The sequence below is a fragment of the Puccinia triticina genome, chromosome 2A (genome assembly GCF_026914185.1).
Source record: "Puccinia triticina chromosome 2A, complete sequence".
NCBI lineage: Eukaryota > Fungi > Basidiomycota > Pucciniomycetes > Pucciniales > Pucciniaceae > Puccinia > Puccinia triticina.
This window is the reverse complement of record NC_070559.1, coordinates 4,051,806-4,153,191: the sequence shown is the minus strand read 5'-3', so window position 1 is coordinate 4,153,191 and position 101,386 is coordinate 4,051,806. Positions and strand designations below refer to the sequence as shown.

General features: G+C 45.5%; 17 protein-coding genes across 17 annotated transcripts; 9 read left to right on the top strand and 8 right to left on the bottom strand.

Annotated features, from left to right (window-relative positions):
* Positions 1 to 1,108: 1,108 nt before the first annotated feature.
* On the top strand, positions 1,109 to 2,470 carry PtA15_2A428 (uncharacterized protein; the record flags this gene model as incomplete). Its single annotated transcript, XM_053166449.1, has 2 exons — positions 1,109 to 1,190; positions 1,269 to 2,470. The coding sequence occupies 2 exons, from the start codon at positions 1,109 to 1,111 to the stop codon at positions 2,468 to 2,470; spliced, it is 1,284 nt and encodes a 427-aa protein (XP_053017670.1).
* Positions 2,471 to 4,680: 2,210 nt separating this feature from the next.
* PtA15_2A427 (uncharacterized protein) lies at positions 4,681 to 6,014 on the top strand (the record flags this gene model as incomplete). Its single annotated transcript, XM_053166448.1, has 4 exons — positions 4,681 to 4,905; positions 5,006 to 5,407; positions 5,488 to 5,916; positions 5,988 to 6,014. The coding sequence occupies 4 exons, from the start codon at positions 4,681 to 4,683 to the stop codon at positions 6,012 to 6,014; spliced, it is 1,083 nt and encodes a 360-aa protein (XP_053017669.1).
* A 991-nt stretch (positions 6,015 to 7,005) lies between these two features.
* On the top strand, positions 7,006 to 7,403 carry PtA15_2A426 (uncharacterized protein; the record flags this gene model as incomplete). The annotated part of the gene is made up of 3 exons (XM_053166447.1): positions 7,006 to 7,059; positions 7,135 to 7,275; positions 7,341 to 7,403. 3 exons carry the CDS (start codon positions 7,006 to 7,008, stop codon positions 7,401 to 7,403), a joined length of 258 nt encoding a protein of 85 aa, XP_053017668.1.
* Positions 7,404 to 14,922: 7,519 nt separating this feature from the next.
* On the bottom strand, positions 14,923 to 17,791 carry PtA15_2A425 (uncharacterized protein; the record flags this gene model as incomplete). Its single annotated transcript, XM_053166446.1, has 8 exons — positions 14,923 to 15,098; positions 15,175 to 15,304; positions 15,393 to 15,422; positions 15,499 to 15,709; positions 15,768 to 16,014; positions 16,099 to 16,341; positions 16,411 to 16,734; positions 16,819 to 17,791. The coding sequence occupies 8 exons, from the start codon at positions 17,789 to 17,791 to the stop codon at positions 14,923 to 14,925; spliced, it is 2,334 nt and encodes a 777-aa protein (XP_053017667.1).
* Positions 17,792 to 19,490: 1,699 nt separating this feature from the next.
* Positions 19,491 to 19,816, bottom strand: PtA15_2A424 (uncharacterized protein; the record flags this gene model as incomplete). Its single annotated transcript, XM_053166445.1, has 2 exons — positions 19,491 to 19,726; positions 19,798 to 19,816. The coding sequence occupies 2 exons, from the start codon at positions 19,814 to 19,816 to the stop codon at positions 19,491 to 19,493; spliced, it is 255 nt and encodes an 84-aa protein (XP_053017666.1).
* An 8,145-nt stretch (positions 19,817 to 27,961) lies between these two features.
* On the top strand, positions 27,962 to 30,043 carry PtA15_2A423 (uncharacterized protein; the record flags this gene model as incomplete). The annotated part of the gene is made up of 9 exons (XM_053166444.1): positions 27,962 to 28,027; positions 28,125 to 28,158; positions 28,258 to 28,308; positions 28,410 to 28,525; positions 28,628 to 28,803; positions 28,872 to 29,349; positions 29,456 to 29,720; positions 29,818 to 29,902; positions 29,992 to 30,043. 9 exons carry the CDS (start codon positions 27,962 to 27,964, stop codon positions 30,041 to 30,043), a joined length of 1,323 nt encoding a protein of 440 aa, XP_053017665.1.
* A 2,292-nt stretch (positions 30,044 to 32,335) lies between these two features.
* Positions 32,336 to 34,419, top strand: PtA15_2A422 (uncharacterized protein; the record flags this gene model as incomplete). Its single annotated transcript, XM_053166443.1, has 6 exons — positions 32,336 to 32,487; positions 32,590 to 32,726; positions 32,793 to 33,802; positions 33,874 to 34,018; positions 34,094 to 34,214; positions 34,344 to 34,419. 6 exons carry the CDS (start codon positions 32,336 to 32,338, stop codon positions 34,417 to 34,419), a joined length of 1,641 nt encoding a protein of 546 aa, XP_053017664.1.
* Positions 34,420 to 44,044: 9,625 nt separating this feature from the next.
* Positions 44,045 to 44,564, top strand: PtA15_2A421 (uncharacterized protein; the record flags this gene model as incomplete). Its single annotated transcript, XM_053166442.1, has 2 exons — positions 44,045 to 44,370; positions 44,456 to 44,564. 2 exons carry the CDS (start codon positions 44,045 to 44,047, stop codon positions 44,562 to 44,564), a joined length of 435 nt encoding a protein of 144 aa, XP_053017663.1.
* Positions 44,565 to 45,735: 1,171 nt separating this feature from the next.
* Positions 45,736 to 47,014, top strand: PtA15_2A420 (uncharacterized protein; the record flags this gene model as incomplete). Its single annotated transcript, XM_053166441.1, has 5 exons — positions 45,736 to 45,941; positions 46,025 to 46,179; positions 46,260 to 46,454; positions 46,574 to 46,797; positions 46,880 to 47,014. The coding sequence occupies 5 exons, from the start codon at positions 45,736 to 45,738 to the stop codon at positions 47,012 to 47,014; spliced, it is 915 nt and encodes a 304-aa protein (XP_053017662.1).
* Positions 47,015 to 47,940: 926 nt separating this feature from the next.
* On the bottom strand, positions 47,941 to 48,764 carry PtA15_2A419 (uncharacterized protein; the record flags this gene model as incomplete). The annotated part of the gene is made up of 5 exons (XM_053166439.1): positions 47,941 to 47,975; positions 48,051 to 48,076; positions 48,153 to 48,389; positions 48,467 to 48,529; positions 48,619 to 48,764. 5 exons carry the CDS (start codon positions 48,762 to 48,764, stop codon positions 47,941 to 47,943), a joined length of 507 nt encoding a protein of 168 aa, XP_053017661.1.
* A 2,123-nt stretch (positions 48,765 to 50,887) lies between these two features.
* On the top strand, positions 50,888 to 52,412 carry PtA15_2A418 (uncharacterized protein; the record flags this gene model as incomplete). The annotated part of the gene is made up of 6 exons (XM_053166438.1): positions 50,888 to 51,300; positions 51,376 to 51,458; positions 51,532 to 51,809; positions 51,876 to 52,101; positions 52,179 to 52,231; positions 52,311 to 52,412. The coding sequence occupies 6 exons, from the start codon at positions 50,888 to 50,890 to the stop codon at positions 52,410 to 52,412; spliced, it is 1,155 nt and encodes a 384-aa protein (XP_053017660.1).
* A 1,625-nt stretch (positions 52,413 to 54,037) lies between these two features.
* PtA15_2A417 (uncharacterized protein) lies at positions 54,038 to 60,194 on the bottom strand (the record flags this gene model as incomplete). Its single annotated transcript, XM_053166437.1, has 3 exons — positions 54,038 to 54,406; positions 56,456 to 56,775; positions 59,753 to 60,194. The coding sequence occupies 3 exons, from the start codon at positions 60,192 to 60,194 to the stop codon at positions 54,038 to 54,040; spliced, it is 1,131 nt and encodes a 376-aa protein (XP_053017659.1).
* Positions 60,195 to 66,619: 6,425 nt separating this feature from the next.
* PtA15_2A416 (uncharacterized protein) lies at positions 66,620 to 67,075 on the bottom strand (the record flags this gene model as incomplete). Its single annotated transcript, XM_053166436.1, has 1 exon — positions 66,620 to 67,075. The coding sequence occupies one exon, from the start codon at positions 67,073 to 67,075 to the stop codon at positions 66,620 to 66,622; it is 456 nt and encodes a 151-aa protein (XP_053017658.1).
* Positions 67,076 to 69,698: 2,623 nt separating this feature from the next.
* Positions 69,699 to 70,727, bottom strand: PtA15_2A415 (uncharacterized protein; the record flags this gene model as incomplete). The annotated part of the gene is made up of 3 exons (XM_053166435.1): positions 69,699 to 70,311; positions 70,390 to 70,469; positions 70,539 to 70,727. 3 exons carry the CDS (start codon positions 70,725 to 70,727, stop codon positions 69,699 to 69,701), a joined length of 882 nt encoding a protein of 293 aa, XP_053017657.1.
* A 17,791-nt stretch (positions 70,728 to 88,518) lies between these two features.
* PtA15_2A414 (uncharacterized protein) lies at positions 88,519 to 89,682 on the top strand (the record flags this gene model as incomplete). The annotated part of the gene is made up of 3 exons (XM_053166434.1): positions 88,519 to 88,547; positions 88,594 to 88,669; positions 89,269 to 89,682. 3 exons carry the CDS (start codon positions 88,519 to 88,521, stop codon positions 89,680 to 89,682), a joined length of 519 nt encoding a protein of 172 aa, XP_053017656.1.
* A 3,885-nt stretch (positions 89,683 to 93,567) lies between these two features.
* PtA15_2A413 (uncharacterized protein) lies at positions 93,568 to 94,623 on the bottom strand (the record flags this gene model as incomplete). Its single annotated transcript, XM_053166433.1, has 4 exons — positions 93,568 to 93,665; positions 93,766 to 93,937; positions 94,036 to 94,274; positions 94,344 to 94,623. The coding sequence occupies 4 exons, from the start codon at positions 94,621 to 94,623 to the stop codon at positions 93,568 to 93,570; spliced, it is 789 nt and encodes a 262-aa protein (XP_053017655.1).
* A 3,160-nt stretch (positions 94,624 to 97,783) lies between these two features.
* Positions 97,784 to 101,385, bottom strand: PtA15_2A412 (uncharacterized protein; the record flags this gene model as incomplete). Its single annotated transcript, XM_053166432.1, has 13 exons — positions 97,784 to 98,075; positions 98,163 to 98,279; positions 98,358 to 98,592; positions 98,659 to 98,773; positions 98,861 to 99,121; positions 99,205 to 99,236; positions 99,300 to 99,423; positions 99,507 to 99,618; positions 99,747 to 99,885; positions 99,965 to 100,082; positions 100,165 to 100,204; positions 100,370 to 100,416; positions 100,567 to 101,385. 13 exons carry the CDS (start codon positions 101,383 to 101,385, stop codon positions 97,784 to 97,786), a joined length of 2,451 nt encoding a protein of 816 aa, XP_053017654.1.
* Between the last annotated feature and the right edge of the window lies 1 nt (position 101,386).

Here is a 101,386-nt window from a genome sequence, read left to right as displayed (position 1 = left end):
TACATCCAATCAACTTTGGATGGATGTATGTTTGAAACGATAGCAACAGTCCAGTGGTTCGGCCCCGGTGGTCTCGCGACCGGCTAACACTTTCGTATATGCTTCGATCAGTTGAGCTTTTTGACTGTTTCCCAGTCTTCTGGGAAACAACCCCCATGTTCAGAATCACCGGTGAAGCAAGATGAAAAAGAGTGAGGGAGCATGGAGCAGGACAAAATACCTTGTTTCATTGATTACTATATGAACTGCAACAACTTAACACGGCTTCATGCCTACCCTGCAGTGGAATCTAGGAAATATGTAATGAAAGAAGCTCAATGCTTTGGACCGACTGGTCATTCTGACCTATCCACGAATGGGATTCACTTTCTGTAGTAATGTATGATCGACCGGGAACTATTGTCTCTTGTCTACGGCACTCCGAGATTGCGGTGCCATCTTCACAGCTTGGTGATGAGGTCTATCTCGAGAGACATAGACCGGGTGGATGAGACAATCGCACCTTCACCACCGACTTGATCGTCATGGTGGTCCCCGGCTGTTCTCTGGAGATTGAGATGGTTGTTACTCTCAACCCGAGACTATCATCACCTTCACATCCATCAAGACCCACTTGGATTTTGTTTCCCTTCTTTCGGTGACTAGGTTTTCACCTTAAAAGGCCTGAGCAAAGTCCAACAAAAACCTCAACCGGGAGCTTTTTTCCATTCCTTCCTCTCGTGGCATCACTTAAAGATAGTTTGTAGATAAAAAAATAAAGTGTACATAACTCTCAGCATATCAGACTTTACAAGAACTGCTACCACATCTGATAGCTTGCATAGAAGCGTTATCCTTTGAAGAATATTGGCCCTTCAATATCCCAATCTTTTGCTCCTTTCCGCGATCTTTTTCGCTCCAGTGACGTTCTCAAACACTCTCACTAGCAAACCTCAAGCACCATCAAATTACGTTTTTCTTTCCAAAACTCTACGAGAAGGTCATACTTACCTCTGGTTAGCTTTTCTTCAATCCAGAGCTGAAGCTGTTTTGGCCAGATCTTCTCACTTAACTTCTTTGTGTGTCCTGTAGCACCATCTCACGCTTCATTTTCCGTTCACTGTAACCAATGAATATGTTTGGTGAACAAGCAACCCAATGGTCTGCTCCCGGTAATTTTGAATCAAATTTAGCATTCCTCCATTCGCAAGGTATGTATCGTGTTATCTCTTTTCGATTGGCCTGAAGTTCTGATGTGCCTGATCGTCTTCCAACTTGGGCGCTTACAGGTCAATCTGACACCAGAATTGTTCACGACCAATATCAATACCAAGGCGCACCGAACCCACCAAGTTATCCACAAGACACTATTGTTTCAAGTCTAGGACTATTTGGCATGTTTCCATTCATTGGCTACCCACAGGACCAGGAGCACAACTTTCAGCTGAATAAAAATTCTGCAGAGCCAGCGGCAGAACCCATTGCAGTTTCTCCCAAGTCGCTCAGTTTTTGCGGCCCACAGATGACGGGACCCCTCACTCCGACCGCCGGTTTGGGGCTACACACAAGTCAACTGATTCAGCCAGAAGCCTTCAAGAGTAGTTTCAGCATAATTGGATACGGCTCCACCACTCCATCCACAACATATGAGAATAATGAGGGCGGGAATATGGGGTACGAAACTGGAACCTCATATCAAGTAAACAACGAAAATGTTGGGCTTACAAAAGAAGAGTTTAACTATGCATTCAATTCGGGTTTCAAATCTGATCTTGATAGTTCCATGAGTACAGATAACCCACCAGCCAGTCTAGAAAGATCACAACTTGACCAACATGGCCTCTATGGCCCAGATATCAGCCACTTGCTTGATTCAATCTTCAAGGAATCTGCGTCGATGCCGGTTGACTCTACTAGAGATGATTGCCTCCCCGGGTATAAACCTCCAACTCTCGTTCAGCAAGTAGGGTTAAACTTACCAACACGAAATCAGATTAATGTCAATTCTCACCAGCGCCCGGAGAGAGGTCATCAAGCCGGTGTCTTGAAACCACTTCAAAATAGAACGCCAGAAGCCTTAGGCGGCATTTCTGACCAAGAAATGAAACCAGCCAACAAACAGCTTCCCAAATACTTCCCTGGCGAGAATCCCGAGATTCTAGAACTTCCGAGAATCGCCCGTAACCCCCCAAACAACTTCCCGAACGACATTGGAACAGATCAATTCCAAAAGCGCAAGTTCTCAGACGAAGAAGCGGACCAAAGTTTTATCTCTTGTCGTACAATCAAAACCACTCGTCGTGTGATGACAGGAGGGAAGAATTCCCGAGGAGCCGCAACTTATTGTCCTTTGATCACTGTATCAATCCCTTCAGTCCCTTGGATTCCAGAAATCAATTGCGGATCCAAGACAAATTCAAAAACTGCCAATTCCCGTCGGAGTAAAGCTGGTTCAACTCTCCAAAAAAAGGCAAAAGTAGAAAAGCATTGAAATGATATGTGTACATACCGTACACTTATCAAAAAACAAATGGGGAAATATGGGCTGAAGAATTCTACTTGCCCCAAATTTTCATCAAACATTCTTCAATGAACTTGTCTTGTTTAAGTATTGAAGATGGACCTTTTTCAATTCATACACTCCTTTCCGCCTTTGGATTTTCAAATTCTTCATGTAAATATACCAATTTCAGCACTCCTTTCAGAAATTTTTCTTGTCTGAAATATCTTCTTTCATCTTGGCACATGTATTGAGAGATGATATAGACATGTGATTACATGTAAGAAATGAAAAATCTAAGATTGTTTTTCTCTTTTCAAGTTTGTCTCCTCTATGTACAGTTTTTTACAAAGTGTTTGTAAATATAAAAGCCTACAAGATAACCAAAGGCAGATGCCACCTGCTGAAATATTTCTACAAAGTAATTGTAAGGGTTGCAATCCCTTCACTGAGAAGAGGAGAAAACAGAATGGAGCAACAGCATGGAGGCAAGTTTCTTGGACCAAACTTGGGGGGCTTTTAGGACACTGGTCCAGAGAGACTGCTGTCAATTCTCTTTGATGATGAAGAAGTAAAAGGAAAGAACAAACTGAGGCAGAGAAGATACCTTACCTGGTCCAGGGAGACTGCTGTCAGTTCTCTGCTGAACCAGGGAAGGGAGAAGGACTGGGCTATCTATCTACACGTGACATGTCTTCTGTCCTAGTGACACCTAGGGAGCTCCAAGGGAGGAGAGGGGTTTACAGTAATCTATACCACATAAACATAAGTAAAATGCCCACTGATCATTGATTATTTTTGATGCAATGGAATGAAATCTTGACAAAGGTTTCATTGTGGTTGTCCAAATTTGATGTGAAAAAATTCCCATCAATTACTCACTTGTTTGGAAAATGAAAAAAAGGTTGGTTGTTGTGGAAATCTCACACAGGTGCAACATCAGCTTGGAGGGAAAATGTAATATGTGATAGGAAAATACAGTTTACAAGGGTGCTTGAGTCAGATTGACCTGTCTGAGGGCCTTGTCAGACAGATCAGCTTGTCTACTCAGATTGCCAACTGTCTGCCAAAATTTCAGGCCAGCCAACAATTATTTCATGCCCCACCCATTGGGAATGTTGGCTTGATCCAAGGGCTGAGCCAACCCTGATTACCAGCAAATCAGCATGGTCGGACTGCCCTTCCCGTTGAGAAAGGCGCTTTGGCTTCAATTTAACTCGGTTGGACAGGTCAGGCTGACCCTTTGGCACATCTGATTTTGTGCTCAGTTGGCCTGACCATAATCTAACGCTGGGGCAAAAACAATGTTGGCACTGCTCTACAAGTGGAGTCATAGTGTAAGAGCATTTACATTTGTTTGCTAGATTTTCAGGTCAAGTAGGCCCGGGTTTGTGATTAGGTTAGCTAACTGAGGCTATTTCATGTGGACAAACACATTTTTTGGGTCAGTTCTAGGCTAACTGACCTCAAAAATGCTGTATCCTGAGGCTTGATTTCAGCTTTAGACTAGCCAAATTTAGCAAGCCTAAACCTGAAATTAAACCTGAGGTTTGTTGACCTGCGGTTAGCCTGGACCAATACAATTGCCCGCCGGGTCAGGTTCCCAGAAATTGTCAACTTAACCCAACAAATGTGAATGCTCCTGTATTTCAATATTCACCAACTCCCAAACCTGCAGGCATTGGGTGGACAACTACGTATTGAAAAACCTGCGAAAAAACAAGACAGACTTTGGTGAATAACTCCCATTCTCAGCTCCCAAATTGTGAAAACAACTTCCAAATATTCCTGGACCAATTTTTGGGACCTAGGGTGCTTTGGACCGTTGAGAAGTGGTCATCTTAAATATGTGAGCCAAGCCCAGGTTAGATGAGAACCAGTGTTGACACCTCTGTGACAGACCTTTAAGGTTCAGGTTTCAACGCCATCCACAAGGTCATACAGGAGCCATTGGGAATTCAAAAATAAATTTTCGTTGGGGAAAGTGTTTACGTACACAGGAGTTTTGCTAAATTACATATTTACCCACGTGTTATCACACGCCTTGGCAGTTTTATCGACTCCTTTCGATTGGTTACTTGTCTTCTGTGTTGTGTGCAAGAGCCATCGGATCCGTACCCTTCCGGAAACCAACCACCCCAAAGAATTTAGAACCTCCTACGTATTTTTAAACACTTTCATTGACTCCCACAAAGATCGAGATGACTGTGGCTTCGACCGACATTGGAAAGACATCAGCCCATACCGATCACCAGTCGGGCGACGTCAGGAATCGAGCTAGGATTGGACAATACACACAGTTTTGGAAATCAAAATCAGCCGATGATACCGAAAAAGACAATCAACATCGCATTAACGAGTACGAAAACGTGACAAATTCGTATTATGACGGGGCGACTGATTTGTACGAATACGGCTGGGGAAAGGTTAGTTTTGATTTTCCTGAAAATCAGCCCCATCCTTCCCAGCAGACCCTTAACATCGAGTTTTTATTGACCCACTGCTGTAATTTGTGATCGATTTCAGAATTTCCATTTCGCTCGTTACTATCCCGGCGAAGCTTTCCAACAAGCCATTGCTCGGCATGAACATTACCTCTCGGCTCAAATTGGATTACAAAAGGGGATGAAAGTGCTGGACGTTGGATGTGGAGTCGGAGGTCCGGCGCGTGAAATGGCAGTCTTCAGCGATTGTCAAATCATCGGAGTCAACAACAACGAATATCAAGTCAGACGAGCCAACAAGTATAACGCTGAGGCTGGATTGAGCCATCAAGTCGAAGTCGTCAAGGGCGACTTTATGAACCTCGTCAATCAGTTTGGGGAGAACAGCTTTGATGCAGTTTATGCTATCGAAGCCACCTGTCATGCACCCACCTGGGAAGGCGTATACGGCCAGATCATGAAGGTTTTAAAGCCTGGCGGCAAGGTGAGTTACTGGTTTGTGTATTTCGTTCCGTTTCTCTATCATTGAGCAGGTTGAGCTGATCGAACGTTAACTCTGGTCAGTTCGGGATGTACGAATGGTGCATGACGGACAAGTATGACAAAAACAATCCCGAGCATCGCAAGATCAGTCACGGGATCGAGATCGGGGATGGAATTGCCGAAATGAGGACGATCGCCCAGGCCCGTAGTGCGCTGAAGACCGTCGGATTTGAGATCCTCCGCGAAGAAGACCTTGCCGCGCGTGATGACCGGATACCGTGGTACTATCCACTTCGTGGCAACTTGCGCGAGTGCCAGACTGTTTGGGATTATGCGACAGTGGTCCGAATGACATGGTTTGGTAAAGTGGTCACCCAGTCGATGGTCCGAGTCCTCGAAGGTGTTGGCCTTGCACCGAAAGGCACATATGACATCGGAGAGGCCCTCAAGCTTGCTGCCGATGCTCTTGTAGCCGGGGCTGAAGCTAAATTATTCACTCCGATGATGCTGGTCAGTCTAGCACTTCACACTTCCGATCTTCTACTTCACTTACACTGATTCAAGTTGTTCCCCAAACCTAGTTTGTTTGCAAAAAGCCCGAAAACTAGAAAAGCTGAACTCGGGCAATACCCACACTTGCTCGAATATCTGGTCAACAAAGACTTGCATTTCCGCTACTGTCTACAGAGAAAAAGATTTTGTTCAAACCTATTATTTATCCTCAAGTCAGAATACCCACATGAAGACACATATATTTCTTACGGATGTGTCCTTCAATCGTACAAATGCCACGTTCCTAGTATCACAGGTTCCTCTTATTCATTACCTTTGTGGTTGTTGGAATACGTTCGGACCATATACTCTTGAGTTATCCTTGGCCGTCAAGTGAAGCATCTCGACGTATATAGGCAAGTGATCGGTTTAATGAATGGTTTTTGGTAATCCACAGACAGGATTTAGGTACAGCAGTTGTAGCTTACAGAAAACCCAAATTCACACGCATTTTGGGCTACTGGTGCAATATTCGAGTACCACCCTGATGTAGGCAGCACTGTTTTTAAGATAGCAAGAGAGGGGTACTGTCGTCCATCCGGGCTCCGATGAAACCCCGTCGCTGTGGTCGGTTACTCCTCGGCGGTATCCGACTGCTGCGGGGCTTTTGATTGATTGGAGCATACAGCGAGCACTTCAACGGTTCAATTGATGGAAGTTGTTTGAGCTTACGCAAGGTGCCAGTCTGAGCACTGCTTGGCTCGCGCCGAAAGAACACTGATTCGAAACGGAACCATTCCTGGGCAGTGCACATGCGGTCAGCGGGCCCCGTTCTTTTTCACGCTCCGCAATCGGAGGAGTGGAAGGCTGAGGCCAGATAGATAAATTAATTAAACGGCCAGTGCTTACGCTGGCCTCCGAGCATCATGTGGAGGATTTCCTATTAAGACAGGCTCGGATTCATAGACTCCAGCAGCATCCGCCTGTTGACCGCCCCTCCTCCAGCAAAAAAACCAAATATAAAAAACCGCATCCGATTTTCTCCCCTCATCCACCCTACAAACTTCCACCACGACGTACTACTTATTTCTCTCGAATATCAAAAACATGGCCAATCCCGGCAATGTGGCCGGCGGCCTGAAAGCTACCTTGACCAATCCGGTAAGCAGCCCCACCAGACCCCCAAGTCATCCCACAGCTCACGGCGGCTGACGAGAGTTCCTTTTTGGTCAACAGCATGTCTCGGACGATGCTAAGGAAGGCGCCCAGCATCGATTGGATACCGAAGGATTGAAGGCGGCAGCTGCTCCGACTCAAGAAACCGTTCACGTCAAGGACCCGGAAAATGTCAAGCGAGGCATCAAGGCTGCACTCCACGTTAGTCAACCGATCTTATGATCGTTCGTCCAGATAGCTCATTGCGTATAACTTGACTTTTGTAGAACCCTAGGGTCTCGGAGGGAAAGAAGGAGGAGTTACGCCACAAGCTCGATGAACAATTTTAATAACACGCATGTTCTTTAACCTAGTATTGACCGGCAAAAGAAGGAAATACGCTACCCTTACCAATCTTCACCTGTACCTCTCATCATTATTACATTTGTGATTAAGTCCCTTTTCTACGCACAACTAAAGAGTCCACTCCAGTCTGGCTATTTCATCTCTCAGTCAGAACTTTATAAATGAATAGATACTATAATTCAATCAAACTTGACATGATCTTAAAGCTGTAACCCGGGGCTTGGGTCGGGACTCGGGGCATGAGCCACAGCTCGCACCCTGGACCCCGAATGTCCCGAGTAATGCGCTGAGCACCGATGTGTGCGTAGTACGTACCAACCAATTTTTACAAGCAGGGATGTCCGATGGGCGACGGGCCCGGCTGGCCTTCAGAAGGATTTACCACTCCGTCAGCAATGTTGAATGATCTATGATGCCACCAAAGCGCAAGGAACCTGATTGCTCCCCACCTCCTGATCCAAGCTTCAAAGTTGGCATCTTCCCCACGCCTGCGCACAGTGGTTGAAATTGATGATGATGAAGAGCACATCATCAATGTCTACAATAGCAATCACAAAGCTCCCACTGGTACTCAGATGTTGAAGAGAAGTTGGGTCTGAACCACTTCATTGAGTCATCTGTCAAGTCGTCCAGAAAACTGGCGTACACAACAAAAACTTACCACAAGTTGGTGTTGATGGCGCAACGCTGCCTTGCTATTCCTGCAACAAGCACCTCCTCTGCTCAAGTGTGTGTTTTCAAAAGGCCAATGCATTGTTTCTTGGAACCAAGCAGATTTTGTGCATCAACCCCATGGGGTGCATTCTGAGAAATGCACTGCATCCCGTGGACGCTTTGAACTGAAAACCATCCACAGGATGCCTGGGGAGTATCCATTAGATGCCAGAAGCACTGAGAATCCCTTGGACGCTTCTGAAAGTGTCCAACAGATGCTCAGCCCTTGAAAATATCATCTGGACATCAAAAAACACCGTTCAGCGGACCAGCCATTGGACGCTTTGGCAGGAGTGTCCAATGGATATCAAACAAAGCTGTCCATTGGACACCCTCAGTCAAGAGTTTACGGTGGACACCAAAACTGTTGTCCATCGGAAACTCTGGATGGAGTGTCCAATGGATGTTTGGACACAAGTGTCCAATGGATTCTGTACTGATGTTTTCTTGCAAGTGACTACGCAAGTAGCTGCAGTCACTGTGGAGGTGTTGCTGGCAAAATGTCAACGCAACAGAATCTGTATTTTGTCACCTACTTTTGTTTTGTTTATCCTCCTCCCCCTCCCCCTCCACCCCAGAGAAAGGCTACTGGAACGCAGGACCTGAAGATAACTCAAATGGCAAGGCAATCAATGTGCCCCGACTCCAAGGCTATGCCACTCCATCACCATTACCACCAATTCTCCCCTATCCCCAGGCAGAAGGTACAAATGCCAAAGAGAATGAAGCCCTGAAGGACATCACTCAAGAGATGAGATTTTACTCACTGCTATTGCTTTTGATCAACAAGGCGTTCATTCCATACTTTGGCCATGTTGCAGAGAAAGGAGTATCCTAATTGATGGAGTATGGGGTCAATCATTCTCTCAAAGAGAACTTGAAGGGGCACCTCAATCTGGTTCTGGCATGTGGTTTAATTGTCTGCCTTTTTCTATGTCCATGAACAACTGACTGAAAAACTTTTGCCTCAAATCACCAGCACACGTACCATAAGTTTGAACACACAGTTGGCCACTCACACACCAGGAAAAAAAAATAGTCACTTGATGACAAGTGACATCATGCCAGCTCCAGCGGGCTACCCACCATCTACCCACCATCTACCCATCATCTACCCACCATCTACCCACCATCTAACCAGTTTAAGAATTTCCACAGGAGATCCTCAGTTTTCACTGGGCACGACTGATCCCCATTTCTGGTCAGCTGATACTCAGCTTTAGCTCCCAGCTTATGCTCAGCTTTGGTGCCCAGCTCATGCTTGACAGCTCTGTTTATGAAGCTTAGGGCAAAAAACCCGTCAAAATAAGGGTTTTTGGGCCCTAGCACTATAACTGTGCTGATATAAACACTGGTAATTTAAATTACCAAGCTTGTTACGTGGCAAATATGGCCACTACAAGGGTTTTTACACTCTGTAACAGAGGAGGGATTAATTATGTAATTAATAATATGTAATTATTAATTACAGGGAATTAATTTGGCGGAAAAGTAGGTGGTAAGCGCTTAAACTGATTGGCTGCTTGACAGAGGCGGTGGTCTTACGGCAACTACTTATAAGGATAAAGCTTTAAATATGCTAATAAGGGATTTTTGATGATTTAAAGGGTTTAATCCAGTGGATTTTACGTGCTGGGGATGGTTTATAAGGAAAAGTGGCTACCTCTGTAGCAGAGGAGAATATTCACGGCAACTTACAGTTTATGGGCGGTGAATGGTCTGGGGGATCTTTTCCTGAGGGCCAAATAGACCTCTATTTATAGAGGGGACTTCAGTGGGCGTAAACACTGAGTCCTTTTCTCCCTATGGGAGTATCCTGGGTCGTAGCCGTGAAAAGGGCTTGGCTGTGGGTATTTTAATTGTATTAAAATAGACTAATTTCCCTGACTCTGTCACATGACATATTTATAACCAATTGTCATGTGAAAGAGCTTCTGTAGAAGTCTACATAATACTTTCACGGGGTATTTTTACACGAGTAATATTACTCATTAATGTATAACAGTTTAATTTTATGTACACTGTTTGTTTACTAAGTTTATGTATGTAATACTAATTTTGGGCGCTTTCTGTGGCCAATTCTTATTTATACAATTAGTACATGAAGGAATAGGAATAAGGGGGTACTTTGAGTGGGTGACCCCCCTTAATTTATGATGAGGAATCTGAATCTGCAATAATAATTTAATAATAATTATTATTTACTAAGTTATTGCAGTCTTTTGGATACTTGTTGTATCTTTAAGGCTGACAATGCTCAGCTTTGTTGCCCAGATCAGAACCAGTCCTGGCCCCGCTTATTTTCAGCTTTATTCCAGTCATGGCTCAGCTTAGACTCAGATTAGGACTATCATTGGCCCAGCCAATGCTCAGCTTTGGACCAGTATTGGCTCAGCTGATTTTCAGCTTTGGATAAATCTTGGCCCAGCCAATGCTCAGATTCTGAGTCTGACCACTCCTGTAACAGCTTATGCTCATCTGTGGACCAGCCTTGGATCAGCTGATGCTCAGCTGTGGACCAACCTTGGCTAAGACAATGCTCAGCTGTGGACCAGCCTTGGCTCAGCTGATGCTCAGCTGTGGACCAGCCTTGGCTCAGCTGATGCTCAGCTGTGGACCAGCCTTGGCTCAGCTGATGCTCAGCTGGGGAACAGCCTTGGCTCAGGTGATATTAATCTTTTGAATAGTCTCAAAAAATCTGATACTCAGCTTTGGAACAGCCTTGGCTCAGCCAATGCTCAGCTTTGTACCAGCATTGGCTCAGCCGATGCTCAGCTTTTGAAATATTTTGGCCCAGCTGGTGTTAATCTTTGGAACAGTATTGTCCCAGCTGATCCTAAGCTCTGCACAAGCCTTTTCCAAGATGATGCTCAGCTTTGGACCATTGTTGACTAAGCTGATGCTCAGATTTGGAATATTCTTGGTCAAGCTGACACTTGGATTTGTTTCAGGCTTGGAATATCCAATGCTCAGCTGTGGCCCAGGCTCAGCCAATTCTCAGCTTTGGCCCAGGCTCAGTCAATGCCTACTGCTCAGCTTATGATTAGCATCAGCTGTTCCTGGGAAAAAAATTGGATCAGCTGACTGTGCCACATTGAGTACTCTGGTGCAGTCCTGCAAGCTCTACAAGTGCTGGTGGAGCAGACTTGGAGCAGCGCTGGAGTAGCTCTGGAGCAGAAACCAAAGCTGCATCATGTCACTTGCCATCAAGTGACTATTTTTTTTTCCTGGTGACAGGGACAAGAAGAATGTGTTGCTATTTGACTTGAATTTATTTTTTTGGGAACCACATAGGTGGTGAGTTCCTGCTCCCTTCTCTGGGTGTGGCCTCCAGGGGTTCTCCTTTCACGGCCCAATCCGGCTCTTGCTCCATGGTGTGGCACTTTTCACCTTTCCAAAGGGCTCTCTGGGCCCGCGCTAGCTCCTTTTCAGCCGTTGGTAGGGTCCAAGCCCACCAATCAGGTGCCAAGGTTGGCGGAATCCTGCTCTTCTCTCTGGGGGTTGATGGTCAATCCTCCGCATACAAGAATACAAGCTGCCCAATAAAAAGTCAAAAACCCCAAGCAAGTGTCATTTCTGCACACTCCCCCCATATTCCTCAATCCCCAGTGAGGGACTCCTGTCTGTGCTAAGTGGCGGCAGTCGTGTGAGGGGATGGGTGCTGTTTAGGCTGCCCTCTGTATGAATGGTCTGTAGAGATGAGCGCTGAAAGGATCAAGGATAGCTTGTGGTGGTGGTGGTGGTGGTGGTGGTTTTGAGATGTTTGCCGGGGTTTTGGATCCTCAGCGGCGGTTGTTGTTGTTTCAAGAGAGTTAGAGGGATGTGATCTTAAGGGAAAGGAAAAGAAGGATCTGAAACTTTGGATGAAGGTGATCGGCAACCTGAGCTCAAAGGTTTGGAACTCTGACAATGGATCTATAAACTCGTGATGGTCCGTATTCTGGGGATCAGAATGCCATGCCTCTCCCGAGTCCCATCATCCAAGTTCGGCAAACTTGGACTCCTGGAGGCGACCTGTCACATACATTTCATCACATCCTCCCGCGCGCTACGCGCACGCACACACAACAAACAAGAGAAACAGGAGAAAAGAAACAACACAAAGGAAAATAAAGGAAAAAACAGTGTGATGAGTCAGAAAGAAAAGAGGCAGAGAGAAGAAAGAAAAGAAGCAAGGAAGGAAAAGCCAGAAAACACTCAAAACAGACAAACCAAACAGAAGGAAAAGAAACCAGAAACAAACAAGGAAATAAACCCACAGCAGGCGCTGTGTTAGGACCAAGAAAGCTGAAGAGGGATGGGGAACTGAGAAGGAAGGGAGATGGGAAGATGGACAGAAGGAAAAGGAGAGAGGGGGGGGGCAGTTGAAGGTGGAGGGTGATGAGAAAGGATCTTGAGGTTTGGGTTCTTGATACCTTGATGATGAGATCTTGAGGGCAAAGTCTTGATAATCCTGGCAGCGGTGATGTCCTGACTAGCTGGCCACAAGAGGGGCCACCACACCGGGCTTTGGGGAATTTCCAGAGGCCATCCCAAACCCTGGACCCAACAATGTAACCATTCAGATAAATGTATTTGTAGCGGTTTGTAACATATCTTAATGTATCACCGTTACACTGTAACGGTATTGCAATGTGTGCCCGCTCTGTTACACAGGAATTTTTGCTTCATGTAACAGCACACCAATGTGCTACAGTTTTGTTCAAATTCATGTAACAAGGGGCCAATGTGCCACCACTACAATACATAATAGGCTTTAGCAGCACTGCAAAAGAGGCTCAATGTGCTACATTGAGCTTTGAAATGATGTATTGGCACATTTGATACATTGTATTGGTAGCACATTTGTGCGCCAATATGCTACACTACTTTTCAATCAGCGTGTAACGGACCCCAATTACAATACACTGTATATGCCACTACAATACATGTATTGTAATGGTTACATCATTTCTGGACCCCGGGGCATGGGTTTGGGTTACAGCCTTACATTATCTCCCTTGAGTTGGGATTGATACCTGCAATCAAGTCAAAGGTGTTGGCTTCAAGGTATCAGCCTTGGTTATACTCTTAGTTGGTTGGTCATAGAGTCAAAACAATATTGTTTTACCCTGGGCAATTTATGTGCAGATTTGTTTGGTAGAACCATAGTGCTTGTGAATGTCTGCAGACTGCATCTGAAGCAAATTTTTATCTGTTGTTGAACATGAGAAAACTTGAGATATTTGGATTCATGCTGGCAGATTGATCCAACAGTCCTGATTAGATACTGCTGGGGGTATAAGGCTCTGTCAAAAAAGGGTAGTTACGCTGCGCGTAACGCGTAGATAACGGTAACGTAATAGAATTTTTGGTGATATCTACGTGTTACGCGTAACGGCGGTGCAATTACGTTATTGCACCACATTAAGCCGTTTTTTTTTTTATGCTTGTTGTGTTATCCGGGCGCCCGGAGCCCCTGAGAACGGGCAAAAAATGAGGCTAAAAAGCCTTAAATGGTCCATTATCGCGTTATCTGGGGGATAACACGATAACAGGCCTCAAAAATGAGGCGCGTTATGTTACACGCGGGGCCTAAAATGACCCTGTTACTAGTAAAGTAACGGGAGGCCCCGGATAACGGGGGTAGTTACTGTCATACGACAGAAGGACTTTTAGACAGCAGACGCATTGTTGATCTTCTTAAGGGTCGCGGCCAATAACCTTCTCGGCCACTCATCCAACGACTTTAATCAACGCCTCGCTTCATTGTTTCTTCCAAGATTCTCAACCATCGCATCTAGTCAAATAACCAATGCTCGACTAGTACAATCGGAATCTTCGAACGCGTCTAGTCACACAACCATTTTTCGACTAGCGCAACTCACTGGTATCGTCGAGATCTTATTTCAAGTCTCGACTCCAGTGTCACCTTGTTCGGCGCATGACCTCAAAGCAAACACCCCTTGACTCGCTTACGGTCAGCTTGCAGCCACTACACTATCAGGACCCAGGATTCGACAGGCACCGCCGGTTTCCCTTTGTCCTTTTCATTATGCTATCTTTCTGATTCGGAACTGTATGCAATACCCACCTGTGTGCGCGTCCTTATATGTACAGCCGCTCGTTGTATGATTTCCTCCCTCCTCATCAAATTAAGATTATAGTTCTCAGCACTCTGGGTTGCCTTCTCGTGTATTTGTTACTCCGCACCCCTCTTAGTGTTCTAGCTTAGAGTCCGATTATCAAACGCATTCTTTCGAAGTCAGAAGATACTTCCAACTCAGACTCTCCTCGCCGTTAGTCTTTCAGCACTTCTTTTTTCCTCACCAAGTGCCCACCCGCCTGCCTGTACCAGGCGCCGTGTGACAGTTACATTACCAAAATTGCGCGGATAACGCAACGTAACGTAACTACCCTTTGTTGGCTCTGTCATTCCCTTGGTTGGGCTTGATGATTTTGTCAAACAGATTCAAGTGGGATTGTTTCAGTGTTCAGCTGACACTTTTCCCAATATATATTACAACACTGCAGGATTAGTAACCTCATGAATTTGAATTTTTGTGTTTAGTACTTCAAATGGAGTCCTGGAGTTGATGTCCATTGGGTTCACTAGGCCCATTGTGGAGATTTTTTTCAAGTGCTATTGCATCAGCTTGTGGTGCTGCTGTTCCTTATTCACGCATTTACATTACTGAACATGATCTCATTTTTGGGCAATCTATTTGAAGTTTAAAGGTAGATAAAAAATATGTTACTTTTAATTGCTGCAAGAAAGATCACCAGGTTGAAGTTCAACAACTTTTTCCACTACATATCTAGTTTATTCAGTTCAATTTGGTTGATCAAAAATCCCAGTATCCAACTCAAGCTTAGCCCGTCATCTAGCGGTATCTCTTGACACATCCATAGCTTCTTGACGAATATGTTATAGACGTAGCTTGGGTCCACAATGCCATATTGAGTCAAGAGTAACGTTTGATATCCTAGATAGCATGAGGTTCCAATCAAGCTATTTGCCCCATATAGAACGGAAACTGTGGAGGAGCTATTTGTACTCACCATTGGTCAACTTTGTAGCAATCTGACAGACCTGGTTCGTGTTTTCTGTAGGGGAACCGGAGTTGGTCCATTCTTGCCATATGAACTCAGGAGATCGCATGAAGGATGTGATGGGAGTGATTGGGATAACCTGAGAGAGACCGAGTATTCACAGATATTTTTAAGCAGTTCAGAAATATACTTGGTCGATTGAAAGTCGCCAGTCTGGAGAGACTTGCCTGTATCATGTGGATAGCATCTTTTTCATTCTTTTTCCGCCCCCAGCGTCAGCTAATTGAGCCATCCGTATGCATGTGAATGTGAGCTTTGAACAGAAAGACTTACGGAGAAAAATGTTGTGTAATCTGCCTTGTTTTCGAACAATATTCCAGGCACTCGATTCCCTTTGAAGCACGCTGGTGCGTTCGTGTCTGATTCCTTCATGTAATAGTAGTGATTTACACTCCTTTTTAGGAGGCTGAGTTGCAAGTCGGCCAATGCACCCAAGCGAGGATTCTGAGTGACATCTGCCCAAACCTTTACGCCATACAGAAAGCTGAAGCTGCAATCAGATTCTTGGTACTTTTTCCGCCAACTCAACAGCATTTACTCACTTTGCATCTTCGCTGCAGCTTTCTTGATTCTTCCCATCCATGCTGGTATCGAGTCCAGTCGCCATACTGTGGCCCAAGAACCAATCGAAATTTCGGAACAACGGGAAATAGGAGTCGGATTCATCCGAGTTGTTCACATCGCGGATTAGATCATACACATAGTCTCTGACAGAGTGCAAGTAAGAATGATCGTGATATACAAGCACCGCTGCCGCATGAATGAAATAGGCATAATGGAAGTGATGATCTGTTATTGCGTCGAAGCGTCCAAAAGCAAGAGATTAGGTTGTGTTGTATTACTGCCGACAGCGTTAAGTGGAATCTGCCACACCATTATAGACCCCGTTTCCAAAATCATCATTCCTGTTTCCGGTGCGCAATATGCTCGAGCTAATTATACCTTTCCAAGTTTTTTCGTATACCAACGGGGCCGCTTTGGAACGATTGTGACGGAAAGTATCAAAACTTTTCTTGGCCTTTGCGACAAACCTGGCCGCCATATTTTGATCTTGTAGAACACACGAAGCCGTGAGACATTGTAAAGCTTGTTTTGCGAGCTTCTTCCCAGAAAAATCTATTGCGGGCAAAACAATTGAGAAATACTCAGCCTTGAGATGACGTCTGAAAGATCAGCATGTCTTACAGTAACTGTCTAAATTAGATTCTGCGTCGAAATCGGTGTCCAATTCTTTGACCATGACTTGTCTCAAGAGGTCCACTTTTAAGGGGTCGTAGAGTGGAGGGCCGTTTGGTAGATGATAAGGCTTGATACCGTAACTTCTGAGATCCTCGACGTTTTCCTTGAATGTCCATCTAGGTGCGCGACAGAGACGCATGACTCCAGTGACCCGTGATTGGATTTTGATTTCCGGCCTCACAATGATATTTGGATCTAATAGGGCTTCGACATGATGTGGCAAGGCAAACATCAACGGTTGCACGCAGTCGGACCTCGGCCCGTTGGTGACTGCAATCAACCATAAAGCATTACTGACGTGCAGTCTCGGACGAAAATGAGTGGAGAATCAGCCACGGGGAAATGTGAGCTTACTCCAGTCGAACGAATACTGTCCTGTACCGATGGGTCCAGATCTCAGTGTGGCGGCTTGGGTCCAAACCCCAATGCCATTGTCGTAGACAAATTCTTCACTCTCACGGTGTGAGTTTTCTCCTAGTTGTCGCTCATAGTGATCACTCATCTTGACGAGTTGAATCATCCCGGACCAAGCCTGAGCATGTCCGACATCCGTGGGGGTGATTTTTCGGAGGTCCAAGTGGGATGTGAAGCAACTCTGTTCACCGAGCGAATAGACTAACCAAGTCGAGCCATCGTTGTAGCGAAGACGATGCTTACGAAATCCGAAGAGGTGATGTTCTTCACCAGCATTGACACATTCTAAGGAGTTGACGGTGTGGGTGGAACTCAGAGTCGGAGTGAGGGCGGTATACAGAGCCGTCAGAAAAGCAGATCCTCGGGAGACAGGAAAAGATATGCTAGACTTGGGAGGCAATAAATTGGCCGGCGACGATAGCTCAAACTGAACAGTCAATTCAGACCAATCGGACGTTATTGGTACGACATTCGACTGGCTGAACTCTTTGGCGCCCAGACAAACGGAAACCACAACGGGATTATAATAATATCGCACGGCGGAATCAGATTGTTGACCGACAGGTGGTCCAAAGACTCTCTGGGCTGCTGTGGAGTGAATGATGCCGAGTCCCACCAAAGGCTCGGAACCTTCGCGTGCGCGGCGAGAGAGAACGGAGTTGCCATCCAGAAAGGCCAGGGCATAAGGCAAAGGATAGATGGGATCTGTCCCATTGGGTGTCAGTAGGAGTTGAGTGTACCATTTGTTGGTCCCAATTGGACGGTGACGAGAGCCATCAGAGATGTGTAATGGTGATTGGGGATGAGCACAACCATGGCCGAACAGGGAGAGTGGTGCTACCGCATGTTTCCGCTGATTATCGACTGGTCCGAACAAGTCTCCATCTACCTGTGGGACTTGGCTGAAAGACATCTTTAGGGATGATGAGGGCTAAGGACAATAACCTTTCATATGCAAATAATTAGGGCTCGTGCTGAAGGAAGTTCATCTGGATGAGGATGTCTCTGGAAATGGCTGGGGCCAGCATTAAAAATCACCTCTTTGGCCCGGATATTCGATCCGACGGACGCCAATCGGACTGGCCGATCCTTCGCAATTGAGGACAAATGGAGTCTGGACAATTGGAGTCTGGACATAGCATTAAGGGTGTTCAAAGTTGAAATCATATTTTTTTCAAATCATAAAATCATAAAATCATAACACTTTTGAGTGATCATTTTTTATGTACCATTTTAGAATTGTTGCTCTTTTTTGAGTGATTGCGTGTTACACATTTTTTTCAGATTAAAATTTTATGAATTTATGGTTTTATAATTTTATGCAGTCAACTTTGAACACCCCTATTGCTTGGCACAGAAAACTAGAACTCGAATTAAACACACCACCCAAATAGCTAATACCCAACATACTATCATTTTGAAATATTAAATCAATCATATCTTTGGCGATGTTTTTGGTTGGCTTGGTCAGGAGCATCTGGCAAAAAAAAAAAAATCAAGCAGGCCTGGTGGGCAAATTACTATTATTTTGGCTTGCATACACTTTTGCAACTTGGGGTTCAAGAAAAAACTGGAATGCCAACTTGCAAAAGTGCATGCAAGTTGAATTGCACCTGGCCAACTTTGAGACCACCTAATGCTCAAGATGAAACATGCCTTTGGCACTTTTCTATCTTATGCCACAATTTTTGAATAGAAATTGCATGTCATAAGAACATTTCATACAAAAATAAAAAGCAAATTTATGGTATTCAAAATTGCATATGCCACTGTTTACATAAAATCATAAAGCCCATTTTGGCTGGGAGATGTCAGCGTGCATAAAACTTAAAGTGACATCTCCCAGCCAAAATTGCAGTTTATGATTTTATGTAAAAAAATCTTATGCAATTTTGAATACCATAATTAGGGTGTTCAAAGTTGACTTGCATAAAATCATAACACCATAAAATCATAAAATTCTGAGGTGAAAAAAATATGTACACCCAACACTATGAAAAAAACTTGAGAAACTGGTGTCAGTTGACATGCCAGATCCAGGCTGATACAATGTCACATACCTGAGTTTTTCCAGCTTTATTCCTGGTTGAATCCATGTATTTTTATGGATAAGCTCAGCCTAAGCAGTATGTTCAGACTCTGCTTAGCCACACCAGCCACCACACTAACTTTGTGCACAGTTAGTTTGGAGCTGCTCAGCTGGCACAGCAGTAGCACCTAAATACATACAGGCACCCTTTCAAGCGGGAGGCATCCCTCCCTGCCACATACACCCACCCGCGTGGACCAGGAGGAATCCCTCCCGGTCAACAACATAACACGACCCGGAGGAATCCCTCCTGCCCCTGGTCAACAACGCAACACAACAGGCGACCGGGCGGAATCCCTCCCGGTCAACAGTTATGTACAACTGTCTGGACTGGGAGGACTCCCTCCCGGTTGACAACATCACACAACTGTTAACCGGGTGGAATCCCTCCCGGTCAACAGTTATATACACTGTCTCAACTGGAAGGACTCCCTCCCGGTCGACACCCTAAGAAGGCGCAGGTTGCCGTCAAAGAGAACGAAGAAGATGATTCGACACAGTTGGCTATTCCATTGTCAGAGGGCTATGCACCGGTCTTGCGCAGCTCCTCACAAGGCACCAAGGAATTGCCGGCGACCAAAGATCCAACAGTCACCAAAGAGTCGCCAATTTTCTCAGTCTTACCAAAACGCGCGGGTCTGCCTTCACGCTTACCGTCACTACCTTCATCGCATCCGTCCCAAAGCAAGAAGAGGAAGTTGTCTACGGCTTGCAATTTCTCTTCACGAAAGGCTTTCAAGATGGACATCGAGAACTCATCTGCATTAAAGATGTCTAACAATGAGAGGGAAATCCGCGCAGAGCCACGTGTTGCTCTTCGGGACACCAACGGGCGACAAACTGCATCATTCCGAGTGGAAGCCGGCCGCCAAATACTGTCTCGCCTTGCGAATGCTAACCCAGTGGCACCCGCTTCACCAACTGGTGGCAGCTTGAACTTCCCCTCAATATCCGAATGTTTTTCACCTCCACCTTCGCGGGCAAAGGGAAACAAAGGATGTATATCGTTCATATTGTGCTCCGACGAAGAATCCGAACGAAGTTACACCACTGCCACCACTTCCTACGAGATCACGACTCCACATAGGACCCCAACTCGCCACGCTGCGAGCAAAGGGCTGCCCATGACGCCAAGCAGATTACTCGATTCACCATCTTGCCATAGCTTTTGGACTAACCCCCTAAGCGGACTTAATCCACCGGGCGGACTCCCTCCCGGTCGACAACATAGCACAACTGTTGACCGGGCGGAATCCCTCCCGGTCGACAGTTATATACAGCTGTCTCGACTGGGAGGACTCCCTCCCGGTTGACAACATCACACAACTGTTGACCGGGCGGAATCCCTCCCGGTCAACAGTTATATACAACTGTCGGGACTGGGAGGACTCCCTCCCAACTGTCAACCGGGAGGGATTCCGCCCGGTCAACAGTTGTGCGATGTTGTTGACCGGGAGAAAGTCCTCCCAGTCGAGACAGTTGTACATAACTGTTGACCGGGAGGGATTCCGCCCGGTCAACAGTTGTGCTATGTTGTTGACCGGGAGGGATTCCGCCGATATTCAACGGAAAAACTTCCAAAATACATTAAAAACACCAAAAAATTACATTTTTTGTGTTTTTGACTTCTTTTGGCCCATTTCTGGGCCATAAATTTTTGAGGAGGTCATCCGTCAAAAATATAATGGTGCCAAAGACACTTATAATATTGCCGGAGGCATATCTCATAATGGCGGACGCACTATTCAGAGTGCCGGACACACTTTTGATAGTGGCGGACACACTTTTTATAGTGGCGGACACACTTTTGATAGTGACAGAAACACTTTTGATAGTGGTGGACGCACTTTTTATAGTGGCGGACACACTTTTGATAGTGGCGGATGCACTTTTGATAGTGGCGGACGCAGCGTAGCGCGCGCTCTTTTGCGCCCTGTGTGCTTAGCATTAGCGCAATTGCGCGTATCTGTGCTAACGCTACGCTAAAATCTAAAATGTATCTGTGCTAACGCTATGCTAAAAGCTAAAATAGCTTTGCACCCTGTGCGCGTAGCGTCAGCGCAGATGTGCGCATAGTGCAGCGCAGATGCGCACAATTGTGATAACGCTACGCTAAAAAAGAGCGCATTTGCGCTGCGCTACACTACACTAAAAGCTACGGTTAGTGTAGCTGACCCACTTTTGGGCCTTTTCAAACTCATCTGGGGCCTTTGGGCCCCAGAAAAGCTTGCATTGGCCCTCTACGCGCCCCTTTGAGCCATTATTCGAATTTATTTGAATATTCAAGCTTAAATTTGCCCAGGCATTATTTGACTTGAATCAAATACGAATACAAATACTCAAATCAATTCAATCCAATGTGCTAGTCTTTGCTTTGAAAAGAGAAAATATGAATGAAAAAAAAAAACATTTGGCTGGTATTCTACAAAGGGAATTCCTCCCAAATTCATGAAGGGTGAATATTCACCTTGATCAGTGATTCTGTTCAAGATTTCAATCCTAAGCTCAACAAAAAATGTTAATTAGTGGATGACTTCCTGTCAGCATTTAGAGAGCTCTAGATGACTCCTAAATTAAGGCACCTGTCAAAACAAAAAAGAGCACACATGAAAGCAACAAACTACAGGCTTACTATTAAGGTGTTCAAAGTTGACTTGCATTAAATCATAACACCATAAAATCATAAAATTTCAAGCAGAAAAAATATGCACCACCCAAACACTCAAAACAGAGCAATAGTTTGAAAATGGTACATAAAAAATTATCACCCAAAAGTTTTATGATTTTGTGATTTTATGATTCAAAAATTTGATGATTTCAACTTTGAACACCTTATATGAAAACATTTTCCTTTTTCCTGAAAATAAGATTTTGGCTGTGTAAATTGAGATCTGGGAGGCTCCCAGGCTTGACAGGAAGTCATCCACTATGCCCTCACTGAACTCTGGGCTTGATGTGTTTCACCTTTTTTATTATTTAAATGGACTGGCATTTTATAGCTTCATGATTTTGGAGAATCATGTCCTTGAAATGGTTATGCTGTCTGAACAAGTCAGTTGCTTGTATTTATGTTTGTATACCAAATTATGGTATTTGTTAGAGTACTCCGGTGGAATCAGTAGTGCCAAGATTACATAAACAGAGTTTTAGCACAATCATGTACTTAGAAGCTAAACCTAACCGGTGCTTAGTCATCATCAACCGGTTAGGTTTAGACTACATAACCTGGTCGGACCCGCGCCCGGCTCCAGTCTCTTTTCCTCACCGAGATTTGGAGCCGGATTCATCAGTGCCGAGACTGACCGCGACGGGACTGTTCCGCCCAGGTTAGTACAGTTTTCTATGCAATCAACCACCAAGATTTGGAGCCGGATTCATCAGTGCCAAGACTGACCGCGACGGGACTGTTCCGCCCAGTTCCCATTTGCCTGAGGCATCTTATAGGTTAAAAGCCTGCTCGCTGCGCTGTTTGTCTCCCCGCTCCTAAGTTCGGATCCTGGATGAATTGGATCGATAAGAAGAAGGAACGTTACAAAGAAGTTAACGACGAATTGAAGAAGAAGAATTGAGAATCTGAGATTGAAAAACGAAGATCAACCCTACTCAACCAACCCTCCACATCACAAAACCAGCTTTCCAACTCCTTTACTTTCCCCTCATCTCCATCATCCAGCGACGACATGGATCAGGACATCACCCCGGCACAAGCAAAACAGCTCTTCCAAGAGCTTTGAGAAGAAATCGCCAGCCTGCGTCTCAACCAAGCGCAAGCTCAACCAGCCCAAGTCCCCGTCGTTACCCGCTCTCGGACCCGTCAAGAAATGGTCATGGACAATTTCTTGAACAAGCCGATGCAAGTCCACCACCAGCTCAACCCTCGTAAACCCGTTCTGGTCTACGAAGGAACGAACTTCCCTTTGTGGGAGGCCGCGATCGATTGAACCCTCTGCCATGTCCTTGTTTGCCAAGAACCTTTCACCGCCAAATTGGACAACTTTTCCCTCTTATCTGTGGAGGAAGCGTCGACTGTTGCAAGTCTGATGCGCAACACTATTGTCGACACCCTTGGCAATATTATTGACGCCTCAAAGCTGTCTTCCCCTAAAGAAATCTTTGAGCTGCTTCGAACCAAATGCTCCCGCTCTGACCGTCGCCGCAAGATCGAACTCTTGAATCAACTTGTTCAACTCGTCAAGGATCCGTCGCCTGCCTCGGATGCAACGTTGTCTGTCTGGGCGAAAATGAAATCAGAACTCGGTGAACTCAAAATCACCTGGGACAAAGCCCTCGGAATCTTCCTCCAATCCCACTTCAAACCACCGATTGGCGTAGATCCAATGACCTTTGAATTCAATATCAGCCAACAACTCAATGAGAAGGAGGCCCCGCCCTTCGATGATGTGATGACAATCTTACAGTTTGCCTCGAACAAGCTGCGCAACAAAACGGGCGGTCCGATGCCAACTCTATTGCCCAGTACTTCCGACCCAATGGCCATGGATCTGGACCGTATTCATGCGCTCCAACATCAACCTCGCTATGTGGCCCCCCAACGCAGAGCAGGAGCGCAACCAGTCCGCCAACCAACGACTCTCTCCCTCGAAAAAGCAACTCACTTCAAGGGAAAAGGGCAATCTGAATCACTGGTGAAAAAGCACGGCACTCATTGCATTTACTGCGGTGAAGATGGACATTGGTATCCAGACTGCTGCCACTTCTGGAAGGACGTTGCAACCGGAAAAATCAGCCCGCCAGATGCCGACTACAACAAAAAGAATTCCAAATACCGTCCACCCCCTCGCCCGGATGGCAATCGTTTACGCCAAGTCAACATCCCTGACGTCTCCGATGGGGTTCTCCTCGACTCGGGTGCCTCAGCCCACGTAAGCGGCGACTCACCACTGTTCAGAGCCGAGAAGAAGCTGACTAGTCCTTGCACATTCTACTTGGCTGTCTCCGATTGTAATGTCTCGGTCTCCGAAATTGGAAGTGTGACAATCCCAACACCGACGGGACCGCTGAAAATTGACGATGTCTACCACTGTCCAGGCGTCGATGGTATTATTCTCTCCACTGGCCGATTGCTGTTGTCAGGATGGAAGTTGAATTATGATGGTACTCAGGCGACGTTGATAGATCCTTGTAACAATAGCTATGAGACTGTATTCCATAACTATTGTTGGTCCCTTAAGACCAGTGCTATCCTGCAATCAAAGAAGGTTTCTCAATTGCCGTCTTTTGACCCTTACGTTTGGCATATTCGCCTCGGCCACGTCTCCGATGAAGTGGTAAAACACTTCCTCCGCCTCAACTATCCGGATGTAAAAGTACACTGGAAATCGTTCTTCTGTGAGCAGTGTGCAAAGTCGAAGAGCCTCGATAAGAAGACATTGGGAATGGAGACTCAAATTCCCCGTGATGAGCCCCTCGATTTTTGCATGTCCGATGTTATAGGCCCACTCAATCTCGACATCAACGGTTGCCGGTATCTCGTCACCCTGAGAGATCATGCGAGTACTTACACCCTCTGCGCGCCAATGCAAAATAGGAGTGACGTGCCAGAGAAGATTATGGGTTGGATTCGACATCTCAAGACTGCCCTTGGAAAAGTCCCGACTTATCTTCGCTGTGACAACGCTCTCGAGTATACCAAAAGCCTTAAGCCGCAGCTGGAGGCGATTGGTACCACTCTAGCACCTGTTACTCCTTATTCACCGGAACAGAATGGTAAGGCTGAGCGAGTCAACCGAACCCTTGGTGATATGGCTCGCACCATGCTGCACTCAAGTGAGTTATCCAGCAAGTGGTGGAGCTTTGCTTATTCGACGGCGGCCCACCTCCATAACAGAATGCCCAACAGCCGGACAAAAGACAAGGCACCCCTCGAGCTTCTTTACAAGGTTAAGCCAATTGCTGCGACCCTATTCCCGTTTGGAGCAAGAGCAATAATCCACATTCCAAAAGAGCAGAGGAAGAAACTTGATGAGCGCGCACGCGAAGGTCAACTGCTTGGGTATCCAGCTTCTGGCACCGGATGGCTGTTTTGGGTCCCTAGTGAAAGAAGGATGGTCCATTCGAGCTTGGTGAATTTTCCAGATTTCCAAAAATTGCCAGTTCAGAAGACTCCGACGCAAACATCCCCGGACCTAGTCGCAACGCCAGAACCCGCAGAGAATCAAGTGGATCTGATCTTGAAGCAAATCATGCTCCGTCTAGGCGAAGAAAAGACAGCTGAAATCGCGGAGGAAGAACGTCAACAGTTATCTCTTCTGTCAACCAATGCGGAACACAACTTGCCAAAAACAATGAAGCAAGCTCTTGCCGGACCCGATGCTCAACTATGGCGAGAGGCGGCAGAGTACGAAATGCTTAAATTTGGTCAGTTGGAGGTCTGGATTCCAACCAACCCGCCAAAAGCTTGCAAAGCGCTGGGTGCGCGTTGGGGTTTCTCGATCAAAAGAAGACCGGATGGCTCGATTGAGAAGTACCGTGCTCGATATGTTGCGAAGGGATTTAATCAACAAATGGGACAGGACTATAACAAGACCTACGCGCCAACGGCTTTGCTCAACACGCTCCGCCTGCTCATTTCCCTGGCAATCTCAAACCGACTCCACACGGCGACTTTTGATGTGAGCTCCGCTTACCTGTACAGCCCGATTGAGGAAGAGGTGTATATACAAACTCCGGTTGAGATCACTCCCTCACTCAAGGGTAAGGTTATGCGCCTCAAGAAAGCACTTTACGGCACCAAGCAAGCAGCCCGCTGCTGGCGGAAATTCTTCCAGAAAACCGTTGAGTCTCTTGGTTTCGAGGCCAGTGAAATTGAACCTTCCTTGTATCTTTTTCGGCGTGTGGGCCATTTCATCATTATTTGGCTTCACGTCGACGATGGCTTTGCGGTGTCCTCGGATAAAACATTACTGGCTGACTTTCGGCATGGAATGGAGAAGCAACTTGAAATTAAATGGTCTGACGATGTTTGGCAACTCGTGGGTATCAAATTCACCTGGGATGGCCCTCATCTCCGTCTTGCCCAATCACTTATGGCTAATCAAATTGTTGCGACATATCACCGGAAGACTCTGCCCCATCACTGCCCCTTACCTGAATCCGATCTTGAAACTTTCTCAGGAGACCCTATTGATCAAACTGAGTATAGGTCGGTGATTGGCTCTCTCATGTACTTGGCCTGCGGTACCAGACCGGATCTATCTTATGGCGTTAATTTATTGGCGCGGTTTTTGGCGGCACCGTCTGAAGAACATTGGAAGGCACTTGACTGGTTAATTGGATATTTGGGACGAACGGCGGATAGGGCCCTTGTGTACAGGGCGGGAAACGGCGGCATGGATCTTTGGACGGATGCAAACTGGGGCGGAGAGCACGAGCGGTCAACGACGGGCTATCTACTCACTCATGGCGGAAACAGTGTAGCATGGGGTTCTAGACGGCAAACAGTTGTGGCAATGTCAACTTGTGCGGCTGAGTACCTTGCTCTCTCGGAGGGTGCTCAGCAACTGGCACATTTACTCAATATCTTTGAAGAAATTGGATTTAGCCCTAAGCTATCAATGCATTGCAACAATGAGGCCGCTATACTCATTGCGACGGACAACACCTCAAAAAAGAAGACAAAATATCTCCGGCGAGCCTTCTATTTTGTGAATGACTTGATAAGGGAAAACAATATCAACGTCTCGTGGACCAGTATACTCACAATCAACTGGCGGATGTGCTCACAAAGCGATTGGGACCAACGAAAATGACAGGGGCGTTGGATCAGCTAGGTGTGAGCCGGTAGTTTTTGTAATCTTGGGGGGGGGGGGGTGTTAGAGTACTCCGGTGGAATCAGTAGTGCCAAGATTACATAAACAGAGTTTTAGCACAATCATGTACTTAGAAGCTAAACCTAACCGGTGCTTAGTCATCATCAACCGGTTAGGTTTAGACTACATAACCTGGTCGGACCCGCGCCCGGCTCCAGTCTCTTTTCCTCACCGAGATTTGGAGCCGGATTCATCAGTGCCAAGACTGACCGCGACGGGACTGTTCCGCCCAGGTTAGTACAGTTTTCTATGCAATCAACCACCAAGATTTGGAGCCGGATTCATCAGTGCCGAGACTGACCGCGACGGGACTGTTCCGCCCAGTTCCCATTTGCCTGAGGCATCTTATAGTATTCAAAATTGCATAAGATTTTTTTACATATTGTCTTTTTCAAAAAGCTTGGACCCTTTCAAAAAATAATTGTTGTGGTAGATCCTTGCAGATCCCATATTTTTTATATATAACTCTTGACAGGTGTCAGATGCGGCCCAAGGCTAAATCTCGCCCCAGAGCCACTACCCTCCAGAAGACAGTCAAGGAGTAGACTTCAGTAAAAAGCGAGTTCGTATTTGGAACCAGACCCACAAAAGTACCCCTTCTACCCCTCATCATGGTGCTGAGCTGCTGCCCTCAGCCTGAACGGAGGGGCCGACGGAGCCCGGGATTGTTACACCAGCTACAATGACAAGGGAGATGTGGGATAACTGAGCCCAAAGTTAATCTTAAAAGTGAAAATAAAGCCATACAATGAAGCAAAAAAAAAAAAAAACCGGTCCAAGGTTCATGAAAAAGACAATAAAATCATAAACTGCAATTTTGGCTGGGAGATGTCACTTTAAGTTTTATGCACGCTGACATCTCCCAGCCAAAATGGGCTTTATGATTTTATGTAAACAGTGGCATATGCAATTTTGAATACCATAAATACACATCAATTGCGTGCTGTGGTGCGTCAATTGTCCGCGTCTGGCCGGCCCCCCGCCAACTGCTGCCGACTTGCCCCGGTTCTTGTTAAGCTGAACCCTCAACCGTAAGTTTCTTGACGTCAATGGTCTGCTGACTTGAACTCTCCTACTAGAACAAACTGATCCGTTCTCCCCCGCCCGGCTTCTTCTCCACATGCGCCAGTGTCTCTAAATTGAACCGAACGAAAATTTCTTAAGGATGTCCGGTTGGAAATTGACACAAGCGTTGAAGGACAAGATTAGTCATTTTGCCAGCTTCCCACAAGTTGAGCCGTTTCTCTGCTCTATTAAATGTGAAGCTGCTACCCTTCAATTCGCTTGCATGAGTTTTAATCGGAGTCGATCTCTTTCTCCCGATACAGACTGGGGTCTCTTTGCGACAAATGGTCATGTTTGGTATGTAGGTTCTGGAACGGAATAAAAATCAATTGTGCTGGGCTTGCGCAAGCTAACTGTACTATCGCCTTCTCGCCATCATCCCGATTTCTGATTCAGGTCAGAATCCTTCGGCAGGCACGCTGATGAGGGCCAGCGAGTTTTTACATGGTGAGTGAGAGTGATTGATCTTCAAACCTTTTCACCTTGCTTAACAGATCCTCCTTGACTTCCCGTCATTCCATTCCACCTGGGGCTTGACACGAATCTAGAGGAACTGCCGATCAGATTGGCCCATCGGGTCAAAGAACTTAACGAGCTGCCCAATCGTCTCAATGAAATGCCGAGCATTTTGAAAGTTCGGGATTGGTACGCACAGTCCTTTGAGGTCAGTTTGAACTCACTTGTATAGCTGATTTTTATTCTATCATGCCTTTCTTGCTTGCGCGTTTATGATTGGCTGATTTTCTTCTGTATTTCTTGTTCTCAGGAACTGGTGAACTTTCCCAGGCCAGAATTACCCCCCGAGCTAATAGCCCACTTCGAAAAAGCGTTCACAAAAGGAGCCCCACTTCCAGCGTTGACCCCGAATCCGAGTTTGCCACCTCACATGCAACGTCCCTTAATTGATACCACAGGAAAGCAGCGTCTGGGCTTGAGTCAGAGGTAAGAACTCTCCCCGTTCGTTGAGAATGTAATGCAGAAACAGCTAACAACAGGGGTATTACCATCAGGTATTATGTCGATCTGGGAGATGTGGTCTGGCCTCCGGAGGTACACGATTACAACGAGAAGTTTACCCAAACGCTTTCAGTCATCAAACGCCGACACGATCCCGTCGTCACAACGGTAGCCCAAGGGATTCTGGAATACAAGGACTTCCTAGCGGGGCCCGGCCGGAGTGGGAGCGCCAAGGCCTCCCAAAACCCCAGCGTGATCGACCGCTCTGTCCAGACCTTCCTCGACCGGTTCTACATGTCTAGGATCGGCATACGTGTGCTCATCGGCCAGCATATCGCATTGAATAAACTCGAGCCTCACCCCGATTACGTCGGCGTGATATGCACAAATACTAACGTCTACCAAATCTGTCGCGAGGCTATCGATAACGCTCTGTTCATTTGCGAGGAACATTATGGTTTGTTTAAAGGTCCGCCAGTCCAATTAGTCTGTCCTAAAGACCTAGCCTTTATGTACGTACCGAGTCATTTGGTAAGCATTTTTCGTTCCCTTTTACATCTTTCCCATCATCCCCGCCTATGATAAATCAAAGCAAGGGGTTGGCTAACTTGATGCTACATCTCCATTTGCTTTCCAGAACCACATGGTTTTTGAAGTGCTAAAGAACTCGTTGCGAGCCGTGGTTGAGACGCACGGGGTCGATGCTGACGAGTTCCCGCCGATCAAAGTGATCGTCGCGCAAGGTGCCGAAGACATCACGATCAAGATTTCCGACGAGGGGGGAGGGATCCCCAGGAGTGCGGTCGGCTTGGTATGGACGTACATGTACACGACCGCCCAAGCGCAACGACTTGACCGAGACTTCGAAGGCACGGATTTCAAAGCCCCTATGGCTGGATTCGGTACCTATCTTCGCTTTCCTTATCCAGCCTCTCCCGTCTTCAACATCTCTGGTCATACAAATATTGACTGCAAACGTCTGCTCGCTTTGTTGGACAGGTTATGGTCTGTCGATCGCGCGTCTCTATGCTCAGTACTTTGGGGGAAACCTGAAGTTGATATCCATGGAAGGATACGGGACTGAGTCAGTCTTTTTTAATTCATTTGGATTGAGTGTTTGGTTGGCTGATTTCCGAACCGCGGCCGATTACCACCTTCCCATCTGGACTGCAGTGTTTATTTGCATCTCTCTCGATTGTCAACTACCACCGAACCCTTACAATAACTTTTTCTCTTCGCCCTTCTTTTCGCACGCTAAAGAATGTTTGATTTGCACTGAAAATTTCTCTTTCCCTTGTATCATTATGCTTTATGGCTTGGGGTGCTGCTCTTAAAAACAGAGAAACTTCACAAAACCAACCTGTCTCACTAAAGTATGTAGACCGATAGAAGTATCGATTACGGTATATTGATGTTTTTTTTTTTTTCTTTTTCTTTTCATCAGACGTTCTTGTGACTTGATTCGTTTTTAATGCGACATGTACCGTTTGTTCTGATTATTGTAACCTACTTCGCTTCTCTCTCAATTTAATAAGCATTGTACCAAGTTGCAAATGTTTGGTTATGCAACGCTTGGCTCCAAATAGCTCTGTAAATTGTAAGATGGGCTGCTGCTTGGATGGATGGCTGGAGTGGACAAGGATGTATATACAAGGGACGTAAAAGGAAAAAAAGTAATTTGTACAAGAGTCGTAGGAAAGGGAGGTCAAGCAAACAAGGAAAAAGAACAAGAAACAGAATGTGGGATGTCAGGTATGTCCTTGGCCAGCAAGAACTTGGGCTTCGAGTTGGAACAACTTTTGAACTTTTTTGAAGGTTGCATATATCATCAGTCTTTTTGGATGTTGGTACATTGAAGGATTAAAATAAAATAAAAACTCACTGGTGAAAAATTGCATAGCTAAAACAGCCATTAATATACAAAGCAAAAGTTGAGCGGAAAAGACCATCCACATGTTAAATGGCATGATGACTTTAAGAGGACATGAAAGGCAAGATGGTAATGAGACACATGCTCAAATAAAAGTGGAAAATTGTGAGGTGCTTACCTGGGCTTTGGTGGAGATGCTTAAAGAGAAGGATTGCTGCTTGCACATGCGGGGGATTAATTCTGTGTACATACATAGATATAACAGTCACTACTTATGTAGGCTGCAGAGAGCTACGTATCAACTCACCAGGCAGAATCTTGGTGATCAGCGTCTGTGCCCAGCTGACAGCGGTTGTTCCGCCAGCGGAAGGTGGTCCAACGGACCCTGGGATGTTTCCTTGCTGAGTGGCCATGAATACAAACGAAGAAAACAGGGATTTATGTACAATGATTTGTACAGGCGAAACGGAATCTTGAGAGAGGTCAGAGGATGGCAAGATGCGGGTCGATACCGCTTGAAGTGCTTTACTTCTTTGCAGTCCTCTTTTGCTGCCAAGAGGTCGAAAGGCTGAGGACCTCCTACAACCACTACGACTGCCCAACCACCCCTGCGATTCGCATCGGCCTTCTGAACTCACATTCACGGGCCCGTTCGACCTTTGTGCCTACGCGGCTGAGCCGCATTGTCCTAGTGACGAGACTAGAGAGTCGGCCCTGGAGAGCAGAGCAGAATGTGCACCGGGTACCTCTCTCTCTACCACTTCCTGCCAGAAGGTCGGCTTCTCGATTACCCTCGACGTCTATGCGGGCGGTTGCGGTGGTATGGGCCTTGACCGCCTAACGTCCCGGCACTGCAAAAGACCAGCTTCGCGTATCAAAACAATCTCCAGTTCAGGTGACGCTGATAGTAGCCAGTGATACTAACCACTGATGAGCAAGTTACCATCCCAACTGAAAGCACATGCATTTATTAGGCCGGTGTGTCCACTAAAGCGTCTCAATATGGCGCCGGTTGATACGTCCCAATAGAAGACCGAACGGTCTCAGACTCCACCAACACTTCCAAGGAATGAATTATTTGGGGAGCTATCTACAAACAGGAGATGCACTTTCAGTCTCGCTCTGTATCTGGTGAAAACATAGTGCCGACGGAGCCCGGTCTCATAATATCTCATACCCATGCCCGCTGTAGTCTTTGATGAAGTTTCCAGTCCATTCCGCCACCGCAAAGCCCCCATCAAGTCATGAGTCGAAACAATACATGACTGGAAGCAGGAAACATCTTGGAACCCTTCCGCTTCCAGAAGCTCCTCAAGGGTTAGTGGTGTGTCTATTACCTGCAAGGGATTGAGGGAGGAGACGCTGCTCGATGTTTTGAGTCTGCTTTGCTAGAGATCACCCGAAGGCAAGATGGTGGATGGGCTGCTTCCCTAGGATTCTCTCAAGCTGTCTACATATGTTTGTGAGCGTTCTCAGCGTGGTGGATCTGTTAGTTGATGTTGGCTGAGTGTCGAGGGTTTCCCAGCCAGCCGGGGCGAGTCGATCGCACACCACCCCCACCACATCCCAGCCCCAGCAGCCCAGGCCAGGCAGCAGCCGGCCGGAAAACCAGCGACGAACCACGACATCAGCCCAGCAATACCCGGAATGGACACCCCCAATACCACCCCCATCCCAGGGCCATCCAAGCAGCCCACTGAAAACAGCACCGCAACAGAGCTGCTCCAGCTCGACGACCCCTTCAACCCCGCCCGGCTGCCCTCCAAGCCTGCACGCCCCCGCCCAGCCAACAGGAGCCCGTCGAGCCCCAGCAAGAAGAGACACTATGGCGACCGGCAAGCACCCCACCCACTCTCCCTCTCCCCCCCAATCCACTGCTGACCCATCGCGACCCCACACAGCTTCATCCCCACCCGCGCAGACGGCGTCGATCTGTCGACCACCTTCCAGCTCATGCCCGACGGCCCATCAACCCCCACCAGGGGCAGCCCCTCCAAGAAGCCCATCGTCGCCGCAGCAGTCACCGACCTAGAGAAAGGTACGCTCCATCCATCCCTCAGAGAGACAGACAGAGATCCTGACCAGGACCACCCATCTGGGCCAGACCAAGCACGCCGGACGTTCACCAACCTGCTCAAGGCAGAAACATTCGGCAGCGAGCCCGCCGACCTGCCCCACTTCATCAACCACTCGCCCTCCCACTCCAGGCATGCCTCGACCGTCCCCAACTCGTCCCCAGGCACGCCGCGGAAAGCGACCCCGAAGCTGTTCAGCTACTCCTCGCCGACCCGGCCGGGCCCAGAGCAGGCCCCCAACCTCGACTCGCCCACCCACCCGCGCTACTCGACGACGCCGATCAAGCACGAGAGCCAGCGGCTGCTGCTCTCGCCGCGCAAGCCCACCCGCTCGCTCAGCAAGGTGCCGTTCAAAGTGCTCGATGCCCCCGACCTGGCCGACGACTACTACCTCAACCTCGTCGACTGGAGCTCCACCAACGTCCTCGCCGTCGGCCTCGGCTCCCAGGTCTACCTCTGGTCCGCCGTCACCTCCGCCGTCACCCGGCTCGTCGACCTCGCCCTGCCCGGCCTGCCCGACCACACCACCTCCCTCGCCTGGATCGGCCGCGGTAATATCCTCGCCATTGGCACCGACTCGGGCAAAACACACATCTGGGACACCCAGATCGGCAAAAGAGTCCGCACCATGGACGGCCACGAGAGCCGGATCGGATGCATGGACTGGAACGCCCACATCCTCTCCACCGGCTCCCGCGACCGCTCCATCGTCCACCGGGACGTCCGCGCCGCCGACCACTGGATCTCCCGTCTGAACGTCCACAAGCAGGAGGTCTGTGGCCTCAAGTGGAACGCCCAGGCCGGCCAGCTCGCCTCCGGAGGCAACGACAACCGGCTGCTCATCTGGGACTCCGTCGCCCCAGCCAACTCCGCGCCCCTCTTCCGCTTCAACCACCATACCGCCGCCATCAAGGCCCTCGCTTGGAGCCCCCACCAGAACGGATTACTGGCCTCCGGGGGCGGCTCGGCCGACAAGAAGATCCGCTTCTGGAACACCATCAACGGCAACCTGCTCAACGAGATCGACACCGGCTCCCAAGTCCGTCCCCCCCTCCCTTCCCCTTTCTCTCTCTCTCTCTCTCTTGTGTGCTCATCCTGCGGTCTCTACAGGTCTGCTCGCTCAAATGGTCCAAAAACTCCAACGAGCTCGTCTCCACTCACGGCTTCTCGCCCGGGCCGATCCAGAACCAAGTCTGTTTATGGAAGTACCCGAGCATGCAACAGATCGCCACCCTCAGCGGCCACACCTACCGCGGTCCGTCCCCCCTTCCCCCCGCTCCTCCCCCCACAAAAAAGCTGACGACGGTTGTGTGTGTGTGTGTGTGGACAGTGTTGTATCTGGCGATGTCGCCGGACGGAGAGACGATAGTGACCGGCGCGGGCGACGAGACGCTGCGGTTCTGGCGCGCCTTCCCGAAGAAAAAGAGCTACCCATTGTCGGCGGCCGGGGCGTGTTCGACGGCGAGCGGCGGCGCGGCCCCGGGCGGGCCGACGGCCGGCGGGCTCATGGGCTCGCCCATCCTCACCTCCGCCTCCTCCGCCGCCTCCCTCTCCTCCTCCTCGTTCATCGGCTTCGCGAGCCCCTCCCATCTCGCCGGCCCCGGGCCCCCCGGCACCGGCCGCAACATCTTGAACTTGTTCGCCCAGATGCGTTGACCTGTCCTCCCTTCTTTTCTTGAAAAACACTCCCATCCCTGTATTGTTTCGCGCTGGCTTCTTGCTTCTCTGTTGTGTTTTTGCTTGTCCACTTGCGTCCCCTTTCCCCCTCTCCGTCTCCCTCAGGTGTCCATACCCATCCCATGTTCCATCCTTCTCTTTTGTTGTCTCAACACACACACACACATCACTTCTTTCCCTGCCTCCACATCCACAGACACGCCCTCCCACCTCCCCATCCACATACACACATCACCTTAAAAAACACCCCGCATCCCGTTCTCTCTCATCTGCCATACACACCACCAGAACCCGTATTTATCATGTATCGCTTGTCGCTTATCTTATCCACCCGCTTGTCTTTCCTCTTGTGCTTCTTTCTTGACTGGCCTCCTGTCTTCTTTCTTGCCCCACCATCTTGTCTTGCCTGCCCTCCCGTGACCATGCCCCTGCGGCCCCCTGTCTCTCCTGTGTTGAGGCCCGTGCGCGCCGGTGCACGGCCCCGGCCCGCTAATCGTAACGCATGCTCATCCGCGTGTTTGGTGTGTGTCCTGCTGGGCCGACGCGTGTCTGATTGCGGAGGGCCAGATCTGTGAGTGCGCAGAAAAATCCTTGCTTCGTGCGGCGCTTCGGGGCTACTGGAAGAGGAAACACACCCACCGCGCACCAGCCATTGAGAGCCAAGCGCTTGATGGCCGGGACTGGTGGGCTGTCGCGAGGACATACACTACAGGTGCACCCAGACGGCGATCCGACGTTGGATAAAACCTGTCCGACCTACCGGGGATCAAGCGGCGATCCGACGTCGGGAGGAAAAGTGACGGACAGGTCGGCCTGCCCCTGATGTCAGCATTGAGGGTCGGATCGACCCCGACGTCTTCCCCGGGGTCGGATAGACCCTGACGTCAGGATTTTTTCCTCCCCAAGCAGAAGCCGTCGGGGCAGTCGGGCTGACCCCGACGCCGGGGTGGGTGTCGGGCCGACCCCTGCCAAGACGGCCGCGTAAAAATATGTTGTGGTTGGAGTCCCACCCTCGGCCTGGCAGGCCTGGCGGTGAGGCCGGGCTGACTGCCAAGGGGACCTCTCCGCCCGCTGCATTATCGTGCCTTTAACAATACCGGTCAACTTGAAAACATGTTAGCAAAAATTCCAAAGATCACCCCCCATTGGAGGAAGTCCCTGAGTGAAATCTTAGACAAGTCAGCAAGCCATCTTTTTTTTTTCTTGGTGTGGATGCTATGTAGATGCTCTTGTGCTTCTTGACATTGTGGTGTAGGTTGAGGACCACTTTTTTTGAGTGGTTTCTTGACCTTTGCCAACAGACAAGATAGTCCGACTGGACGAAAACCGGTCGGATTGACTGGCCCAATAGCCTTGTCAGACAAGTCGGCTTATTTCCTTCGATAGCCAACTGCCTGACAAAGTTTTGGGCAAGCCGACGCTCCTGCCTGAGCCATCGGGACTGTTGGTATAAAGCTCAAAAGTGTTCCTGAGAACCTTTTGCTGAGTGCGGAAAGGGATGAATGAGGTTACCTCTGCCTTTCCTGGGTCACTAGACACTAAAACAAGCCCCCCAATCTACGATTGGAAGGTTTATGTAGTGATAGTGGAGGTGTATCAAAAGATAGCCTACTTTGAGCAGGTGGCTTAAGGGTTAGGGTGATGTAGCTGATGTGTAAGTGTTGTAATGAGGTTGTAATTTGTATGTAAGGGTGTAAAACCACAATATAGAGTGGGCTAATACTGTAGAGTGAGCAAGTATTGTACTGTTATGGGGTAAGCTGAGTGCAAGTAGTTTGCTGAGAGAAATTACAACTGGGGGGAGGAGAGCCTCCTTAAATAGAAAAGAGTGAGACATTTTAGCTCCAGGGGAACAAGAGAATGAGGGGTTTTAGCTGCCCTGAAGACTACAATGAGGTATTTTGGCTGGTGGTTGACAGGTCACATGAGGTCATGATGTCATATGAGGGAATTTAGCTAAGGAGAAATAGGAGGTGAGATATTTTAGCTGGCCTGGCCTGTCAAATGATGTCATCTGCAAGCTGCATGAGGGGTTTTTGCTATCTTGACACCTGCATGATGTCATCTGTCAACTGTCAGACTGCAGCCCCTATTACACTAGTCTGCATGCACCTGCATAAGACTGCATAAGCCTGCATCAAGTGTGCATAACACTGCATGACACTGCATGATATGTGCAAAGCACAATGAAATGAGTGCAGCTGATGAGGTAAAGTATATGTAAAGGTTTAGACAAGCTGTCAGGGTGGTCCATGTAACGGATTACATGTCCTGGGTAAGTGTGGTTCATGTAACGGATTACATGACCTGAGTATGGTGTTTGTGTGTGTGAAACTGGCTGATGGTGTCTTGAAGAGGTTGTATCTTCTGATCCAGAGGGGTGTAAGGTGTTTTGTCCATGGTGTCCTGTGTAGTTTTGGCCGTAGAATCCAGTGGTGCCGCCGTATTGGTTGATTTGAGAGTGTACATATGAGAAAAAAGGAAATTTTGAAATGGGCTTAGATGGGCAACCATAAAGCATACCACATCGGCTTGATCCATGCGGCAAGCCGACCATGCTGACCGGGGCATCAGCTTGGTTGGGCTGCCTTTCCTGTCGGGAAGGGCAGTCCGGCGTCTATTTGGCTTCGTCGGACAGGTTGGTCTGACCTGTTGAAAAGTTAGACATCAGCTCAGCCGGGCCGACCTGAATCTGATGTCGGCCACCTTTTACAAGTGGGGCCGTGGTGTAAAACCCTCAACAACCTGGTTGTCCTCTTCATAGCCACTGCTGGCCGTCCACTGAGGGGCGGGTGACGGCGGTAGCTCATGTACAACAGAAGGGCCCGGGTCCAGATGTCTGGTTTGGGCAAAACATTCACTGGGTTGGTGGGATGGAAATAGCTGGGTAGGCAATCAGTGCTTGCAGGGCATGCTCTCCCAGAGGATAAGCTGGGAAGAGAGTAAACATTGAAACTAGTTTTGTGCCCCACTAATCTTTTTTGTTGGCAATTATCAATCATTTCAATTTATCAGATGTACCTACTGCCAGCCGCACGTCAGTACAGGTGTTCTGGTTTGTGTGTGTTCCAGCGCTGCTGTGTCAGCAGGGGCTGAGGGGGTCTCCCTCCAAATGGCAAGCTGGAAAATTTGGCGGGTCAGTGGCGAGATTCAGTGGATTTGTGGCAAGCCTGGTGGTTTGGGGGCGGAAAATCTGTTTTTCATTTGTATATTTTTCTTGGCAAGATATAGGGACTCCGGTTGGGAGTCCTTTGCTGGTCCTGGAGAGGGGCACAAAGGGGAACGCAAGAGCCTCAAGAGGCAGATTTTAGATCACCGGTCTGTATGACCGGGGCGTCATGTGAGTGCTAGCCAGGATAGATGTGAAGGGCAAGATCTCTACTGGCTAGAGCGTGGAAGGGAGTGTAGACTAAATATCAGGCGGATTATCTAATCTTGTGATAGCTATGTGACCTCTTTGTGAGACCCCAAAGGAGGTGGCTTACACAAGACTGGCATTTCAGGGCCTCTATCTGACTTAGATAAGCCTCCCGGGACTGGGGGTGCAGAGCACCCTGATGCCAAACATCTCCCATTCCCAATAGGAGGCTGAAGAAAATGAGCAATTTTGTATTTAAATTTATTTAATAATTAGCTCTATGGTTTTACTCCAAATCCCAGCTCACCATGTTATAGCCCTTGATCACAGCTGTCTTGTACATATTGTTCCAAGTATTTTTGACAAAATTTGGTTGCTCAGAAGCCATTCTTGCCAGGGCTGTTCCTGAGCAATTTGATGGACCCATTGGGCCACTTGCAGGTCAAGATTGGGCAGGTTCTCATGATTTTGGCTCACAAGACCTCCTAAGGCAGTTTTTTTTAGCAATGGCCCCAGCAAACCCGTTGCGGCTACCTGCAATCTGCTGGCAGGTGCCCGCCAGCAGATGCGGGTGCCTGACAATCTGCAAATATTTGCCAGATACCTGGGTAATCACAGCAGGTACCCGCCAATATGCAGCATCCTGATGACCTGTTGACGGTTTGACAGTTCCTCCAGAGGGGTATGTATGTATTGGCATACATACCGGCCCTTAATCACCGGTCACTCTCTCATCAAGAGTGAGTGCCAATCTCTTGATGACTGAGTTGACTGGTTGTGCACATCAATGAGCGGTCAAGCCGTCATTGAGAAGCAGGGTACACCTTCTGGATGACCAGTTCAATTGACCATCCAGAGGACTTTCAACCTGTCAATGAATTTTTGACCAGTCATCAAGAAAGAGTATGTGTAAAGGCCCTTGATGACCTGTTTGACCGTTCATTGAGAAAGCGTATCAACTCTCTCAATGACAAGTTCCAACTGGTCATCAAGAGAAAGTATAAAGTCTCTTGATGACTGGTTTTCCCAGTCATCAAGAGACAGTGTAAACACTCCTTGAGGACCGTTCAACCTGCTCCATGATTGGTGGAAAGGAGCATTCACTGACAGGTACCCACTGGTACCTGTTCCAACTGACTCAGCAAGTGCAGGTTTCCAATATTTGCCCAAAAAGGTCATGGGTACCCGCACCCAAACAGTTAACTGGGCTCACAGGGGCCATCTCTTGTTTTTTTAAATCACAATTACTTCCAATGGATGAGGATAAAATCTTGATGGGATATATGGTAACATGTACAGTGGGACATCTAATGTTTTTGGCACCACATTTTTCAATGCAGAAGCTCAGCCCACAGACTTCAAGTCATGAGATTGGCTTCAGATTTGGAAAACAAATTCCAAAGAATGATTATGAAATAAAAAAAGGAAAAAAAATAAAAAAAATAAAAAATGTGGAAATTATCCAATTTCTTGCAAATTTCTCAGAATGTTCTTTACTATTCAAACCAAGGAGGGAAAATTAGAGAGCACAGTATGGCATGCAAAAAGAATGATAAAAAATGAAAATTTTTGAAACCATTGCCAATGATTTTTATTGGATTGAATAAATTGAGTCGAATTAGTGGTGGTCCCTGAGTTCAATTTGAAATTGGTTGATGACAAAACTTGACAAATTCCCTCTGCTGCGGGCGTGTGTCTTTCAAAGCAAGCCTCCAACAGCCCTTGGCAGGAGGGACTTGTGCCTTATTGCCCCTTTTTGCGGGGGCAAGATTCTAAATTTAGGTGGCAGGAGTTTTCAAACTTCTATAATTCCTTGCTTCCATGTCTTTCTTTGGAATAAAGTTGCTTAGGTGAAAGATTAGCTTGTGCCTGTCCAACATACAGAATTTGGGTAACTTCACAACATTCCTTCTGGTCCAAAAAAAATCTTGAAATATACACAAAATGAGGATTTTGCACGGCAAGGGTCTGTGCTCACCAACACACTTTCCACAGTTTGCTCTGCACAAGAATGTAGAGGGGATCATGGGAGATGTACGCATCTGTACTCTTTTCTCCAGCATGTTCCAATTACATTGAGCTAATAAACAAGGAGTGGATGTGGTGGGTGAGCTTTAGAAAAAATAAACAAAATAACTTGAAAATCCATTCTTGGTGCGCAAGTTTGGGGAGCTAAGGGGTAAGTCCCTCCTGACAGAGGCTTGCTTCGCAAGTTCACCCCCAAAGTCTTGAGGGACTTTGTTAAGTTTGGTTGATAACCCATCCACCCAAAAAATCATTGAAAATGGTTTCATTTTTTTTTTCAGTTTTTATCATTCTTGTTGCATGCCATATTTTTCTCTCCAATTTTCCCTCCTTGGTTTGAATTATAGTAATGAAAATTCTGAGAAATTTGCAAGAAATTAGAAAATTTCCACATTTTTCATTTTTACTTTTTTTATTTCATAATCATTCTTAGTAACTTATTTTCAACCCTGTAACCAATCTCATGACTTGAAGGCTGTGACCTGAGCTTCTGCATTCTGAAATGTGGTGCCAAAAACATTAGATGACCCACTGTACAGCAAGAAACTCATTCTAATGGTAATAGAGGCTGTGAAGAAATCAGAGTGCTATGTGGTGATATGTGGATTGGAAAATTTTTTTGGCCATTTGGCTGGGCAGCCTCAAGCTAAATGTTGGATATGAAAGATTTCAGATGACTAAGGGCCTGTACCATGGGCCTCAATTTTGGAAAATTTCAACTTTTTTTGCCCTGTACACAAAAATTGAAAACTAGCAGAGGGTTCAAATGTTGAAATTATTCACATTTGGGCTCCAGCCTACATTTTGGCCAGGCTCAGTTTTTGTCCCAAGAAATTTTGAGGCAAATAAATTTGGAAAATTTCAATTTTCATGCCCTATGGTACAGGCCCTAAGAGATTTCATTTCTTAGTTAGGGTCTATAGAGCTTATTACAACTTAATCTGAGTGAGAGAATGAGATTGAGTTGGGTATTTAACTAAGAGCAGGCAATAGGCCGCTCTGTTAGCAAGAAAATGATAAGAGGGGAATATATTGATCAACGACGATTCTGATGGTTGGGCTGCGTCAGTCTAGGCACCATACATTGTATCAGTTCATCTGTTCTCCTCTGTTCTGCTTCAAGTCTCAGAGTTCTTACCCAATTTGGGTTTCTGGCCCTTTGGTTCCACTTAGTTGTGTTGGGCAAAACGGCTGAGTAACGTAGCTGCGTTGTCTAGGTAACGTGTTTCTCTTTTAGCCTTTTTGTTTCTTTTATGCCAGTCTGGAAAGCGGCCACTCACTGTGTTTCTCTACTTCTCTTTGATAGTCGATGGTGTGGTCGGTCTTATCCTCTTTGAAAATGCCTGGAGGGTTTTCTATGGAAGAGGCATTAGCTTTCCATTTTGCGTTTTGGAGTTTGAATTGTCAGTTTCTCACCTTTGGTGTTGACTGATATTCTAGCTCTTAATTGCCGGGAGCCTGTATTATCCACGAGCCTGATTTTTTTGCTTGCTGGTGTTGGACCTGCATACATCAAATTTGATGTGTCAGTTTTACGACGCCCCGCGGCTAGTTTGGACTGCGGAAGATGGTTTGCTTTGCTTACCAAGTTCCGCAGCTGATTCAGCTCCGGGCCGCTCTCTCAATTTATGAGCGCTAAGCCTTTCTCCTTGGTGATAAATCTCACAGGATATTATGCATAAGTCCCTCCTGCAAGCAGGAGGGTGCTTGCGCCCCGCAAGAACACAGAGGGACTTATGTTAAGTTTTCTCTATTAGGGGGTTTCACAATAAGGATTCCCGCTTCCCGCGGCACAAAACTTCATTACTGTATGGTGACATAACTACACCACAGGTGAAGCTTAAAAAAATGATTTTTGTTGGCAACCAATGTCATTTTGGTTGGCCTGCCTGCAAGAGGGACCATTGCCAGACAATTGGTGATTCCGCTGCAAAATTCCAGGAACCCTACTGGAAGGCAATCCAGAATATTTTTGGATTCCAAATGCCTTTCTGAATTGCTTTTGCTTGCAATTTGGAATGGGTACGGGCCTTCCCAGGCTGTGGAAGGCTCAAAACAAGGAATGGGAAAATTAGGTAGACAAAAGAAGGGCTTGAACACCCAACATCTTTCTGATCCACCCCACAGGCTGCTTGCCCACTGTGCTAGGCACACTATAATGATTTTGCCTTGTTTTATGTATATGGCCCTGCTTCTGTGAGGTGTGGTCTGTCATATTTGAAAATATTCCAAGGAAACTCCAGGCAAAAACCCAGAATTTTCTGTTTCCTGGAATGAAGTCAAATAAATTTTGACTTCGTTCCAATTTGGACCCTTTTTTTTGGGTTTGGTTTTAACCCAAATTGCAATCAGAATGGTTCTGTTCCTTTGACCATACGTAATACCAGAAACATCCTGATTGGGTTTTGGTCCTTTGACCATACTGGAATGATTCCAGCTGGTTTTTGGTCTTTGCCACCATCCAGTATTTTTACTGGATTCAAACTCCAGAAGTCCACCTGTGGTGTAGCTTATCACAACCCCCTCATTCAAGGGGCCGGGTGACCTGGCGCGCCAAAATCACACAAGGGGTGCTTTGCGCCAGCCCAGGCTGTACAATTTCCCTCTGAAGCAATATCTAGGTGACATACTTGCTTAAAACTTTGGTGGGAAGTCCCGCAAGCAATTGCCCCAAGCAACCTCATAAAAAACTTCAAAATTAACACAAGTCCCTTTCTGCCGCGGGCGTCTGATCTTGCAAAGCAAGCCTCCAATAGCCCTTGGCAAGGTGCCTTATCAACCTGTTTTGCGGGGGCTAGAATTTAAATTTTGGTGGCAGGAATATTCAAACCTTCATAATTCCTTGGTTTTGTAACATTTGGTGGAATAAGCTTGCTTCTTCTCACCATCCTCTCCACCAAAACTGTGCTTGATCATGATGATCCTTCAACTCAAAATAAATTTCATTGGTAAATAAAAGATTGAAATCCATTGGACTTTCTTTACAGAGGGGGTCTGTGAGGATCTAAGCAGGTCCAAGCTCACAGACTCATATCCATACGCTTCTGCTCCAGCAGAATGCAAGGTGATCTAGCAATCTGAATGTGAAACAAAGATCACATAATTCTGAGGGTCTGTGCATTACTGATATGAAGAAATTTAAGGTGTTCAAAGTTGAAATCATAAAATTTTCAATACATAAAATCATAAAATCATAAAACTTTCAAGTGATGATTTCATATGTACCATTCTAGAAATGTTGCTGTAATTTGAATGTTTGGGTGGTACATATTTTTTTCAGCTCAGAATTTTATAATTTTATGGTGTTATGATTTTATGCAAGTCAACTTTGAACACCCTAATTATAGAATTGGCTCAAATTCTTGGCAACTCTATAAATTGCAAGTTTCTTATTTTAATTCTAGTAAAATACTGGTATGGAAAAAGATAAAAAGAAACATACTAAAATTCTGCTTAGCATGTTCCATCTTGAAGGAAGTAAAAAATTAGCAATGTTTCAGCAATACATGATCTTTGGAATTAAAAAAAGGAAGTGGCATGAAAATTTCATTTTAGCCACACAAGCTTGGGTTGATATGGTGTAAGAGGCTTGCTTTGCGAGTTCAGCCTACCCCCCGGGGGCCCGAAGTCTCGAGGACTTTCTTCAGTTCGACCAAACTCGAGCGCTCAAACTAGCTCAAACTGCTCCCCGGGTTTCCTTATCGTTGAAACCCCCTATCGGAGGGGGGACACTGTCCCGCTGCACAAACTCATGTGGGAGATTGGTTTTAAAAAAGTCCCCAACAAAAGGCGTTAATTCTCTGCTGCCGCGGGGTCGACATAGCCCCCCTTCGGAGGTTGCTTCGCTCCCCCGAGGAGGGACTTCGCTAAGTTAGATGACGGGTGTTTCATCGAACTTTATCAAAGTCCCTCCGAGGAGGGCCCGAGGAGGTCGTGCGCAGCGCGACCTCCTCGGAGGGATTGCTTAAGTTCGGTGTTTCATGGATGCATAAAGTGATGTATAAAGTGAAAGAGATGATGTATGTACTGCCTATGTGAAACTTGCGCCATCCTTTGAATGACTCTTTGCTAGTTTAGGATTCAGTATTCCGGAGCATGTGGCGGAGAGACGTTGGGACCCGGGTTCCAGAGTTTTTGTGATCCAATAGCTTTTTGTTCCCCCCATCCATCCACCACTTTCAACAAAACTTCCCTGAGCACACATCACATTACTTGGTCGTCATGAACCCCTTCAGCTCAAAGATCCTTGTCTTCGTTTGTCTCCTTCTCAGCTTATTCACCACTGCTTCCAAGAAGCGCAAGTGTCGCGCTACGCTGAACTCAGACGCATGGGGCAACTCTTGGGAAAAAGCCAATGTCAAATGGAAGAGCGCTAAACATCAAAAGGAAGGAGTAGTCGAGGCCACGATTCACGGTCGCATGAACATTCCAACGAATGAGGGTTCGACTATCAAATCTCATGTCTGCTACGCAACTTTGAAAGTCAACATCACGGATTGCTCAATAATCCTCGGGAAAAATGCCACGACTGACCAGGGATGGGATCTGTAAGCGATTATTGAACCAATCCAACCAATTTTTCTACATACTTTCAACAGGCAATATGCTAAGATTTTCCTCTTGGGGGAGCAGGCACCGCTCACCGATATATCGAAACCAGGACACATGGAATTGGAACGAGACACTTACCTTTCGACCGGATTGTCCAGAAAACATCCACGTGGAAGTCTTTGAGGCTTAGTAAACCTGGGATCTTGCACATTGCGACCGTTACGGCAAGGCATCAGAAAGAAGAAACTTCTTCACTCTACTCAAGCCACCAAATCAATCCAACATCAACATCGGATCCCAAAGGATTTGACTTGGTGCCCATAAATATAAAATAACTATTGAGCGTGAAAGATAAAGGAAGCCCCGATTGTTATTCTATTTCTCTGAACTAAGCCAAAAAATCAAACATACAATTCTTAAAATTATTGCATATTCCATCATTATCCTTTGACTACCTTGATAAACTTCTTGAACCTAAACTTACCCACTTCCAATCTCCACTGATGGATTCATGTAGCCCTAAAGTAAACCAAGAGCTTGGGGAATGGTTTTGTGGATAACATTTTGTTTAATTTTATTCACACTGAAAAACTATCTAAACATTCAAACACATCCAAGAAACAATTGCACATATGAATCACATGTGAGCTCATTCAAAATAAAATGACATACAGCTTGAATAACTAGTCTTAGTGCTGATTTACAGCACCGAATTATCTTCATATAATTCAAGGCACTAAAATGTAGATTCAAGCAAGGCTGAAACAGCTGAACTACAAGCAGCGCAGCAAAGCGGAAAGCACAGCAAATTTTGGACTGTGCGCTACACTTTTTTGTAGCAGAAAGCCGCTGCGCTTTTGCATTTTGAGGGCTGCAAGTTTATGTCAAGATTGGAGGACTTCCCACCAGTCTGGAAACCCAGATTTTCTCAGATTTCACAGGGAAGTCTAGGCAGATCTAGGATTTGGGAAAATTGAGCTCAGATTTTCCAGGATTTCCTTGCAAAAACCTGGAAAAATCTGAGCTCCCAGATTAACAGGAAGTCCAGAAAGTGCCCATGTCTGCCGTAATTTTGGTATAATAGGACGGTTCACGTAGGGCCAAAATCAGCAAGACCAAAATAAAGTTTATCCCACGGTCCCAGCCAATTTGGCTGGGAAGGCTGGCTGATTTATAACATCAGCAGGGTTAAAAAATCCCTATGTGAACCGTCCTAAATATGTACATACCGCCACCGAGACCGGATAAATCCGCGGGATTCCCCGCTCCCCGATTTCCCGATCGACAACTTGAGCTGGGCTGGCCCGAAGTTTGTGCAACCCATCATCTCTCGGGAGTCGGGACTGGCATACTTCGCACACATGGACAGTAAGGCAACCCACACCTCTCCGGCTTTGCAATGTCAGTTGGAACACAAAGGGATCGTCCACGTTGCAACATTCAATCATGGGGCTCAGTATGTGCTAACCGGGGGGCAGGATCGGACGATTCGACTCTGGAATGCCAAGACTGGAAACTTCATCAAAGACTACAGCGGGCATGGGTATGAGATATTAGGAATTGCAGTGTAAGTAGAGACCGGGTTTCGTAGGCACTACATTTCCACCAGACACAGAGTGAAACTGAAAGTGCATCTCTGTTTGTAGATAGCTCCCCAAATAATTCATTCCTTGGAAGTGTTGGTGGAGACCGTTCGGTCTTCTATTGGGACGTATCAACCGGCGCCATATTGAGACGCTTTAGTGGACACACCGGCCTAATAAATGCATGTGCTTTCAGTTTCGATGGTAACTTGCTCATCAGTGGTTAGTATCAGAGTCACCTGAACTTTTGATACGTGAAACTGGTCTTGAGGCTTTTCTGATTTTGAATATCGAGTTGACAGGAAGTTTTGATGCCTCCATAAGGGTTTGGGATATCAAATCTCAACAGCGCCATCCAATTCAAATTTTTCAAGATGCCAAGGACTCGATCACTTCGATAATTGTATCCGGTAGCGAATTCATTACTGGCTCGGTGGATGGCTATGTTCGCTCATACGACGTCAGAATGGGGCAAGTGATGGAAGATTATTTTGAAGGTTATTCCCTTTTTTGTTTTATCCCTTGCGTTCGACAAACGTGAGGCAGGCAGTACTTTATTTTTTTCAACAAAAAGAAAATGCTATCAAATACTGACTTTTTTACTGAATGTATGAAGATCCTGTAACATCAATTCACCTGCTGAACGACGCGAAAACAATGGCCGTGTCTACGCTGAACTCGACGATCCGACTGATGGACCGTGAAAGAGGGGAAATGCTGCAAAAGTTTACCGGTCATCGAGTTTTAAATTATCGAAGTCACATAAGTATGAGCTATGATGAAGCCCAAGTGCTTGCGGGTGATGAAGATGGGCTACTGTGGGCATGGGACCTTGAGAGTGTCAGTCCAATTATCTTTGGCTATCTTTCCTACCTCGTCATTAGATCTAATGAATTGCATTTTCAAACGTAACCGTCTCCAGGGAAAGAGAAACGAAAGGATGAGCTTTGATGCCCATCAAAAGCATATCACTTGGGTCGAATGCCACCCGAAAACAAATTGTTTCATTACAGCATCTGCAGACGGTTTTACACGGCTTTGGAATCTCGGGAAATAACAATACTGGTCTTTTTGTGCTGCGTCAAATATAACTCATGGTGGATGGGGGGAGCAGGCGATGTAACTCCGCACCATCATACCTATGAATGTAAGAGGCACAGACTACGGTTACATACAGAAATGTGCTGGGCTGTGAAGCCTTGCAACTTTGAGAGACCAGTGGATTAATATAATGAAAAGGTGTTATGGGTTTTAGTTACGGAAATCAAGTCAGCTTTTCTAAGGGGATGTTGATTTTTACATTGTATGTTTTACATTGCATGTGCAATGTAAAATCCCATTTATGTAAAATTGCACATACCAAGCCCGTGAACCAATTTTACATGTATACAACCAAAATAGCCACCACGTTAAAGATGAAATGTAAAGCATGCCATGTAAAAGTGCACCTGAGGGCACGCAAGGGAGGAAATTACATGCTTTTCTTTACATTCTCATGCCAATGTAAATTTTCACCATGTAAATCTTGCAAATCAGAACCAGACAATTATAATTACCCCCACCAGCCTTACACCTCACAAACAATGTAAAAGAATCCAATGTAAAATTAACAAGATTACACTCAACATTCAATTTTACACGGTGCACAAAAACATTGTACTTCAGAAGCTTATGAAATAAAGCACAAGTGGGAAAAATTGGCCCAAGTTGCTTACATTTTGCCCCCTTGCATAACACTACGAGTTTACAGGACAAGAAAAATATGGACTTGCAGCAGAATATAAAGAAAAACACCGCAACAAGCCACTTACTTGTGGCAGAAAATAAGAAAATAAAACACAACAACAAGCCAATCACTTCACCGGCTTCCTTTGATTCTTCCTGCGGGTCGTTGATGAAGTTTCAGTGCTGTTTTCTCTTTTTTATTCGGTTGTAAAAACACAAATTTCTCGCAGTGTTATTATTTTTGGCTGATTGGCTGCTCTATTTGACAGTAATACTCTTGACCAAGTTTTGGGCTAATGGGGAAGAGAGGCAGGTAAGCAATCTGAAAAAAAAGAACGGAACTCTTATTGAGGGGAAGAGAAGCTTACGGAAGTCGACGTCGACACCTCTCAAGCTTTGAAGCGCCGCGCAAAAAGAGAAGCAGATCGTTGCGGGGGGAGTGGAAAGAACAAGAGAAATAGGGCATGTACATAGTGATGCGGTAGCTGAGCAACTGCATTGGAATGATGGTCAAGTCTAAGAGGCCCTGTAAGTAGTCCACTGTTTGGGGAACTCGCAAGATCCGGGTGGAGTCGGCGGCAATCAAGCCGGTGTCGCCCTTGTTGGCGATCACAATCGGCGAGCCTTTGCGGGTGGTGAGTTGTTGGAGTGCCAATGGGACCTTCGGGTAGAGAGAGTCCTTGGTCATGATCAGGAGCACCGGCATGCTTTCGGGGACAGCAGGAAATGGTGCAAAGTCAGTCTCTCCCATCTTCTTGCCTGAGCGTTCTGTTCAATGGCTTACTTCTCGTCAATCAGAGCCAATGGGCCATGCTTCAATTCTCCGGGCAAGATACCTTCGGAATGCCTGCTCAACAGTTACAATCAGCGCTATCATAGAAAAAAAACTAAAGAAGGACAGAGAGCTGGATGCTCATCATGACCAAGGCAATGTACTGGGAGGTGTAGGCCTTGGTCGACGCCACTCCAATCTCCGGGCCGGCGTTGATGTGGAGCCCGCAATGCGTCTTGCGCGAAATTGTTGAGCCCACCACGTCGACCACTCCCACATCCAACGCGCCCCGCTCGAGGCAGTAGCGCATCGCTAGAATTGTATCGGCCGTCTCCCCGGATTGAGAGACACAGGTGTCATCTTGGAAGATTGGACATCGTTGGTAGGACGGGATCTTGTGGCGGCGGTGGGACAGGGTCTCGTGGCGGCGGTGAGGCAGGATCTTGCAGCGGGTTGGTTGAAAGCGGAACGGGTTCCTGCTTGATGCGTGCTTTACGGGCCATAGCTTGTAGGATTAATGAGGGATTGTGAAGCAAGGGTGGGGGGAAGGGGGGGTAGTGGATTGAGATATGATGGAATGGAGGTTTGGCCGTGAGGGAGAGGGGATGGTGAGCGACCATGTTGAAAGAGGTGCATTCTTGAGGGGGCCCATGGCGATGAGAGGTTGGCGGCGGCGGCGGCGGCGGCTGGTGTGATCCATAGCTCAAAGGGGGTGATGCGCGGGCGGTTGGCGGTGTCAGTGAGACTGTGCTGCCACATTCGGAGGGAGGGGTAGTTGGTTGATGACTCGATATCCTGATCCTGGGTGTGCATGGGCATGATGATCCAGACGTTGAGGATGCTGGGGGATGTAAGGCATAGTATGTAAAATTAATTTATCCTGCAGGCTTTGGCGGATTTACATGCCTCCTTACAGGGCATGTAAACTCTCAGGCTGTGAAAGTATTGTAAAAACCCCGGGGAAGGAAGAAAAGGTACCACCCGACTACACGATCGTAGCGGGCATCAACTCTCCCCCGGAGAGGTATACACCAGGCCATAACACTCCCCCGCAAGCCAATATCACTGATAACAGAGGTGATATTGGATTGGACACCAAATGGACTGGTGTGAAACTACATACAAATCTAAGTGTTACTCCCCGACAGACTTGTTAACTGTCAACTTTCACGCATACTGGCTACTATACTAATGCTATTTTTTTAAAGACTATACTATGATTTATCTTAAAATGGGACTTTTGGCACCCATGAACCGTGGAACTATTTTAAGGCAACCACACTCCTAAATCAATAATCAATAATATGCTTATATATAAGACTAGGAGTAGCTAACACAGTTATGTCATGATATGTGAGGGTTACAAGCTGGGGAGATGTGACATGTGCGAGATGCAGGCAATGGGAATTGAACACGCAACAGAGGTAACGCTGGGCTCATAACCTGTAAAAACCCCGGGGAAGGAAGAAAAGGTACCACCCGACTACACGATCATAGCGGGCATCAACTCTCCCCCAGAGAGGTATACACCAGGCCATAACAAGTATGGCCTCAGCGCGACCAGCACCCCTGTCGGTACCATACAGCCTAATAGACAGTGCATGGAGGCGCGCTGTCAAGCCTTGCAGGTAGGTGATTCCGCCTCTCGTTTCATCTCGTTCTATCTCAGTCTCCCTCCCGCCATTTTATATGTAAAAATTTACATGTACTTAACCTGTCTAGCTGTCATACTTTGCGGCACCGCCGCAGCTGTCACAGCAACCACTTCTGCATGCACTTTGTGTGCTTCCATAAATCACACCCCGTCCTCAGCGCGCGGGCCTCCGGCCCCGCACCGCCCGTGGTCCCATCCGACTCCAACACAACTTCTATACCCCATCAATCCTTCCAAACGCTCAATCCGACAACATCAACATGGCTTCTCACCACACTCCCGCCAACTATAGCGGCTTTGAAAATAGTAGTAGTGCTCACTCCCGTCAGAATGGCTCCCAAAATAGAAATGATCATACTAATATCCATCGTTCTCATTTGAGCAGCTCAGCGGCCAGTTTCCCTCGTGGCTTTCACCCATACATACGTCACCAATGATCCCCAACTCCTCAAAGGCCTTTAGTTAATTCCTCTTACTCGTATGATCAATCAAGTCCTCACAACTTGTCCCAATACCGTGCTTTACCCAACCAAAACCACCCATTGTTTACCCCAACCGGCAATCCGTATACACAAAACCAAACTACTCCTTCCAATTTGATTGATCAGCTTGCTCCATCTCCTTCTGTTTACATTTCATCCAATAATGGTCGTTTGTCGCTTGACCACTTGCCTCAGTATGGCTCCACTCCAGCCAACAATTCTTTTAGTCGCTCCACCCATCAGTCCCACTTGTCACCTAGTATCCCCTCTACTGCCAGTTCTTCCCCTCAAGTTCATATGACTAAACCTCGAAACCCTCGGGCCAAGCGAGCTCTACGTGTCGTATCATCTAATATTAGTAGCTCAGCGGGCACACCTCACAGTCTTCACCCACTCACCAGCACCACCGGTAACCAAATACCCCCTCCTGCTTCCGCCGCAGGACCTCTTGCATCCCTCAACCAACGCCAGTCGCGTAAGAAGCAGAAACTCCAAGAAAGCAACCGACCTATGCCTGAGCCACGTTCCCATGAAGAGCTCATGAAGCTTACGGAGGCCCAGTTAGCCATTGATGCAAGAAAATACTCGAAGAAAGCAATGTCCAATGCAGACAGGGCTCACTTTGCTGATTTCTATCATCAGCAGCGCTGGGAGTTATGTATCCAAGCGATTGAAAGAGGTGTTTCAGTTCCCATGGTGGATGAATATCTGTATGTTTTTTTTGCTGTTGTAATCCTCGAATGACTTAATGAATTTCTGACACCCCTCACTGTTGGTTGAAATAGGGGCAAACGTATAGCAGTCAAGAAGCCGACCCGATTCAATCACTTTATGACAACCAAGTCTGCCCGGGGGGTATTCCGTGGGCGTAAGTCATTGACTGCATTGTGTAACCTCAAACAGAAACCTACTAAGCTATTTTTCATTGTTTGCTTTCACAGCTCGAAAGGGGGTGAAGCACAAAGGTGCTATGACAGACGTGTCCGGGTTGTGGAATAAACTATCCCCTGAGGAAAAGGCTGCCTATCAAAACGGAAAACCGCGAACACAGCCAAATGTAGATACTCAGCCTGCCGGTGAATCAGACAGCGATCGGGACAGTGATTACGAGACAGATGATGACGAGGAAGAGTCCGAGGAGCCCGGGACTTGTAAGATGACTTCCTTAAAGCGGGCTGCCAACACGGTCCAGAACTTCATGGACGATTGCATGAGCAAGGTTGGTCTGTCAGATTCCCAAATCTTATGCTACGATTGACGGTTGTCTGATTCTTTTCCTGGGCAGGCAGCTCACATTGCCAAGACTTCAAACTGTGAGATGATCATGTTTGCTGTCTCTCGACACCTTGCGGCGCACTCCTTCCAATTTGGTAAAGCCACCCACGGTGCAACCAAATTTCTTGCCTCGGCGGCTAATCTTGATGGAACGAAGCACTATCCGGCTCGCATGCAGTCATACTTGACTGGCTATGAAGTTGCTGAAATTGCCCAGTTAGCTTTATCCAAACGAGGCGAGTCCACTAATCCCTTGCTCATTGCTGTTTTCACTTCCCTTTCAATTGTTGGCTCGGCTAACACAGATACTTAGGTAAACCCAAGTCCCGGCCGGTCTCTGTTACCAGGCGTATGTCCGACTTAGTTGTAAGCATCAAAGTTTTGTGTGATCTCCCCTATGTATGACTTCGAGCTCACTCAAACTTATTCTCATGGTGCGCAACAGCTGAGAAGACGGATGGTATCATGCTCCAATGGCCCTGGACTAATACCGACTGGAAACTTGCCAAGATCAAGTATAAAATTCAGCTTCTACCAGGAGCAATGACTCAGGCTGATTGGCTCAAAAAACCGAGTCGGGATCTGCTTGCGACTCCCAAAGCTATTATACATCTTGATCTTGACAAAAAACTGATTGATCTTGTGTATGACCCATCCATACCTGATGGCGTCACCGCACACGAGTTTTATGGAGCAACTCCCCCTTCTTCTGTCCAATCACCCTCCCCTTTGCGTTCCTTGCCGCTTTCTTGAACAGTTGTGACAATCGTAATACATAGCTGACTGATAACTAACTCTTTATTGTGGTTGTCCATCTTGCTACCCTATCATGCCCTTTGCTGTGACTGTTTACTTGTTGACCTGCCGATTCCTCTTCAATTCATATTTTTCACAGGTTGTGTGCACTCGACTTGATTCCTCAAAATAAAATGCACCAAATTACTATACTGCTTGCTCTATTTTGTGTCTACATAGCCTCAACACTCAACATATGGTTTGAAAAACATGTTGAATTAACTTATTGCACCCAAAAGTACTGCTTGAAAGACAGGGAAGCTTTTGCGTTGTGTGCTTTTTGTTCAGGAAGTAGGGTGGGACTTTGTTCCCTTCGTGACAGTCCGTCTGAGCCATCGGCACTTTAAAAAGTGCAAGAGATCTGAACCAGACTGCCAGTCTTCCAGAGAAGCCCACCAATATGCGTATTGGATGTAGCTGAAGAGAGCTGCTTCGGCAGTTTGATGAGGTGGAAATCTCCTCAGCCAACTGCTTGGCCTGGCCATTTTGGTGAGGCTTTCCCGCTCCATTCTCTCGGACTTTCCGGCCACCAGCCGGCCCACCGATCTCATCGAGATCTTCAGTATACATTAACCATTCAGACTTTTTGTGCTTTTACAAAAAAAAAGAATGGCAGAACGACCGGTGCTACTGCTGCGCTTCAATCCGCTCCACACGTCTAAGTTGAAGGGCCAGAGTCGCTGGAAAGACTGTTTGTGAGGCTCTGTTCACTGTACATATCGATTGGGAGTCCTAGTGATCGAGCCACAGTTGTTTCGGAACCTGAACGATCCCCATTTGCTGTGGCACACGAACTAGCTGACAAATGTTGTCTCGCAGGTCTGTAACATCATTTCTAGCGCCCTGAATGCCACCCTGCCCGGCCTGCTCTCCTCCAAGCTATGTCTAGAGAAACACTCTCCAAAAACCTTACCAGCCTGACTCCGGCCTCGACTTCGGCCCTGCAATGTAGAACATGATCGGCAAGGATCAGTGCTTGGCCCTCTTCCCTAATCTCTATCAGGAACTCGCCCGCGCCGTCGCTTACCACTCTTCCCCAGAAAACATCACCATCCAGAATTTCGGTCTGTCCCAATCCCACTTTCCTCGCTTTATAATGTATTCAGATTGCTCGGATTAGTACAGCCGCGCCCAAGTGCTCATCTACTGCAATCGGGTCTACATCAAAGGTGTCAATGGGTCAGTTTTCTCGTTCATCACATCTTGCCAGCACCCAAATTGTACACTCAACTTGGGAATCTACTCGGGTGACTCAGTGGCCCGGGCCTGCAAAACAAAACCATACCGAATCAGATGTGTCAGCTGTTTTTTTTTCTCCTCTTCTGATGAAATGAGACCGAACATCGGGATCCAAAGGTACCAAAAAACCCGATCAACTTATAGCCTGCTGCAGCTGCTCGAGTCAGACTCAATCGGGCCGGTTGTTCTGTAGGCGGTTCGCGACAAGACCCTGTTGGATTTCTGGTTGGCGGAGACGGTTTGGTCGAAGGCGGACGAAAAGAACCACACGAGTCCCTCTTGTACCCTGATGGTCGTCAGACTTAACCCGTGCGAACGATCAGGGTAGTGGGGGACAAGGGGCTCTTGACGATCGATGTCGGATGTGTGCGGTCCCTGGTTCGCTGAGCTCGGAGTGTTGCGGGTGCTGACGTGGCCACGGGCGCTGGGAGCAGCTGAGTTGGATGGGTACACGGATTTCACGCAACATGTAACCTGTGGTTTGCGGAGGGCCTGGCTGGTGGCACGCTATGATTGGTCGGACTCCACTGGACACGCACGCACACGTTTTGCTCCCTGCCCGTGGTTTGTCACACGGAAACCGCAACCTACTAGTACTGTGGAATATACATATCCTGCAGCCCATGGGGATGGCAGGGGGCATTTAAATCTTTGTTAAAAATTTATTTTTAACCCAAACTTAGCAGCAACATGTTGTTTTAAATTTAATGCACTGAAATACTCCATGTTTGGCACAAAATTTCATGAAAAGTCAAAACAAGATGCCATGATTAAATGTTCCACAAGGAAAAGTTCTTCATGTAAAGTTTGTAGAGTTTGTGGTATGAAATTTGCAATAATAATTCTATTTTCTATCTGTTTGAGCAAAGGCTACCAGACAGGGCTATGGTTGTATATATGATGAGATCAAGATAAAAGTGGATGTGTGTGAGTGAGAGCAAGTGTGAGAGTGTGAGTGAGAATGAGAGTATGAGTATGAATGAATGTGAAGAGGGGCAAAGAGAGCCCAGTATTTATAGTAAACAAATGCTGCTGAGAGATTGATTCTCAGCGTACTTTCTCAATGAAAAGTCATTGTCAAAAGTATGGGAGAGAAAAGTACCTATACTTTTCTCCTCCTTGCAGGAATGCTCCAGTCCTCTGGAGCATTTCTTTTCTTATTACTTTCTGCACTGTGATAAGCAGCTGCAGCAGGAAGCTGAGCATAATTGGCAGCAGAGAGCTGAGCATACTTGGCAGCATGGGTCTCAGCAGTTAGATCACTGCTGGCCATGTTCCCTTCTACAGGGATTACACCTTCAACACTTCAGACAGGACACTTGGTTTATAGATGGATTGAAAAGCCCATGTTCCATGATTTGCTACAATGATAATATCATTTGGAAATTCAGAATTTGAGTTGTGGCTGAGTGAATCAGTTTTATGATTGGTGCAAAGAGTTCTCAATAATACTAGAAACATCCTACACCATCAAGCATCTGCAGAAAAGTTACTAAGATTAATCAATAAAAAATGACAGGCACAGTGCCATGAATATTTTTGTAGTAGAAACAACATGGTAGCCTCAAATCTTCAAACTACTCCAATATTGAGTGTTATCTTATATAAATCAGAGTTGTTGGAAAAGGATTCAAGCATGATTTGCGTCTGAATCAACAGCACAGAAAGTATAAAATTGATGGGGGAAGCCATAGATCTATAGATATATTCATGTTGTTGGTCATGGTAATTCAACCATGACCAACAACATGTTTCAGACTAAAATTACAAGTTTTCATTTCTGAATGAACTCCAACAACATCAAAAATTATGTGTTTGCACATATAATACTTTGGTAGGTATATATATATCTTTGGTGGCTGTTGGCAAAATGAGGTTGTGAAAAAGTGAGTAATATTATTTAGGTTGAAAAATGTGATTGGTCACTTTTGAACCACCTCATTTGACCAACAACATCCAAAGTCATATGTGTGCACATATAACACTTTAGTAAGCAATATATATGTATCTTTGGAGCCTCCTAGCCAAAGTAGGTAATACAAGAGTGGGTAATAATATTTCTCATCCTGAAAGAAATTGTTGGTCACTTTTGAATGACCCCATTTGACCAACAATATCAAACACTATGGGTGTGCACAAATAGTAATTTAACAAGCACACTTCTATATCCTGAATTTATTTTGATCAAATGGGGTCACTCAAATTTTCAAATTTTTGACCCACAGCCACCCCAGATACACATCTGCTTACTAAGGTCTTATACAGGCATACACATTTATTTTGATTTCCTGATCATAAAATGAAGTCATTCAAAAGTGACAAATAATCATTGTTAAAAAATTATTTTTCCCTTTGGACTCAAATTGGATTAAAAGCTTTCAAAGCATCAGGATAGGAATCAATCTCTTATCTTCAATCCTTGCAGCAAATTTACTCATTTCATTTCCAAGTTATGTATAAATAGTGTAATAAACAACAATGATTCAGATCTTAATTCAAGTGAAAAAATTGTTAATTCATCATTTGATCCACAAAATGATCCTGGCCTATCCGGACTCCATGTTCTTGCTCAAGGTCAGCCTGCATGGTCTCCGCCAGAATACCCTCCATGTCTTCAAGGTATGTATCCTCCTCTCCTTCAGCATCTTCGTCAGATTGGTCTTCTAGATCATTTCTTTCAGCCAGTCCATTGGATTCTTGTGATTCCGCGGTAACTCTGCCACTGGGAGAAGGTTCGTTGCGTGGATTGATGTCACCCTCTGGGGTGGTAGGAGGAACTGAGTTGTTTTGATTCGAACTGCTTGCTGAAGGATCTGTCGGATGATTGATTACTTCAAAGCCTGCAAGGAATCGGACCGCTGCTTTGTTGAGCTCGCCTGGAATTTGGGAAAGCAAACCTTTTGTCGTTGCATATTTGATCCGTTCAACTTGAGAAATCCACTTCGTCACGAGTATTGTATCGCCAGCTTGTGCCTCTGTTCCCTCAATCACTCCAATAATATGCCGATTCCAGTCAAGCTGCAAATTGCAGATACGAATCAATCCCAAATGAAGTACAACTAAGGAGGACTTGATTTTCGATTCTAAGGACTGATGGTCAAGATATTGGTGCCGTAATAGTGGCTGCAAAGCAGTGGGGACTTCCTCTTGAGGATTGCGACTTAACTCAAAGAGCGCTAGTAAAATCTCTAGATGATCATCGTTTTGTTTTGTTGCCCATCGCATTGCTCGACGGACTTCCCACCCAAGACACCGTTTTTCCTCCACCGCTCGCTTATAGGATTCTAGATGCCGTATTCCTTGCTGGGTGAGGGGGTCAACTGCCCATGGCTCGTGGGCATTGGTGAAAAGGCCATCGTTCCAGAAATTATCCTCGGGCTGCAATCCAAGTAGTTCACAATACTCTATTATAGGTGGGGCGGGCCGGTTGGGATTGCTGACAAGGAATGCTTCAATGTGACTGTTGTATTTTTCAAGGACAGTGCAAAGTTTTCCGGCCCGTTTGCGAAGTGCTTCTTGTAGCTTTTGCTGCCCACGAGTTCCTATTTTTTTAGTCATTAAAAAGGATAGGGTCAGATGGGCCCCAACCATTCATTCCTTGGCCAAAAGAAAACAATGCTCACCAAGTGTTGAACTATCACCAGCACGACAAACTCGCAGCAGCGGCTGCTTTTCTTCCACAAGCGCCAAAAAAGACTTGCGCAACTCAGTTTTCAGATACCAGATCATCTTCAATTGATCCTGTTGCTCAACTGCATTGATTGAGAACATCGATTTGGATGGAACAATCAGTAATCTAATATTTAGCCAGGTATCTGGTCAACCAACCTGACAAGCCATCGGCCACACCAGTGTTACCCACAATTTCTCTTTGTGCTGCAAGCTTTCTTTGTACCGTGGAAAGTGTGTTTATTCAAACAATCACCTGGTCAGGTGTCATGGGGACAGTACTCCTAGTAGGATTGTCAGAGAGTGCAGACCGTAGCTAGCAATATTTAAACACAAAATCTCACCATGCACTGTTCAGTTCCTCCTCCAGGCAGAGAAGATGGCCAAGTTCAACTTGATGCCGTTCAGTTGTGTCCGCATTGAGATGGTATGATTTTTCCTCCTGCCACTGTTCTTCAAAAAATTGGTCGCTATAATTCTGTCCAGGGGTGGCGGCATTTGGTGTTTGATGGAGCTTTGCAAGTGCCAATCAAGCGGTGTCAGCAACACCTTTTGAATGTTCTAATTTTTGTGATAGCCAGTAGGCTATCCCAAAGCGGCACAGGGTTTGGAGTGAGTTTTACAATCACCAACATAATAAATCAAAACAATCCTGATGGAAGTACTCACCTGCCATCTCGTTTAAGTAATTGGAGAAGTACTCGGCGCGAGAATGCAGGGAGAGGAGGCGATGTAGTCAAGTGGAGACACGGAGAGTGGATATCAACGGCGATAAAAACAACCATAACCGCTCAAGGCCTTCACCATCAGAGAGACCCCACCCATTATTGAGACGTGGGTTATACTTGACCTGGCATGACCATTCATGCACATACGCATGAAAGACCGATGTGCCAAATGAAATGTCATCTACCCGGTCAGACATCAAATGTCGCTTTGTTGTCAGTTTTTTTGAGTAGTAAAAAGAAACAAAATCACATATCAGTTTCTATTTAATTCTTTAACCTCCAAGATTATGGTGAGCACATACCTTCCGAATGTGGGCCTCCAAATGGCAACCAAGGTCATAGAGAATCCCAATCTGATCTTGAGGAAACTCATCCAGGAGGTGTTGGATAATTGAAATTGGATAATACAGCCTGATCAAAGGCCGTCAGAGTCATGACCATTGTGTGTGTATTGTAAGATGCTTGATGCAAGCTTACTTTTCGCCAGTTTTAAATATGTTCACAAAGAGCAGGGGAATATCGTGGCGGCAGGTACTCGCAAAAAGACCATTGTCATCACACTTTTCCCATGTTGTTTCATTTCGTGTGTCATTGGCAGCCTTATGAGTGTCTGAGCAGGGTGGCTGCATTTCGGCAAATTTTAAGTATAACACTCAGCTATTGAACTTGTATCATATATCAAGCTTATTGATCTTCAATTTTGGCTCACGTCAATTCCAACAGCCGCAGAGTCCGTTGCAGTAAACAATACCGCATCTGCCGCAATCTTAGAAGGTCTGACAAAGCTTTTTGGATACTTTTCTTCATCAGGATTGTCCTTACTTGCATAGGCATAGTGGCGCTGCTGGAAGTTGCCATCCAATGCAACTATCACATCCGGTTCACTTGGGTCAGTCTTTATTTCCCCTTCCTTTGGTCCAAAACACCGTGAGCACTTGCTTGCCCAACGGTCTGCTGAGGAGGAATTCAGCACATCATCCTGGACTGTCTTTTGAATTAAGATAATCCGAGAATACAGATCAACGCTGTACGAAAAAGGAATTCGCAGGTCTCTTTTTTTGTACTTGAGGCCGCGAGCATACAAAGGGGACTTGCTTCGAGTATCTAAAAAGCATGAAAGAGCTTTCACAAAAGACGATGCTGATAGGACGGATGATTGCCAGAGGAGGTGATGAAATTGAATAAGTCGGATGGAAAATGCTGTCCGAGGTTTGTCGGGCGAGCTCGCAATGTATCCATAATATATAAGTCGGACAACATCAGATGTGCATTTGCAAAATGGAACGTAGGTCGTACTTCGGCCTGTAGCACAGTTTATGTTAGTATGCCTGTATAATAACCATCTGAGATTGCTTTGACTCTGAGGGCTTACCAATGATATCAATGAGGTCAACCTTTCTTGTACAAATTTCAGCTGCTGTACATTTACAAGAATTGAGTGGTAAGTCGTAGTTACTGGGAAGGGTGGTCCAGTTGGAGTAAGTTTTTTGACACTCAAAAAAGGCTGCAGCAGCCATCTCCTCAAGTTCACTCCACCGTTGACTCATCCGTTCACGATGTTCAGCGTAACGTCGGCTTCGGAAGTATGCAGCGTGTGCAGCGCTCGGCAGGATTTCTTGGTTCCCGTCGATTTCTGGGTCCTGGTAGCTTCCAATCTGGGGCTCGAAGTGGGCTTCCTGATCATTGAAGGGTCTTTCGTGTGGTTGCTGGATGGTGGGTCTAGCAATATGGCCGAGCTGTTGAGCAATAGAAAGCTCGGTGAGGTACGCGCTTTCCTCGGCTCGCTCTCTTGAGGCTTCCCTAGCGCGGGCTCTCCGGGTACGGTGTCGTCTTGAGGTACCTGTGGTGTCCAGAAAGTTGATAAAAGAGGTGGGGTCGTTGTGGCATCGGCGAGTCATGTTTGTTTGGCCTTGTCCGAGTCGTTGGGCTCCAAGAGTTATCCAACTTTTGGCGTATGACAGAAAGGGCAAGGTGGGAGCCAAGGCCGAGGGTGTGTCTTTTTCCGGTCGGATCACTCAGACGAGAGGTGGTGGGTCGAAGGATAGTTGTCGTGGCCAAGTGGTGTACATAGAGACTTGAAGAATGCACGTTGGGATCGGGTACCTATTTTATTTACATACACATAAGGCTAAGCAGGGACACATAATATGTACATATCCAACACAACGGGGGCATGGGTTCGGGTTACAGTCTTCCCCGGATAGGGGATCAAACGCGGATATCTGATCCGATGCCTTCCCGGTTACTGGCTACAGCAGGCCCGCTATGTTATGTAATAAAATGGCGGGAGGGAGACTGAGATGGAACGAGATGAAACGAGAGGCGGAATCACCTACCTGCAAGGCTTGACAGCGCGCCTCCATGCACTGTCTATTAGGCTGTATGGTACCGACAGGGGTGGCGACCAGAGCGAGTTTTGCAGGCCGTGTGTTACACGGCACGTGTTTACATGGGGTAGTTTACCATCAATCTATGTAAAATTGGTTTTGGACATGGTCAAATGCAATTTTACATGGGTATTTTTTGCATGGACGGACGGGTGTAAAACATACCATGTAAAATTAACTCACCCCCTTTTCTAAGCCAGAAGCTTATGTTCACTTTTGAATACCGGGTTATGCAGCTTAGTACTCCCAGATAGTGAAGGGTGCACATTTTTGGCCCCAGACAACAAAAAAATATCATTCATTGGGTTGGGCTCCTTGTCAAGATGTGTATGTCCAATAGTTTATGCTTCTACAATGTTTAAGTTGCCCCTTTCTTGCCAATCAACTTGAGGATCCACACATCTGTCACAAGCTGTGTCCATGAAGTTATGGACCTCAGTTTTGTCACCTTGTGCTGCCTGCAATACTCTGTTGTGGGGAAAAAAAAAGTGGAACTTTTGCCAGCCCTAGCCCCTAGGGGCATTAAAGTTGAGCTGCAATACAGAAGCATAGATGCATAGAGTCACATGCATGATTTTTTTTTTAGGCAAACTTAAGTTTCAATCAATTTTGATGGCAAACAAATTTGTGAGATGATGGTTGGCAGGCTGAATTTGGCCTGATGTTACCCTTGCTTCATCTAGCAAGACATTGTTTTTCATGGTGCAACTGACTCTAGTCTAGGAAAATGTGTGAATCTCACCAGTATTTAATCATCAGAAGATTCAAACATGACATCATGAACATGGTGCAATTTGTCCCAAGCTGGGCAAGCTGAATGGCATGAATTATAATATAGCAATGTTGATTTTTGCCATGAAAAGTAATTTCCCCATGTTTTGTTTTGTTTCATTGTTGTTTTACTCTATACATTATATATTTACATATTTTCTATGTTCTGTTTAGTCAAGAAATAAATGCTTTAACCAAATCAATCTTCAAACTGTGTGGAGGATGAATGTAGATGACTTTGTAGAACACTTCTGCCTTATTTCTGCTTTTATCAAAATTTCTAAAATGATGATTCATGACAGGACAGCCTAATTGGAGTGACCAAATGAAATCAATAAAAAAAGCTGACATAAATATCACATGGCTCAGGGCCTAGAAGGGACAAAGCCAGTGAGTGGCAGCAGAAGTTACCCTTTTCACCAGGGGAGATATGTTCCCACTCCCCAGGGAGTGCCTTACCGTAACTTTTTTCCATAACTGTGCTGGAGGCCTTTGGTAAAGAAATATTGAATAGGTATGAACAAGACTGGAAGTTAGCTTGAAATCAGTTGGAAATCATCCTGAAATAAACCATAACTTGCCAAGGAATAATCCAGAAATCATCTGGAATTCATCCAGAACTCATCCAAAATATAGGCCTTTCTTGGCTCCATGACCAGTGTGTCCTTTTCATGGGGATGTGAAAGGCGCAGTATGCCATATTGTCCCCCTCATGTACTCGCGTACATCAGGGGGACAATTGGTGTCTCAACACAAAGTTTTTACTTTTCATGTGGCTGTGAAAGGCCCATCCTGTGATATTTCCACCTCAATGTACGCACATACATTAGGGTGACTATTAGCAAAGTGCAAAAAAGTTCACTTGCATGTGCACATGTGGATTTTGAAAAGCAAAAAAAAAAAAAAATCACATAATCATTTTTGTGAAGAGGCCAGGATATGTGGCCAAACTGGGGTGGCACTGCAATCCAACCTTGACTTACCTCAGACTTTTACCCCAATACAATAGTTTATCACCATTTCTTTTAGCCAAATTCAAATTAATTACAGCATTTCCAAGAAAATAATTTTACTGCAACATTACCACATTCCAAAATTCTAAACCCAATAATACCAAGTTGACTTTTACTTTAATTTTGTACATGAGGGCATATAATGTGAATTACAAGAAACTCATTTTTTTTACAGGAATTACATTCAAAAATGGCAATTTTGCTTTCCTATCCTTCAACATCATCAAACAGGAGCAATTGATGAGTTGGACTTGGGTGAAATATCATTTCATCATATTTTTTCCTCTAGTTGTACCTAGAAAACAAAAGAATTCTACACAACATTGTGTTGACTCCCAAATCAATTCTGACTCACTTCTGCATCCACTTCAATTCATTTAAGGATGAGTTAATAATGCACATCAGGCTCACATCCAACCAAAACTCACATTGAATTCAGCTCCGGCACTCCCTGGGGAGTGGGAACATATCTCCCCTGGTTTTTGACGGTGCTAAACTAGATCATCAGCTTGTTGAAATTCAGAAGTGAGATGGACAATCAAGTCCGCTGATTTTCTACTGAATCAATGAGGCCAGAAGGTGGTTGGATAAGATTAGATAGTTGAATTGGCAAAGGATGGGGCAGGATGGGCTGAGTAGGGAAAGGGGTTGAATTGAATCCTGTGGATTTGCAGGAGATCTGACTGAAGTGTTGTGGCCTGATAAAGACAAGTAACTTTTGAGTGATTGATTGTCTCAAGGATGATAAATGATCTGTGCCAGCTCTTCTTCTGGATGATAGTTCAGTGCTGCTTCTCCACAAGCTAGATTTCCCAGCAACTTTTCCCCAAGTTGATGAAGAAGGTGGTTCTTTGTGTCAATAATGAGAGCAGCCCACTGACTTCTTAGGCCATGTTGGCAGACTCAACTTTGAATCAAAGGAGGTTGTTGAATTATTCACAGAGAGCCTTGTCATTTTGAAGATGAAGTAGTAGATTTTGGATTAACAAGGTCCAGAGGAGGATGGTTGATGGATGAGCAAGAGTCAGACTAAAGAAGGGTTTAGAGTTGATAACTCTGTGGTGGGTGACCTTCAAGAATCACAACATGAGAAGGCTTAACGGTGGGTAGTTACGTTATGTTGTGTTATCCGTGCTATTTGCGTAACATAACTACCTGTGTTATCCACCGCGCCCCGTTACCTTACAAGGAACAGGCCGTTTAAGTGGCATATGGATAGCGTAACGGGTCTTTTTCCGACGCTGTTACACTACGTTATTGCTTGGATAACGCAATAACAAGCCCTCAAGGGCCGTTTTGGCACTGAAATCAGCTCTTTATCTGGTGCGCCGCGTGTAGAGACTGTAAAATGAAGATGTGTCTGGTAAGATTGAAACTCAAAACCTCAGCTATGCTGAGACACATGTGAGAGTGCTGCATTTACCAACTGGGCTACAGACGCTTGTGGCTGCCAGCTGAGTGGTTGGTTAGTTGTGCTCATGGGTCAATCCAACAGCCCTCCATACTGTGGTGATACATCATGGTAGCAGACTAACAGACAACTCAACACCCCCCCTTGCTACATGATGGGAAGTGGGGATTGGCCCCAAGAGAGAGTGGGAAAGATGATCAGCGTAGGTATTGAACCCGTGATCTAGATGTCGGCTTATAAGGGTTTGCTTGGTCTTACAAGTAAGCATTCACAAATTAATCAAGTCTCTATTGTAAGCAAGGAGCGCTCAGGTAGCTCTGGGCTCATAACATATTGAACTTGCAAAAAGTATGGTCTGAGTGAAGTGGGTATTGAACCCACAACCTTGTGTACTATGGGATTCAAAATCACATACTCAGCAGGCCTGGATAGCGTAGCAAACAGAAAAAAATGGGACAAGCAGTGGCACAACAACGTAGCGCACCACTGTTACGAGTAACTGTAACAATGATGGCTTAAAAACTGTGATGTTACTGTTACATTACTGTTTTCAGTAACGTAACTACCCACCACTGGAAGAAGTAGTGGAACAAAACATGGACACAGTGTCAGTGATATGTTCTGACATTCTTGGTCATATTGGGCCAATTATACTTATTATTGCTGAGCAAAAATTTGAGTGGACAACTCAATCAAGAGGCTTGGAGGGTGGACAGGAATTTCTTGCCGGCAGGGACCATATTCTTGGTGCCCTTCTTGGACTTGGCAGCAGCCTTGACCTTCAAGTTCTTTGCCTGCTTGAGAGTCTTGTTTTGGATCAACACCTTGGCATATGGGTTGAGTCGGAAGAGGAGGGCTTGGTTCTTCTTCTGGGTGAATGGTTGTTTGACTCAAGAAGCGCTGGCGGGTCTGAGGACTGATTGGATTTCATCCTGGTAGAAGAAAAAAGGATATTCAGTTGAGGAGCAGAAGAGAATAGAGTATGTGCTAGTAGAATCTTTGGCTTACGCTGTTGATTACTGGGCTGATATTGGTGTTGCTGACCTTGGAGATCGGCAACCTGGAGGAAGATGGCTGCAGGTGAGTATCAACTTACTCAAGAGTTACTTTGAGAAGTCTTTCTTCAAAGTGGCTGGCTTGTTGTAAGTGCCATAAAGCTTGTCCAACTGGGAAAAGGCCGTGTCAGACAGTGGATCTTCCTTTTTATTTGTTAAGGACACCATTGCGGGCTGGTCGCAAGTAACTTAAAGCTTGTCCAACTGGGAAAAGGCCGTGTCAGACGGTGGGATCTTCCTTGTTGTTTGATAAGGACGCCATTGGGGAGGTGAGAGGATCCATGATCTTTGGAACAAAACCAAGTTGGAGGAGTGAAAAAGCGGAGTCTCCTGAATTACAAGCTTCCCTGGGTACAGGGGTTTGTTTTCTGACCCCCAAGGGGCACACACTCATTATTTTTGGTATAAATTAATCAATATTTTTTTGCAGAAGATTGCAAGCGGCAAAGACCTCCAGAATTTTTTATAGGGTCATGAGAGCATCAGCATTTGTGGCTAAGTTAGTATGGACTAAGACCATCCGCACCAGGCGCTAAGTTAGCCCAGATTAGGGCACTTAGTTCAACCCCGCACCCGCATCAGGTTGGATCAACCGGGGATCAACTTAGCCTGGAGCTCCATTTGGAGCTAGTGGGGTCTAAATGTAGACCCCACTAATCCTGGGACTAATCCCAAAATGAATATGCATCATGCTTGTTAGCATGAACTTTATGTGTTTAGGTGCCAAACACATAACATATAGGCACCTAAACACATAACCTCTGACAGCCTCGGACCCGCTAATCCCCACCCATGCGGATGGCCGATTGGATTATCCTATTCCAATCGTAATCCGAGCTAGTTAGCCCAGGCTAATCTAGCCACGGATGTGGATGCTCTAACTAGCTCAGATTATTCTTGGAATAAGCTAATCCAAGTGGCCGACCACATTGGTGCAGATTTGCAGGTCCGAGGCTGTCAGAGATTATGTGTTTAGGTTCCTGTATATTATGTGTTGGGCACCTAAACACATAGAGTTCATGCTTTTGAGCATGATGAATATGCATGTTGTGTTTAGTCCAAGGACTAGTGGGGTCTACATCTAGACTCCACTATATTGTAGCTCCAAACGGAGCTCCGGGTCAAGTTGATCCTGAGTTGATCCGAGCCAATTTGGATGCGGGGGTGAACTAAGTGCCCTAATCCGGGCTAACTTAGCCACAGATGCGGATGCTCTGAAGACCCTATCTGCAGATCCATCAAAAAAAAGTGGCAAAAATCAAATCCTTTTTTGGGGGGAATTCGCAGTGCGCAAAGTGTTTATCAGAGGGCGCGCACTGCGTCGCGACGTCGCGGATTGGTCGCCCACAGTGCGCGAAGTGTTTTTTGCAGTGCGCGAATTAAGTCCGTTTCTTTTTTGAATAAGCTGCAAGAGCTTTGGAAGTATTGATGATCATAGCAGATGGTTTATTTGGCATACCCAAGCAAGAAAACTATTTACATCTGCTTTGTGGCAGTTAATTAATTATATCCACAAAAACCAAATTATACAATGGTAACAATGTCCTCAAAATATTGATAATAACTCAGATAAGGAAAATTAAAAACATGGAAAAAAGTTGAAGGCAATTCGGAGATTATTTTGAGCTAATTATATAGGATGAGGTAACTTGGAAAGTGAAATTTATTTTACCCTAGCTTCTTGTTTCAAAAAGACATCATGTAATCGCTATGATCGTCTTGAGGTATGTCAACCATGTAGATATCAGATGAAATCCATGGCAGATTGCTGTCTTCCAGGTTCAAACTCCAAAGTTTTTCGGTCGCCTCGTACATTCCACAATCGCTCATGGACATGATATTTTCGGATGCTCCCGTCAGATCCACCATTTCTACATCGATGCACTCCTCCTCCCAACCTCCCTTGGTCCAATCGAAGTCTGACTCAATCTCCATTAAATTTTCCAGATCAAGTTCCGCAAACAGTTCGTTCGTAACGTCCAAAGGGTCCAAAGGTGAAAAATATTGAGCGTCCTGCATGACGACCTCTGGACAGCTATTGTAATGGTACTCGGTAGATTCTCGGAAATAATTCAGGTCGGTCCCCGTTTCGGATGAGCTGCAAAAGTTGAACCCTATGTCGCACAGGCAAGGGAGTTTCATTGAGATAAGAAAACTTGGCAGTGTTACCACGTAACGTGGATGATATGGCGACTATTTTTCTATCAAATCAAGCACGAATTAAGTGCTAGAAATTTCAGATGAGGCAGAAACCTACACATGGGGAATCAAGACTGGCTCTGTCTCCAGGAGTGGTTCGGCCACAAGAACTGGTGATTATACAAGGTCGCGACTCGGAATAATGCTGAAATCTAAGGCCTTATGGACAAACGTGCCTTAACGCCACACGAACTGCGGCTATTCGGTTCCAAGGACGGTATTGAAGGCTATGTGCTGCTCTTCGGTGCTTGAGGAAGTTCCGCTCTAGATTTCTCGCGGCCAGCCCTGGGAAGAGTCGTAAAAACAGAATGTTAGAAAATTTCATGACGAGATCAAGGATAAGATGAATGTTAAATTTATATGTATGTTGCGATGACGCCAAGCGATAGAGCCTGTGGCCCTGGGGAATCTGGTAGGCAGACAACGAGGCCTATGCTGCAATTTACGTCGCTCATTTAAAGCTCTTATCAACGTGCAAAAGGCGGCGAAGGAGCGGGGGTTGAGGAAAAGAAGACATGTTTCGACAATCTGATGAACATGCACACAATATATAACCAATCACCAGATTACCTACGAAATAATTGAATGAAATGAAATATTGATTTTTCGCCCGAAGCACCAGTGATCGACCAGTCACAAATCGAGAGTTAAACAGAAGTTGGCCCAAGAAAAATCCACCGGGGAATGGTTCAAGTAATGACCGGCAAACGTAGGTCAATAAGGCATTTGCGATTTCTGATCCTGCAGTGATTGAGTGACAAACGATCAAACAAGGGCCAAAAGATTCTCGCTTTGCCGGTGATAAAAACATCAACTGAGGTGATCCCTTGGAACAAAGGGCTACAAAGAGTCAGGAAACGTGGATAATTTTCATTGACGAAGCTGCATAGGTTCAAAGGCCAAACTAATTTCCCTTACATAACATACCCTTGGGCTTGACAAACCTTCTGCTAGCAGACTCCTGTACAAAGGATGTTGTATGTCCTTTACCGGTTAGAAACAGACCTCCTTATCGAATGAGCTGCGTACGTACCTTCACATCGCATTTTACTGCAGACGGCTGATACAAGCGCCAATGCCTCTTGGTCTATGACCATGTCGCTAAGTTTTCGGAGTAAATATCAAAGAACGAAATGAGCAGAGTTGCAACTAACGGAAGGTTACATACATATTTTTAGTTCAACTACGAACTCCCTTCCCAGCCCGCGCGGTGGTAGTCCCGAAGCCCCCTGAAGCCCTGACGTTAGTGCCGGAACAGACGGCAGCGAGATGGGGATTCCGTCCGGCGTCGACCAAGGGTCTTCGAGCCTTCACATAACAGATAACCCAGTTGGTCGGGAAAGGCTTTTCGCTTGGCAACAAGTATAAAACTCTGTATCCTTTTGATTCAGCAACGATGTAGAAGTTAGAACCGTTTCCCTCAATTGTCAGCCTCACCAAACTTCTCGAGCGGACGCAGGTCTCTTCGGGGCCTCTCATTCAAGATGAAGATACTTTGTTCAACTTGAGTAGCGTCGCTCCAGTTGCAACTAGGCATCCTTTTGGGCACTTGCGATCCTTTGTTAGTTTTAAGGTGAATCTTCTCTTCTCCGGAGTCATTCTTCTACACTTGTATCTAGCAGTCAAATTCAAAACTTAAGAAACACTATTGGTATATCTACCATGTGCATTCCGGGTTTATTCCGATGCTAGCATGTCTTCATCATCTCATAGCTGCCTGTCCAGTATGCGGTAAGGATTAGGTGATACAAAGTCATCACACACACCAATCATCTTGCAGACTTGCGCACGTACTCGGAGCACCTGCTGCTTGAGCTTTCTCACAAGATTCTTACCCTTTTCTCTGTGATCTTTCATTTTTATGGTTGATGTGAAAAAGCATCGATTCCGAGGGCCGGTGCGGTAGCCCGCTGAGAAAACTTTTCTCAAGTCAAGTCAAGTCAAGTCACAGTGGCATGCTTCTTCTTTTTTTTATTGGGCCTAGGTGGTTGCTCAGTTTGTTTCGTGGGGCTGATGTCACATATATATGTATCTCAATAACACAAGTGTTTGTTATTGAATTTAGGTTTTAGGTTCAGTGAGGTATTGTGAGTTAGGTCTTTCTCAGGTTTGTAGGTAGCCATTTGATTTGGGAATAAGAGTTAGATGAATATTGATTTCAGATGCGGCAGACGCGTGGAAGATGGCCAGGAAAATTTGTGCATATAAATTAATAAGTACTACAAATTATGCGATGCTTTGGATAGGAAACTGCACTAATGACTCAAAAGATTAGGAGAAAAGACCTGATTCGACAAGATACATGAAAAAACGACTTGCGGATCTAAAATGTGGGCATTAAGGTATAAGTTTTTACAAGGAATGTAAATTATCTGACAAGAAACGTAAATAAAGCGTCGAAGGATTGGGCCTAACTAAATGAAGTTAGAAATGGACCCAAAATACCCAACATTATTTTAAATGGAAGTCGGAAAATTCAGTTGAAGACTTGGAATAGGATCGGTTACGACCTGATGGGTTTCGGTGAATTTAGATCTCCTTGGTGGGGCGAGGAGTGAGTATATCGTTAATAACCGGGAAGTTTGGTTAAAACAAGCGGCTGAAGAAAGTAGGTTGGACTCGACCCGGGGGAGGAGGTTGGGGTCACGGCCTCTGAGTCTGATTCACCATCTGATTCGATATCCTCATCGTCGTCATCGCTATCAAGATCTTCTTCCGAATCGTCATCCCAGCCTTGTGTTGACCTATGTTGGCTGACTGGGTTGGTATAAGAGAGGTGTGCTGGGAATATCCTTCGACGATATGCACGCGGCGATGTAGACATGGCTTGCTCAGGACACACTGTGTCCATGTTCCCGTCATTGGTGATCCGTTCTTCCAGCAGACTGGGGAGAGATGGGCTGCGGGAGGGATAAGAGAGCGACGGGTGCTGATATCGACGACGCGCGTAGTATTCCACTGGAGGGCGCCATGCTTTGAGATATCTGACGAAATCCCGATGATACTGAGTGCTGTTAGAAGCGGGACTGAGAGGGCTGGAAGTAGTTGTGTTTGGGCTGCGTGAGCTTTCACTTGTCTTTGTACGACCTTGCGTAGCTAAGAAAGCTTGAACGGGACTGGGACCGTTCGGCATCGCACGGGAGAAGCCTTTGGTAAGGAGTGGAGGCATAGAAGAGCCACTAGCACATATGGCCGCCGGCGATGCAGATGAGATGGAGGCGGAAACGGAGTTGGGCAGATTGGTTGGAACGGCAGACGAGGCTGTTAATCCGTTGCATGTCGGAATCAGGGATGATGCGGCCGGGGACGCGGTGTGGTGTGAGAAATTACCATACTGCTGTAAACGGAATATGGCGATGAGCAAAAGAGAAAAGTCACCCGACATCCTAAAGGAAACAGCACGAACCTTTCCCTCCACGCAACGAGCTAGCAGTAAAGCATCTGGTCTGACCGTCTTTGAGTGTGAGGAGATCAGTGAGTTGGTGATGGGAGATGAATGGACGAAGCATGGGAGTGAGCTGCGAGAGGTTTGTGGGGTGCTCTGGTAGGGGTGGAACGCGTGGTGGAAGCGTTGGTCACTCATCAAAGTGGGCATGGGAACAGATGTTGGATAAAACCGATGGAACCACGGAAAAGAAACAAAATATGCTTTGTATAAAATAGATTAAGAGAAAAAGATTATGCAGACACTATTGAAACAATGGAAAACTGCGATGGTCTACTTGGGAATGGTAGGGCTCAAGAAGGTTTAAAATGAGAAAAGGCCAGTAATGGGTGGGAGCAGGTGAGGGTCAAAAGGGGGGGATGAAAGGTTGAGGCAGGGTGTTTTGCCGGTGGTTGCATGGGTCACATTAATATATGCTCTACCTGGTAGATAGACGTGGCTTCTTCGCCACGCAACGATGGAGGCTGAATCGCCGGTGGAAGTTGTTGAGCTGTTGACATATGTAAGACTGCAATTTGCAAGAATAATTGTATTGTGGTATGCTCCCAAAATGCTAACAACCGAGCCCCGGCTATGGAAAATCAAATATGTACATAGAATAAAATGGAAATATGGGTTTAGAGAACTGAAGGAGGCCTGGACATGCGGTGATACGTAGGCCATTCATGGTCGACAGTTTTGGTGTTAGCGGCAGGTCATAGTGCAAGCGTTCTATTAAGCTCTCTACATCGGAAAATATTGCCTGGATGTTTGATCAGGAGACCCTTGCCAGTTGGCTCCCAGGACTCTGGTGCTTGTCTGATTTCTGACATGCGTCCCTTCAATTCACGGGTCCAGAGCTGTCCAAAGTCACGTCAGAGGATTTTGCAACTCGGGGATCTGGACGACTCGGGGAAACGCTCGATTGATGGCAGAACATCCATGTGAAGATTTTTGTGTTCGCTTGGGTGCATTCTGGTTGCTGGCTGGTTTTTGGTGTGTGAAGTTTTGGCTTCGAAGAAGGGCTGGTCGGGGTCCTGAACACGCATAACAGCGCATAACTCAAGATGTCCAAATATGGTTCAAAGCGCGAGGGGGAATAGAACTGGCGGAGTGACATTCAAATTTCGAGCGATCAAAGTGGCGAAAATCGCCGAGCGTTTACGTATCCAGATCTTAACAACTTACGTAGCAACAAATTGATCTTACGTGAAAGCTGAGCGGCCCGTTCCGAGCATTTCTCGCGCTTTATGCACGTGATTTTCTCGGCGACTTTTGATCTATGTAACCAAATCATGTGAGGCATCAATAATGTTGCGTCTTGCAGGGCCTGGCCCGAGCTTAGCAAAGTCCCTCGAGACTCCGGGCCCCCGGGGGGTGGGCTGAACTCGCGAAGCGAGCCTCAGTCAGGAGGGACTTACTGCTAACTTAACTAAGCCTCTCAAACGGAGGGTCCGGGGGACCCCGCCCGGACGGCTCTCCGCAGGAGAGGCTTACGCCTAATGTCTGAAGTCTGGCAGGGAAAGGAAGGATATTTAACCCCAAAATCACTGAATAATTATTTAAAAATCAGCAAAACATGTACAAAAAAACTGAATAGACAGTTCCCATGGCAGTGCTGATGCGCACCCTTGCCCAAGAATTTGAGCAAAAAGACCCAAAACTGATTTAGGGTGTTCAAAGTTGACTTGCATAAAATCATAACACCATAAAATCATAAAATTCTGAGGTGAAAAAAATATGTACACCCAAACACTGAAATAGAGCAACATTTCTAAAATGGTACATATAAAACATCATTTTAAAGTTTTATGATTTTATGATTTTATGTAATGAAAATTTTATGATTTCAACTTTGAACACATTAGGGGGGTTCACAATAGGATAAAAATAAAACTTTAGAGCCAATTTTAAGGCCTTTATCAACAACTTTTTAAAAATTTGGTAAGATGTACAGGATTGAGTGTCCCTTGACATTCAGAGACACTTCTTCATTTTTAAAAATGTTGTCCATAAAGGGCTTAAAATTGGCTCTAAAGTTTTATTTTTATCCTATTGTGAACCCCCCTATTAAATTGAAGGAATCCATTTTAAAGGTCAAAGGAATCCTGAAGGATATTACATTGCTCTGAAGATCCATTTTTGGATTTTCTGATAATATGCACAATTGAATTTCCTTTCTGCAACAAAATGCAACACTACATGTGTAGGATCTGTGGGTTTGCGGATCCAGGATTCACCAGGCATGATGGTTGTGCATCCTTAGTTTACATTTCTTCATGTTTTTTTATTTTTAAACCATTAGTACAGTGCAAATGGTTTGGATTGAGGAGATGAGACCGGTGCCAAATGAAAGCTGAGGTCCAGAAGTATCTTTTGGCTCTGGGGCAGGTCCACAGGACCTGAGGGGGAGGCTGGCTGAGGCTTAATATTTTCCCTCCAGCCAATTGTGATTTCTTTCCCAGCCAAAATTTCAACATTACACGCAAGTCCCTCCCTGTGGGAGGGGCCGCTTTGCGGCCAGCCACAGTGAGCCTCCCACCAGGGGGGACTTGTGTTAAGTTAGGACTTACTGTATGTACCTCCCCATTCTGGCTGGAGAATGGGGTTATCAGGTCTTTTTTCATTTTCTTCATTGTACATCTTGCATACCACAACTTTTTGTTATTACTTTTTGCTCCAGATCAGCCCAACATGCTACCGCTGATTCTGTTTTTTTTTTTTTTTTTTTCTTTTTGTACTGGCTCATATGTATCCTGAGAAATTATAGAAGAGAAACAAACCTTGTGAGCCTGAGTCTCTATAGTGACAGCAGGACACAAGAAAGAAGAGGGGAATATTTGGATTTCTTTGGATAAGGAAAATACAAATATAAGAGAGAGAGAAACTGAGCAAGATCAAGATAAGCAGATATTCAAGGTTATTCTGGTGGGAATGCACATCCACTGGCAATGCTACCTCTTCAGAAGAGTGCTGCCAAGCTGTGCTAGAGAGTACTACAGCCTCCTCTCACCAAAGAAACGTGGAGGGATCCTGGATTAGACAAGTTTACTCCAGCCACAATTTTTTAGCTTCCTTCTGGATAGTCAAGGTTCTTTAAAGGGAAACCTATGTGGTTTGTTTCTTACAAAAACCACAGAAAAAGAAAGCAGTTAAGCAGGGACAGCCCTGTGATCAAGAATGAGGCAAAGGCCAGCAAAGAAGAGCAGATCAAGCAGACACAGAGTTGTACCTCTGAGATAAACAAGGTTCAGTGAAAGAGGTTACTTACTGTCACATCTATTACGCTACAGTTAGCATTTAATACCCTAAGTTAGCGGTTTTTTAGCGCCGCTACGCTAATCTAAATTGTAACGGCTGGTATACTACAATTACAGCTAACTGATAATTCAGAAAAATCCTCTAGTTTTTAACCGCTAGAAATTAGTGGTTTCTAGGGTCAGATCGCTACGCTTCAGCTATTTCTAGTGCCTCTCTGCTAATATAGCGATTAATTAGCGGTCATTATTGCTATATTAGTGGAGCAAAGTACATATGAGAGATGAGTTTTATTTCAAGGTAACCAGAAAAATAAAAGATAACTAAGCATCATGTATGATAGTGATCCCCATGCTAAGTGATAAATCAAATAGAATCACGACTACATGTTAGGCCCATTTTTATAAGAACACGACAAAGGGAAAAACTTACAGCACCCAATGACTTCTTTCCTCCAACTTGAGACTGATTCCTGCCCTTGCGGGGCTTGTTGGGCTGGTTTATAACGGGTTCACTGCCAGAACTTGTCACAGGTTTGACTTGGAGTGCCCTTTGTGAGTTGGTGTGAGTTTGGATAAATCCAGGGCGTGCCAGTGGAGTATGAAGCCGGGAAGATTGACGCGGGCCTGTTGTGGGTTCTACCTGGTTGGGCGGGGTTGACTGACGGTCAGAAATGGAACTCATGGTAATGATTTCAGTGGAGAGAAGCTATCAAAGCTGAGGGGTCAAAGCGGCAGGGACAAGGCAAAAGGGAGGGGGCACAAATCAATGATACCAACAGAGGGTTGTTTTGGTGGAATATCTGGATCTCCTAGCCTTAGTTTAAAAGCCCTCTACCCCTGGCGCCTGCGTCACCGTAATGCCTGCGTTAAGTTAAATATGTAGCGGTATGCGTGCTAGCTCCACTGATGCGCTGCTAATTACTGCACTAATTGGAATGTCTAGCGGGCAACCCGCTAAAAGGGCATGTGGCGCTGATATTAGCGCATGTAGCAACTACAGCGCTAAACTACAGTGAAATTTAGCGTTAGCGCTATGAGAGCGCTAAACTAAACGTTGAGGGAAAACAGTGTAGCGAGGTTCCCGCTACGCTACCCGCTATATGTAGCGCAAGGCCGCTACCGCTAACACTAAGCGCTCAGATTTTTAGCGGAGATCGCTACGCTACGATTCTAGCGACGCTAATTAAAATTAGCGTAATAGATGCATTGTTGACGGTAGGTATAATGGGAGCGTGGTAATATCTTTGGTGGTGATCCTGGGGCTATCTGGGGTGTGGTTCTGGTGTGCTGAAGTCTGTAGATCCGCCTCAGGCAAGGGGGATCCTGAATACGAAAATTTTCACAGTTTGCTTATGTAATTTACATATGTACACGCCGGGGGTACTTCTTGCCGCGCGGCCGTGTGGATCCGACGGGTTGCATCAAATTTGGGAAACCCACGTGGAATTCAGGAATTGTGGGCACCCCGTTGGAAAAGGACAGAGGTGTGGATTCCTCATCCATCCGATGGGAAAAATGCATGGATTCCACGCCAGGTCATGGACTCCCGGTGGAGTCCATGAGCGCACAGATCTGTGATTGTGGAAACCACACTTTCACTTATTTGCTATGTGCTTTCCACGGCTGCTCTGATTGGGCAGGATCATGCTTTTAAACATGCTTGTATGCAGTCATGACTGTTGATTGCTGGTCTCATCATGCCCCGCCCAGTTAGGTTTTCTTTGACTTCATATCCATCCAAAAGGCCAAGGTCCTTGATTCGCCTCCCGTCATCATAATGCGAGCTCCTCAAAGCCTGCCCTCTCCTCCTCCGAACTCCTCTGAACTCCTCCAAAATCCTCCTGTCCAGTCTCTGCTTGACTCCATGCCTGATCAGAAAAAAAAACCCTGCCGAGCCCGCCACCCAATACCAACACGCTCCTCTCAACCCGCGGTGAGCCCTCGTCGACCTTTCTCAACCACCTCCTGACTACGGACCCGGTAAGTTGCGCTTCGAGCCCCGGCTCCCTCCATAGAGCTTGAGAAAAACCAGGCAGCAATTGATCATGTGCATGCTTTACTCTCCAACAGTCTCAACAAAACAAGGTACATATCTCTCTTTATGTTGATGACCAGTTGATCCTCAACCAGTTTGTCACCCAACAAGACATTGAGACCCGGCGCCATGAGCATCTCCTGGGCATCCTTTCAAGCAGCTCGACTCCCAAGACCCTCGGCAGCATTGTCAGACTGCCCTCTCTCAAGATAACCAGCCATGCAAGAAGGAGCAGCAGCAGATGAATGGTCGGGCAAAGGATGCGGCGGATGGGGAGACTCCTTTATATACTCGCCATACCCATCCAGAGCTTCCCTTGATCACATCTCTATCTGTCTCACATTGCAATCCTTCATCTCATCCCCCCTCCCCTCTCCTCGTTTTTTTTTTTTCTCTTTTTTTCCTGTTGTAAAATTGCTTTTTTGTGCTCTTCTCATTTGTTTTTTTTATCCATGATAATGCAGCATCTGCTACCCTGTGGGTGGCAGCTTTCATTTCAGCTACATAGTGCCAGTTGACCCAAGATTGTCGGGGAGTGACCCAATGCTCCTGTCAGAAGACGGGGCATCCACGGCCCCCATAATGTTGTTTGGAAGACAAGGGGAGCTCGCCGCCTCCACGGAATGCCCGTGGCTTGTGTGGGATCCACGAGATGATCCCGGCGAGGCCACCCTCGCGATTCTTGGTGGTGAGCACGTGGGCGTGTGGACTGACAGCCGCTGGTCCGCCCCCCGCGAGGGTCAGCCGTGGATTCCTCATCATTTCCGAGGTCAGTCCCGCGTGGAGGTACTCCCCGGGTGTACATGTGGTTTGGCGCGCCTGGTAGCGCTGACACATCACAACTGCGCATGCGCGCCACAACTCAATAACTCAGGGAAGGAGTATAGTTACAAGGAATTGATAAGTTGTAACTAGGGTTAAAATTGCATGAGGAAACAAAATATGAAGTCAAAACAAAGATATCTCTTAAGATGAAAAAGATATGAAGTAATTCATATGTAAAAAAGTAGAAAAGGGGCAGACTTTAGGTCAGATGAGTTGACTCTAAGGCTGACAAACCTCATGAACGTTACTGACTCTGCGAGCCAGATTTGCAGACATTCATTGTGAGATTATAGCATGGACCCTCATTTGAGGACTGTGCTCATAAGTGGCAATGTAGCTGGACAACGTAACCATTCAATGGCCGGTTCATTATGGGATCCCCACCCAACCGGCCATTAGGTGTACACTCCACTTGATGACAGGTTATTGAGTGGAGTGGAACTCCATCCAATGACCGGATCCAATGTGGCACTCTACCCAATGATTGGTCAGGTGGGGTATACACCCCACTTGATGACCGGTCATTGAGTGGGGTGTGCTGAGTCCACACTCCATCTATTCCGATGACCAGTCATCAAGTGGGGTGTATACCCCACCCAACCGGTCATCGGGTGGAGTGCCACTTTGCGTTCATTGGATGGAGCACCACTCCACTCAATGACCCGTGATCCCCATCCAATAAGTGGTTTTTGAGTGGAGTGGGACTCCATCCAATGACTGGTTGTTGAGTGGAGCTGGGTCATTGGATGGAGTTTGGACTCAACTTGATTGTAGCACACTCCATCCGATGACCTGTCATTGAGTGGGGTGTATCCTGGTGTATGGTATGAAAAAAAACTGTAAGTTGAAAAAAAACTACATGTAGATTTCATTGAGCACAGATGATCTCTACTTCAGTAAACTCCAAGTTTTGATTTTCTTGGATAATTTATTTGTACCAGAAGAAAAGGTCTAACATAACTCAGGCCCGTTTGGCAGCAATAATGTTATGTGATGTTGCGTACTTACCTAATGTGATACACATCACTCTTGAATTTCATATCTTTCAACATAACACAAGTGTTTGGCTGCCACTTGCTTCATACAGCTTGCCTACATAACAAGATCCATGGCCGGTAAATACTGGCCATTGAGCGTACATACCGGCAAGGCCAATCAAGTGTTTAACCCCTTTCAACAATGGCTGGTACACAATCATCAAAGGGAATACAGAGTCCCTTTTTGGGAACATATAGTCCCATTGATGACCATGGGTCATTGAAGGGAATACATGGTCCCTTGGATGACCAATGGTCATCAAGGAGAATATGTACACAGACCCTTCAATGACCAATGGTCATTGAGGAGAATGCATAGTCCCTTTGATGACCAATGGTCATCAGGGAGAATACACAGTCCATTTGATGACAGATGGTCATCAAGGGGAATACATACATATTCCCTTTGATGACCAATGGTCATTGGGGGAATACATGGGCCCTTCAATGACCAATGGTCATTGAGGTGAATGTCCCTTTGATGAACATTGGTCATTGATGGCGGATTGTGTTGGATTGGTCATCAATCTTGATGACCGGTTGTGTTGGCCCATTGATTTGAGTGTGTACTCTGCTGGGTGACCGGTACAAAGTCTGTACCGGCCATTGAGGGGAGTAACAGAGGTAGAGTTGGGTGTGTGTCGTCTAAGGGTGTCAATATCACCCCAAATACACCAGGATATTGGAAATGGCAGGGATGATGAGGAGTGATGAGGAAAGTTTTGATGACCCTTATAACTTCTCAAATCTGCCAAACATGCAAGTGATACAATATGGGCCTCGGTGAGTCCTGGTTATAGAAAAGCAGTGGTTATTACATAACATCAATCCTGCCAAACGGGGCCTCAGATTGTATTGTGATTCCACTTAAGCTTGAACAATTCAACATTTTCAGTGGGCTAAAGTTATGGACTTTGAGCCACAGCAACGGTAAAAGTTTGGTTTTCTGACCAACACAGCTGCAAACTTGGCATGTCAGCCCCCTATTGCTGCCCAGCAGGAAGGCTGAAAACCTGAATTCAAATTTCAGGATTCCATGACTTTGAGCTCACAGCTCAAAAAGATGTCCAAGCATTCCTGGAATCACAATATGAGATGATAGGCAAGAAGCAAGGATTTATGCCAAGCAAATGTTTAAGTTCAAACATGTTGAAAGCAGGAAACTGTGATGGTTTGAAGAAACCAATCAGCCAAACTCAGAATGTTGGCACGCCAAAAAGGGGCAATAGCGTGCAAGTCCCTCCTGCCAAGGGCTATTGGAGGCTTGCTTTGCAAGACCAGACGCCCGCAGCAGCAAGGGGCTTATGTTAAGTTTGGACCTGGTCTGATGGACAAATGTAGTTACCTGCTCCAAGGAAAAGACACAATGTCAAATATCTAGACCACAGGCCATCCAGGGCATCCATTGGTTGGACCAATGGCCGCACCTTTGGCTGTCTGGATCTGGCGCGGGGGGGTCCATCCTTTGGACGGACATTGTACTTCCCTTGCATTGGATGGTTCGGACAAACCATCCCATGTACGGACCAGGGAACATTCAGCGGATGATTGAACAACCATCCGCTGGATGGTCTCTACACTTCATTTGGGACAAAAAAATGAGTCGCCCCCAATTGGGTTTCAGCACAGCCTCCAGGTAGGCAACTGCATCAATACTCCGAGCGGGAGTCAAACACACAACCTAGCTGAAGCGAGAGCCCTATAGGTAACCCTCTCCCAACTATTCCAGACATGCAATCGCTGCAAGGGCAGGGACCTTCATTGTTTAAGTACTGCAACCAACAACACTCCTCCGCCCTGAGATCTGACACTCTTAATCATTTGCACAGCCTTGATTGAGGGTGTCCAAGGGGATTATGTTTGGTGTCCATTGAGCACTCTTGTTTGAGAGTGTCCAATGGACAGTGTTTCTTGTGTCCATTGGACACCCTCAAACAAGAGTGTTTAGTGGACAGATTTTCTTGTGTCCACCGGACACTCTTGTTTGAGATTTGCTGATGGGAATTTTTTCTGTGGTGTCCATTGGACACTCTGGCTGGAGTTTCTGATTGTTGGAGCGCACATTTGCATGGAAAGCGTCCATCGGACACTCCTGGAGGAGCGTGTCCAATGGATGCTATTTTTTGGGCGTCCAAATGACACTTTGGCCAGCAAAGCGGCACTTGGATGCTTTTTGAAACCATCCAAGTGATGCTTTTGCCCCGTAGCATCCATTGGATGCTCTGGGAGCATCCTCTGGACGCTTCCAGGGCAAAAGCGTCCATTGGACGCAGCGGTTTCCCAGAAATTGGCCCCGTGGTGTATGCTATTAGTGGGAGAGGAAAATTAAGAAACATTGGTCTCCTTGGCCAAGTGATTGGTCTGCTGATAGATGTCGGGAAGTATCAATAGACCACATGCCTCAAAATTGTTTTGTTCATAGGTGAGTTGGGTTCTGCCAACAAAGGGTAGTTACGTTATGTTGCGTTATCCGCGAAATTTTGGTAACGTAACTACCCCCGTTATCCGGGGACCCCCGTTACTTTACTAGTAACAGGGTCATTTCAGGCCCCGCACGTAACGTAACGGGCCTCATTTTTGAGGCCCGTTATTGCGTTATCCCCCGGATAACGCAATAACAGACCATTTAAGGCCCATTTTTTTCTTGTTATCAAGGGCTCCGCGCGCCCGGATAACGCAACGAGCATAAAAAAACCGGCTCAACGTGTTGCAATAACGTAATTACACTGCGGTTACGCGTAACACGTAGATAACAACAAAAATTTTTTGTTACATTACCGTTATCTACGCGTTACGCGTAGTGTAACTACCCTTTGTTGGTTCTGCCAAGCCAGATTGAATCCTGCAATCCAGTTTCACAGAATGGATTTTTCGCCCAACTGGTGGGTTGATAGGGCTATGTAGGCTCTGAAGCAACAATCTGGACAGAATTCCTGAGATTATGGTGAATTTGTCTCAAAATGGCCAACTCACCTGCCAAAGCGGCCAGGACGGCGCCTGCTGGCCATTCATGATGAGCACAACCCATTTTCAAAATAGAAAGAACAAAAAAACAAACAAACCAGGCATGGAGATGCCATTGTAGCCATATTCCGCTTTGTTCCTCCTTCCATCCCAAATTGTCTGTATAAGCCACCATAGAAGAAGGAACTAATATGAAGCAAAAATGTGTCACTGATTGGTCATTGAAGGCTCTAAAGTGTTGTGCCAGTCATCTAAGGTACTCCTCTCAAAGATTGATTGTACCGGTCATTGAGAGTACTCCTCTCTAAGACCGGAGGGAGTACAAAATACCCTTGATTTTGGGTATATATACCGGTCAACTGGCAAGGAGATAAACCTCTTGATGAACGGTCTATGTATACCGGTCATTGAATGAGTAGATATCCCCCTTGATTACTGGTCATGCCCACCATCAAGGGAGTATGTAAATATCCCTCTCATGATCTGTTATGCCGGTCATTGTGGCTCTTGATGAGTGGTCTGGTCATCAAAAGCTCTGCTATTGAGGTACATATGATTTACTCCCTCAATGAGCATGGAAGACCTGTCATTGCTGCTGGTCATGGAAAGAATTCTGCTTGTAAACCTCTCAATGACTGGCATAAACTGGTCATTGAGAGCTTGCCTTGATGAACAGTGTGGTAGACGCTTTTGTTCTGGATGGAAAAATGCAAAAATTTATAATTTACATATGTGGTGTTACATTACACCCTCTTTTGACACACACACCCCCTTCAGTTTACATACACAGCTGTACACAACTGCATTTATATAGCTTACATACTACCCTTTTACATGAATCTGTGTGTATGTAGGTGGCTGTGTAGCAACCAGCCAGCCTCATATGCAGCTGTGTAGCAACCATGGCACAAGCCACTTATTGCAGTATCCTAGCAACCAAAAGCCACATTAATAAAGCTGCATAGTAACCATGGGGCTGTGCAAGTCACTCAAGCAGACTACACAGCAATACTGAAAGCTGTACTACACAACAATACTGAAAGCTGTGCAGGTCACTTGAGAAGATTCCATAGCAACCAGAGGGCTGTGTAAGCCACACTTGTTACTAGATCACCAGCTAAATTTGCTCATGTCTAAACTGCAAGACTGTACATAGCTGTATTCTGCACAGCAGACCAGCCAAAATATCTCATTTGTAAAAGGCACACCAGCCAAAACCCCTCATGTACATAGACCACCAGCACAAATGCCTCACATTTTCCTATATAAGGAGGGGCTCTCTCTTCCTTTTTTCCCAATCAAATCAAGGAGATCATTCCCCCACAAGATTCAAATAAATTGTCACCCTCACACTCTCTGCCACATAATAAAATACTAGCTTTATATTTTGCAATACACAGTCCATTGTGAGCCACTTGTGAGAAAAGTATTCAGCTAAACTAGACCACTGTCTTCTTGCTTCCATCCTAGCTGGGGGTGTTGTCAGTCTTTGTCTTTCAGAGAAGCAGGGGTTTCCCCACACATACTTCTCTAAATTCAGCCGTAAGAGGTGCAAACCGCTTTTGGAGTCTCACACCGGCATAGTTTATACAGGTCATCAAGAGCTCCCCTTGCTGATTGGCATAGTTTAAGCCGGTCATCAAGAGGGTTACGCACTCTCTCAATGACCGCTCTGCTCTGGTCATCAAAAGGTTGGTTAAGGTATGCCTCTGTTACAGCATGTACATGAGCCATGTGATTATTGTGGAATCTTCTTTGGCACCCAGGCAGATTATTTGGCCAGTATGAATGGGCAATCATTACAGACTCTGTCAAATCTGTCCAGTTTGGCAGTGGAATTAATATTTGACCGCTGGATTCCAGTTTCAGGTGGTGGGACTTGAAAATTTACACCAAGAATTAAAATTCTGAAAATCAAAAGATGTTGGCCAAAAAGTTGGCTCCAAGCCTCCATATAGGTCCGGACTCAAGGGAAACCAACCACATACACCCCAGGTGCACTACATAGAACTTCTGGGGACGGGCTGATCCTTACATCTCACGACAGGACCTGGCCCCACAATGGCTTCATGAAGCCATCTTCCACCCCCTCGCGCAATCCGCCGTCCACATTCTACGTCACCAGACAGAAGCAGGCAAAATTGGTTAGTTGCTTGAAGCGCATCCACCAAACAGGGCGGCCAGACCAGACATCCAATGCACAGTGGCACATAAATCAATGCACACCATATGTATGGCACCCAACCACAAATACTGTGTCCAACCGTCCACGGAAAGATGAAGCTGGCACAAAATCTTGCAGGTTTTGTCTGCTCACTCATGGTAGTGGCACGCAATGTGCAATTGACAATGTCAACAATAACATCTGAGAAATATTAGAGAGTTGGTGTTTATTGCGCACAAATCCAGGGTAGGAAACAATCTCCCCAGAAAAACACAATACAACAAAAATAATATGCACAAACTTAAAGCTGAAAGTAAGGATGGCTATTGGGCAGGCTCGGGCCAGCCCGTGAAGTTAGCGGAAAGGCCGGGCCGGGCCAGTGCAGCCAAGAACGCAGCCCGGCCCAAACCCGTTTACTAAACGGGCGGGTGGCGGGCAGCCCACGGGCGGCCTGCAGGCTGCCCGCTATTTCGCCAGTCAGACTCAGGCTGCATTACAACCTTTCACCGGTTACAACATATGAAAATAAAAATAGCAATTTAAGAAGATTCCTTGGCCCTGGCTGCTTTGATCCAGTCTTGAGTGCACAACAATGCGTCGACTGTTTCATCATTAAGCCACATCCGATAATCGTCCAGCACACACCCACTCGTTGAGAAAGCCGACTCCGATGCCACAGATGTCATGGGAATCATGAGCATTATTCTTGCAAACTGGGACAATGAAGGGAATTGAGCCGCATTTCCCTCCCACCAGCCAAGAATATTGAACTGATTGTCCTCGCTATTGGGGTCACAGACAATGTTCCGTTCTTCTAGATACAAATCCAATTCGGCTCCGGGCGCATTGAGTTGATGTCCAGACATGGTACCGGCCATGTATTCGTTGAACCTGGATAGATCTTTGTCGATCTTTTTAACCTTGGCCGTTGAGGCGGGTTGAGTGGATTGTTCGGCGACAGGTGATTGAGGGGGTACATATTGGTTCCAAAGCAATAGGATGGAAAACCTAACCTTTGCTGTGAAAGAATCAACCTCAGATGTTGGGAGGTGGGATTGCTGCTCAAGGCTGTAGCAAAGATAACAAATCTTATATCGGGGGTCTAGAATCAGTCCAATTGCCGCAAGCTCCTTTGATGAATCCCAGTACTTGTGAAACTTCTCAAGCATTGGCTTGACCATATCATGGAGGCGAGATTCTATTTCACTGGGGCAGGTGCGAGGTTCGGTGTAGTGGGCTAGTTGCTTCTGAATGGCGGTCATCGCGTGGTAGGCATGGTTGATGGTTGGATACTGTGTTCCACTTAAGACAAGGGTGGCTGAGAGAAAATATATCAGTAGATGTTTGATGGATGCTCACAGTAAGATTCAAATAAGCTTGCCTTGGTAGAAAGGCTCGAGGAAATCTTGGATGACACCAAGTTCCTCCCATTGTGCTTCGCTTGGGCAAGTTTCAAATTTGTTGTCTTCAAGATTGATTTGCTGGAAGGCCAACTTACATGGCATTGATGACTTGATCATTAAGAAGGTCGCGTTCCATTGGGTTGTTACATCCTTGGATGGGTGTTTCATGTCTTTGGCTAGATTCACAGAAACAAGAGCCTTGTTGAAGGCATCCATCCGAGACAAAGATCCGTGGATGTACTGAACACTATTTCGGAGTGACTCGACTGCGGGACCTACAACCTTGAGACCATCCTTGACCACTAGGTTAATAACATGGGCCATACATTGGACATGGAAGTATGGTGACGTTGTAAATTGCACAGAGCTGTGGAACCTGTTGAATCCAAAAACGGGTCAGTGGAGGAACAAATTCAAATGTTGGGGATATTGTGATGACTCACTTCACGAGGATCAATATCCCCAGTTCCGGATACCCCCAACAAAACAAGTTTTTGAGATTTGAGATCCTCTTGTTGTTTTTTAAGGCAGGTGGCGACATGCTTTGCAAGGTTTTTTGTGTAGTTTTCATACCTCGGACAAGAGATTTTTTTCCACAGCTGGAAGGTAAAATGATTGATCTGATCAGTAAACATCAAAACCACGTTCAGGTCAGAGAATCTACGCACCTCTTGCAGGGGTATGCAATCATTTTTTGACCGTTTTTGTCCAGACAATGCGAAAGGAGGGGGGGGGGGGGTCAAAACTTGAGTAACATGCACTTAGCTGATTTTCATGTAGTTTCATTGCCTTTCCTGTTTTTTTTTTTTTTTGATTTTTGTCAGTCATTCCGGATATTTACCAGCAAAAAGGAATGATAAAACAGGCTTACCAAGCTCCCGTTTGTCCAAATCATCATCAATATTGATTTTTTGACTGGCTCCAGGTGTAGTGGTATCCACATTCGTGATTTGAGTTTCATCATTGGAATTGGAGTGGGTGGCCTTTTGTCTTTGTTGAGTTGGTTCTTGAGATTGAGCTGTGGTACTTTTGACCAAGGATGCAGGTGAAGAGGGTAACTTGTGACACTTCTTGCTGCTCCTTGTCATTGCGATGGGCCGGTATTGGAGGAGGGGTTACAAGTTTGTTTGAGCTGATGGAGGGGATTAGATCAATGGGGGTGACAAGATCAATGAGGAGCTCAATGGGGTGGTGGATGTGCAAGCTCACGGATCCATATGCATGTGTAACCCTTTGCATGCATATTGCTTGGTCAGATAGGCGGGTACCCAGGTATTGAATTTTTGGCTAGCCCTGACACCCGCACCCGCACCCGGTATCCGCTGGCCAGTACCCGCCGACGGATTCCGGGTACCCGCGGCCATCCCTAATTGGGGGGCTTTAGGCACCCCGTACTACAAGAGAAACTCTAGAAACTGCTTGCAGTTGAGATGCAAGAGCTCAAGGCAAGCTGTGCCTCATGCAAGAATCAAGCACAGGTTGATTTCATGCAGATTGTATAATTTATGCAAGAGTGAGTCTAAGGTACAGAAAACTGAGTAAAGGCTCCAAAATAATGAGTTGATACCTGTGCAAATTCACCTTTCATGTGAAAATTCCCCTTTCATGTGCACACATCCCTTTTGTATGCACTCACCCTATTCATTGTACATACCCCTTTATGTGCACATACCCCTTTCATGTGCATGTATCCATTTCACAATGTGTACATACCCCTTTCATCATGCTTTCATGACCCTTTCATGTTTACATGTCCTTTGAGTTTTTTACATCCCTTTCAATACCCCTTTCATCATTCAGGTTTATGTACCCCTTTGTGCTGGAGATGAAGCTCAGAGAATCAATAGTGTTCATTACAAAGCCGTGGAATGAACTATATAGTATCTACAAGATATGTGTGACAGGTTGCATAGTCAAGGACTATGTACATGTCACCTACATGTACCAAAACTTTGATGTTTACAAATCCTTTTCATGTGCAAATACCCCTTACTGCACATACCCCTTTCATGCATACATACCCCTATATAGTCCTTTCATATGTACATATCCCTTTCATGTGCGCATACCCTTTTTATGTTATTCTGGCTGGATTCAATGGGCCATTTACCAAAAGCAAATAAAAGGGTGCTCAGGGGGATGCTCATTTGCAAGGTTGAAATTTTGCCTCAGCCTACTGTAGAATTTAGATGCTTGACTCCAGCTTGAGCTGAGGCTTGATTCAAGCTTTATGCATCTCAACTGCAAGCAGTTCCTAGAGTTTTTCTTGCAGTGCCAATGAGGAGTTATAAATTTTTCCACATTTCAGGCATTTTTTGTGAATTTAAATTTCTGACTCCCATTCTGGATAGTGGAATTTGTATTCCAACTCCCAAAAAATTTCCGGACCAAATTTTGGTACTGGGGACCCGGGCCAGACGTCAAAATCTGGTCTTCCAGGTGTCTGCAATGTTTGGGAGTTGTAAAATTCATTTTTGGGAGTCAATTTTTCAATATATCTAATTTAAGGAGGTCATTGGGGCAATTTGGCAATGCTGTCAGCCCTGCAACCCAACCTTGGACACAAGAGGCTGGTTGAGCTTGAAGAAATGTCTGCATCTGGACTGGCCTGCAGGACATCTCTTGTTTGGTACCAACACCACAAGAGCTACGCTACGCAAAGCGGTAAGCGTAGCAAAAGCGTAGCGATTTGGGTCCCACTTCGCTGCGCTTTTAGTAGCGGACTGGGCGCTACGCTTTTCGCTTTTTTTTTTTCAAGCAGAAAAGATCCGCAAAAATAGCGAGCTATTTTCAGCGGTGAATAGCAGAATTCCGCTACGCTTATTGCTACAGTAGCAGAAAAAACACTACTTGAGCAATTTTGCTGCGCTACTGTAGCAACATTCCAATATCAATCCCCAGCATCATAATTGATGGAGGATTGATGATTAATTTTCATCTAAGGCAGTTTCCACAGAAAGGCGGACTGGCCCGCTACGCTTTTTCAAGAAAAGCTGCCCCATTTGCTACGCTTTTGGCGCTACAAGGCGCTAATAGCGCCAAAAAGCGCCGATTTCGCCGCTACGCTCAACTTTAGCGAAAGCGGAAAAAAATTCGCTGCGCTGCGCGCTAATCATATTTGAAGTAGTGGTACTGGTGCTTCGCTACCGCTTTAAGTAGCGGCCTTCCGCTCGCGCTATTGCTAATTGTCATTTGAAAAAGCGGTCCCCCGCTTCGCTACACAAAAGCGCCGCTTTTTGTAGCGAAGCGTAGCTCTTGCGGTGTTGTTGGTACTGAGTCTCCTCAGGCTTCAGGATGTGTACATTTCCCCGTCTTGATTTTTCCCACTAAAGATCTTGCAATTCAATTAGTTAACACTGCCAAAAACGGCGCAACAAGTACAATACATGTAATTGTATTGGACTGTATTGTATTGGAAAAAATTAAAAATACATGTATCTGTATCGTATTTTTTTCCAAAAAGTGTACACATGCACCAGTGGAGAATTTGATGCACTCTCCAGAGAGTGCCAGAGTCTAATTTTATTTTGTTCTGGGTCTTATGTGAGTCAGATGTGGATTAGGAAATGATTGATAAATTCTCCAGAAGTCAATGGGAAGTGTGTCAGAAGTGATGCGGAATTATCACAGGACCTTGTGCAATGTTGTATAGAACCATTTAATTTTCTAAGGATAACTTAATTACAATCTGTCATGAAATAATACTTAATCAATGCCCAATTTTTACTCATTTGTGATGAATTTCTGTTGATCAATTTCTCCATGTCAAAGGGGTTCCAAACAGCGTAAATGCAACTTTTGGGGGCTTTCATGGCTTTCCAACCAGTGTTTACTTTTAATGGAGCTGTGAAAGGCCCCTCCAGTGATCTGTCACCCTAATGTACGCGGTGCACAAAGGTGAAATTGGCTGACAGCTCTGTTTATGAAACTTAGGGCAGAAAACCCGTCAAAATAAGGGTTTTGGGCCCTAGTACTATAACTGTACTGATTTAAACACTGGTAATTTAAATTACCAAACTTGTTACGTGGCAAATAAGGCCACTACAAGTGTTTCACACTCTGTAACAGAGGGGGATTAATTATGTAATTAATAATATGTAAGGCCGCATTTGGCAGCGCAATAATTGCGCGATAAATAATTGTGACATCTGCCATTACGACACTTGGTGTTTGGCATAAACGTCATGATACCAATATATATCTAATGACCAACTGTATCATTACGCTGCCCTTACTACGCTGCAGAATTTCACTACGCTGCACTCCAATCAACAATGGACGAAGAACTTGTCGACCCAATTCGGTCAGCTCAACAAATGGACTCTGATTTTTCGAGGACTTTCAGCCAGCCAGGATCCAACACCCGTGGACGAGGAAATACACAAGGAGGTCGAGGAGGTTGCTTGCCTGGACCCATCCGATCACGTGAGACCAAATCTGTGGATCCAGACAACGAGACGAGGCTGTCTGGCGCGAACCGCAAAAAGCTTCTCTGGACGGGTCCAATGGAGCTCTTAATGCTTGATCTTTACGTCGAGGAGGTCCACCGAGGAAAGCGATTGGACTCCGGTTTTCAAAGCGCTTCTCATCGGCATGTTGCGCAAGCTATCAGAAACGCCTTTCCGGAAGTTGGAAACCACCTGGATTACACCAAAGTAAAATCTAAGCTCAGCCAGTCCTTCAAAAAGGACTATGATGCCTTTACAGCGTGTAAAAATGCGAGCGGGTTTGGTTGGGATGAAACTAATTGCAATGTGATAGCCTCGGACGATGTCTGGGAGAAGTTTTTGGAGGTGAGTTATTTCTTATGGTCATGGGCATGTAACAATGAGGCTGACTCTGTTTTAAAGTCGCACCCACGTGCGCAAAAGTTTCAAGGCAGCCCCTTTCCTGAATATCGCAAGCTGGAGATCATATTTGGGACCTCAGCGGCAACAGGAGATAATTCTTGCTCGGTCAGCAATCGTGTTGCGCAACTTCAGGCTTGAGCGGCAGGCATCCTTCCTTCCCCGGATTCTTCTCAGAACCCAAATGACGAGGCACCAATCATTGATAACTCACCAAACCCTGCCGAAACTACGAATCGACAGACACCTAGTCCATTGGCATATCTTTCTCGCTCTCATACAAAAAAGGATTCAGTAGCAGTCGCAATTGAGGGTCTTGTTTCCTATCTGGAGGCATCCCGTAAACAAGTCAATCGTATTGAAGAAGTAAGATCATCATCCACAAGTCAACCTCGCCAGTCACCTACCAATCTCCAACAAGCAATTGCTCTCTATCAGTTGGAGCATGCATCGGAAGCCAGCCAGAACAAATCCTTACAAGCATTCAAAATATCTCGGGACGACTTAAGCGCCCAGACCTTCATCAGTATTCACAACAAGGAACTCCGCTCAAGATGGCTTGACCAACAGATGGACGAGATTATCAATTGATTTCAGCAATTGTTGTATTTGTGCACACCCATAGCAATCAATACATATGTTTTTTTTCATTCTATAGCAAATGGGTTCTTGAACCATTTTATTTTAAACAAAAAAAAATAAGCAAAAAAAAAAAACCAAAAAAGGAATAGCCAAGTGAGAACACCCAATCAACCAAAACGAGTCTTGAGAGTAGCCTCATACTGTTCCCAGAGCCCTTGAGCAATGGAATCTCTCCAATTTTCACACTCCTCTTGGTCTTGGAGGTTGCTAAGTTCCTCCTCAGGGATCGCAGATTTAGGTGCTTGATTCCTCATTGCCAAGTTAGATACCTCAAAGACCTCATCCATGTCGCCATTTTGGTTTATATTGATGTTATGTATACATGCACAAGCCATCACGATGTTGTATTGTTGCTCCAGTCGATACTCGCTAGCGGTGGTGAGAATCTTGAATCGCTGCTTCAAGACCCCAAAACTTTGCTCAATGATGTTTCGAAGGCTTGAATGCCGCAGATTAAACAACTCTTTGCAGTTTGCCGGCCTGCACATAAAATCATCAGCTATGTTTCAAGGCAGGCTCAAATAAAGGAAGAAAAATACCTTTGATTAGCCATTCCTTGCTCTCGCAGATGGTATCGTGTCCCTCGGTATGGTACCAAAATTCCCCAATCCAGAGCATACCCTGCATCACCTAGGTAGAAACTACCAGATGGTATCGAGAAATCCTTCAATCGAGCATCCTCCAGTACACGCGAATCATGAGCAGTTCCTTCCCATCCCACTCGCAAATATGTGAACTTCATGCTGAAGTCACATACTCCTAATATGTTCTGGGAAAGAAATCCCTTTCGATTTCGATGAGCCGCAGCTTGCATTGCCGGTACGGAAGCCGGAATGTGCACTCCATCAAGAGCCCCCAAGCATTGATCAAAAAAAGGTGAAAATTTTGTATTTGACTTGATGTGACCGTGAGTCCGATTGACTGGAGGACTGCTTATGAATTTTTCAGAAATCACCACAAACAACTCCACAATATGCCTAAAAACTCTTCCATCCAAAAGAAATAGTATCAGAAAAATGACCAGAAGAACATAATCAACTTCAGGGAAATGGCACTTACCTTGAAATTGTTTCCCCAGAGTGCTGGAAGCGGTCCTGTGCTTGCCGATTGCTATTATTATGCCCAACGATGTATAAAAAAATGGCTAGTTGCTCCTCAATCATCAGATTCGAGACTGGCTCAACCTCAGACTCCAACAACTGTTCACTGATGAACAGGAAAGTCGACGTAGGTATTCTAAAGACCAAGACACATCGCCGTGGATTCCCTCCCAGAATTGCAGCTGTATAATCGGCGCCGGAAAACGGAAGGTCGTTGTACGGAATGGCCCTTTGACGTAACCTCTTCATGGTGGCCAGGATGATCACAAAGATGGTGATAAGTATCATTTCTTCTGGGTTTTCAAGCGTGTCGAGCTCATCGTAGTTGTCCAAGTTACTCGTTGTTTGGTGACTGGAGGGTTAGATTATGAGGCTGGTAGACAAACACCAGCGTCATGAAGGTGTAGTAATATTTGCAGTTTAATAATTGCGCCTTTGCATACACTTTGCATAGGTTATTACGCGCGTCATATAACGCTGCCAAACGCGGCCTAATTATTAATTACAGGGAATTAATTTGGTGTAAAAAGTAGGTGGTAAGCGCTTAAAATGATTGGCTGCTTGACAGAGGCGGTGGTCTTACGGCAACTACTTATAAGGATAAAGATTTAAATATGCTAATAAGAGATTTTTGATGATTTAAAGGGTTTAATCCAGTGGATTTTACGTGCTGGGGATGGTTTATAAGGAAAAGTGGCTACAATAGTAGCAGAGGAGAATATTCACGGCAAACTTACAGTTTATGGGCAGTGAATGGTCTGGGGGATCTTTTCCTGAGGGCCAAATAGGCCTCTATTTATAGAGGGGACTTCAGTGGGCGTAAACACCAAGTCCTTTTCTCTCTATGGGAGTATCCTGAGGTGTAGTCGTGAACAGGGCTTGGCTGTGGGTAATTTATTTGTAATAGACTAATTTCCCTGACTCTGTCACATGACATGTTTATAACCAATTGTCATGTGAAAGAGCTTCAGTAGAAGTCTACATAATACTTTCACGGGGTATTTTTACACAAGTAATATTACTCATTAATTTACAACAGTTTATTTTTATTTACTTTGTTTGTTTTACTAATTTTTTGTATGTAATACTATTTTTGGGCGCTTTCTGGGGCCAATTCTTATTTATACAATTAGTACATGAAGGAATAGGAATAAGGGGTTACTTTGAGTGGGCGACCCCCCTTAATTTATGATGAGGAATCTGATTCTGCAATAATAATTTAATAATTATTATTATTTACTAAGTTATTGCAGTCTTTTGGATACTTGATGTATCTCTAAGGCTGACATTGGCAAAGTGGAAAAAAAATCACATGCATGTGCATGAAGACATTGGAAAACAAACAAAAACAAAAACTACTCACAAGCTTATATATGTTAAGAAGCCAGGATGTCTATCTGAAATCTGAGACCACACACCTCCAAGGTTGACTTGACTCATATTTTCACCCTACTTTCATCCTTTTTTGGCTCAATTCTAGATGATACTGGCCTTCTTTAGGGAAATATACCAATTCAGATGGGCCTTCACATCACTATAACAGGGGTGTACATGTTGCTGATCTGCAGGAGGCCCAGCCTGCAATTTGTAACAAACTTACACACTGGCACATGACAGTTACATTAGCAAAGTGAAAACAATGGCCACCTTCATGTGCATATAAATAACATGAGTTGAACCCCAATAATTCATCTCAATTAACAAACAGCTCAAATTGAATTATGATTTGATTGTGGCCATTGTGTCTTAGTGGTTTCAACCGCGTTCCAGTTGTGTTCTAGTTGAATTCTGCATGACTTCTGGATGGTTTATGCATGAATCCAGGATCACTTTCAGATCATTTGTGGTTTAGTTCCAGAGTTTTTCCTTAATTCTTACACTACTATCATCAAAGGCATCCAGCCCAGTTATGGAAAAAGGGTACAGTATAGCACTCTCTGGAGCACTGCCAGCATATTTGGCTGGGATGAAGTCATCCCAGTTTAACTGGGATGCACTCAACCAATTTAAAATGAGTTGATCTTGACCAATGAAATATAAATCCAAGGACCTTGGATTTATATTTCATCAGTTGAGATCAACCAAGTTTAAATTGATTGATTTCATCCCAGTTTAACTGGGATAACCTCAACCCAGCCAATTATGCTGGCAGTGTCAAGAGTGTCAAAATCTCCCCTGGTGATGTATTGTTGGAATTGTTTGGTGAGACCAAAACAAAATACATTTATTGTATTTGTGTGTATCTGCATGAAAATACAATACAATGTATAGCCTATACAATACATGTATTGTCATTGTTGCACCGTTGCTGCCAGCATATTTGGCTGGGTTTGAGTATCCCAGTTGAACTGGTCTCAACTCAACCAATCTAACTGATTGATCTTGACCATTGAAATGTAAATCTCTACTTGATTATCTTTTTTTAGAAAGTGTGGATTAATTTTTGATTAGTTCACAGTGATCCTAATGAAAGTCAAGGATTTACCCTTTATCCTTTGTCCCCGCTCAAGAAGATTATTAAATCATCATTCTATTCCCTCTATGTCAGTTTTTTTTTTTTCAGGTTTCAGATACGTCTATATAAGCGTGTTGGTGTAGTATTCGATAGGTATAGCTTGAGGACGAGTATGATTCAGGTGGTTACCGATGGTCAACGGAGAGCGGGTTTCTAGTGATACAACCGTGTTAAAGGTGTTGAAGTAAGGTGAGTCGCGCATATGTAAGTCGGTAAGGCTTAGGAGATCGCTTGGAAGGCTATCGTCGTTATTGTCGAGCCCTTTGAACCGCCGAATGAGAAAGAAGCACGAGGGATTTTGGAATGGAACTTGAAACCTGTCATTGTTAAATGATTTCATCAACAATAATGAGCACCGGAAAGGATGGTCCGGAGTAGGATTCGTGTTTGGATGGGAGGGGTAAAAAAGGGACAGACCGATATTAGGAGAGACAAATTTTTGAATGAGTTCTTCTTCGGTCCAATTGCAGGAAGTTATTAGGAAGATGCCTCCGGGTTTGACGAGTAAGTCGAGAATCTTTTCTGGATAAATGGTCTCCAATTTCCTTCCGTCTATCTTCTCCTCGGACAAACAGATAGCATCAAAAGTCTGTAAGAAGACGATGATGAGCGGCGGATAGAGGGGGAAGAGGGTCAGCGAGGTAGATGGAAAGCTGGAGTTTGTATAAAGAAGCAAGAAGACTTTACTCCTTTATCGGTGATCAAGTCCCAGCCTTTCGAGTCCGATAGGCCGGTCCGATGGGGCGGTTCGATAGGCTCTCTGAGGACGTCCTTTACCTCTAGTCGCAGGCCTTCGATGCCTTTTGAGCGAGCGATCTGTGACGTGAGTTCGATCGAGCTAGCCGAATAGTCAACCCCGGCCAGACACTCGACCGAGTAACCGCCCTGGGCGAGGAGGAAGAGGAGCTGCCCGTTACCGCATCCGACTGGTGGAGAAACAGGTCAAGAAGGTTAGTGAACTCGGGCTCATGGTGAATAGGACTTTTGAGAGTTACCGTCGAGGATCTGGGAGTCAGTTCGAGCACTAGCCACTGGTCCTTCTCCGTCGTCTGAGCCGGAGAAACTGAGCTTGGTCGGGGTCATCGGCGAGGGCAAGTAGCGCGCGATCCAGTCGAGGATCTCGTCCGAGCTTGCCTCCCCAAACCAGACCTCTCCCTCGTCGCCAGCCTCACAGAAGTTCGAGAGCTCTCGGCCATAGTTGTCGTCCCAATACGCCTGCGTTCCTAATCGTGAGGGCACCAAACTCTCCATCTCTGCAGACACGGCATCCGTCATCGTCTTCCTGGCTTTTGTTATTGATTGTGCGTGAGTGTGTGTGTTTTTCGGTCCCGGTTACGTTGTATGTACCCCCGATCAGTTCAGTCCCGTCAGGTCTCCTCTATGAATCCTCTATGTCGAGCCTTCTCAACAAACGGTTTTCTGGGTATTATCGGTTTCCTGGGATGGGTATTTCGTTTCGGCTGCCCCTTCCATGGATATTCAATCTGGGAAGTCGTTTTACGTAACTATTTATCGAATCGTGCATACCTACAACATTTATGCACACACAGGCATGATGTGTTTCCTTTTGCGTCAAAAAGACATCCTTTGGCATAAAATTCCTCATACAGCACAAAATGACTTTCTTCGGTGTGGCTCTACTGCCGAGCAACTGTGCGCAAAACCTTGGAGCAAACAAGTCTCGCCAGAGGCACGCTGAGTGAGCCCCCTGCAAACCGCTGACTTTTCAGTGCCCTCGCTTCGGAGGGCACCGGTTATGTGCGTGTCTTTCTGATTTCAGCAAAACTTGAGTGTTCCTCCAGCCATCCAATTATTCCATTTCCAGAATGAATTCCGGAGATGGCTTGGCCAGCTCGCTGCTCTCCTAGCGATCAACGCTATGAGCTCACAGGAGTCAAAAGTTCCTCAGGGGAACTGGGAACTTCCCCTCAATCTCGCAAACTCTGGCAAAGCCAAAACTCCTGCTATCAACCATCATTGAGTGACAACTTAGCCTGACTCCGCTGCTTTGTGAATTCTTAATAGCTATAAGTTGAAAATTTCATAACTTTCATTCCTCATCATTTGTCCCATGGTGAACCTAACTATCTTAGAACCCATGTATATCTTCATTGCAAAGAAATGTCAACTTCTTGGAAGATACCAGGCTTTTCTTAATGTAATTATATTCCACATGGCTCAAAAAAAAATTCATGCAAGAAAAACAATATCCCTGGCTCATGCCTGTGCTGTGAAATTGCATAAATTCAATGAATACAGTGCCCCCCACGACTTCTCAACTACCCCTACAGGGGGGTTCCAAATTTTGGAGATTTTCTTTCCAAAAATTCTTTTAAAAGTGGGCTGATGCTGGGCTCTTTTTGGCCCATTTTTTGATGCAAATGTCACATTTCACCAACCAGACCTGGTAACATGCATGATAATAGTCCAAAGTCATTGAAATTTCACTGGACTCCCTGCCAAGAGACCAATGAAGAAATATTCTTCACATTGCCACATTTCAAAGAGTGTACTGATGGATGTGGCAATCATCAATAACTAAGGAGGTACATATTTACATAAATACCTACACCTGTAGTATGTATGTACATAGATAATTTAGTCTCTAAATACATAATAATATTCCATATGTCCATAGTACATGTCTGTAACCACATACTATGGTCTTAAAACCAGCTGTTCCAAATTTTGCATCTGGAAAAAATGAAACTTTTTTTTGAGGCATTGCACAGACTTCAAAGTTATATTTTTGAGTTCTCCTACGTCTGTAGGGCTCAAAAATGTATAGCTTACATGTGATACATGTCTGGTGACTTTGAACACATTGTTCCAAGTTCAATTTTTTTTGCAGGTGCGGGGTAGTTGAGAAGTTGTGGGGGGCACTGTACCATCAGGAAAAAACAATGATCACTTGCCTACAAATGACATGAAATAGTAAAAAGGCCCCTTTGTACTTTGCTGCGTCACCTGCAGAAAAGTGATCATTGTTTTTTACTGGTGTACCTTTTCTGTTTTCATCACTTGATAGATTTAAAGAGGTATGTGAAAAACATCACACAGTGGATAATTATGGCTCTGTTTAGATGCCACATTATATCTGATAAATCATTGGATTTAAAGTTCAACCCCAAATTTACCCCCCAACTCAACCACATTTTTTGAACCCCCGGGGGATCACACATGATAAATACACCCATTTCTCACATATTACATGGTGTCCAGACCAGGCCTTGAAAAAGAATTATGCTAACATTTTGGTGTTCAAAGTTGGTTTATGCTTGCATAAATGATCAAACCATTTTTCAGGGGCTCTTCAAGTAGTTACACTAAAGAGGTTTCATAAATTTATGATTTATGCATGCATAAACCAACTTTGAACACCACAAATAAAAATACTGTGGGCAGCTGGTGGCTGGCTCACATTCATTGGTGATTCAGCTACATAATCATTAGCAATATTGTAGTGTGGCATAGCTTAGTACTGCTAAAACTAAGAGTATTTCTTGTGATCTGTTAATGGCATTGCACTAGTGATCACCGCTAACAAAAGCCTAAAACACCAGGAAATATAAATTATAACCAGAAATCAGGTTACATTGAGCAGAAATGGCTTCCACTTTTTTCTTGCTCTGGTGCTACCACGGTCCACAACTAGGTTACAATGGCCCCCTGTTTTCCTACAGGGGTTTGTTCAATATACTATTAAACTGATGTTTAGCTCATTGGACTTAGACTTGTTTCACATGTAGTCTATTGTAAGTTTATTTTTCCTGTTGAAAATGCTGTGTTATGGAATGCTGCTTTTTAGCAGGTTTAGTTTGAGCTTTAATCATATGGATGCTGGGGGATTTTATGTGAAGAAGAATTTGTTGAAAATCTGTCTTTACTTTCACCTCATCCCTTAATCTTGTGAATAAACTCTATTGATAAATTCATTTGTTTTAAGCATCACTAGTAAGATAGGTAGTACATGTGCCTCACACCTTGTAGTCTTGAACCCTGAGTAGTAGAGTTATCTTAGCCATCCTTCTTCATTTGTAGTCTTGACAAATTGGATTTTATTCAATATGTGGAATTTATTAATTACTCTCAAAAACCACAAGTTGGTCTCATGTACTTAGTCTATAAAGTACATAGCATGGTCATGAAAATCAAACCACTGGTTCTCTTCCTTCTTTTTGCGTCACATCAAAGAGCCACTCCAGTGAGAACACTCCAAATCCACTGCCCCTCCTCCTCAAGCTCAAAAACACCAAGCTCTTCTTTTCTCCTCTTCATCACCTCGGGTCAAAAATTCTTCAGAAGTTTGTATTGGGTGTTTTTTGTCAGGAAAAATTAAAATCTCAGTGAGGGCTTCATTTTTCTTGGTAAGTAAAGAATTTCATTAACCAAACTATTGAAATTACATATTTTATTCTGCTTAGTTGAATGTATTTTAGGTTCTTTCTATACCCATAACTCTGTTGTACACCTGATGCTCTTCTTGACTGAGCTTAGCTAAATCAACCTGAGCCCATTGTTGAAGAAATGTCCCATATCCGTGCTTGCCCTTTTCTAGCCCTGGTGGATCAAATATGTTGTCAAGGGATTCATCTGATTTGTTCCAATATGTCTTCAAAGGCTTTTCAGGGATGTCAATTCGTAAGGGGTGTGCCTCAGTGTTGAATACGTAATCATCCAATGACACCAAGTCCGGATCAGAAAATAGAAGATAGTAGTATTTGAATCTGGTGTTATTCATACAAAATCAGAGTGAGCTACCCTCCTCTCAATGTTTATTCAATATATTTTCAAGCAAATAGAGAGATGCTTACGTCTCAGCTAAAACAAAACTTTGTTGTCTATCAAACCTCATGGGTGGCCAAGCATTGACATCTTCCAAGTTTGCAAAACCAAACTCAGTCACGCAGGCTTCCATCCAGCTGGTAAACCTGGGTGAAATGAGGTCAAAGTGTTTAGTTGGAAACACAGGAAGATATTTTCCTACAAAAATCGTAATTTAAGCTTACATCCTCCATCCCCTGTCTTGCCATTGTTGGTCCCCAGTAATCCGCCACATGTAGTATACCGACCTGTAAAAAAATTTAAGAGTTTTAGCATTGAAATTCATCTGGAAGCTATAGAACTTGAGTAGTTTGGAGGAAAATTTGTCTTGCTCAATTGTCTCTGGCCGGCCAAGATAGGAAGGATTGCGGAGTGTGGCACCCTGCACTGGTTCTGGTTTCAACTCGCGAAAATTTTTGCCTGATTTTCATTTTGACCCAAGTATTAGCTCTAAATTCAAATCAAAAAACATTTCCTGAAACAAACCTTTGTAGAGGACTGGTTGCCATCGCGCGGGATCATTGTTGTCAACAAGGAAGATCTCATCTGGGCCAACTCCAGTTTTGGTTGATTCATACGCCCAGACGCAGGCATCTGTGTGCTATGGAGAAGATATTGAATGTCAAATTCAGACATATAGCTATGGAAGGTGAGGACTTGAAGCTATGAAATAAAAAAAAAAGCTAACTCTCATGGCCAGATTGAGGTCTTCCTTTTTGTGCAAAAGCTGAGCTCCTAGCCCAATTGTTGCACCAGCAAAGCAGGTAAGATGGTCTAGGGAAGGCCTGAAATTTCCCGACTGAGAATCACCAATGACAGTAAGATTTTTGCCTCCAGCTGACTCAATTTCGTAGGTTTTTATAAGGTACGTGCGAGCAGAATTCAATGCAGAAGTGTACATCCTGCTATACTGCGAGTGTGTTCCGCGTAATAACTGATGCTGCTTTATCTGTGTGAGTTTATGATGCAAAATTTTGTCAGATTATTAGTGCGCCAATAAAGAAGGTGAATCAAATTGAGCATGTGCTCAACTAAATATTCATAGTAACTATCAACCATTGCGCCTACAGAGACAAGAACACTTGATTAACATCCATTTGAAATTCTTATTAGCAAAAAGAACTCACCAAATGTGTAATTTGCGTCCACCATACTTGCAGAGTCAGGATCAATGACTGTGGGAAACAATGTACCCAGCCGGCTGGGAGAGAGCCATTGTTCACTATCCAATATATCAATTATCTTATGTGCCTGATAAAAAATGGTTTGAATTAAGACTAGGCTGTATCCAATTATTATGGTGTAAGAGATAAATCAAAATCTGAAAGGCTGACCACATCAAAGTAAAACCCTTTTGATGTCAGCTGGCTTAATCTTGTGAATTCCAATGTCAATGATCCAATGTCTGAAGTAACAACCCTTCCAACATTTCCCCCAAGTGGATTCCTACAATTTATGATGGCGTGAGAGGGAATAAATGGATTGTAGGAGATCAAAATTTTGGAAAATTTCATTTTGCTTCAGTCATAATGGACGTAAAACAACCACTATAGTAGAAGAAGAAACCAACTGACGAGCCTATTTCATATTGGGTTTGTGGCACTCCAGAAGATGTCCCAAATGCAGGTAAAAGCCACTCCGCCAGTTCTTCTGCCCTTTCAAGCATTAACTTGTCTCCTGATAAGTCATAAGCAGAGAGAAGACCACCCAAATCTACATTTTATAAATTTGTATAAGTATCCTGTGCATCAAGGTGATCTCAAGGGTAATGGGGATGTTTTGCTTGACTCACAGCGGATCACAGTCTCAAAGAGAGATACCTTGGGATTGTTTGACAGAGAGTAACCTAAACCCCTGACCTCTCCAACTATTTGCCCCCAATCAATAGCCTTGACATGAGTTCTTGCATACTTTGTAAATGGTTTTGTAAGACATTCAACAAAAAATAAGAGAGATGATCAATTTGTAAGTTTTCATCTATGAAACCCTCACGTTGTATTCTAGTGTCAAGTTCATTATAAGAAGGGTATCACTGGAAAGAGAATAGTGTTGGTTAGTTCTATTTGGGATGGCTCAGTATATATCTTGTTTTATAAAAAAAATCCATTTTATCAAAAAATCTCTAGTTTGCACGACAAAAGTCTGGGAAAATGGAATGAGGCCATACTAGTAGAAAACAAGAGATATCAATACTCACAGACAATCAACAAGTGTGGCACCCCAGCCGCCGAATGGATCTTCAAACTGGTGGGATTTCACACATAAAGAAGTCAGAATAGGGAGATCAGAGAAGAAAAAAGTAGGATGTGAGTCAACCACACTCAGATAAATCCCTCAATCTGACTTAGTCATTACCACTTTGGATTTATCAGGCCTAATTATTACTTGACTCACCCATCCTGATACTGGTCTTAATTCATCATGTCCCCATGCCCTGGCTTTGTAACCCTCCCAGACGTGTTGAAATCCACGTCTGACCCATCCCTGACGCTCCAAGCGGTTAATCCGATCCGAATCCGTCTCCCAATGCGGTTTATCGAATCCTGGCCACTGTATTTTTGGTACATTCCCTTCTTTAATCCTTTCTCTGCCCTCCCAGACATAGCTAGTATTCAACCCGGCAATCAAGTGTTTAGGAATGGGAGCTTTGAGTGATTCTTCCTTCTCTCGTAAGAGTTTATGCGACGGCCAAATCGGTATCGGTGGTGGCGAGCTTCCGCGGGATGAATCAATCGAGTTAGCGGGAGGGAACCGATTCCTGCTGAGTTTGTTGGTCAGGAGAACGCCATTGTGGGAAGTTGCTAGCCATGGGGAGTGGGAATCCCGGAGTGGTCTAAACCCGTTTCGCGGGTCGAATGGATCTTCGAAAGTGTGATGCAGTACAGGCAGATTCATCAGTTCTTCAGGGGTGTATGTGTTGATCAAGTCGGGTAGGCCTGCCCCAACGGCATCTGCCGCTATCGGTGCACCGGTCTGTGGCAAAACCGGACTGTCTGCTTGACTCAGATCATCAGTCCAGTTTAGGGACTGCTTAACGCCCCCAACAGGTTGGCGCGCCAACTCATGAGGAATGGGTCGATGGGAATAAGAATAAAGGTATAAGCCTAGTGCCGAGGTGAATGCGAGCGCTAAAAATATCCGGAATCTGGACCGGACCGCGACGGGGTAGACACCAAGCACACTATAGGGCTCTTTTCCAGATTTCAAAGGCATG